The sequence below is a fragment of the Coregonus clupeaformis genome, chromosome 29, assembly GCF_020615455.1.
Source record: "Coregonus clupeaformis isolate EN_2021a chromosome 29, ASM2061545v1, whole genome shotgun sequence".
NCBI lineage: Eukaryota > Metazoa > Chordata > Actinopteri > Salmoniformes > Salmonidae > Coregonus > Coregonus clupeaformis.
This window is the reverse complement of record NC_059220.1, coordinates 17,752,827-17,897,005: the sequence shown is the minus strand read 5'-3', so window position 1 is coordinate 17,897,005 and position 144,179 is coordinate 17,752,827. Positions and strand designations below refer to the sequence as shown.

Here is a 144,179-nt window from a genome sequence, read left to right as displayed (position 1 = left end):
TGGCTACAGCACGACGCCCCAAAATAGCACCCGTTGGAACACATGGAGCACGGAGCAGACACGGATTACCCAACGTTACATATGTTCAGTGCTTAATGTCTGAAAACACACTTACATCACACTGTCAGTTAAATCAGAGGCTCGTCATTCAATTGCACATAATCAATATTTGGAAAATATGTGGATCTGGTAATGAAAGACAACTCACCAAGACAGAACAGCAACACCTCAGCTCTCAGTTTGGACATATACACTGGTCTATCAGGGAACAATATTCACTGTAACGTACCGGGGGGACCCAACAAATCAAGAACCTGTGGTCTCTCTGCATTCACTTTATAGACAGAAAATAAGAAGTTCTCTGTGTTCCTCCCTCCTCCCAACACTTTTCCATCTTTTCATATACCAGGAGTAATAATCTATAGCAGGGTACGAACCAAGAACCTATGCTCTCTCTGTATTAATTCTATAGATAGAAAAGAAGAAGTAGTGGTATAGAGAATAGGATAGAATAGATGTGTTCCTGTTCCTCCCAACACTTATGCTGCTTTTCATATTTCATATTCCAGCAGGCTGGTGGATGTAGCGTACCTCTGGCTGTCACAGTGGGCTAATCCCTTGGAGATGAAGAGGGGGATCGGAGAAGCGGCAGGGGAGGCAGCCATCCTTCAGGATAGAGTGTGGAGGCCCATCTCCGCCTCACAGGGATTAGGAACAGGCATTTGCAACAGACTTTTAAAATTTCCCCACAAAAAGCCGGGGCAATATTTTTCCAGGAGATGTGAATGTGGTGTTAGCCCGGGGTTTTGTGGAGATATGGATTGTAGTCTAGGGTTGAGCGCTGCTGGTTGCTCCCACTCAGCCTTGTGTTAACTTCTTAAGGATCGGACCCATTTCTTCAATTTTCGCCTAAAATGACATACCCAAATCTAACTGCCTGTAACTCTGGACCTGAAGCAAGGATATGCATATTCTTGATACCATTTGAAAGGAAACACTTTGTGGAAGTGTGAAATTAATGTAGGAGAATATAACACATTAGATCTGGTAAAAGATAATACAAACAAAAAAAACATGTGTTTTCTTACATTTTTTTTCATCATCTTTGAAATGCAAGAGAAAGGCCACAATATAATATTGCAGTTTAGGCACAATTTAGATTTTGACCACTAGATGGCAGCAGTGTGTGCAACGTTTCAGATTGATCCAGTGAAGCATTGAAATACTGGACTATTTTGTATCAAGTCTGCCCAAATGTGCCAAATTGGTCAATTGATACATTTTCAAGTACATAACTATAGAGAACATACAAAAATGATATGGTAATACAAAATGTAAGTTTAAACACTCCCAGGAATGTCATTCATGATGGATCATAAGCTTATACACTAACTTTCACACATCTAGATGGCCGGACTGGAGTGGGTGTGGAGCCAGAGACAGCAGGTGTTCAAACTGTAGAACCCAGTTCCTACATTTGAATATAAAAATGGATTTTATCAAACAAAACTATGCTACATTTTATCTCTGGGACCCTTAGGATGACAAATCAGAGCAAGATTACTGAATGTAAGTACATTATTTACCTTCAGAGATGAATGTATCAAACCAGTTGCTATGATAAGTTTTTTGTTGTTGTGCACTTTCCTCAAACAATAGCATGATATTTTTTTCACTGTAATAGCTACTGTAAATTGGACAGTGCAGTTAGATTAACAAGAATGTAAGCTTTCTGCCCATATAAGACATGTCTATGTCCTGGAAAGTTTGCTGTTACTTACAACAGTCAGGCTAATCACATTAGCGCACGTTAGCTCAACCGATCCCGTAGAGGTTAATGTCAGAGGCTCTAAGTAGACTGGCAACCCATTGACAACCCCAACACTTGACGCAACCTCAACTGCATTGACCTACTTATATGAACTTGAAGTCATTGCATTGGTCAATTGATTACTAGATTTTAAAATGTGTGAGATCACTTGGAACACATATGCTGTATATGTGTACAAATCTGAGGAGAATGAACACATTTTCAAAATCCGATTTAGTAGGCGCTCATATTTTGAGGAACTTCTCTGTTGTTTATTGCACCAGCTTGTACGTTGAACAAAAGGAAGGGACCCCAAAGTCCAAAGTTTGTTTTCTTGTGTAATGACTTCACATAAAGTCTTTGATTTAGGCATTGTAAAAAAGTTTAACAAAACGGCTTGGTAACACCTGGGACAACATGGTAACTACCAGAGGTGGATGAGAGGGGAGAGGAGACTGAACCAAAGATGAGAAGTGAGCAGGAGAGGACACCACATGAGGTTGGTGGCACCTTCACTGGGGAGGACGGGTTCATGGTAATGGATGAAGCTGAATAGGTGGAATGGTATCAAACACATGTTTCTATGAGTTTGATGCCATTCCATTTACTCCGTTCCAGCCATTATTATGAGCCGTCCTCCCCTCAGCAGCCTCCACTGGAGGACGCAGTGTTCTTCTCATAGAAATAGAATGAGGTTGCCAGCTCTTTGTCTACGCACACCAGTGGTGGGTTCGGCATCAAAAGAAGAATGTGTAAAGCCCTTGTTAAGGTCAACAGCATCATTAACTTTTTCCAGTACCAGGACATTTTAGCCAAAAACCTGGTTGCCTCTGCCAGGAGGCCGAAAATTGGCCGCAAGTGGAACTTCCAGCAAGACAATAACCACAAGCACACATCAAATTCCACAAAGAAATGGTTAATTGACCACAAAATCTAAATTTTGCAATGGCCATCCCAGTCTCTGGACTTGAACCTCATTGAAAACCTGTGGTTTGAATTAACGAGGGCAGTCCATACGCGCAGACCAAGGATATCAAGGATCTGGAAAGACTCTTTATGGAGGAATGGTCTAAGATCCCTCCCAATGTGTTCTCCAATCTCATTAAACTTTTTAGAAAAAGGCTGTGCCATTGTCCTCGCTAGCGGAGGGTGCCGGAGTATTGAAAACAGGGGTGCCAATAATTTTGACCCCTATCTTTTTGAGCAATTGTATTAGTATCAAATATTTAAATGTTCTATTTCTTTAAGCATAAAATATAGCTCAGTATTTGTATTATTTATTTCATACAGTCTTTTTTGCTCATCTTTATCAAGGGTGCCAATCATTTCAGTCATGACTGTTTATGACTGAAACATAGGACAGTAGCTAAGTTTGACCAATATAGCTAACCTGGCACTACTAGTGAAGTTACTGGAAATACCCTTTTAATACACATTTATCCACATCCCAGGGACTACATTGACCCATTAGAGATCCTATTTAAAGTTTTTAACGGAATCAGCATTGCAAACAGCCCTATAAACCAATATGTTCTTCACAGAGATAGTCTACAGGCAAGTGAAACTAGACTGGCTCCAGAGCAGTCGGAGGTGTTGCTCCAGAGCAGCATGAGCTCCATGTAGCTGCATTTGTTCACTATACATATAGTGCAAGCCCTAAATGCTACTCTATTCCCTATATAGTGGACTGCTTTTGACCAGAGCCCTATGGGCCCTAGACAAAAGTAGTACACAATATAGGGAAATAGGGTGCCATTTGAGAAGCAGGCATAGTGGAGTTGTGGAGGCCTTTCTTCTCCACACGTCTGTGCCTGCCTTTTAATGCCCCGGCGTCGGGCTGAACGGGACAGAGATCCATGCAGCTCACCCACATGATGCCTGCCTTTTAATGCCCCGGCGTCGGGCTGAACGGGACAGAGATCCATGCAGCTCCCCCACATGATGCCTGCCTTTTAATGCCCCGGCGTCGGGCTGAACGGGACAGAGATCCATGCAGCTCACCCACATGATGCCTGCCTTTTAATGCCCCGGCGTCGGGCTGAACGGGACAGAGATCCATGCAGCTCACCCACATGATGCCTGCCTTTTAATGCCCCGGCGTCGGGCTGAACGGGACAGAGATCCATGCAGCTCACCCACATGATGCCTGCCTTTTAATGCCCCGGCGTCGGGCTGCCTCGGACAGAGATCCATGCAGCTCACCCACAGGGAGGAAGCAGAAAGGAAGCATCCCAATCATAAATATGCCTGGTAAAAAACATCTAAAATTCCAGTGAGAAACAGTTTGTAGCTCTGTCTACGACCACCCATCCAGATGAATTTATGACTCCCTGCACAGTAGCTTCCTGTTGAAGACTGGGCTATGATTGACATTCTTACCACACCTTCCTAGATTGGAGTGAGTAACCACGTTTACATCCACAGTAAAGTCATCTCTGATTTTCTTTAAATCACGACAGCTGTGATGGAAACAGGAAGTTTCGGTGTAATTTTATAAATGCTGATAGATCATTTGTTAGTTCAACATGGTGGGATCTTTTTGTGTCTGTAAAATTAATTAGTCGGGAAATGCTGGTGGAAACACCTTTACGCGCAAAGATTGATATAATAGCCATCATATCGAAGTAAATTTGGAGTCACGTGATGACATGGTGTGTGTGGTCCTCCCTATGGCTGTGGCGGTCATGACATTTGGTCAGCGGGCTATTGTCATGCAAAAGACTGCCTGTCTCACGGTAATTAACATATAATATAATATAAACATAAACAAGTTTAGCATCTCCAGGCCTCCACGCATACATTTGTGTCATTTAGCTGACGCTATAATCCAGAGCGACTAACAGTTAGTGAGTGCATACATTTTCATACTGGCACCCCTTGGGAAACGAACCCACAACCCTGGCATTGCAAGCCCCATGCTCTACCAACTGAGCTACAGGGGACTACAAGCTGCATACTAGCTGCTAATGCGGACCTTTAAAACATCTACATTTAAAAAAGTATAATAAATAAATTCAGGTCAAAAGAAACATTATGATATGAAGAACATTTATTTCAGATGGAGTGAATTTGAGTTGGCCTACTGTATGTTAACTGGCTATGCTCCATGCTATAGGCTTTTTCCTTTAGCTGACAAGATATTTGTTTAATTATTCATCACCTTAGAAAGCGCTGTCCATTTCGTTGTGTTAGGCTTTGAAATAACATCCACAACGACCTTGTTTTACACTCAGTTTCAACCTGCTGTTGAACTTCTTTCTTCAAATTGATCATCACAGTGAGGTGAGTTTTAAAAGCATGATACTGTTTCAATGATAAGTGTTTGATGTGATTTTCGATAGAATTTGCATTGACGTCAGAGTGGTTAGAGGGACAATAGAGACCTGAGTACCAGGCTATTCGCGACCTGATGGTCGTTAGCAAGTTGGGTACTACCAAAGCATGTCCAGAGTGCATAAGAGGAGACGGTGACATGGAATTTTACTGTGGTCATGACTCATAATACGGTCACCGCAACAGCCCTAGTCCTCCCGCTACAACTTGGGAAACCATGCAGTTTACTAGGCTATGTAATGAATACTCGGACAGAGTGGTAAGATCCAATCGCAGAATAGCGATGCTTTATTAGAGTACAGACAAGGGAATAGCTTAATCGTGGTCGGGCGGGCTGTGGTCAAAACCGGGCCAGGCATAGACAGGCAGAGGTACCAAAGGAGCGGGCTTAGTCGTAGTCGAGGTCACAGGCACAGGATCAGAGAACGGTAATCACTGGGGTAGACAAGTAGAGGATTAAGCAATTCGGGAAGTCAAACAACAAGGCACAGGTCGGATACACGGGTAATCAAAAACAACAAACTTTCTCTCTCTCTCGGAACAAAACGCTTAGCAAGTCACAAAGGAACAATACCTGCACCGACTGAACCTCTGAGCACACCTTATATCCTACCCTAATTATGGACAGGTGTGCTCAGAACTCAGGTGAACCAGATCGAGTCTGATGACTCCCCCTCTAAGTAGATCGGGGAAGTGTCAGACTCTGTCTAGACCAAGCCAACCCCCGATCCCTTACAGTATCCCCCTCCCCAGGGCCGGCTCCTGACGGCCTTCTACCTCTACCGGGTGGTCTTCCTCTGGGTCGGGGTCCGGGATGATCTGGGTGTTCAGCGTGGAAAGTGGCCTTGAGAGCGGGGTCTAGTATGTCCTTAGCAGGAACCCAGGACTGTTCCTCCGGTCCATATCCCTCCCAGTCCACGAGATATTCGATGCCCCCTCGTCTCCGTCTTGACTCCAGTATCTCGTGGACTGTATAGGTGGTGTCCTGTTCATCCTCCAAAGGTGGTGTAGTAGGTTGTTGAGCGATTGGTGGATACATCGGGCTATAATGAACAGGTTTCAGCAGGGAGACGTGGAACGTAGGGTTTATCCTGTAGTGTCGAGGGAGTAACAGACGGTAGGTGACAGGGTTAATACGTCTCTGAACTTTGAAAGGACCAATGTACCTGGGTTGGAGCTTCTTGCAGCTCCGTCGGCACCGCAGGTCTCGGGTAGACAGCCACACTCGTTGTCCGGTTTGATAAGTGGGAGTAGGTCTCCGGCGTCGGTCGGCATAGGTCTTATGCTGCTGTGAGGTTTGACTGAGATGTTGATGGGCCGTCTCCCAGACCTGCGCACTCCGACGGAACCACTTGTCCACCGCCGGTACCATCCCGGGTGCGGTATCCCACGGGAACAGGGGTGGTTGATATCCTAGAACACACTGAAAGGGCGTTAGACGTGGGGAGGTGTGAATGAGTGTGTTCTGAGCATACTCTGTCCAAGGAAGGAATCGGCTCCACTCTTGCGGCTGCCGCGAACATTGTTGCCGTAGATACTTCCCAATTTCCTGGTTGAGCCGTTCGGTCTGCCCATTGGCCTGGGGATGATATCCGGATGTGAGGCTCACCGAGATGCCCAAGCGTTCGCAGAAGGCCTTCCAAACCCGGGATACGAACTGGGGTCCCCGGTCGGAAACAATATCCTCTGGAACCCCAAATTTCCGGAACACCTGGTTAAACATAGTCTCCGCCATCTGAGTGGCGTTAGGTAAACGGGTCATGGGTACTAACCGACACATCTTTGAGAATCGATCGATGACCACGAGAATTACAGTATGGCCCTCTGATTCTGGTAGGTCGGTAACAAAGTCCATCGCGATGTGCGACCAGGGTCGTTGAGGAGTTGGCAATGGCATCAGCTTGCCCTCCGGTAGTGCTCGAGGCGCCTTGGACTGAGCACAAACTGGGCAGGATAATACGTAGTCTCGGGACGTCATCTGTGAGGGAATCCCACCAGTATTTTCGACTGATGAGTCGAGTAGTTCGAGTGATTCCGGGATGACCAGATCCTAGCGACGTGTGGCACCATTCCATCAGTTGAGGTCGAAGCGAAGCTGGTACAAACACCTTCGACACCGGGGTTTCTGGAGGGCTGGTTCCGCTTGTAGGCTCTCCTGAATCGTGTCATCGATAGCCCACCTCACAGGGCCAGCACGGCAACTCATGGGGAGGATAGGTTCTGGTTCAACCGGTCTGTCAGCGCGCTCGAACCGTCGGGAAAGCGCGTCCGCCTTACAATTCTTGGACCCGGGAATATAAGAGACAGTGAATTGGAAACGGTTGAAGAACAAAGACCACCTTGCCTGTCGGGAGTTCAGTCGTTTAGCACTGTGAAGATACTCCAAATTGCGGTGGTCCGTGAGCACTTGGAACGGATGAGCTGCTCCCTCCAGCCAATGTCTCCACTCCTCCAGTGCTAACTTCACCGCCAGCAATTCACGATCTCCCACGTCGTAGTTCTGCTCGGCCGGATTCAGCTTCTTAGAAAAAAAAGCACAGGGTCGTGATTTGGGCGGCTCACCTTGGCGCTGGGATAGCACGGCTCCAACTCCAACCTCCGAGGCGTCCACCTCCACGATGAACGGCAACATAGGATCCGGCTGACACAAAATGGGAACGGTGGTAAATCGTTGTTTCAATGTCTCAAAAGCCCGCACTGCCCCCTCCGTCCATTTCAGACCACGCCCCTTGTGGCTGGTCATCGCCGACAGGGGAGCTGCGGTGGTGCTGAAATTACGCACGAACCGTCTATAGTAATTGGCAAACCCCAAGAATCTCTGAAGCTCTTTCACCGTCTGGGGTTGAGGCCAGTCTCGTACAGCTTGTACCTTGGATTCATCCAGTCTTACCCCGTCGGGAGTGAGTATGGCCCCAAGGAAGGAAATCATCGTGACATGGAATTCACTCTTCTCGGCCTTCACGAACAGAGAGTGTTGGCGGAGTCGGTCCAGAACCTGTCGTACATGGGACACATGTTCACTCAGAGAGTTAGAGTAGATTAGGATGTCATCAATGTACACTATGACGAAACGATCAATCAAGTCCCTAAAAATGTCATTCATGAACGCCTGGAACACAGAGGGCGCGTTAGTAAGTCCATAGGGCATAACACAATATTCATAATGTCCTCGATGGGTGATGAAGGCGGTCTTCCATTCATCCCCCCTCTCTAATGCGCACCAGATTGTACGCACTCCTGAGGTCCAGTTTACTGTAGATGGAGGCTTGCCCCACCTGCTCGAGGGCCGCTGGAATCAAAGGAAGGGGGTAACGATTTTTTATGGTGATATCGTTCAAACCTCGATAGTCTATGCAAGGACTGAAGTCCGCCATCCTTTTCTTAACAAAGAAAAAACTGGATGCGGCGGGAGACGTAGATGGGCGAATGGCCCCTTGCTGAAGTGCCTCATCAATATACTTGCTCATTGATTCCCGTTCGGCTGAGACAAAGGGTAGATTCGTCCGCGAGAGGGGTAGCCCCGGATAGCAGATCAATTGCACAATCCCAGGCCCGATGCGGTGGTAGCACGGAAGCCCTCTCCTTGGAGAACACCTGCGCGTAATCCTGGTACTCTGTAGGAACAACAGTAGACACCGCACCCTTCGCATCCTCCACAGTAGACGTTTTGCAAGGTAAAATGAGGCACTCAGCCCTACATACCTCACTCCAAGCCGTGATATCGCCAGATTTCCAGGAGATGACCGGATCATGGGTAACGAGCCAGGGGTGGCCAAGGACTAGCGGCTCCCGTGGGGCGGAGATGACGAACAGAATGATGTTCTCATGGTGCAGGAGCCCACTTGTAACTTGATTTCCCGGTACGGTGCGTAATGAACCCAGTGCCCATGGGCTCACCGTCTAGCGCGTTGACTCTCAGGGGAGGTTGAATTGGGATAAGTTGAACTCCCAACTCCTCAGCAAGACCCATATCCAGAAAGCTGGCAGCCGCTCCGGAATCAATAAGTCCCTCCAACCTGCACACTTTCTCTCCGACAGATAAGGTGACAGGCACATACATTTGTTTAGATGTAATGTTCAACACTGGAGTCTCACTCACCGGTTTGGCAGTTCCGAGGCGATATCCTGGGGTACGGTTAGGTCGTACCGGACATTGACGAACGAAATGACCCGCCTGACCACAATACAGGCAGAGTCCGTCTTGCCGACGTTGTTGTCTCACCGAACCTGGTAGAGGTGACCGTCCCAGTTGCATAGGTTCCTCCTCAGATTCTCTCCTCCGCTCTGTCGATTGCATAGGACCAGTGATCGAGGGCTCCCGGACTGTGGATGCCTTGTGTTGCACTATAAGATTATCAATCGAGATGGCTATTTTGATAAACTCATGTAGCGCAGTGATATCTCCTCGACAAGCCAACTCAGTCTGTACGTCTTTGCGCAGCCCTCTTCGGAAAACTGTGAGCAAAGCAGTTTCGCTCCATCCGCTACCGGCTGCTATAGTACGGAACTCTAAAGCGTAGTCGGCTACTGTGCGACGGCCCTGCTGAAGTTCGCATAGTTGGTCTCCCACACTACGCCCAGATACTGGGTGGTCGAACACCTCTTGAAACAGTCTCTTGAACTGAACTTCCGCATTCAACTCGGGGACCTCAGCTGCCCAAAGCACAGTAGCCCAATCCAGTGCTCTTCCCGTTAGCAGAGAAATCATGAAATCCACCCTGCTACGGTCATCGGAAAACATAGTACGATTATACGACACATACAGGGACATCTGGAGTAGAAACCCCTGACATTTGCCAGGTTCCCCGTCGTACCTTGTCGGTATAGAAATCGGAGGTGCATGACGAGGACTGACCGTACTCGGGGTGGTGCCTTCCGCTGCACCAGCGTTGAGTAGCTGTAGGAGTTCATTCATGCGTTTCTCCTGTATCTCCCATCGCCTCTGTAATTCCGCTGGATCCACGGTAATGGCGAGGTATTCTGTAATGAATACTCGGACAGAGTGGTAAGATCCAATCGCAGAATAGCGATGCTTTATTAGAGTACAGACAAGGGAATAGCTTAATCGTGGTCGGGCGGGCTGTGGTCAAAACCGGGTCAGGCATAGACAGGCAGAGGTACCAAAGGAGCGGGCTTAGTCGTAGTCGAGGTCACAGGCACAGGATCAGAGAACGGTAATCACTGGGGTAGACAAGTAGAGGATTAAGCAATTCGGGAAGTCAAACAACAAGGCACAGGTCGGATACACGGGTAATCAAAAACAACAAACTCTCTCTCTCTCTCTCTCTCTCTCTCTCTCTCTCTCTCTCTCTCTCTCTCTCTCTCTCTCTCTCTCTCTCTCTCTCTCTCTCTCTCTCTCGGAACAAAACGCTTAGCAAGTCACAAAGGAACAATACCTCGCACCGACTGAACCTCTGAGCACACCTTATATCCTACCCTAATTATGGACAGGTGTGCTCAGAACTCAGGTGAACCAGATCGAGTCTGATGACTCCCCCTCTCAGTAGATCGGGGAAGTGTCAGACTCTGTCTAGACCCAGCCAACCCCCGATCCCTTACAGGCTACATTTGAAATAAGTTATGATGAACTTCACAGGGTGGTGAAAGTGAACAGTGATGAGCTTTCCAATAAATATCGAGGGTCTTATTCTGGTGACATGATTGATGCTTGACTGCTCCCGATCAGCCTGGGATCGAACCAGGGTCTGTAGTGGCGCCTCTAGCATTGCAATGCAGTGCCTTAGACCGCTGCGCCACTCGGGAGCCCCCCCTATGGACATATTCTAATATATGGATCTGTTTTGCACATCGGCACAAGATGGTGGCCTGTCTGCATAACTCTCCTCAAACAAACCCAGTTGTAAAATGGGACACTGACAATCGCTACATGCGAGCTTCAACTCTATATATCAAAACCCAGATTTCCAAGTAAATACCACTTTTTAATGTTGAGGTATAATATCTGGATGTGTCACGAGTTGCTAAGCCAGAACCCAGAAGCAGACCAGGACAAGGTAAGTTGAAACGAAGGTGAGTGTTTATTTACAAATTCAAGAGTGATGCTGAATAATCCAGGGAACAGAGCGGGCGGCGTTGATTAGTTGTTGGGGGTGCAGTGGTTGATCCCATCCTGGGTCGGCAGCCGCCGACCACCAGGCAGAGGTTGGATGAAGGTTCCGGACGGGTGACTGCAGATGGAACAAAACGGGGGTAAGTAAGCAACAAACCAACAAGGTGCAAAAACAACAAAACTAACGCTAGGCCCTAAGACTGATACTCTGGTAAACCTACTGTTCATGGCTACCCGATCCGGCAGGGACTGGATGTTAGGCCAGAGCCTAAGAAGGGTGATGATCAGGACCAGGTGTGCAGATTGCTGATGGGATGCAGGTGCGGAAATCAAGAGAGCTCCCCGGAGCGTTCCCGAACCCTCGGGAAACTGGAGATCACGAACAGAAAAACTAGTCACCAGACAGGACCCGACTCAGACTGCCGGGATCGTTACAGTACCCCCCTCCGACGAACGCCACCGGGCGGACTCCCGGAGCGCCAGGATGGAGGCGGTAGAAGTCACTGATGAGGTCAGCATCTAGGACCTGTCGCCGCGGAATCCAACTCCTCTCTTCAGGACCATACCCCTCCCAGTCCACGAGATACTGGAAACCCCGGCCCCGCCGTCTGGAATCCATGATGCGACGCACCGTGTAGGCAGGACCACCTCCGATCATCCGAGGAGGAGGAGGAGGAGGCGGAGGAGGCAACAGAGGACTGAGGAAAACAGGCTTGAGGCAGGAGACATGAAAGGTGGGATGGACTCTGAGCGTCCTCGGGAGTTTGAGTCGAACTGCCACCGGATTGATCACCTCTCTCCACCACAAACGGACCAATGAACTTCGGCAACAACTTCCTAGACTCAGTCCGTAACGGAAGATCCCGTGTGGCCAACCAGACCCTATCTCCGATGGAATAGGTGGGAGCGGGGATCCGGCGACGATTCGCCTGGAGCTGATACCGGTCCGAAACTCTAAGGAGTGCCTTTCTGGCCCGATGCCAGGTCCGGTGGCAACGACGAATATGGGCCTGAACAGAAGGCACTGAGAGCTCCTTCTCCTGAGAAGGGAACAGGGGAGGTTGGTAGCCATACAGGCACTGGAAGGGAGACATCCCAGTGGCAGATGTAGGGAGAGTATTGTGGGCATACTCAACCCAAGGCAACTGAGAGACCCAGGAGGTGGGGTTGGAAGAGACCAGGCAGCGTAGCGTGGATTCCATCTTCTGGTTGGCTCTCTCCGCCTGACCATTGGATTGGGGGTGAAAACCAGATGTGAGACTGACTGTAGCTCCAATGGCCAAACAGAAGGACTTCCAGACAGCAGAGGTAAACTGAGGGCCACGGTCGGAAACGATATCACTGGGCAAACCGTGGACCCTGAAAACCTCCCTAACCAGGATCTCGGACGTCTCCGAGGCAGAGGGGAAGCTTGGCAATTGGCACAAAGTGGGCGAACTTGCTGAATCTGTCCACGATAGTCAGAACGACCGTGTTCCCCTCAGAAGCGGGCAACCCAGTGACGAAGTCCAGGGCCAGATGCGACCATGGTCGCCGGGGAATAGGAAGGGGGTGAAGTAGTCCAGAGCTGGGCCGATTGGTACTCTTATTCTGCGCACACACTGGACAGGCAGCAACAAAACCCCGAGTATCCTCGGCCATGGCAGGCCACCAAAAAGCGTCTGCGAAGAAACGCCATTGTCCGAGCCACGCCAGGGTGACAAGCCATCTTGCTGGCGTGGGACCATTTGAGGACAGCAGGACGAACCGACTCAGGCACAAACAACCGACCCGGGTGGACCGTTACCGGGACCGGGCTGAGTCCGAAGGGCCGCCAGCACCTCCTCCTCAATCTTCCACATAACTGCTCCCACGACGCAGTTCCGGGGGAGAATTGTCTCGGTCTTCGACCCACTCTCCTCCGTCTTGGAGAACATCCGGGACAAGGCGTCCGCCTTGCCGTTCTTAGATCCAGGTCGGAACGTCAGGGAAAACTTGAATCGTCCGAAAAACAACGCCCACCTGGCCTGGACGGGAGTTGAGACGTTTAGCCGATTGCACGTAAGCAAGATTCTTGTGGTCAGTCCAGACAATAAACGGTTGCTCCGCCCCCTCCAACCAGTGGCGCCACTCCTCCAAGGCAAGTTTCACCGCGAGAAGCTCCCGGTTACCCACATCGTAATTCCTCTCCGCAGGCGAAAGCGCGACGAGTAGTAGGCGCAGGGATGGAGTTTACTGTCCGTGGAGCATCGCTGCGACAGGATGGCGCCAACTCCCACATCAGACGCGTCCACTTCAACGACGAACTGACGGGCCGTGTCCGGTTGAGAGAGAATCGGTGCGTTGGTGAATCGCCTCTTCAAATCCAGAAACGCTCGATCCGCCTCCGGATTCCACTTGAAGGTCCTGATACTGGAAGTCAAGGCAGTTAACGGAGCGGCCACACGGCTGTAATCCCGGATGAATCTGCGGTAGAAATTCGCAAACCCCAAAAATCTCTGGAGCTGCAATCTCGTACCGGGCTGGGCCCATTCCAGAACCGCTCTAACCTTCTCCTGGTCCATCCTAATCTCTCCCCTGGAGATGATGTACCCGAGAAAGGATGTCGTGTGGGCGTGAAACTCGCACTTCTCGGCCTTCACGAACAGGCGATTCTCCAACAATCGCTGCAGAACCTGCCGGACATGCTGGACGTGGTCGGAAGGTTCCTTCGAGAAGATCAGAATGTCATCCAGGTAAACAAACACAAAGAGACCGATCATATCTCTCAGGACGTCGTTCACCATACTCTGGAATACCGCTGGAGCATTGGTCAGTCCAAACGGCATCACCTGATACTCGAAGTGACCCATCGGTGTATTGAAACCCGTCAACCACTCGTCCCCCTCTCTGATCCGGACCATGTGATACGCATTGCGTAGGTCTAGCTTGGTGAACACCGTAGCACCCTGTAAGGAGTCGAAGGCAGAACTCATCAAGGGCAGGGGATACTTGTTCTTGACCGTGATGTCATTCAATCCCCGATAATCAATACACGGTCGAAGAGAGCCATCCTTTTTACCCACAAAGAAGAATCCTGCCCCCAGGGGTGATGACGAGGGACGAACGAGACCAGCAGCTAGGGACTCCTTGATGTAGGTCTCCAAAGCCTCACGTTCAGGTCGGGAGATACTGTATAACCTTCCCTTGGGGTAGACAGCTCCAGGGAACAGGTTGATGGCACAATCATATGGTCGGTGGGGAGGGAGTGACAGAGCCTTCTGCTTACTGAACACTTCCCCCAAATCGTGATATGTCTCGGGAACCAGGGACAAATCTGGGGGGTTTAGCCTCAATCACCTGACTGGGAACCGAATGGGGGCAGGCAGTCTTGAGACAGTTAGCATGACAATCAAGGCTCCAACTCGTTACCTTGCCCGTCACCCAATCGAACGTGGGATTGTGTTCCTTCAGCCAGGGGTATCCAAGGACCAGAGGAACATGGGAAGACGGCAGAATGAAGAATGAAATCATCTCAGAATGATTCCCCGACAACCGCATCTTAACCGGTTCAGTCCTCATCGTGATACGTGCCAGACTACTGCCGTCCAGAGTGGTAGCTTCAATGGCTTCCGGCAATTGCTCCTTGGAAAGCCCCAGCTGTTCCACCAACTCGGCATCTAGAAAGCTTCCATCGGCACCTGAATCGATAGAAGCGTTAATCGCCAAGCTCTGATTCCTGTTCATAAGGGTAGCCGGGAAACGGGGTCTGACAGAGGTATTGAGAGGTCGAAACTGGCTCGCTAAAAGTCCTCCCAACTTTAGCGAGCCGCGCAGTTTGACGACCCGACTGGAACCTGAGAGGCTGATCGGTTGGGACGGAACCCATTGCTTCTCCCTCCTTCGCTCTCGGACTCGATTATCCACCCGAATAGACAAGGCTACCAAGCTGTCCAGGTCACTAGGCTCCGGATAGGAGATCAACTCATCCTTGAGCTGCTCCGACAGACCCTGGTAAAAGGCCGCTTGCAGAGCCTCCTCATTCCACCCACTCTCCACAGCCAACGTCTTGAACTCGATCACGAAGTCGGCCACGCTGCGGAGTTCCTTGGCGAGCGAAAACAGGCGCCTAGCTGCGTCCCTCCCTCGGACGGAATGGTCGAAGAGCTTCCTCATCTCGGCCGTGAACCCCTGGTATGAAGCCATGCAGGGATCCTGTCGTTCCCAAACGGCTGAAGCCCACTCCAGCGCTCGACCACGCAGCAACTCAATCACAAAGGCTATCCTAGCCTTGTCTGTGGCATAAGAGTAGGGCTGTAGATCGAACACTAATCCACACTGCATAAGGAAGGAACGGCATCTTCCCAGCTCCCCCTCATATTTATCCGGCGTCGGAACCTTGGGCTCACGGAAGGACACAGCTTCAGAAGCGGCAGGCGAGATGGGTGAAACCGGTAGTGGATCCTCCACCGGACACTTGCGTTGGTTCTGGACCTCCGTCAGACCGGTAGAAAGGTTCCGAACTGACAACGCGATCTCCTGTAGTACCGTGCTATGATGGCCCAACATCTTCTCCTGCTGGGTAATGGCATGGCGAACAGAGTCCAGGTCCGCTGGGTTCATTACTGGCCGGATCGTTCTGTCACGAGTTGCTAAGCCAGAACCCAGAAGCAGACCAGGACAAGGTAAGTTGAAACGAAGGTGAGTGTTTATTTACAAATTCAAGAGTGATGCTGAATAATCCAGGGAACAGAGCGGGCGGCGTTGATTAGTTGTTGGGGGTGCAGTGGTTGATCCCATCCCTGAGTCGGCAGCCGCCGACCACCAGGCAGAGGTTGGATGAAGGTTCCGGACGGGTGACTGCAGATGGAACAAAACGGGGGTAAGTAAGCAACAAACCAACAAGGTGCAAAAACAACAAAACTAACGCTAGGCCCTAAGACTGATACTCTGGTAAACCTACTGTTCATGGCTAACGATCCGGCAGGGACTGGATGTTAGGCCAGAGCCTAAGAAGGGTGATGATCAGGACCAGGTGTGCAGATTGCTGATGGGATGCAGGTGCGGAAATCAAGAGAGCTCCCCGGAGCGTTCCCGAACCCTCGGGAAACTGGAGATCACGAACAGAAAAACTAGTCACCAGACAGGACCCGACTCAGACTGCCGGGATCGTTACAGGATGTCAATATTTGTCCAACTGCTTGTTTGTTTTTAAATCGTTGAACATATTCATGTAAGATTTATGTATCAATGTCACGATCGTCGGGAACAGAGGAGGACCAAGGCGCAGCGTTGAAGGTGAACATTCTTTTTATTAATGCTTCACGAACAAAACAACAAACAATACGTGAAGTCCTATGGTACAAACACAAACCAAAAGGAACAAGATCCCACACCATACTGTGGGAAACAGGCTGACTAAGTATGGTTCCCAATCAGAGACAACAAGCAACAGCTGATTCACGTTGCCTCTGATTGAGAACCACACTGGCCAACATAGAAACACAATACTAGAACGAACACAAATGAAAACTCACACCCTGGCTCAACATACTAGAGTCCCCAGAGCCAGGGCGTGACAGTACCCCCCAAAGCGCGGACTCGGCCGCGCCAACCAAACACCACAGGGGAGGGACCGGGTGGGCACTCCGCCTTGGCGGCGGATCCGGCTCCAGGCCTGATCCCCACTCCCTCTCCAACCCCCCAAAGTACCCCTGGTCCGGTCTGGCCCCGCTGGACCCGGAGCTGGACTGCACACTGATGGAGCGGATTGCTCTAGCTCCGGCGTGAAGCAGCTGACCGGTGCCGGACCAGGCACCGGTGGAACAGGCATGGGCCGTGCCGGACTGACGACGCACACCACTGGCTTGGTGTGGGGAGCAGGAACGGGCCGGACCGGGCTGGCGACGCTGACCATAGGCTTGGTGCGGGGAGCAGGAGCGGGCCGGACCGGGCTGGCGACGCGCACCATTGGCTTGGTGCGGGGAGCAGGAACAGGCCGGGCCGGGCGGCGACGCGCACCATAGGCTTTGTGCGGGGAGCAGGAACAGGCCGGGCCGGGCCGGCGACGCGCACCATTGGCTTGGTGCGGGGAGCAGGAGCGGGCTGGACAGGGCTGACGAAGCGCACCACTGACTTGGTGCGGAGAGCAGGAATGGACCGGACTGGGCTGGCGACGCGCAACACAGGCTCGGTGCAAGGGACAGGAACAGACCGGACCGTACTGGGGACACACACCACTGGCCCTACGCAGGGATCAAGAACAGGCCGGACCGGACTGGTAACACACCCCAGTACCTCTCGCCGTGCCTCTACACCTTCCATCCCCTTTTTGACCAGTGGCCCCCGTAACCTGGCGGCCTCCTCTGCCAACCCGCTGGGCCGCTCTATCGCGGTCTCCTGCTGCCCCGTCGTCCACGGCATGAGCCCCCCCCTAAAAAAGTTCTGGGCTTCTCTCCTACCCGTGGACCAGGTCTCCATATCTCTCGCCAGCCTTTCGCCCCTCTCTTCCTCACACGGCTTGACCCAGTCGAGGAGGCGAAGGAGATCCGCTAGAGATCTCCCTGGCGATGGCTCCTGGACACGCTGCTTGGTCCAGTCTTGGTGGGATCTTCTGTCACGATCGTCGGGAACAGAGGAGGACCAAGGCGCAGCGTTGAAGGTGAACATGCTTTTTATTAATGCTACACGAACAAAACAACAAACGATACGTGAAGTCCTACGGTACAAACACAAACCAAAAGGAACAAGATCCCACACCATACTGTGGGAAACAGGCTGACTAAGTATGGTTCCCAATCAGAGACAACAAGCAACAGCTGATTCACGTTGCCTCTGATTGAGAACCACACTGGCCAACATAGAAACACAATACTAGAACGAACACAAATGAAAACTCACACCCTGGCTCAACATACTAGAGTCCCCAGAGCCAGGGCGTGACAATCAAATATTTGAGGTTATGCTACCATAAGCTCAAATGCGAATCAAGTAGTTGATTGGTTTACTAAATCAAACAGATAGCTGCAGACAAATTCAAGGTGTGTGTTTGTGTGTGACTAAACAGACGTTCGATCAAAGGGCATCTTAAAACGGAGAAAATGGGAGAGATGTCAATATTGGAGATATCTGTTTTTTTTCAGTAGTCAGAGGAGAGACAGTGTGGTTGATTTTGGAAACATTGACACAATGAAAGATGGACAGGTCATTTCTGGCCAGTGCTGTGTCTCTCTCCTATATAACAGCTGTGTGTAGTGTTGGTAAGACCCACCCTGGTCAGTGCTGTGTCTCTCTCCTATATAACAGCGTTAATCTCCTCTGCTGTAATCTTCCTCCTCCTCTCACGGGCCTTCTGCAGCCGGTCCACTATCACCGCCCCACTCCGCTCAATACCCAGCGCAGAGTCTGCACTGTTAACCCTGTTCAGCAGCTCCTCAAGATCCTAACATACACACACACCAGCACACACACACACAATTCCTAATAAAAAAACAACTGACCAATATATGAATATGAAAAACACACAAAACACAAAACAAAGCAATATGCAGATACTACAGGTGATGTGCACCAAATATATCAGTTCTCACATTCTCATTTAGGTGGTGCATACATGTGTGTATAGGATAGATCTGAATATTAGTAATAACAATATCTGTCTTGTCATCATTTTTTAAGGAGTTAATATCAACCTCCTTAAAATAATCATAGTGTTGAAATGTGCTTAGCTGTCCTTTGTTTCCTGATACCGTTTAATTGAGGACATTCTGGTGAGAGAAACGTGAGCCCACATGAGCTCCTATAGGGGGGTCTTACCGCATCACTTTCCTCAGCGTTAATATTCTCCAGCCTAAGAAGAGGGGGAAGAAAGAGAGAGAGAGAGGCGGGAGAGAGAAATAGAGAATTGAGAGAGAAAAAATACATGTCGGTTAGCACCATCAGTTTCCTTTCCTTAGAACGGCAAAATGAGATCATTTCCCAAATCTTCCTCACATCCAATAATTGCGTTCTGTTCTGGGGGTTTTCAGAGTCGATGATCAAGAACAGAAGACACCCTCGACATATTAAAAGTGCCACCAGACCCCAGCCATTATTCCCCCAATAATACCCAGTATATTTGCCACGGAAGAAGGAGGACTGTTAAGTTATTAATGTTTACTGCTATATATAACTACTGGGATCAATTGTTCATATGTGCTGAGGTGAGGGGTTGAATCATCTGTAGGTTTGCAGCAGTATTGAGCACCTTTACAGAGAAAAGACTACTGTAATTACAGCAGTGTGTGAGGAGATTCATGGATCTCTCTCTCTCTCACACACACACACACACACACACACACACACACACACACACACACACACACACACACACACACACACACACACACACACACTCACTCACTCACTCACTCACTCACTCACTCACTCACTCACTCACTCAAGTGGAATCTTCAGTTGGGTACTAAAATAACCCATTTTGGTGCTCTCCCTGCCTGTCTGTCTGTCTCTCTCTCAACCCCTGTCATTCTCCTTAAAGTGGATGGGTCCCAAAAGTCATCCTATTCCCTATATAGTGTACTACTTTTACTAATATAGGGTTAGGGTGGCATTTTGGATGCCCATGTTGTGATTTCCCCAGCAGCCAGCCAGTCAGTCGGTCTTCTCCTCTCAGGGAAAACACAACAATTCCTCAGCTCATTGACAAAGGCATTACACAGATCACCTCCCATTATAAAGGTACATACTCAATCATACTGGGCCTGCCACTGACCTGCCTGTCTGCCTGGGAAAATCAAGGTTTAGAACATGCCTTTCCATATTCCAACTCAGATAATGGGATTGTGCTTGGCTATCAATTACCCTTTCTTTTCTAAGGGGAAAGCATGAAGAGATGTAAAGGGATGTTTTTCTAATTTGATTGCCAGGCTATTTGGCATAAAACAAGGCTAACTGAATTATCTTCTTGCCAACCAATAAGTCCAGTCAATTTAAATAACTTTAACAATTATAATAAAAGGTAATATCAAATAAATATAATAAGAGAAAAACATTTGTTTGACAAATGTTTTATAGTAAAGAATGCATTGGATACAAAAAACAACAACAGGATTTGTTTTTCAAGTGGAGTGTGGAGTTCACATCAACCAACATACCAAAGCTTATTGAAATATAGATTTGCTTCCGACAGAAAGTTATATATTCCCTTAAGTAGAAATGTAATTACTTCTAAACTGCACCAGAAAGACAGAAAAAATAAAAAAAATAAAAGAGAGGGAAAGAGAAAGAGAGATGGATAGAAAGAGAGATAGATAGAGAGGAAGCATTGTTATTAGTTTCTGCTCAATAACAATGTTAAGCTCCCTGTGGAAGGAGGTTATTGCCACTGATACACATTGGCACTGGTATTAACTCCAGTCAAACTCATTTAGTGGGGAAGTGAAGTGGTGTGGTGGTCTCCACACAGGCTGGACATATAGGTGCCCCAAGCAATAAAGAAACAGTCTACATTTTGTCACAACATTACCAAGTACTTATCTCAGAATGGTTAAGAGATTGGCCGGTCCTTAACCCTAACTCAATACAAGGTTGAACAAAGCTTTTCAAGCCAAAACACATTGTGTTCTTGTAATGTTTGAAAACTGGACAGGTTTTAGTGAGTGAGCTGTGAAATGATTTGTCTAATGTGTTTTGATGACATCATACTAGGGCTGTCCCCGACTAAAAAACATCTTGGTCGACCAAGAGTCGTCTGCTCTTTCGACCAATCGACTGGTCGCAATTTAAAAATGTGTATATACAGACACACCCTATGTGTTTTAATAAAATCAACTATGTGTAGACTATTGAGCTTGTCTGATGCTTTATGCACACTGTGTTTAAATAATTAAGACACACAAATTAAGACACAAATTACTTGAGGGAGCCAGAGAAAATAACCTGTTCCCGAACCACCACCTCCCGCTGCTGCTGGCCTTCGCAGATTCTGCCATTAAGCTCCCAAAGTTGCCGGTAATAGGCTACACCAGGGGTCGGCAACCTTTTCCATTTGGAGTGCCAATGTATTTGACCATTTCTACCGATCTGCGTGCCAGTTATGATTTTCATATGCACATTTTCGTGGAACAGTTTCATTTATTTTATAATAAAGTCTTCGTATCTCAAAATCATTGTCATGTGATTAATACAAATTATATCTATATCTAAATGAAAATGATAGAAATCTAAAAGTAACTTATTTTGCCATTGCCAACTATGTAAAAATAGCCTACATAAAGCCAACAAATAATAACATTGCAGCCTGCAGGTAGAAAATATCCTGATAAAAATAAATCACATTGGCTAGGCATGGCCTGTCTGCAAGGAACTTGAAACATTGTATCAACTATCAACATGGTCCAGCCAGAAGTTTGCACTAACAAACTTGCAACATTGTATAAAATATTCTGCACCCTCAGAATTTCCCATGCCAGTGAGCTTCCGACAGACACAGCTGTAGGCTATTTGTGCAAGGGATAAGAAGGAACCAGGTAGGCCTATTTTCTGACGTTTCCACCAGATCAGAGCATGACATGTTTTTCCCTTTCACACAGAGTGGTTGTCCGAAAGCGAGAGAGCTGTAAAGATTTTTCAAATAGGCTACATTGAGGAACTATTGTCATTCTCAATGGATGTAAAAACAGACTTTGTTTCCTTGCTGTTTGAGGTGAAGAAGAAAGTATTTTGAGAAGCTCCACAGCACATGGTGGTGAGTTAAGCCAATCAGAAATACTATCAGTTCCCCAAATGGGCACATTTATAAGCCTACATTTGTGCGCAGGCCAGGTATCCTAGGCCTACTTCTATGAGTAATCAGGTGCGCGTCCTTACTCAACATTGACAGGAGCGCTCCAAACAAAAGACAATGACTAAATTGACAACTCGTAAATGTAATGAAATAATCCCAAACTTGTTTCTCATAAGTGTAGCCTAGGTTGTGCGCTCTGCAAGCAAACAACGTGTCCACTCCGACAATGAGAACTGTAAAAGACTGTAATAATAATATATTGAATGCATTAACAGAAATTACGGTAACCAAACAAACGTTGCAGATGAGAAATTATGGGAATTAAGGTAAATGTACTACTGGTGAGCCATCCCTGCGGCCTCTGCAATGGATTAGTCCACTGAGACAGGCGTCAATCAAGATGTGCCATAAATGTTTTTTTTTGTTTTTTTGCAACTGCTCGACAAAAAAGGTATCGGTCGACCAACAGCCTATCAACCAAACAATCGACCAGTCGACTAAATGCGGTCAGCCCTACATCATAGCGAGTTAGACAAGAAGTAAAATAGTCCATCCATGAGTGATTTTATTATGACTATGGTAATTCTGTCTGTCCCACTATTGAAGATAAAACTTTTCTTATTGATACAGACTCTGTAGGAGAGGGAGAGATTTCCTTTCATCTTACACCTGACCCCGGACCCTAAATTCCAGCACTGTATGCTGTCTGCCTTAAAACCATCAGATTGTGGGATTACCACTGTCTTCAGATCCCTTTGTTAATCCCAATATGAAGGAGCCCAGAGATCCATCAACAGCTAATTCCTCTCCTCTCTCACTGAGATGGCTTAATGATAAACAGTGAGCCTCGCTGTAAGCCATTACAAAGTTCAGTACGAAAATCAATATTGCATTTTAGCTGGAATTTGCTCATTAAACAGCCCCTTCCCTGAGCCATGCAAATCATATTAAAATGAGGACGGCAAATAGGCTACACGACACACAAGTTCATTTTATTAAATGCACAATTGGGGCTGCTAATTGTCGCTCGATATACGTCTGGTATTTTCTTTAATTATTAGGTGGGTTGAGAAGAGGACTCTCACCCCCAAAAAAAAACAATTGTCAAAAAAGTTATTTGCTGAGCAAAATTCAAATATTTGTTCAGTGAAGGTTGGGAGCGGTTAAATCACATTAACAAATATGATTTGTTCATTACAATGTTTGCTAATTCGTTTTGATACTCAAGTTACATGTAAAACAAATTGATAATTGTTTGCCACAGTCAATATCTTATTTTAATTTTAATTTTATAACAGGTTCATCAGGATTAAAATGACATAATCAATGGTCAGATAATAGGCTTTCTATGAGATGTCTTCATCCTCACTGTCTGTACTGAATTGTCTGTACTGAATGACCCGTCATTTGTCTTTCCTCTCCCCTAGCCTATTGACCCTGACCCCTCCTACCTCCAGCCTTCTCTCAGGCCTGGGGTTTGTTCCCCCTCCATAATTTACCTCCAGCCTTCTCTCAGGCCTGGGGTTTGTTCCCCCTCCATAATTTACCTCCAGCCTTCTCTCAGGCCTGGGGTTTGTCCCCCCTCCATAACGTACCTCCAGCCTTCTCTCAGGCCTGGGGTTTGTCCCTCTCCTAGCCTCTCCCTCCCATACCATACCTCCGGCCTTCTCACAGGCCCGGGCCTCCAGTTCAGTCTCCAGCAGCTCAGCGTCCACCAACCTGCTCTCCCGCTCCTTCTCCCTCATGGCCAACTTGTCCTGGAGCTGCCGGAGAGGACGGAAACAGACAGACACCATAGTTGGCCAGGGTCATTTCTATGCTAAGTATAATTTCAAATTCACATTCATGAATTGAAAAATATCTTGTCACTATTAATGACGATTTTTGCATTCATGAATTGGATTAATGAATTGAAAATGGAATTGACCCCAACCAATGCTGAGACGCGCAGCCTGTCAGTTGGTGTCCAGACATATTCGATAACTATCCTCACTCACAGACAGTAGCAGAAACCTCATGCAAAACACCCGATAGACACCCGACTACATCCTGTATTTTTGACGACATACTAAATAACTGTTGTGGTTTCCCAGGCGGTGACAACCATCCATTTAATGAAAGGAACATTATATAGATGATATAATACAGTGGGCTCCAAAATCTACTGGCACCCCTGTCTGGCAATGTACAAAGAATATTTAAAAAAATATAAACAATATAATTATAGAGAGAAACTGAAAATACCAACATGTGAGAAATACTGTACTATAGTAATGTTCCAATGGAACCCACCAAAATAATTTATTGATTGAATTAAAAATAAATGTCCTCCAAATCAAGGTTTCACAATTAATGGCACCCTTAAAGATTATTGTAAATAACATCTACCAAAATTAAACCAGGAATTAAATTCACCTTATTTAAGTGTATCTAAGTCTTAAGGAACTATATTGAGCCATTACATCACTTCCTGTTTCACTAGGGTATAAAAATGAGGTAACACGCATACAATATCCCTTTGTCATCCAACACCATGAAGAAAACAAAAGAACTGGCAGTTCAAAAGAGACAGATGGTCGTGGACCTTCATAAATCTGGTAATGGCTACAAGAAGATCCACAAACGATTGAATATACCACTGAGCACTGTCAGGGCAATTTATAAAACAATTAAAAAGATATGGAACAGTTGAAAACCTCACGGGTAGAGGACGCAAATGCATTTTGCCCCCCAGGAAAGGGAGGAGGATGGTGAGAGAAGCAACAAAATCCCCAAGAATCACTGTGAAATAATTGCAGGCCTTGGTGGCATCTTGGGGTCACCAGGTTTCAAAAAGCACCATCAGACGCCACCTCCACAACCACAGGCTCTTTGGAAGGGTTGCCAGAAGAAAGCCCTTTCTGACCCCAAGACACAGACGCAAGCAATTGGAGTTTGCCAAACGTCATTTAAATTATAACTGGAAGAAGGTGCTCTGGTCAGATGAGACCAATATTGAACGTTTTGGTCAGATACAGCATCGGCATGTTTGGCGTCGAAACAGAGATGCATACAAGGAGAGGCACCTCATACCCATGGTGAAATATGGTGGTGGGTCAGTGATGTTTTGGGGCTGTTTTAATTCCAGAGGTCCAGGGGCACTGGTTAAGATTGATGGCATAATGAATTCCACCAAGTATCAGGCAATTTCGGCTGACAATCTGGTTTTCTCTGCCAGAAGGCTGGGACTTGGCCGTAGGTGGACTTTCCAACAAGACAATGACCCAAAACATACCTCAAGATCCACACAGAAATGGTTCTGTGACAATAAAATCCATGTTCTGCAATGGCCATCTCAGTCGCCGGACCTCAAATCGAAAATCTGTGGGCTGAGTTGAAGAGGGCAGTTGATAAGCACAAACCCAAGAATGTGAAGGATCTTGAAAGGATCTGCATAGAGGAATGGTCCAAAATCCCTCCAAATGTGTTCCTTAACCTTGTCAAACTTTACAGGAAAAGACTCCATGCTGTTATCCTTGCCAGAGGTGGTTGCACTAAGTACTAAATGAGGAGTGCCAATAATTATGAAACCTTGATTTTGGTGACATTTATTTTGTATTAAATAATTGTATGATTTTGGTTGGTTCCATTGAAACATTAATAAAGTACAGTATTTCAAACGTGCTGGTATTTTGAGTTTATCTCTATAATTATATTGTTTACATTTTTTAAAAGTATTGTTTGTGCATTGCCAGTCAGGGGTGCCAGTAATTTTGGAGCCCACTGTATATCTCTCAGGCATTTCGTAACAAAAATATACAATGGAGGCTCTACATGACATTATTTCAGACACCAATAAAAAAGAAGCACCGCTATTGAACTCCTATTAATCTTGTGGGAGTGATATTTTACAAGGTCTAGTGATATATTTAAATATTTTGCTCAGAGTTGGTGTTTTTCCCCCCCACACAAACATGCCTCAGTCGAATCCTCGGAGTCGGCTCTCACGGCTCTGCCAGCAAAAACAGACTCTTGGGAACTGTTCCTGACTTTCTGTCAGGAGTCACAGCTACTTGCAAACCAGAGGGCCTCTCCGTGGCTACAGCCTCTCTAACAGCCGCTCAGCTGCAGAGGAGACAGCCTGTGCACAGAGGGACACTCAGCACGCTCCAGACCAAACACAGGACAGGACAGCAATAACCAGCTAGTCATAGGCCTTGGACATGGAAACAGTGGCGGTGTTGGGAAAAAGCTTGTGGACAGACAAGAGGAGTAGACACAGTAGTTGGAAGCTGAGACAGACACAACACAATAATCTATTTAAAGAGGAGGAAGAGGAGAGTGGCAGTACCTACCTAGTACAGGAACCAGGAGAACATACAAGGCTAACGTGATGTCAGAACTGACTGAGCTATGGAAGCAGCATTTTTTCCAATTCATTTAGCTTTCTAAAGAGGTTAATAGTCTTGACATTGATGGTTTCCATACTCCAAGATATTTCCTTGTGTGAAATCAATTTCTGCACTTTATACTGAGGATATACAGAACATCAGAGAAAGGATATTTGTTTCTCAAAGTAAAAACTGTGAAAAAACAATGCAAAATGTTTTGCATTTAGCTAGCACCTGCAACTAGCTGGGCAATAATCCTACATTTCTGCCTACCTTGTTATTGAGATCTCTGAGTGAATCCAGCTCCTTCAGCAGGAAGGTCATGCTCTTCTCTCTGTCCACGACGGGGCTTTGCTTTTTGGAGTCAAAGGAACTGCTGCTAACTTTAGTGTTTCCGTGGTCCTCTTGCATACTGCATTATGAGATAGAAAATGTGATTAGAGAGAAAGCAACAGTATTAAAACTTGAGAGTGAACAGCAACACAAATGAATTTTAGCCTTGTCTCCTACGAAACAGACACTCAATGATCAAATACACAGGGGATGCAATTTCCAGTCTTTCAGGCATATTACAGTTTCTTTATTTACTCTGTTATATTAGGCAAATCATGCAGTTGACCTTTAAGGTAATATTAAGGTATTACGGCAGTGTATTGCCATGTAAATGACTTCCCTCTTCTAGCCAGGAGTATGATTCAGTTCTTATTAAAGGTGGAGCTCAGAATGCAGCAATGCCTCATAATATATTAAAGCATTTCTATCTATCATAAGACCAACAGATCTGATGCCAAATCATGTGACCATAACTGAAGATCTTGACAAGAGGACAAAGATACAGTGGTACATCTTTATGCTGTAGAAATAGGTCAATCAGTCTGGAACCGCTCGTTACCAGACCACACACAAGGCCACAAAGAGGCTACATTAGAATAATTGGAGATGGGGTGATGCTCTATGTATTATATCATCCAATATCGCCAAGTGTTAAAGTGGATACAGACACTCCTTCACATGTCTGTGTTTGTGGTTAAAGGGTCAAGTTCTAACTTTTCTTTTGTGCAAATCAACTATTGACGTCAAGATACTATTTACGTAAAAATGAGGAGTTAAATAACCAGGTTAAAGGTTAGTTAGGATTGGGCTCTAAGAGAGTTGTATTGATGAGCTTGGCTGGGGTCTAGACGGATGAGGACTGCTGTTCCACCCCTGGCTGTGACCCTCTGACCTGTAGCCGTCCTGGGTGAAAGGACTCCGGCTGGAGGCACTCTCTTCCTCCATCATCCTGCCTGCGTCTGGAGCCCTGTGGTGGGCTTGGAGTGAAGCAGATCTCCAGTGGTGAGTCTGAGGTGATGGAGATGTGGGTGTCTGACTTCGTTCCTCTATGGGTCTTAAATACTGGGGGACTAAAGTTAACAAGATGACAGTTAGAACCATGAAGCTTAATACGGTACAAATGCAAAAACAACGTTTGGGAACTTGTGGTTCAATATCTTTCGCAAGTTGTGAGAATGTGGCAACACATTGTCCACTGTGCAAATTACGATAAAATGGTTAAATTAACATGTGGTAAGAAAATAAAATGGACTAACGTTAGCGGCGTGTGAATATAAATAAAATATCAAAGCGCATCCTCAACACCATCCATGACCATATTGTTCCACTTAAAAGCGCAGTGAATTATGAGCTGGTGGAATAGCTATTTTCTGTTCTTTTGAGGAGGGGTGAGGGGGCTTCTCGAGGAAACGGGCTGGCTATCTTTCACAAGGGAATGCAGAGAGGCTGAGTGACTGGTGCTGGCAGAGAACTACATGGTGCTCTGTCAATGTTTCTGTTGAGAGCTGAGCCAGAGAGAGAGGAGGAGAGACGAGAGAGAGAACAGAGAGAGAGGGAAGAGGGAGAAGAGAGAGAGAGAACAGAGAGAGAGGGAAGAGGGAGAAGAGAGAGAGAGAACAGAGAGAGAGGGAAGAGGGAGAAGAGAGAGAGAGAACAGAGAGAGAGGGAAGAGGGAGAAGAGAGAGAGAGAACAGAGAGAGAGGGAAGAGGGAGAACACAGAGAGAGAACAGAGAGAGAGGGAAGAGGGAGAAGAGAGAGAGAGAACAGAGAGATAGGGAAGAGGGAGAAGAGAGAGAGAGAACAGAGAGAGAGGGAAGAGGGAGAAGAGAGAGAGAGAACAGAGAGAGAGGGAAGAGGGAGAAGAGAGAGAGAGAACAGAGAGATAGGGAAGAGGGAGAAGAGAGAGAGAGAACAGAGAGAGAGGGAAGAGGGAAGAGGGAGAAGAGAGAGAGAGAACAGAGAGAGAGGGAAGAGGGAGAAGAGAGAGAGAGAACAGAGAGAGAGGGAAGAGGGAGAAGAGAGAGAGAGAACAGAGAGAGAGGGAAGAGGCAGAAGAGAGAGAGAGAACAGAGAAAGAAAACAGAGAGGGATGGGGAGAGACAGGGAGAGGGGGGAGAGAGAAGAGAGAAGTGGGCAGAGAGAGAACAAAGAGAGAAAGAGAGTAACATACAGTGTAGGCATCAGACAAATACTAGGGCCAGTCTGATAGGATCTTTAGGCTAGTGATCACAAGTAAATGTTCAGTAACCAGAATGGTAAAGTAAAGATCAATGCTTTCAAGTCAAATTATAATGCCCAAGCCTGACAGAAAATAAGTTTTTTTTTTGTCATATTCAAAATGTCAATTTGTGATTCTGTCAGCTTTGCATAATGTCAAAGGAACCTTTTTAAAGTATGATTGCCTTACAAGCTACAACTTGACCCCTGGTTCAAGTGTTGCATGACAAATGACCTCTCTTCACTATTATGAAATATACATTAAGGAATAAAACAGATTAATCGCTTCAGCATCAATGCAATTCAAATGGCGTCAAATTCAAACAAACTGGTTGAAAGAGCATCAAACGCTGCATCAAATGTTTTTCTTTTTTAAAGCAGCAGTCCGTTATTTGTGTTAATAAATGCGTTGTGATGGAGGATCCCGCGCCGCAGCATTGCTCCGCCAGTCCGTCACTATGTCCAAAAGAAGCTACAGCTTAGCAGTGACAATTATTTTGTGAAAGGTCAGGTTTTGAAGTCGAGATCAGGGAGGTCTGCCTCCTCGTCGTAGCTTTGTTGCCAGGGTCCTTCTCTCTGGATTGTTGCAGACAGATATTAGTATTCTCTTTAAGACTCACCAGTGCAAACAGTAAATTCAACCATGAATAATAACACCAAACGAGGTTATATAACCCCTTTGTCGCACTGCAAATATGGGACTTTTCGGGATACCTAAATCTGGGTTGCTTCTTAAAAAAAAAAAATACCAGTCCCACAAAGACAACTGCCCCCACCAAGTATAAGCGTCTGTTTAAGGTAGCATTTCACTCAGAAATGGTGAGGGCCGGTGTTTTTTAATCTGACAGTGGATGGCCCTGGTCCATTTCCTATGGGAAAAACTGAGGAAGATTCTCCTTTCAAGCCAGAGCAATATCAACTCAAAGACTGGGCGGCAAGGAGTAGATGTGTTTCATCTGGTATATATTGTGGAAAAGTGAAGAAGACATGATGATGAGGGCCGGGGCTCTTGCTTGCAAAAACCTATCCTTTTGGAGTTCCTTCCCGGCTCGCTCCTGATATCACAGCAAAACACCCCTCTGGTCGCCGTCAAATGTCATCTGCTAATAGCCATACAGGCTGTGTCATCTATAGCTGTTTGGCTAGCAGGGTTTGAAGTGTTTTAGCTACAGCCCAAATGTATATTTGAGCAGAGGAGCTGAATACATTTATATATCAGGAGTGTTTGGTGAAGGGTGGGTAAATACTCTGCTTATCTGTCATTGTCATTCCAACCAGTTTATCTAAATAGTGGCAATGCCATATGATTGCGTACGGTCTAGGTATCAGTTATTAGATGGCAGAGTGACACCGTGGCTGGAGGTGATTTACACATGTAGATTAATGCTTATGTATCGCATGGAACAGCATTTACACTAAAGCAAGCATGTAAACAGGCAGAGAGACACGGCCTCTTGGATATCTGCAGTCATTTAGACAGGCTGCCAAATATTGAAGTGCGAGTGGACAAAAAAGGCATATCACATGCTATTACAACACACATACATATAGCCAGCTCAGCACTCGAGCACTGAAGAAAGAGATCCATTCACAAAATGTGTATTTATTATTGTGTGTCTTGACAGATAGGAAGACTGGAAGAGGAATAATCAAACACAAGACGTCAGATACCTTGTGGCCAGTCTTTGTCAGGCAGCTCTGGTACAAAATGATTTGATGTTGTGCCCAAAATGGCTGCCGAGTCACATAAGTAACATAAAAACAAAAGGAACATATTGACAATTTGGACAACTGAAAATTCCATGAAAGCAACTGAAGATTTCACAAATTCAACATTAACTCAAATGAATACATCATGATTTAGAATCTACTGATAATATCCATTGATATTACAGTGCACGGATGGGTTTGGTAGAGTGAGTCTATAGTTGAGTATGGCCTGAGCTCAGATGCTGAGGTGGCCACTGCAGTAGGTAACAGGGACTACGTCCCAAATGGCACCCTATTCCCTACATAGTGCACTACTTTTGACCAGGGCCCATAGGGCTCTGGGCAAAAGTAGTACACTATATAGGGAATAGGGTGAATTTGAGACGCAGACAGGGATTTGACAGGTAAGTCGTGGGTCTGGGAAAAGACAGTCTGTCACAGCAGCATGACCTCCCCAGTGCTAAGCCAAGCAACTTAACTTTATCTTAATCTTTTAACTGGAAAAATTTTCATTGCGTAATTTGACAGGACATGGTAGGTCTATTTCTAGTCTTTTAAAAACAGCTTTGAGTCTGAATGAGGGTTGAAAGAAATATGTTAAGATAAATGCCCTTTGATTTGAAGACAAGGGTGCAATAAAAAAAATATATACTGGATATGTGAACGCTGGTTACATAACACATTGACATAGTTTACAGTGTACACAATCCACGTAATTGTATTCGGAGCCAATTTAGTTTTTGCATTCAACTTTTAACCATTGTAGATAACATTCGCTTAGGATTTACAATACACAACTCAACATAGAATAAGTCATTATTACAGTGATAAACATCCCATTAGAACTCATATTTAACTGTCACATGGGGTTGAAAAGTACGTATGTAAGTACGTATGAGCGGATGGCAATAATACGACGGCAGGTTGTGGCAGCAGCGTGGTCTCTGAGCTTTGGTGCCGTACTGGGAAGGGCAGTCTGTTTCAGCTCCTCATTGACTTTAGGATTAGCTGAAAATAATATATAGAAAAATATATGATTAATTTAACAATTTCAAAGGAAAAATGCATTTCAGTGGGAGCAGCGAGAAAAGGCACTTTACAGTACGTTAGCCTAGAGGAAAGGTTAGTATTAATTATAGCCTGTCAATATGATCTCAGGGGAACCTCAGAGAGACAGAAAGAGGCTATTTAATAACCTCCCTGAGTATAGCAAAACAAGACTGAAAGCTTTAATTTGCAGAGTAAAGGTGCTTTATTTAAGTTATATGTCATCTCCCCTGTGTACCATTACTCTACCTAACAGTTGATCAGGGCCTAATGAATGCTGGCAATTAACAAATCATAATCCTGTCACGCAGATATAATTTAATGCTTTTAGCTATCAGGAAAGTAAACAGGCGTTTAATACTGCTCAAGCCCCATATCAGATCCGCCTTACTCATTAGGAAGCCCAACCAATTAAAGTTCAGCCTCTACTAATGTGTAATTAAATTATGGCTGCTAAATTGGTTCCAATAAATGCAAGTTAATTCATAAGCAAGCAACAAATACACTGACTGGAAGCAATTAAGGGAAACATTGACACTCACTGCCTGGCGGAGGGAGCGGAAGGGAGCCTGTTGCTCTAAGGCAGTGTGTATGTGTATGTACTGTAGGAGAGGGCTACCATCTAGTGGTGAAGGGGATAAGACAAAATACTATTAGAATACACACTGACTGCAGCAAGCGACTTGAACAGAACACTTCCAGATGCAGTGTGGGAGCTGGGGTTAGCATTCTGAAGGTGGTGTAACTTCAGAGGCACACTGTGGTTTCTATTGTTTGAGCCATATAGATAAGGCTATTTTTATTAACAATTAGCCTAATCGAGATACAATCAATTAAGAATCTCCAGAAAGAGGTATTGAAAGCAGAAGAGTCTCTATCCTTGTACAGTGAGGGAAAAAAGTATTTGATCCCCTGCTGATTTTGTACGTTTGCCCACTGACAAAGAAATGATCAGTCTATAATTTTAATGGTAGGTTTATTTGAACAGTGAGAGACAGAATAACAACAACAAAATCCAGAAAAACGCATGTCAAAAATGTTATAAATTGATTTGCATTTTAATGAGGGAAATAAGTAGTTGACCCCCTCTCAATCAGAAAGATTTCTGGCTCCTAGGTGTCTTTTATACAGGTAACGAGCTGTTACCTGTATAAAAGACACCTGTCCACAGAAGCAATCAATCAATCAGATTCCAATCAGATTCCAAACTCTCCACCATGGCCAAGACCAAAGAGCTCTCCAAGGATGTCAGGGACAAGATTGTAGACCTACACAAGGCTGGAATGGGCTACAAGACCATCGCCAAGCAGCTTGGTGAGAAGGTGACAACAGTTGGTGCGATTATTCGCAAATGGAAGAAACACAAAAGAACTGTCAATCTCCCTCGGCCTGGGGCTCCATGCAAGATCTCACCTCGTGGAGTTGCAATGATCATGAGAACGGTGAGGAATCAGCCCAGAACTACACGGGAGGATCTTGTCAATGATCTCAAGGCAGCTGGGACCATAGTCACCAAGAAAACAATTGGTAACGCACTACGCCGTGAAGGACTGAAATCCTGCAGCGCCCGCAAGGTCCCCCTGCTCAAAGAAAGCACAATACAGTGGGGAGAACAAGTATTTGATACACTGCCGATTTTGCAGGTTTTCCTACTTACAAAGCATGTAGAGGTCTGTAATTTTTATCATAGGTACACTTCAACTGTGAGAGACGGAATCTAAAACAAAAATCCAGAAAATCACATTGTATGATTTTTAAGTATTTAATTTGCATTTTATTGCATGACATAAGTATTTGATCACCTACCAACCAGTAAGAATTCCAGCTCTCACAGACCTGTTAGTTTTTCTTTAAGAAGCCCTCCTGTTCTCCACTCATTACCTGTATTAACTGCACCTGTTTGAACTCGTTACCTGTATAAAAGTCACCTGTCCACACACTCAATCAAACAGACTCCAACCTCTCCACAACGGCCAAGACCAGAGAGCTGTGTAAGGACATCAGGGATAAAATTGTAGACCTGCACAAGGCTGGGATGGGCTACAGGACAATAGGCAAGCAGCTTGGTGAGAAGGCAACAACTGTTGGTGCAATTATTAGAAAATTGAAGAAGTTCAAGATGACGGTCAATTAAAATCCTGCAGCGCACGCAAGGTCCCCCTGCTCAAGCCAGCGCATGTCCAGGCCCGTCTGAAGTTTGCCAATGACCATCTGGATGATCCAGAGGAGGAATGGGAGAAGGTCATGTGGTCTGATGAGACAAAAATAGAGCTTTTTGGTCTAAACTCCACTCGCCGTGTTTGGAGGAAGAAGAAGGATGAGTACAACCCCAAGAACACCATCCCAACCGTGAAGCATGGAGGTGGAACATCATTCTTTGGGGATGCTTTTCTGCAAAGGGGACAGGATGACTGCACCGTATTGAGGGGAGGATGGATGGGGCCATGTATCGCGAGATCTTGGCCAACAACCTCCTTCCCTCAGTAAGAGGATTAAAGATGGGTCGTGGCTGGGTCTTCCAGCATGACAACGACCCGAAACACACAGCCAGGGCAACTAAGGAGTGGCTCCGTAAGAAGCATCTAAAGGTCCTGGAGTGGCCTAGCCAGTCTCCAGACCTGAACCCAATAGAACATCTTTGGAGGGAGCTGAAAGTCCGTATTGCCAAGCGACAGCTCCGAAACCTGAAGGATCTGGAGAAGGTCTGTATGGAGGAGTGGGCCAAAATCCCTGCTGCAGTGTGTGCAAACCTGGTCATGACCTACAGGAAACGTATGATCTCTGTAATTGCAAACAAAGGTTTCTGTACCAAATATTAAGTTCTGCTTTTCTGATGTATCAAATACTTATGTCATGCAATAAAATGCAAATGAATTACTTAAAAATCATACAATGTGATTTTCTGGATTTTTGTTTTAGATTCCGTCTCTCACAGTTTAAGTGTACCTATGATAAAAATTACAGACCTCTACATGCTTTGTAAGTAGGAAAACCTGCAAAATCGGCAGTGTATCAAATACTTGTTCTCCCCACTGTACAGGCCCGTCTGAAGTTTGCCAATGAACATCTGAATGATTCAGAGGAGAACTGGGTGAAAGTGTTGTGGTCAGATGAGACCAAAATGGAGCTCTTTGGCATCAACTCAACTCGGCGTGTTTGGAGGAGGAGGAATGCTGCCTATGACCCCAATAACACCATCCCCACCATCAAACATGGAGGTGGAAATATTATGCTTTGGGGGTGTTTTTCTGCTAAGGGGACAGGACAAATTCACTGCATCAAAGGGACGATGGACGGGGCCATGTACCGTCAAATCTTGGGTGAGAACCTCCTCAGCCAGGGCATTGAAAATGGGTCGTGGATGGGTATTCCAGCATGACAATGACCCAAAACACACAGCCAAGGCAACAAAGGAGTGGCTCAAGAAGAATAACATTAAGGTCCTGGAGTGGCATAGCCAGTCTCCAGACCTTAATCCCATAGAAAATCTGTGGAGGGAGCTGAAGGTTCGAGTTGCCAAACGTCAGCCTCGAAACCTTAATGACTTGGAGAAGATCTGCAACGAGGAGTGGGACAAAATCCCTCCTGAGATGTGTGGAAACCTGGTGGCCAACTACAAGAAACGTCTGACCTCTGTGATTGCCAACAAGGGTTTTGCCACCAAGTACTAAGTCATGTTTTGCAGAGGGGTCAAATACTTATTTCCCTCATTAAAATGCAAATCAATTTATAACATTTTTGACATGCGTTTTTCTGGATTTTGTTGTTGTTTTTCTGTCTCTCACTGTTCAAATAAACCTACCATAAAAATTATAGACTGATCATGTCTTTGTCAGTGGGCAAACGTACAAAATCAGCAGGGGATCAAATACTTTTTTCCCTCACTGTATTTTGGGTATACGGATGACACACAATGTTTCTAGAAGAGGGCTATGTTTTTTTGTAGGACAGATATAAACGATGCTCATTTCAGCTGTTACAATTATAAAAAGCTTTGAGTTAGGTGGAAGTTTGTGGGTCCACATACAACCAAGAGTTTGGGTGAAGGAGACCTAGAGACAGGCCCAGGAGAGGAGGGAGAAAGAGAGATTGAGTGAGGGAGAAGGAGAAAGCTCTTGGGAGGTTGGGTGCTTGGCGGGTGGGTGCCCTCTAGGGCAGATGCCAGTGGAACGTTATCCCTGCGTTGTAAGCCAGCACACACTGCTCACACACTGCTCACAGGCTATTCGGCTCTGACACAGTGAGGCGTGAACGGACAACTGGCTTTTTGTGGGAGAAACCACAGGGCTCCATTAATCCCAGTGATAGACTCTGGGCAAAAGCTAGTGTTTTGGGGGAGGATTTGATCGAAAGAGAGGGACTTTTGAGCTGGTAGGGCTGGTAGGTATGGTAGCAGTGGTAGGTATGGCTCAGGAGATTGGTAATCCTGTAACGTGAACATGAGAAAGTAGCTTTGATAAAGGAAAAGCAGAAAAACAGAGCATATAAACCTGACCTTTTGATGTTCTGATCATTTTGGTTTAGGGGGCAGGAAGGAACTGAGATGGGATTGGAACAGGAAAGGGCGCATGCCGACAAAATAAACATTTTCCAGATTGATTGACGTGGGTTTCCACACAGTTAGTCATCAACCACTTAGGCCTAATGAAATTCATATGATGCATTAATCCATCCCCCCCCCCATAAAAAATATGCTTCATTTATCTCCTTTCATAGAAGTTTGGCACCACAACATGAGAGTCGGGAGTTGCTCTTTCAAAGCTACAAGTTGCAATTTGAGGAGGGAAATACAGACTTGCTTATCAATGAATAAATGTGAACCAATCAATCCAATATTCACCCTATAGTCACCATAGTAAATCCCTTCATGGTGATTGGTCGTTATGTTATGGTCATTCTTTGTCAAGGTCATTACTTCCCACAAGGAAGGTTGGGCCCTGTTTTTGGTTTCATAAATAGCATGCATGCTGATCAGTCATGCTACAAGATCCTGGTATTGTCAACAGAATCTAATTGGATGCATTTAAAAGGAATCCTAGAATTCATATACTATTCAAGAGAAACAAATGAATGCAACAATGGAAACAATTGTGAAAGAGCAGTTTTTTATCAGTAGCCTAATAAAATGATCTCAACTCAAATCAATGACAATAGCCTTTGAATTATGAAACTCGCTTTATCCCTCATGTCAAACTTTTCTGATTTCCTTTGTCTTTCTGTGATCTTCATATTCTTTCATTGTAGACTTTGAGCTAATTGCCTCTGTGGGCTACTTATTATTCATGTGCAATTATTGCAGCGTAATGTCTTTAAATCCTTTTAAATGACCATTCATGCGTCGCATTCATTGAAAATGCCTTTGAAGTCTGTCAAAGATGGAATTCTTCAAAAGGAAATATCTAAACCCAATCTCAGCCGACCAATACAGGGTTTTGCATCCCCCAACCCACCCCCTAATATAAACACAATTCCATTAATTTTTTAAGCTGCATTTAATACATTTACTGCAGCAAAGGTTTCCAGATTCCACAGTCTTGTCATTGGTATTCCAGCTGACTTGATGAATATTAATAACAGTGTTATCCTGATTAAATGGGCTTCATACAAAATCCCTGTGAATATTCCAGCTCAGGCCTCACATCTTCTCACTATTCTTTATGAATTTTGATACGGACATTAAAATCTGGAGAGGAACTTAAAGCAGGTTTAATTGTGCGGCGGCGTGCTTATGCTTTTTCATCTAGTAAAATGCGGATGGATGGAGGATGTAGGTCTATTTGGTGGTTTAGGTAAACAGACATCTTACGGGATGGAACACTAACACCTGGAGAGGGTACCTGCTGAGACAGTTGATTGTCATGGGCTGCCTGTTGGAAGGCGTGGGATGGACTTGACTTCACTAGGATCTAAAGATTTGGGTACATTGTTCCTATTTTGCTCCACAAAAGGCCCATATATGGCATGTGGAATTGCTTTATTAAATGTATAACACTTTCATTTTTGTAGTTCAGGGTTTCCCAGACTCGGTTCTGCCCCCCCCCCCGGCACACATTTTGGTTTTTGCCCTAGCACTAAACAGCTGATTAAAATAACCAAATCATCATCAAGCATTGATTATTTGAATCAGCTGTGTAGTGCTAGGGCAAAAACCTAAATGTGCACTCAGGGGGGCCCCCAGGACTGAGTTTGGGAAACCCTGATGTAGTTTATTGATTTGACTATTGCAATAACAGTGTAGTAACATTGTAATAACATGTATTATTACTGCTAAATAGAAGTAACACATTTCTAATTTCAATCAACTGATATGGAATCACAAGTTTCAAGTTTACCATTCCCAAATAAGTCAATGCCAACCGATTCTTTCTGAGACATACTTTCAAACTTTCAACAACATTTCACATGAAACTTGTCCACAAAGGCTTCTTACATAGCCTAGGTCTACATGCCAGTGCTACATTTTTGGACATGGTGCTATTCTTAAAAGAAAGCAAACAGATAATTTATAAAGGGTATTTCAATATTTTAAAAGAGAAGTGAGTACAGGGTTGAATTCCTTTACATTAAATCTATGGCGCATAGAGCCAGCCAGGACACATTTCAGCCTTTGTGCAGTAACTGAGCTTTGCACCTTTCTGTTCCATATTTCATCCAGCGTCAAAACTGACAAAATGCTAAACAGACAGGCGAAAATAAATCCCTTAACTTGAGGACCTCTGAAGGGACAAATATTGATCTGTGTGTAATATTAACCATTATAAACGGAGGGCAAAGAGGGAGCAGGACGTGTGTGAGGGGATCAAAGAGGGAAAACGAAGGTCGGCCATGAGGAGGGACGCAGAGCTTTGTGTCTTTCTCAGCCACTATAGGTGACAGCCGCCCAGTGTCCTGCCTGAGACCGTGACATAGCTAGCTATATTTGTTCAAAGGGCAAATTTGTTAACCTTTAAGTGACATACATTTAAGCAATAAGGCCAGAGGTGTGGTATATGGCCAATATACAACGGCTGAGGGATGTTCTTAGGCACAACGCAAAGCTGATATATTGGCCATATACCACAAACCCTGAGGTGCCTTATTGCTTTTATAAACTGGTTACCAACGTAATTAGAACAGTAAAAAGTAATGTTGTCATACCTGTGGTATACAGCTTTCAGCCAATCAGCATTCAGGGCTCGAACTGACGGATTTACAATTGAAAATAACTATGTTCTAAGCTAGACAGAGAACCAATGATTGCCGAGCAAAATACTGATTGACAAATTCGTCATTGTCTTACGTCAGACAGTGTAACTTCGTTTGAGGTACTAGAGTCGCATAGGAGTGATGACACCACTTGTTGGAAGACAATGCATATTTGCAAAGTTGACAAAGAAATGTAAACCTCAGACAACATCACTACCATGGTGAAGGCAGAGAGAGGTCATATCATAGCTCAACAACTCATGATAAACTTCATCTCAAGGGTGTCAAAGGCCAGGCAGTATAGTTAGTCTTGCAGAATTATACCCCCTCTCAAAATTATGCTACTACAACCAAGGGAAAGACTATGTAAAACTTTTAGTGAAATAGTCTAGATCCATCCGGTAGAGCTGCCCAATTAAACCACCTCACTAATCATGGTCGGTGAATGTGTGCCAACACCTTGATTAGGCCTATACCTGGGCTTAGTGCCTTTCTGATGGGAGACTGGGAGCACTGAGAGGGAAGAATTGGACCATGAGATCTCTAACTATCGGAGGCTCAGCCTCAGTGATATTGATAATTGAATTGAGCCCTGGGGAAGAGGGGAAAGCATGGTGAAAGCCGCACCACTGCAGATCCCCTGCTGGATGGATCCATTCTGTGTGGCAGTCTGTCTGTCATCAGGACTGGAAGCTCTGATCCGCCAGCATTAAGGGGGGGCCAGGAGGAATGACCTGTGGAATCAGTCGGGATGAGTGCCTCGTTTTTCAGAAAGATCGAGCACATTTTCTGTGCGAAAAAAGACGGCAGCCGGGAGGCTTGGGGAGAGCCAAGGAAGCAAGCCCACCCTTCCCAATCCCTTGGAGGTGTGACAGCTGTACAGAGAGAATAATTTAAGCATGAAGCCCTCCCGCAGACTCTGCTAGATTAGGCCCTGAATATCTTATCACACTCAGGAGAGAAAACAGCATCACGGTCTGATTGTACTTACTGCATTGCTTCTATTGTTAATCAGGATATAATGATAATATCCCTGGTTGAAAACGTAATCGTGATTCCAAATCCTCTGCAAATAAAGTGACTAGGAGAAATAGTAAACCCCTTTTCACAAGCACTTCATGGAAAATGATGCATAGCCTCAGTATGTACATTAGGCCTAACAAAGGGTTACAGGGTTTTTGTTAAATCACACTGTGATGGTAACTTGAAACGTAAAAGTATGGCTATCTATATGTATAGTTACAATTTCATATCAAATCTATTTGAGTCTAATAGTGAAAATAGTCGCCGCTTACCAGTATTCAAAAAAGATATTGTAAGCTCTTCAGAAGATCTGACAACCAGTGACCGAAAAGCCAAGATTGACGTCCGAGGTTGCATTTTGAATGTCAATCCTGTTTGTACTACAGTAGTGCTGTCTAACACCATTTATCCAAACACACCGTTTACAAAGTGAATCAAGCTTGGCTAAAAGTACATGATAAAACAAAGTGTATGGCCTTAGTCACTATAAAGGAATTGTTTTAATTCTTAATAATGTTGGACGAATAAAGATGACAAATCTTTATCAGCTAAGCTAACAAGAGAGCAAATACAGCGCAGATAATCAGATTTCTAATTAATGTCACTCACATCATCCAATATGCTTTCTCTGAATTACAGCAATCTAATGCAATTTTTTGAGTTTAACAGCGGCTTTATTGGGAATGTAAATCCTGAATAATAATAATAATAATAATAATTGGTCATTTAGCAGACGCTCTTATCCAGAGCGACTTACAGGAGCAATTAGGGTTAAGTGCTTTGCTCAAGGGCACATCGACAGATTTTTCACCTAGTCGGCTCGGGGATTAGAACCAGCGACCTTTCGGTTACTGGCACAACGCTCTTAACCACTAAGCTACCTGCCGCCCCGGCAGCTAATCTAGCAGCTACCTGCCGCCCCCAATAATGACTGGACCAGAGGGCTAACTACTCAACAGCAGACAGATACACTCCCTTATATGTCCAGCTCTAGTAACCCAGGATTTCTCAATCTCTTTAATTCCAGAAACCTGCAAACGAGCTTTACAAATGGCACCATATTCACTTTATAGTGCACTACTAAAAAGGGTTCCAAAATTGTTATTTGGCTGTCCCCATAGGAGAACCCTTTTGGGTTCCATGTAGAACCCTCTGTGTAAAGGGTTCTACCTGGAACCAAAACGTTCTGGTGCCCGGCCCGGGGACCGGAGGTTTAGGAACGCTGCAGTAACCAACTCACTCTGTATTCCTCTCCTCCTTATATCAGAACTTACTACGCATTCAAATCAACTGCATACTGTTCTATGCAACATGTTAAATGATTCCAGTTATAAGACAGTTGTTTGTTTAGCATCCTATACAAATGATGAATAATATTGTAATCTTCCAATTATTTTTCCACAGGAGGAGACCAACCTCGGCTCATCCCTAGGTAAATAATAAGTTCAGGTATATTTGGCTACATTAGTTGTTGTTTGGAAAAGAAAATGTCATTTTTCCTTCACATACTGTATTAGAATGCTTGTAATTGATAAATTGAATAATCAAAATCAAATGTGGAATCAACTACATTTGTCTCTAGCGTGATATCCGGATATTTTCCATGATGATAATGAATTAATAAAAAAGAAAAAAAGATTTGATATGAAATTGCGCCAAACAATAGTTCACACTTTTTTGGCATGGAGGTGGTTTTAAGCACATAGTTCTAATATGTAATTCTATGGTTAAGTGCAAAGTGTAATGTTGTATCATAGTAACACCACCAAACAAAGCCTCATTGTAACCGACAGGGTTGTGAAACCAGTAAAGACTGGTATGTGTGTCACAAGAACGGACATGTTATTAGTCACTCTACAGAAACTACTGAGGGAGGGATAGGTGGGTGGCCAGCTTTGGCAAGAAGTTTCACCTCCTTTAAACCCTTCCCTCTATACCTGCATGGTGCAATAGTATGACATCCACAGGTTAGGGTACAAGATTTAAACAGTGAGTGCACTTAAATGGACACAATAATGCGATTATTGTGGATAGTCAGATTAATATAATAGTTCAATTAAAATGTGTACATGCTTTGCAAGAATGATGTCCCTAATAATCCTGTTTACATGGACACATCTGAAATCAGGCTACCTGATGGCACTCTGAAAATGCAGATAATCGGCAATCAAAATAAACGTTCTACCACAGCCATGTTATTTTTGGGAACCATATTTGATTCAGAGTTTGGAAATATAAAGTTTGTATGTGAAAACTACTTCTAAGACGCATACATTTAGTTGTTCCGAACACACTTCACTCGAGCTAAAGAGGGAGGCTCTCGGCTGGTGGTAGCACATGCGCAGATCAAATACACTGCTGGAACGCAGATTAAGTGGTAATGTCCTAATAATCCTAAAGATTGCTCAGAAAACCAGGTGTTTTAATCGCCGTATGCTTACTTGGATTATGACCTTAAACCGATTAAGATAAGGAGACTAAGGTGTTTATATGACTGATGCCATAATCTGCCTACTGACATAGTTTAATTTCAAATTATTAGTGTGCGTTTAAACATACTCAGTGAGAACGTTTACATGCACAGGAATAATTTGATATTAAACTGATTATGTCAGTAGGCAGATTATGGCATCAGTCATGTAAAAACACCTTAATCTGTTAATCTTAAATCGGCTTAAGGTCATAATCGAAGTAAGCATTCGCCGATTAAAACACCTGGTTTTCTGAGCAATGTTTCTAATTATTAATACATGTAAACAGCTTAAAATCTGGGTTCCAGTAGTGGTTTATTTGATGTGCGCATGTGCCAGCACCGGGTAGCGCAAGCTTCCCTCTTATGTGCTTGTGAAGTGTCTTAGAAATAGTTTTGTCCGAACTCAGAAACCATTTACATTTACGTAATTTAGCAGACGCTCTTATACAGAGCGAATTACAAATTGGTGCATTCAACTTATGATAGCCAGTGGGACAACAACTTTTTTAATTTTTTAATTTTTATGGGGGGGGGGGTGGGTAGAATTATTACTTTTATACTATTCCAGGTATTCCTTAAAGAGGTAGGGTTTCAAGTGTCTCCGGAAGGTGGTCAGTGGCTCCGCTGGCCTGGCGTCGTGGGGGAGCTTGTTCCACCATTGGGGTGCCAGAGCAGCGAATAGCTTTGACTGGGCTGAGCGGGAACTGCGCTTCCGTAGAGGTAGTGGGGCTAGCAGGCCAGAGGTGGATGAACGTAGTGCCCTCGTTTGGGTGTAGGGTCTGATCAGAGCCTGAAGGTACGGAGGTGCTGTTCCCCTCACAGCGCCGTAGGCAAGCACCATGTTCTTGTAGTAGATGCGAGCCTCAACTGGAAGACAGTGGAGTGTGCGGAGGAGCAGGGTGACATGAGAGAACTTGGGAAGGTTGAACACCAGACGGGCTGTAGCGTTCTGGATAAGTTGTAGGGGTTTAATGGCACAGGCAGGGAACCCAGCCAACAGCGAGTTGCAGTAATCCAGACGGGAGATGACAAGTGCCTGGATTAGGACCTGTGCCGCTTTCTGTGTAAGGTAGGGTCGTACTCTGCGAATGTTGTAGTGCATGAACCTGCAGGATCGCTTTGATGTTAGCAGAGAACGACAGGGTGTTGTCCAGGGTCACGCCAAGGTTCTTTGCACTCTGGGAGGAGGACACAATGGAGTTGTCAACCGTGATGGCGAGATCATGGAGCGGGCAGTCCTTCCCCGGGAGGAAGAGCAGCTCCGTCTTGTCGAGGTTCAGCTTGAGGTGGTGATCCGACATCCACACTGATATGTCTGCCAGACATGCAGAGATGCGATTCGCCACCTGGTTATCAGAAGGGGGAAAGGAGAAAATTAATTGTGTGTCGTCTGCGTAGCAATGACAGGAGAGACCATGTGAGGATATGACAGAGCCAAGTGACTTGGTGTATAGAGAGAATAGGAGAGGGCCTAGAACTGAGCCCTGGGGGACACCAGTGGTGAGTGCACGTGGTGCGGAGACAGATTCTCGCCACGCCACCTGGTAGGAGCGACCTGTCAGGTAGGACACAATCCAAGAGTGAGCAGCGCCAGAGATGCCCAACTCGGAGAGGAGGATCTGATGGTTCACAGTATCAAAGGCAGCAGATAGGTCTAGAAGGATAAGAGCAGAGGAGAGAGAGTTTGCTTTAGCAGTGCGGAGAGCCTCCGTGACACAGAGAAGAGCATTCTCAGTTGAATGACCAGTCTTGAAACCTGACTGGTTTCAAGACTCCTATTCTCCCTCACGACGCCAGGACAGCGGAGTCACTCACCACCTTCCGGAGACATTTGAAACCCCACCTCTTTAAGGAACACCTGGGATAGGATAAAGTAATCCTTCTACCCCCAAAAAAACCAAAAGTATAATTGTAAAGTGGTTATCCCACTGGCTATAGGGTGAATGCACCAATTTGTAGTCGCTCTGGATAAGAGCATCTGCTAAATGACGTAAATGTGCCCTTGAGCAAGGCACTTAACCCTAATTGCTCCTGTAAGTCGCTCTGGATAAGAGCGTCTGCTAAATGACTAAAATGTAAAATGTAAAATGTAAGAAGGTCATTCTGAGAGCGATAGCAGGAGAGTTGGCTAGAGACGGCACGCTCAAGAGTTTTGGAGAGAAAAGAAAGAAGGGATACTGGTCTGTAGTTGTTGACATCGGAGTGTAGGTTTTTGAAGAGAGGAGGGGAGGGGATAGGGTCAAGCGGGCAGGTTGTTGGGCGGCCGGCCGTCACAAGTCGCAAGATTTCATCTGGAGAGAGAGGGGAGAAAGAAGTCAAGGCATAGGGTAGGGCAGTGTGAGCAGGACCAGCGGTGTCATTTGACTTAATAAATGAGGATCGGATGTCGTCAACCTTCTTTTAAAAAAAATCGAATACACTTCCCAAAAATAACATGGCTGTGGTAGAACGTTTATTTTGTATTTTTGGTAGCCTGATTTCAGATGTGTCCATGTAAACAGGATTATTAGGGAAATTGTTATTGCAAAGCTTCTAAACGTTTTAATCAAACTATTATATTAATCTGTATATCCACAATAATCGCATTATTGTGTGCATGTAACCGTACTCAGTCTTCTTTATGTAACTGTTAGGTTACTCAGTAGTGAAGGACAAAGTCAGCAGCACCCTATTTGAACATCATTTTGGACAATACAAGTTTTAGCCTAACTCATCTACTTTTAGGCCCAGAATCCATTAGGCACTAAATTTCAATGTGAGGATTCACAATGTGTACACACGCACACGCATGCACACACACACACAATACTTTGTTTGTGTTAAGGAGGCCTCTATACTGGGGTGTTGTTTTTTGTTGAGAAAATCCCTCTACGAACATGCTTTTAAACAGCAACTTTTGCTATGCGCTAGGACTGAATCCAAATGAAGCACTTCGGCGAGGATGAGCGATGCTCTGGCTTCGACCTGTCCTTTAGAACGACCAGCAGGAGACAAGTGTCCCAGCTCTAGAATCAACACTCAGTCTTCGTCCCAAATGGCACCCTATTCCCTATATAGTGCACTACTTTTGACCAGGGCCCATAGAGTAGTGCATTATGTAGGGAATAGGGTGCCATTTGGCACGCACACCTCAAACATTCCAGGATTATTTCCAAAGGAAAAACGTTCAGTGACTAAAATGCCTTGCAATAAATTGTAGCTAATAAGTGAGAAGGAGATTTAGGGAGGTGGGGTTAAGGTTACGAAAATGTTCAAAGTTGTATGGATTTGAAGACATTAAATAACCTGCCTTGCAGCATCATTGTTCTTTGCATTTTGGTGAATGTGTCTGAGGACTAGGGCAGTTGTTCCCAACCTGTACCACCAACTGAATTTTGCTCTGCCAGTAGTACCCCTGAAGTATCCCCTTGTGCATTTTACCAGTAGGCCTATGGTCTCATGATTCTTCTCTGGTACCCCCTATGGATAGGCCAAGTACCCCCAGGGGTCCCTAGTACCCCTGGTTGGGAACCACTGGGCTAGCGGGTGATCAAATCAGTACAACCAACCAAACCCACCTGGGTTCAAATAGTATTGGTTCAATTTCAAATTGCTTGATTGAGCTAGCCTGGCACAATGGAACCAATGGAATAGTCCCATAAAGTGTAAACACAACCCATCCGATACTCCAGGCAAGCTTAATCAACTACAGTAAGTATGTGAAAGAAAACCAATACTATTTGAAGCCAGGTCCGACAGCAGCAGCACAACCAAGCAGTCTTCTTTAGCACTTGATGTTTGAGCATGGGCCACAGCAGTGACCATTTTAATTGCTCCCCTGTTCAAACAGTTCTCAAAGCATCTGTGGTTCAGTGCATGGCCAGCCCTGTTTGTTTTGCTCTACGGTTCATAGGCTGTCATCGGGTGTATCGCCAGCAACCCCAACCCAGGGTTGTACTGGATACCATTCCCTTCCCGGCAGGTGGCTAAAGTTACCACAGGGTATCTATCTTCACCAGAGATGCTTCGTTCATTTGAGAAACTACTTTCAACAAGGAAGGTTAAGGCTATATCACACATAGGAGTTGTGTATGGGAAATGCTTATTACATTTACATTGTAGTAATTTAGCAGACGCTCTTATCCAGAGCGACTTACAGTTAGTGAGTGCATACATTTTCATACTTATAAAACATGAATAACTAAAACAATGAATCTGCTTAATTTAATGAACCACAAAAACATCCCAAACCTATACAACAACAACGTGTGTGTGTGTGTGTGTGAGAGAGGGAGAGTCTATTTGTGTGTGTGTGTGTGTCTGTGTGTGTTGTGTGTGAGAGCGGGAGAGTCTGTTTGTGTGTGTGTGTGTGTGTCTGTGTGTGTGTTGTGGTCTCACCCAGATCAGAATAATCACCCCAGTCACTGTTTTAACAGTGCCCACCCTGTGTCTATTCCCTAAACCAACACAGGAAGGCAAAGAGGGAAAGAGGCTGAGGAAACCCTGTGCCTGTGTGTCTGCCTACTGCTTAGAGTGAGACCACCCACTTAGGGAGCAGGGCGGACTGTTAGGCCACACCACACTCAATTCCAAGGATTTCAGGACTTCAATCAGACCCACATGGAAGCCCCGGTGGAGGGGGGAGTTAGTGAGAGGCTGACTGGGTGGGAGTTGGAGGGACCTCGCAGAGGGTCGGGAGTGATGGGGGAAGACTAGAGCCCAAATGGTTTCTTCCACACTGCCACCAGCTGCTGTTAGTATCACTGCCACTACATTTCCTGCCTAAGAGTGAGGGAGTAGGAGGGAGTAAGGGTTAGGGCAAAGGTCGATCCACCTGCTAAGAACAAAGCTCTCTGGGACTGTAGCTTTTTTTTTTTTTCAACTCCCTAGGAAACTTTACATTGTTTGTTATTTGGGCCGGTCTTGAAGGTACTTTGAATTCTCTGGTGGGGAAAAAAGAAATCAGTCAGTAGACAGATACCCAGGTATTAGACATACCAGACCAGAGTTCTAAAAGCTGTCTTTTGGATTCTGTGTGTTAAAGCCACAGTCTACTGTCTGTGTTTCAGCCCAATGTAACAACAGCCCTGCCACTTTATTTGGAACAGAAGAGGCTAGCTGCTTCATTGGGAAATGTAACCACTCTCAAATTAATAGACAGAGCTTTGATTTCATATTGAACATCCACTTTTTGGTGGTCAAGGCAAACAAATATTAAATCAATTTACATATAATAATAGGCCTAGCCTAAGCAGCATAACTAACTATCTTTAAAAAGTCACAATTCTTTTGATCTCTGATAAACCATATTACTTCTATTGTGGTATTTAGACAGCAGATTCTCACCATTTGCTGAACAGAACATGTTAAGTTAACCTTTTTTTGACACGTAGGAACCAGTCTTCATTATTTTCGACTGTTGCTTAACTATGGAATGACACAATCATTTGAATAGAACGCGGGATAATCCTCAAAGCATATTCATGTCCCAAGATTCAGACAAGTTAGGATATTTGACACCTATTCTTCCACCTGCGTGAGTCAGCCTCATTAAAGTGAGTCAGACAAATGTCGACACCACGCCACAAAGCGTTTCTTGTTTTTTAAAGAGAATTAAGGATTTGTTCGTAGGCTTCCTGATGACCAACGGCTGCCAGTAGGATCTGACTGAGAGCTCATCACGGCTCGCAGACACAGACTCTGTAGAAAAGGTTAATAACTAAAGATTAAATGAACCCAAAGCCAGATTAGACTTGATTGAGACTGCCATGTCTCACAGAGGTTGAAGAGGCTGGGAGCTAGGAGTGAATTTGCCTGTCTGCCGTGTGTGTTTCCTCTGTCTGTGTATGTCCACCAGGGTCTGGGGGGTGACGGGGGACCCGCAGGGGCTCAGGACTGACAGATAGCTGACATTAAATGTGAGCTACGATGCCTCCAAGTGTACTCTAGACAAGGTGCCTGTCACAGACAAGCTGACACATTCCTCTGAGGCTCTTTATATTAGTTAATATCAGGATGTGTGTGCTGCTACAGCCTGCTCCAGTCGTTAGGCTCCACCCTCCTGCACTACGATGTAGTAGGACAAGCAGAGTTGGAGCAGGATACATCAGCATGTCACTAACAAAAACAAACACGCTGGTGGAGTGAGGCAACTCAAATTAACAATATAGTGGATACTGTTGGGAATTGTCATATTCAGCTGTAGCCTCTACTGTCACAAGGTAAACACATACTTCTTGATTGCTGCACTACCTACTACCTGTTTTTGTCACCATCTGTCATGCAGCAATCCCCTATGCTTGACAACCACTGGTGGTTTCTCTATGAAAGGATACATGTAATTATTCAAACCTCTTTGTTAAACACTTAGCACTGTTAAAGGAGGCCTCTACCACCACTATCACATCTCTATGGATTAATACAATCTGCAATAATGATTAATAAAAGGTTTGGGAAAATATGGATGAAAATATTCAATCAAGTCAAATAAATGGTAATAAATTCACATTTTTAACAAACATATTTGTTAAGGAGTTCAAAGTAACTGCCTATGCCTGTACACCAATGGGCTCCCCGTTTCCATTCTCTTTCTGTTTAAGATTAGCAGCAAACAAAGGAGAACGTTTTCCTGTTTGTAGAGAGAGTTGATATAATTGTCAATGAACATAATAGGCCAGTTCAGAAAACCTGTCAGTCACACCCACAGTTATGAACACTTCAATAGGCTTGAAAAAATGTTTTATGGATTCTTGTGGTTTAGAGTGATGGTCCTCCTCCGGCTAAATTTTCCTTCATTCCAAATAAGTTCTCAAGCAACGTTATTAAATGGCAAGTGCGCCCTCTTGAGGAGAGACTTAGGCCAACACTTCAAATACATAGATTTTTTCTCTAACAAAGATTTTTGGTCATTCCTTCCAACCCCATCACACTCTCTTCTGAATTAATTACACCTAACACCAAAAACATCCACACAAGATACAATTCTTACTCACATTGGTCTCTAGTGTAAAAAGGAAAATATGGTTTCCTCAGGAGTCTTTAAAACTCAGTGGTGAAATACAAAATGCACATTAGCTGAGTTGAGGTCTTATAACCGCTGCTATTAGGCTACACTTCAGAATGTGCTCTTGATTCCCTTATGGAGTGGACTCACTATAAACACTCTGGTTGTCTTACACCTTAACACAACAATTCAATATGCTTAGAACAACATATTGCATCGTTTCTAGCCTGGTTTATCCTACTTGAACATTCTGATACAACTGCTACACATCCACCCTCACAAAAAGTCAACAATAACTACAGGGGAAATAGTATCTGACGTGTAACAGCGGCTTAATAACCAGAATACAGAGTTCAACGTTTTTATTTACCTTTGTACATATCAACGAGGGAGTCTGAGTTACTTGCTGTGTGTCCATGACAGACTAAGTTCCTCTTCACTCTCAGGCAGCAACTCTCCCTTGGGATTAATGAGAATTAACTAATTAGAATTTTAGAATCTCCTCTGGGTTCCATGAATTCTGCTCTAAGAGAAGAATCCCAGACTATTTCAGCTCAACTGTTTGATACTTCACTAACTTCCTCTCAAGGGTTTTATGGGGCAAATGAAGCAGGTCATATGCTTCCCAGATTACTGTGTCTGACTAAAATCCCTCACAATGTGCCCTGACTAAACTAGGGGGCCTCAGATTTACACTACATGACCAAAGGTATGTGGACACCTGCTTGTCGAACATCTCATTCCAAAATCATGGCCATTAATATGGAGTTGGTCCCCCCTTTGCTGCTATAACAGCCTCCACTCTTCTGGGAAAGCTTCCACTAGCTGTTGAAACATTGCTGCGGGTACTAGCTTCCATTCAGCCACAAGAGCATTAGTGAGGTCGGGCACTGATGTTGGGCGATTAGGCCTGGCTCGCAGTCGGCGTTCCAATTCATACCGAGTGGCGCAGTGGTCTAAGGCACTGCATCGCAGTGCTAGCTGTGCCACTAGAGATCCTGGTTCGAATCCAGGCTCTGTCGTAGCCGGCCGCGACCGGGAGACCCATGGGGCGGCGCACAATTGGCCTAGTGTTGCCCAGGGTAGGGGAGGGAATGGCCGGCAGGGATGTAGCTCAGTTGGTAGAGCATGGCGTTTGCAACACTAGAGTTGTGGGTTTGTTTCCCACGGGGGGCCAGTATACATTTTTTTATAATAATAAGAGCGTCTGCTAAATGACTAAAATGTAAATGTAAATGTGTTCAATGTGGTTGAGGTCAGGGCTCTGTGCAGGCCAGTCAAGTTCTTCCACACCGATCTCGACAAACCATTTCTGTATGGACCTCGCTTTGTGCTGAAACAGGAAAGGGCCTTCCCCAAACTGTTGCCACAAAGTTGGAAGCACAGAATCATCTAGAATGTCATTGTATGCTCTAGCTTTAAGATTCCCCTTCACTGGAACTAAGGGGCCCAGCCCGAACCATGAAAGACAGCCCCAGACCATTATTCCTCCTCCACCAAACTTTACAGTTGGCACTATGCATTGGGGCTGGTAGTGTTCTCCTGGCATCCACCAAACCCAGAATCGTCCTTCAGACTAACTGATGGTGAAGCATGATTCATCACTCCAGAGAATGCGTTTCCACTGCTCCAGAGTCCAATGGCGGCAAGCTTTACACCACTCCAGCCGACGCATGGCATTGCGCATGGTGATCTTAGGCTTGTGTGCAGCTGCTCGGCCATGGAAACCCATTTCATGAAGCTCGCGACTAACAGTTATTGTGCTGATGTTGCTACCAGAGGCAGTTTGGAACTAGGTAGTGAGCTCTGCAACCGAAGACAGACGATTTTTATGCACTTCAGCAGTCCCGTTCTGTGAGCTTGTGTGGCTTACCACTTCACGGCCGAGCCATTGTTGCTCCTAGTCGTTTCCACTTCACAATAGCAGCACTTAAAGTTGACCGGGGCAGCTCTAGCAGGGCAGAAATGTTACGAACTGACTTGTTGGAAAGGTGGCATCCTATGACGGTGCCACGTTGAAAGTCACTGAGCTCTTCAGTAAGGCCATTCTACTGCCAAAGTTTGTCTATGGAGATTGCATGGCTGTGTGCTCGATTTTATACACCCGTCAGCAACGGGTGTGAATGAAATAGCAGAATCCACTCATTTGAAGGGGTGTCCACATACTTTTGTATATATAGTGTATAACCATGCTGCTTTTATCATCTGAGGACATAAAGAAAAGCCAGCAGCACTTTATTTGAAGGATACCTTCATAGGAGGACTCCATAACACAAGACATACATAATAATTTATGAACAATTCTCATGTCAACAACCGCAAGTTGATGTTTTATTATTAATTCCCTCCCTCTTAGAGAAACTCCTCACTCACCACTGTCTGATCTGTGTTATCTGAGAGGGGAGGTCTCACATTTCAAACATAGCAAATTATCATTAGCCTTTACACTTCTCATGTTCATCCTAAACCTCATATCATTCAATATAGGCTAACAATCAGGCATTATAGATTATGGCCAATAGCCCAACGCTTTGGATACTTTTATGATAAGGATAAACTATTATTATTCATTTGAAGTTAGCCTAACTGTACTGACTTTTAAATCCTTAATGACACCTTACAAAGTAAGTATTACAGATTATAATCAAACATTGAAACAACCTTTTATCATTCTGACTGTCAACTTGTAGGTTATCATTTCTAAATTACAATCTGTTGGAACTAAAGGCATGAATGTTATCAACTCAAAGGGCAAGTAGGCCGCCCAGCTTTAACAAACGTTGGGTATTTATATAGTTGCAACATGGCAGCTTTGGTACTTACTTCACTGAGAGCTAATTTTCCAAGCTAGATATATTGTGCTCAGCTCATTGTAGTGCTTTTCTAACATCGTAAGCTCTCATTTTTGTAGCCATCAGCCAACTGTAATTCCACCACGATGCTGTAGTGATACTGAATAGCTACTGACTGTTCAGGCAAAGGAGTTGCAATTTCATACATATCCATGACAACACTTCTCACAGCATTTCAAAGAACGTCCTGGTCAAATGAACAAGACTCAACAACTCACCTGTCATGAACAGCCAATGGGAAAGAAGCATGCACTCTGTCTGTGTTGTGCCACAACCTGAACCAGAATCTGGGTTTACAGGAGACGTTGGAAGAGGTGGATATGGCGCATGCACACTTGGTCAAAAACAATACTTAGATTATTTCCAGACAAGGCATTTTTTCCCCAGTTGAATGTAACTGTTTATTTAGACCTTTTCTGGAAGTACATACTGGCTGGGTGTCACGATCGTCTGACGAATGAACAGACCAAAGCGCAGCGCGTTGAGCGAACATGACTTTAATTGATAACGCACAAAATACAAAACAAAAGACGACTCGTGAAGTCCACAGTGAATATGACTGTACAGGAACAAAAACCCACAAACCCAAGGTGAAAACACACAGTTTAAATATGGCTCCCAATCAGAGATAACGAGCCGACAGCTGACACTCGTTACCTCCGATTGGGAGTCATATGACTAACAAGAACAACCAAAACCAAGCACACCCAAATACCCAACATAACCAAACCAAACCCAACAAAACGAATACACCCTGGCTCAAATACAAAGTCCCGGAGCCAGAGTGTGACATAACCCCCCCCTTAAGGTGCGAACTCCGGGCGCACCAGCATAAAGTCTAGGGGAGGGTCTGGGAGGGCGTCTGTCCACGGTGGCGGCTCTGGCACAGGTCGTGGTCCCCACCCCACCATAGTCACTACCCGCTTACGTAGCCTCCTCCCAATGACCACCCTCCAATTTAACCCCACTGGATTAAGGGGCAGCACCGGACTAAGAGGCAGCACCGGACTAAGGGGCAGCACCGGACTAAGGGGCAGCACCAGGATAAGGGGCAGCACCAGGATAAGGGGCAGCACCGGACTAAGGGGCAGCACCGGACTGAATGGCGGATCCTGGCTGGCTGGCTCTGGCGGATCCTGGCTGGCTGGCGGATCCTGGCTGGACGGCTCTGGCGGATCCTGGCTGGACGGCTCATGGCTGGCTGACGGATCTGGCTGCTCATGGCTGGCTGACGGATCTGGCTGCTCATGGCTGGCTGACGAATCTGGCTGCTCATGGCTGGCTGACGAATCTGGCTGCTCATGGCTGGCTGACGAATCTGGCTGCTCATGGCTGGCTGACGGATCTGGCTGCTCATGGCTGGCTGACGGATCTGGCTGCTCATGGCTGGCTGACGGATCTGGCTGCTCATGGCTGGCGGAAGGCTCTGGCTGATCCTGTCTGGCGGAAGGCTCTGGCTGATCCTGTCTGGCGGAAGGCTCTGGCTGATCCTGTCTGGCGGAAGGCTCTGGCTGATCCTGTCTGGCGGAAGGCTCTGGCTGATCCTGTCTGGCGGAAGGCTCTGGCTGATCCTGTCTGGCGGAAGGCTCTGGCTGCTCCTGTCTGGCGGAAGGCTTCGGCTGCTCCTGTCTGGCGGAAGGCTCTAGCGGCTCCTGTCTGGCGGAAGGCTCTAGCGGCTCCGGTCTAGCGGACGGCTCTGAAGGCTCATGGCAGACGGGCGGCTTTGCAGGCTCAGTACAGACGGGCGGCTTATGCAGCGCTTGGCAGACGGGCAGTTCAGGCGCCGTTGGGCAGACGGGCAGTTCAGGCGCCGTTGGGCAGACGGCAGACTCTGGCCGGCTGAGACGCACTGGTGGCCGGATGCGTGGTGCCGGAACTGGAGGTACCGGGCTGAGGACACGCATCTCAGGGCTAGTGCGGGGAGCAGGAACAGGACGCACAGGACTCTGGGGACACACAGGAGGCTTGGTGCGTGGTGTAGGCACTGGTGGTACTGGGCTGGAGCGGGGAGGTGGCGCCGGAAATACCGGACCGTGCAGGCTTACTGGCTCCCTTGAGCACTGAGCCTGCCCAACCTTACCTGGTTGTATGCTCCCCGTCGCCCGACCAGTACGGGGAGGTGGAATAACCCGCACCCGGGCTATGTAGGCGAACCGGGGACACCATGCGTAAGGCTGGTGCCATGTAAGCCGGCCCGAGGAGACGCACTGGTGGCCGGATGCGTGGGGCCGGCTTCATGACATCCGGCTCAACGCTCAATCTAGCCCGGCCGATACGTGGAGCTGGAATGTACCGAACCGGGCTATGCACGCGTACAGGAGACACCATGCGCTCTACTGCGTAACACGGTGTCTGCCCGTACTCTCGCTCTCCACGGTAAGTACAGGGAGTAGGCGCAGGTCTCCTACCTGACTTCGCCACACTCCCTTTAAGCCCCCAAGAAATTTTTGGGTAGTACTCTCGGGCTTCCAGTCTTGCCTCCGTGCTGCCTCCTCATATCGCCTCCTCTCGGCTTTAGCTGCCTCCAGCTCTTCACGAGGACGGCGATATTCTCCCGGTTGTGCCCAAGGACCCTTTCCATCCAGTATCTCCTCCCATGTCCATGAATCCTTTATAGGCGTCCATGAATCCTGTGTATGTGGGTCCTGTTGCCGCTTGACACGCCGCTTGGTCCTAGATTGGTGGGTTTTTCTGTCACGATCGTCTGACGAATGAACAGACCAAAGCGCAGCGCGTTGAGCGAACATGACTTTAATTGATAACGCACAAAATACAAAACAAAAGACGACTCGTGAAGTCCACAGTGAATATGACTGTACAGGAACAAAAACCCACAAACCCAAGGTGAAAACACACAGTTTAAATATGGCTCCCAATCAGAGATAACGAGCCGACAGCTGACACTCGTTACCTCCGATTGGGAGTCATATGACTAACAAGAACAACCAAAACCAAGCACACCCAAATACCCAACATAACCAAACCAAACCCAACAAAACGAATACACCCTGGCTCAAATACAAAGTCCCGGAGCCAGAGTGTGACACTGGGATGGCAGTAATGACGATAGTTGCTCAGCGAAACACCATTCTTTGGTATTTACGAACATATTTTGACATTATTAAGCTTGAAAAGCAGGGGAATGACAAGTTGAATGACTGCTTCCAGGGCTTAAAGGAGAATCGCCATAGTCAACGTCTCCTGTAAACCCAGATTTTGGTTCACCACAACCTCACTTAACAGCTCTCTGGGCTCTCTCTCTCTCAGAGGTACTAGCTAGTAAACAATGATTGTAGTCAAATTGCACCTACCCTGATTAACAGTCCCCTCTCCCTATTACCAACCACCATCCAGCAGAGGCAGGACTCCAGCTCCTTCACCACCTTTAAATACCCACACCTGTCACTAACCAGTGTGGCAGACCTTACCATTTCAGTTTGCAAATATTTTGTTACAAGACACATTTTCTCTTGTAACCCGTTCCTTTGTGTAGTTTGGATGCGTTTATGACCAGCCCTTTGAATTGCAAACCACCATCTCAGTGTTTTAATGGACACACCTCCACGATATTCCTAACTCAAACCAACAGTTACAGCAAGACACAGTCCTTTTACCACCGCAACTCTTATCAGTTTCTACATGGTCCTTCTGCATCGGATCGGGCTATCGTGATGGAACGGATCACAACAGAGGAGAACAATAACAGACCCCCATCTGGACGGGGACGAGCCCAAGGAGGAACACAAGGCCTCCACCTGTCTGACTACCATGTTCAATTCCCTGGCTACAGCTATACCCCTCAACCAATCCAACCCTCTCAACAAAGGCCAGAAGAGTATGAACAAGGGTAAATGGAGCCCCAGGCTCAAGCTGAGGCCTACCCCTATATCACCACAATCCAAGAGCTAACCACAGCAAAGGCCAACATGCAGAAGGAAATGGAGCAACTTAAACAAACTGTTTATGCAATGGAGATGCATTGGATGAGCAAGGGTTCTAAGACTATCGGTCTGACAGTGGTCCTCTTCTCCACTTCAGTAGCCACCTTTCACTCATTGGTGCAGCAGCAAACTCTGGAGCTTCAGCAGTGGCCAACCAGGGAGAGGCTGTTCTCTCCATAGTTCAGGAGTTATGTGATCGTATGGAAGAGTGGAGAAATAGGCAGATGGAAGGTTCACCATTGCCAAAACCACCCCCACAGTGTAGACCGGAGTATCTTCCCCTCCCTACAGATTCCATGTTACCAACCCCTCAGCCTGAACAATCTGCATCCTCACAAGCGCCATCCCTACCAGTTCCTGTCAAGGCATTCATTCAGCAGTGCCCCAGCCCCAATGTGCACATTCTCCACTCTCAAATGTTACTACCAAGACAACTGTCTGTGCCTTATCAGTCTAAGCCGCATCTCCAGTCTAAAGCACCTCTTCAGACTAAACCTCCTGTCCAGCCTGCTGTGAGTACTCAGTCATGTGCGCATTCAGACTCCCGATGTGCACCAGCCTCCCGATGTGCACCAGCCTCCCGATGTGCACCAGCCTCCCGATGTGCACCAGCCTCCCGATGTGCACCAGCCTCCCGATGTGTACCAGCCTCCCGATGTGCACCAGCCTCCCGATGTGCACCAGCCTCCCGATGTGCACCAGCCTCCCGATGTGCACCAGCCTCCTGATGTGCACTAGCCTCCCGATGTGCACTAGCCTCCCGATGTGCACTAGCCTCCCGATGTGCACCAGCCTCCCGATGTGCACCAGCCTCCCGATGTGCACTAGCCTCCCGATGTGCACTAGCCTCCCGATGTGCACTAGCCTCCCTATGTGCACTAGCCTCCCGATGTGCACCAGCCTCCCGATGTGCACTAGCCTCCCGATGTGCACTAGCCTCCCGATGTGCACTAGCCTCCCGATGTGAACACTCAGCATCAAAGACACAACCAATTCCAGCCTCCAGATGTGTACCGGCCTTCCGTGCTCTATCAACTTCTTGTGCACTCTGAATCTCTCATGAACTCTGAAACTACTGTGCAGTTTCACCAACAACCACAGTCCTTACCCAGAGTCTCCCTCAAGTCTATTCCAACCAATACCAGCCTCCTCCACCCCGGCACCCAGAGGTTTACTCTACCACGTCCTACCCAACTCCTGCACCAAGTCAGCCTCGTTACCCAGCACACCAACCTCGAAATGTCACCACCTCTCAAACCCAGAACATCCTGAACCCGGAGAGACATCCCAGTGTGCTAACCTCCAGCTTCTGCAGTACCCTATCAGACCCTTCAGCAGTATGGTAGACCCCAACCAGATTTACCAGTTTCACAAAACTTTGACGTGCCTACTGCTCACTACTACCAACCATCCAACCAATGGCTATTCCCAGTAGTACCAACTTACACCCCTCAAGTGGCTCCACAGAGACCCAGGTATTCATCCCGGATAGAGGGACCTTCCTTCCAACTTCATTTACAAAGATCCTGAAGAGTTTGCAATGATAAGAATGGCCCTCACAAACCTACTGCCAGAGGAGGAAACAGAGAAATAGTACCATATCCTCCTGGATCACCTGCACTTGGTCTCTGCTCTGGCTTATGCTAATGACCCCCAGCCATACTCCTCAGCACTACCCACACTGGACCAGAAGTATGGCCATCCCCATCACCTAGTCCTGTGGGAGATAGCAACCATTCTGAACCTTCTCAGAATCCGCCAGGTGATTCAAGAGCTTTTAGTAGCTTTGCCGTTCGGATCCGCTCACTTGTGGGGATGCTCCAGGCATTCCAGCATGGCAAGGGAGCTGCTGAGCTGGCCTGCACCTCCCATGTTCAGCAACTCTTCAGTAAGTTACCAGCAGAACAAGTTGCCAGTTATGCCAGTCATGCCTGCAGAACCAGGCATCCAGTACAATCTGAAGGACTTCTTCTTGTGGCTGCAAGATGAAGCAGAATGTCAGGCAGTCGCTGCCCAGGTTGGTGAGCTCCACCAAGCACCATAATGGCCACAGAGGAGACTTCCAGATATTCTCCAAGTCCTCATCCAGTACAGCTACAATCATGCATAGTTCCAATTCTACCTCCAAATCCTAACCCACCAGACGATCTTCCACATATCCAGCTACCGGTAAGACCCCTGGTGGACCCAGGCTCCTGTGTCTCTACTGTGATTCAAGAGATCATACCCTCACACACTGTGAGAAGCTCAAGGGGCTCAGCGCAGAGAAAGTTGAGGAGTGGTTTAAAGACAAAAGGCGATGTTGGAGATGTGCAAAGCCACATAAGGTGTAACTTGAAGAAACCCTGCCCCAAGTGCCATGGCAAGCATCTTAGCATCCTGCATGATGTCAACAACAGAAAACCAGACTCTATAGTCTTCTATGTCAACCCACAAAGCCACTTGTATGTAAGTAATTTAGCAGACGCTCTTATCCAGAGCGACTTACAGTTAGTGAGTGCATACATTATTTTATTTTTCATACTGCCCCCCCGTGGGAATCAAACCCACAACCCTGGCGTTGCAAACGCCATGCTTTACCAACTGAGCTACATCCCTGCCAGCCATTCCCTCCCCTACCCTGGACGACGCTGGGCCAATTGTGCGCCGCCCCATGGGTCTCCCGGTCGCGGCCGGCTACGACAGAGCCTGGATTCGAACCAGGATCTCTAGAGGATCTCTACTTCCCCAAAGTACTCTTGAAGGTTGTTAAAGTCATCCTGAGTAACAAAGATCACCATCTTGAGACTTATGCCATCCTTGACGATGGCTCAGAACGCACACTGCTACTGTCAGCTGCTACCAAGCAAATAGGGCTCGATGGGGCGGCTGATGGGGCGGACAATCCTACAAGAGCTACAGAGAGGCAACTAGAGCGCAAACTTGAGGTGGCTACCATCTACAACCAAGAGGTAATGAAGTTGGTCAATGCTGGCTACATTACCAAACTGAACACAGATCAAGTAGATAAGCCCACCAAAGAATCCTGGTACAACCCACATCATCTCGTCAAACACAATGGCAAGCACCGAATGGTGTTCAATTGCTCCTTCATGTACCAAGGAGAATCCCTGAATGAACACCTACCTGGACCCACCCTGAGACCATCCTTGATCGGTGTGCTCCTCTGATTCCGCCAGAACGGCATTACCATCAGTGGTGACATCAAGTCTGTTTCACCAGGTACGACTGCTTCCCAAAGACCGCTCTCTGATGAGATTCCTGTGGAGGGGAATGAGAAAGGAAGACCCCTCAGATGTATATGAGTGGCAAGTCTAACCCTTTGGCACCACCTGCAGTCCATGTTGTGCCACATATTCATTGCAGAAACATGTGCAGGACAACCGAGAGAACATCGAAGACACCCATAACTCAGTTCTGCACTCCTTCTATGTAGATAACTGTCTACAGAGCCTGCCCACCATCCAGGAGGCCAAACAACTGCTGGTCAGAATGTGACAACTGCTAGCTTCAGGGAGCTTCGAAATACGGCAGTGGGCAAGCAACCGGCCATTTGTATTTGACCACATACCTCCTGAAGCACGATCTGAAAGCGCTGAACTCTGATTGAATCATGACTGAACAGAACCAAGAGGGGGTACCCTGGGCCTGAGTTGGCACTGTCCATCAGCTACAAGCACCAACCAGTTGAGTACAAGAGCCTTCCCCTGAGAAATTTGTACAAAGTCTTGGCAAGTCAGTACGACCCGTTGGGTTTCATGTCACCCTTCACCACCCGAGGTAAAGTCCTGCTACAGCAACTGTGGATTAATAACAGAGAGTTGGATAACCCAATCCCCCCTCCAGAGAGCACTGCCCATCAGGCCTGGACTGAGAGGGAAGGTGAGAGCCCTGACTTGGTCAAGATCCAGATTCCCAGATCCTATAGCCCCAGTGAACATCACTTTCCAGAGAGTTGCATGTGGTTTGTGATCCTCTGTAGCTCAATTGGTAGAGCATGGCGCTTGTAACGCCAGGGTAGTGGGTTCGATCCCCGGGACCACCCATACGTAAAAATTTATGCACACATGACTGTAAGTCGCTTTGGATAAAAGCGTCTGCTAAATGGCATATTATTATTAGTATTATTTTGTGATGCTTCAGAGCAGGCTTATTGACGCACAACTTGACGTCCCCCCAGGAAGCTGTGCCTCCGCTGCCAGACGCCACTCACTTCAGTACCTGGAAGGAACCGATTGAAGCCACCTACCAGTCCATCAACCAAGCTCCCTCTCAGAACCCTGGTTCTCCAGCTACTGACCGTTTTCAATGTGAGATCCTGCTCCTCCAGCACTCCCAGAGAAATTCCTTCCCAGAAGACCTCCATTCGCTAGAAAGTGGTAAAGCAGTCCCCTTGAAAAGCCGCCTCCAAAACCTCTCTCCTTAACAAGTCTACAGGTCTCATTCGAGTTGGGGGCAGGCTCTGGAGAGCTGAGACTCTTGGACCAGATTCGGTGCACCCAGTAGTGCTGGACCCGAAGAACCCAATCAATCGGCTCCTCATCAAACACTATGATGACAAGCCTCTCCATCCTGGTGCCGATAGGGTGTTTGCTGACATCCGCTGCCATTTCTGGGTTCTGAAGGGACGTCAAGCTGTGCGTCAACACCAACATTCCTGCCTCAAGTGCAGGGAATGGAACGCCAAACCCATTTCCCAAAAATGTCTGGCCTACCTTCTTCCCATCTCCGCCTACACCAGCCATGGAGGATGAGGATGGAAATGGCAATTCTTAGAGGAGGGAAATATGTTGCCATATTTGGGGTGGCTGTAGTCGAATTGCCACTACCCTGACCGACAGTCCCCTCACCCTATCACCAACCACCATCCCCTGTCCAATCCCCCTCCAGCAGGAGCTCCTTCGCCATCTTTAAATACCCATACTTGTCACTAATCAGTGTGGCAGACCTTACATTTCAGTTTGCAAGTGTTTTGTTGCAAGCAGGATTGCCATGTCCGCGGTTTCCCCACAAAATTGGGTTACTTTGAAAAATATGTTGCGGGTGAAAATGTATTGGTCCCTTACCCTTACCTAACCCTAACCCTTTTTTAAATGTCAACTTCAATGGGATAGGGACGTCCCAAGGATTCTGAATAGTATGGACCTTTTTCCAACCCTTTTTCCATAAAACATTAACCCGCTAGAACTGATGCACATCTAGAAAGAACGGCGACAAAGCACTGGAAAACAACTTAGGCGTTGGTTTAAACTGCATTTTAATGTCGACTTTGCTTATGGAAAACCGTGTCAAGAGAAGGGTTTTACACATGCTCAGTTCTTGGGTCTCGAGCGCTGCAGGAGTGGAAATTTGAAATGGAAGTTATGGAACTCCCTCTCGTGCTTCTGTTATGGGGAAAAGTCCAGGTGAAGCTGGCATTGAATGTGGAGAATGATACATTTGCATCAGTTGGCCATCATGTAGCCTATTCATTTCTATGTCATTGTAGGCTGTAACCTAGCCTACCATTTCATACAATAAATATGTTGAAGTTATATCACTGAAGTCATTGCAAATCAATTTGTGCCACTTGTGTAGCCTACCTGGAGCTGGCAAACGGATTTAATAAATCGCATATAACTTCAGTTTGTTGTTGTAGCCTTGTTATTATTAATGGCCATATTTTGTTAATTAAATTGGAAGTTATCATTTGTGATCATGGTCACAATTAGAATGCATTAGAATGATGGTAACAGTCAGTCAGATTAGTCTACAGGTAAAACAAACAAAAAAACACTGGCTGTTGTTGACAAGAATATTCCGTTAATTTACATATTATTAATATTTGATTCAGTGATTGAAATTACGAGCTCATCCTCAGTAGCCTATTCCAGCTGGCTATTGGGCAACACAAGCACTTCTTACCTCGAAATCACCTCGCTGTTCATGTTGAATAAATTAGTCTGCCATTTTGAACTAAGCAAGCTGCTAAATCATTCAGTTGACATACATCTTGCCTAGGCTAATGTGAGCTATGTGAAATGAGATGTAGGCATATCAGGGAAGCTAACCAAGCCATGGCAAAGTTGAATTATAATCATAAACCCAGGTTTTGTCAACAGCCTATACCTATTGAAAAAAATCTCGCAAATAGGTCATTTATTGCACATAATAACAGCACAATTACCAGAAAAAAGCCTAACATTAGTTTTTGGAAGTTACTCCAAGTGTTTCTTGGACAGAGATTGAGCTCCTCGGTCCAACTTCCATCACTCAAACTCTCCTGTCGGATTTATCTAGTTATGCATATGAGCAAAAAGGGATTTATTTATTATAATTGCAATAATTATGATGGGAAACCGAATTTTGCTTCTTAGGTCGTTACAAGTTACGTCGATATTCCTTCTTAAATTCTCTCGATAACGTTAAGGAAAAAGGGTTGGATAAATGTGGCAACATTTAATTGGGCTAGTTTTCAGGCCTTGTGGTCGGGTTTTGAATGTTCTTTGGGCTAGAAATATTTACAAGACCTGGCAAACCTGGTTACAAGACACCTTTTCTCTTGTAACCCTTTCCTATGTGTATTTTGGATGCATTTATGACCAACCCTTTGAACTGCAAACCACCATCTCTGTGTTTTAATGCAGGGGTTCCCAAACTGTTTCACTTGGGACCTCCCTTCCAGCATTGGGGAACATCCCGAGCCCCCTCTATGGGGCGTGCCCCACAGTTTGGGAACCACTGTTTTAATGGACACACCACCACAATACTCAAACCAACAGTTATAACAAGATAGTCCTTTTTCCCACCACGTCTTATCCATTTTTACAATGATGTTGTGGTGCAAGATCATGCCCCCAAAATGTAAATCTTTCATAAAAGTCTGGTCTGTGGTTGAGGGGTTCACACCATACCAGTCCTGAATACATGCTAAACCAGTGTTTTGATGCCCAAACTCACACATACAGTGTCATTGCACAAAATGGTACGCAGCATCATCTGGACATGTGTGCAACAAAAGTTCAACATTCACGCCGTGATCACACCGACAGCGTCACTGCATTTTAGTACACCAGAAGTACATTAATTTCCAATGGAACGCTGCGTTTGCCTTGCCGCAATGCAGACGCAGTTGCAGTACGTTCTGTGTGGTGCATACGTTGGATTTATCGAACGTATGCATCAAATTGTACGCGTTGACAGAAGGTCAATGTTTAACTTTTGTTGCACACATATCTAGATGATGCTGCATACCATTTGGGGGGGTAGAAGGATTACTTTATCCTATCCCAGGTATTCCTTAAAGAGGTGGGGTTTCAAATGTCTCCGGAAGGTGGTGAGTGACTCCGCTGTCCTGGCGTCGTGAGGGAGCTTGTTCCACCATTGGGGTGCCAGAGCAGCGAACAGTTTTGACTGGGCTGAGCGGGAACTATGCTTCCGCAGAGGTAGGGGAGCCAGCAGGCCAGAGGTGGATGAACGCAGTGCCCTCGTTTGGGTGTAGGGTCTGATCAGAGCCTGAAGGTACGGAGGTGCCGTTCCCCTCACAGCTCCGTAGGCAAGCACCATGGTCTTGTAGCAGATGCGAGCTTCAACTGGAAGCCAGTGGAGTGTGCGGAGGAGCGGGGTGACGTGAGAGAACTTGGGAAGGTTGAACACCAGACGGGCTGCGGCATTCTGGATTAATTGTAGGGGTTTAATGGCACAGGCAGGGAGCCCAGCCAACAGCGAGTTGCAGTAATCCAGACGGGAGATGACAAGTGCCTGGATTAGGACCTGTGCCGCTTCCTGTGTAAGGCAGGGTCGTACTCTCCGAATGTTGTAGAGCATGAACCTACAGGATCGGGTCACCGCCTTGATGTTAGCGGAGAACGACAGGGTGTTGTCCAGGGTCACGCCAAGGCTCTTCGCACTCTGGGAGGAGGACACAACGGAGTTGTCAACCGTGATGGCGAGATCATGGAACGGGCAGTCCTTCCCCGGGACGAAGAGCAGCTCCGTCTTGCCGAGGTTCAGCTTGAGGTGGTGATCCGTCATCCATACTGATATGTCTGCCAGACATGCAGAGATGCGATTCGCCACCTGGTTATCAGAAGGGGGAAAGGAGAAGATTAGTTGTGTGTCGTCAGCGTAGCAATGATAGGAGAGGCCATGTGAGGATATGACAGTGCCAAGTGACTTGGTGTATAGCGAGAATAGGAGAGGGCCTAGAACTGAGCCCTGGGGGACACCAGTGGTGAGAGCACGTGGTGCGGAGACAGCTTCTCGCCACGCCACTTGGTAGGAGCGACCGATCAGGTAGGACGCAATCCAAGAGTGAGCCGCGCCGGAGATGCCCAGCTCGGAGAGGGTGGAGAGGAGGATCTGATGGTTCGCAGTATCAAAGGCAGCAGACAGGTCTAGAAGGACAAGAGCAGAGGAGAGAGATTTAGCTTTAGCAGTGCGGAGAGCCTCCGTGACACAGAGAAGAGCAGTCTCAGTTGAATGACCAGTCTTGAAACCTGACTGGTTTGGATCAAGAAGGTCATTCTGAGAGAGATAGCAAGAGAGTTGGCTAAAGACGGCACGCTCAATAGTTTTGGAGAGAAAAGAAAGAAGGGATACTGGTCTGTAGTTGTTGACATCAGAGGGATCGAGTGTTGGTTTTTTGAGAAGGGGTGCAACTCTCGCTCTCTTGAAGACGGAAGGGACATAGCCAGCGGTCAAGGATGAGTTGATCAGCGAGGTGAGGTAAGGGGAGAAGGTCACCGGAGATGTTCTGGAGAAGAGAGGAGGGGATAGGGTCAAGCGGGCAGGTTGTTGGGCGGCCTGCCGTCACAAGTCGCAAGATTTTATCTGGAGAGAGAGGGGAGAAAGAAGTCAAAGCATAGGGTAGGGCAGTGTGAGCAGGACCAGCAGTGTCATTTGACTTAACAAACGAGGATCGGATGTCGTCAACCTTCTTTTCAAAATGGTTGACGAAGTCATCCACAGAGAGGGAGGAGGGGGGGATTCAGCAGGGAGGAGAATGTGGCAAAGAGCTTCCTAGGGTTAGAGGTGGTTGCTTGGAATTTAGAGTGGTAGAAAGTGGCCTTAGCAGCAGAAACAAATGAAGAGAATGTAGAGAGGAGGGAGTGAAAAGATGCCAGGTCCGCAGGGAGTCTAGTTTTCTTCCATTTCCGCTCGGCTGCCCGGAGCCCTGTTCTGTGAGCTCGCAATGAGTCATCAAGCCACGGAGCTGGAGGGGAGGACCGAGCCGGCCGGGAGGATAGGGGACATAGAGAGTCAAAGGATGCAGAAAGGGAGGAGAGGAGGGTTGAGGAGGTAGAATCAGGAGATTGGAGGGAGAAGGATTGAGCAGAGGGAAGAGATGATAGGATGGAAGAGGAGAGAGTAGCGGGAGAGAGAGAGCGAAGGTTGCGACGGCGCATTACCATCTGTGTAGGGGCAGAGTGAGTAGTGTTGGAGGAGAGGGAGAGAGAAAAGGATACAAAGTAGTGGTCGGAGACTTGGAGGGGAGTTGCAGTGAGATTAGTAGAAGAACAGCGTCTAGTGAAGATGAGGTCAAGCGTATTGCCTGCCTTGTGAGTAGGGGCGGACGGTGAGAGGGTGAGGTCAAAAGAGGAGAGGAGTGGAAAGAAGGAGGCAGAGAGAAATGAGTCAAATGTAGACGTAGGGAGGTTGAAATCCCCCAGAACTGTGAGGGGTGAGCCATCCTCAGGAAAGGAACTAATCAAGGCGTCAAGCTCATTGATGAACTCTCCAAGGGAACCTGGAGGGCGATAGATGACAAGGATATTAAGCTTAAATGGGCTAGTGACTGTGACAGCATGGAATTCAAATGAGGAGATAGACAGATGGGTCAGGGGAAAAATTGAGAATGTCCACTTGGGAGAGATGAGGATTCCTGTGCCACCACCCCGCTGACCAGATGCTCTCGGGGTATGCGAGAACACATGGTCAGACGAGGAGAGAGCAGCAGGAGTAGCAGTGTTTTCAGTGGTAATCCATGTTTCCGTCAGCGCCAAGAAGTCGAGGGACTGGAGGGTAGCATAGGCTGAGATGAACTCTGCCTTGTTGGCAGCAGAACGGCAGTTCCAGAGGCTGCCTGAGACCTGGAACTCCACGTGGGTCGTGCGTGCAGGGACCACCAGGTTAGAGAGGCAGCAGCCACGCGGTGTGAGGCATTTGTGTAGCCTGTGCGGAGAGGAGAGAACAGGGATAGGCAGAGGCATAGTTGACAGGCTGCAGCAGATGGCTACAATAATGCAGAGGAGATCAGAATGAAATGAACTAAACATCTGGGAAAGGAGAGAGCGGGGCCTCCCTCACCACAACTCCCAAATATAACTCTCCCAACTTCCACCTCAGAAACTATAATTGTTGTAAACTACAGCGGTTCAATGTTTTCTAGGAATAGACTAACTTAGTTTATTCAGCTAGCTAACTAGGTGCAGTATTATTCAGTGAAAAACGTCCGGGCACGGTTTAGCGCCAATACTCAGCCACAACAAACCACCAGTGTATCAACACGCAAGCAGATCGTTCGTGTCCGTGTCTAACGTTGTGGGTTAGTCCCGACAGCTTGAGCGAGTCTGTCGTCAACTTATTCAGCCAGTTAGTTAGCTAGGATAGTTAGCAAACTAGCTAGCCATTGCTTTCAGACAAAGAAGAACCCCTCCTTTCACGGCACGAACACAAAGAGAGCCAAACTAACGTTAACTAGTCACCCATGTCCCGAATTCCTTGAACGACTCGGGCTATCAATATGTAAAGAACAAAACACAAGTGTAGGTTGTGACTTACCCCTAGCAGCTACTGTTAGCTAGCCAAGTGCAAAGCTAGCCACTGAATTGACTCAGCCAGTTCGCGTCTGTTCGCTCGGTCGTTCCAGCTATTGTTTACTAGTCGCTATCCAGGTAGCAACAAGCTAGCTAAATTTCAAGCACAGTAGCCACTTGCTACCTAACGTTAACGGTTCAGACAATGAGGTTAGAAAACAGCTGAATGGTAGGCAGTTCTTGTATGTAATTATTGTAGGCAGCCAGCTGGCGTAATTACAAGCACTCTCAGGCGTGAGACAACTATACCGTTGTTAAAAAGTGAATTTGTGGAATTTCTTTCCTTCTTAATGCGTTTGAGCCAATCAGTTTATTTGTGACAAGGTAGGGTTGGTATACAGAAGATGGTATTTTACCAAATAGGGCCAAGTCCATATTATGGCAAGAACAGCTCAAATAAGCAAAGAGAAACGACAGTCCATCATTACTTTAAGACATGAAGGTCAGTCAATCCGGAAAATTAAGAACTTTGAACGTTTCTTGAAGTGCAGTCGCAAAAACCATCAAGCGCTATGATGAAACTGGCACTCATGAGGACCGCCACAGGAATGGAAGACCCAGAGTTACCTCTGCTGCAGAGGATAAGTTCATTAGAGTTACCAGCCTCAGAAATTGCAGCCCAAATAAATGCTTCACAGAGTTCAAGTAACAGACATCTCAACATCAACTGTTCAGAGGAGACTGCTTGAAATCAGGCCTACATGGTCAAATTGCTGCAAAGAAACCACTACTAAAGGACACCAATAAGAAGAAGAGACTTGCTTGGGCCAAGAAACACAAGCAATGGACATTAGACCGGTGGAAATCTGTCCTTTGGTCTGAGATTTTTGGTTCCATCCGCCATGTCTTTGTGAGACGCAGAGTAGGTGAACGGATGATCTCCGCATGTGTGGTTCCCACCGTGAAGCACAGAGGAAGGGGTGTGATGGTGCATTGCTGGTGACACTGTTGGTGATTTATTCAGAATTCAAGGCACACTTAACCAGCATGGCTACCACAGCATTCTGCAGCGATACGCCATCCCATCTGGTTTGCGCTTAGTGGGACTATCATTTGTTTTTCAACAGGACAATGACCCAAAACACACCTCCAGGCTGTGTAAGGGCTATTTGACCAAGAAGGAGAGTCATGGAGTGCTGCATCAGTTGACCTGGCCTCCACAATCACCCGACCTCAACCCAATTGAGATGGTTTGGGATGAGTTGGACCGCAGAGTGAAGGAAAAGCAGCCAACAAGTGTTCAGCATATGTGGGAACTCCTTCAAGAGTGTTGGAAAAGCATTCCAGGTGAAGCTGGTTGAGAGAATGCCAACAGTGTGCAAAGCTGTCATCAAGGCAAAGGGTGGCTACTTTGAAGAATCTAAAATATAAAATATATTTTGATTTGTTTAACACTTTTTTGGTTACTACATGATTCCATATGTGTTATTTCATAGTTTTGATGTCTTCACTATTATTCTACAATGTAGAAAATAGTACAAATAAACCTTGAATGAGTAGATGTGTCCAAACTTTGGACTAGTACTGTACTTCTGGCGTACCAAAATGCAATGACGCTGTCGGTGTGATCGAGGCGTCAAGCAGACTAGGCTACAGCAGGGGTTCCCAAATGTTCTCTCTCGGGGCCCCCCTTCCAGAACATCCCACAACACCCCTGCACGCGCGCCACGTCTATTTCTATGGGCACAAGCACTGTTCATGACACAAACTTTTCACATCACTCTTGTTGGTGGAGAGAATTTTGCAGTTTTAAAGCTAATTTTCTTGCAACTCTATAGATTTTGCTATGTCTAATGTGTATTCATGTGATATTTGAGTGACTAAAAAATTACAACAGGATCTGTGGGCTAAATAAAGAAACGTTAGCTGACATGGGCTAGATGATCTGGACATTTCTGACAAGTTATAAAATAGCTCTCTAACATATGCATTAACTAACATGACAAGAGGAACTGATGATGCACTACCTCATTTAAAAGTTGCACCTTGTGCATTCTACTATTACAACTTTCAAGAGTACGTTTCAAGCCGGACTGAGTTCCTTAAAAAATAAAAAATAAAGATTTAAACCCGCACTCCCCCTTCCGACCCCTGGGGCGCACCCCACAGTTTGGGAAGCACTGGGCTACAGTAACATTATAGAAATCAGATACCAATTGTGTTGTAAACTTTCTTGACAGACAACTACGTGATAGTTATACAACAAGCATATTACCCTCTATATATAGACATAATATTGTTATGGCATGTTATTGGCATGCCTAATATACACTATATATACAAAAGTATGTGGACACCCCTTTAAATTAGTGGATTCGGTTGCAACACTCACTACCGAGTTCCAAACTGCCTCTGGAAGCAACGTCAGCACAAGAACTTCGTCGGGAACTTCATGAAATGGGTTTCCATGGCCGAGCAACTGGACACAAGCCTAATATCAACATGCGCAATGCAAAGCGTCGGCTGGAGTGGTGTAAACACGTTCTCTGGAGTGATTAATCACACTTCACCATCTGGCAGTCCGACGAACTAATCTGGGTTTGGCGGATGCCAGGAGAACACTACCTGCCCCAATGCATAGTGCCAACTGTAAAGTTTGATGGAGGAGGAATAATGGTCTGGGGCTGTTTTTCATAGTTCGGGCTAGGCCACCTAGTTCCAGTGAAGGGACATACATTTACATTTGACATTTTAGTCATTTAGCAGACGCTCTTATCCAGAGCGACTTACAGTTTAGAGAGTGCATACATTTTTCATACTGGCCCCCCGTGGGAATCGAACCCACAACCCTGGTGTTGCAAGCGCCATGCTCTACCAACTGAGCTACAGGAGGCCATACAATGACATTCTAGACGATTCTGTGCTTCCAACTTTGTGGCAACAGTTTGGGGAAGGCCCTTCCCTGTTTCATTATGTCAATTCCCCTGTGCAGAAGGTCCATACAGAAATGGTTTGTTGAGATCAGTGTGGAAGAACTTGACTGGCCTGCACAGATCCCTGACCTCAACCCCATCGAACACCTTTGGGATGAATTGGAACGCTGACTGCGAGACAGCCCTAATCGCCCAACATAAGTGCCCAAACTCACCAATGCTCTTGTGGCTGAACGGAAGCAAGTCCCCGCAGCAATGTTCCAACATCTAGTGGAAAGCCTTCCCAGAAGAGTGGAGGCTGTTATAGCAAAGGGTGGACCAACTCCATATTAATGCCCATGATTTTGGAATGAGATGTTCGACGAGAAGGTGTCCACATAGTTTTGGTCATGTAATGTTTGTCAAATAGTTAACATGGGAGCTATTGCCAAACCCTAATATTTAGTTAGTGTGGCTCTCGTTCTGCACAAATTTCGAATCTAAAAACATTCTCCCACGTGCACAAATATCATAAAATTCATCCACTGCTTTCTCAGCCGTGAGGGGCAACCTAGCTAGCTATATAATGTTAGCGAGCAAAGCTAGCTAGCTAACGTTAGCTATCTAACTTAATTGAAAAGTAGCGTCGCTATTTAACCATATAACGCTTATTTTCACATGACAATATAGCGTTACCTCTTTGAAGCACTTACCACAAAAATCAAAAATGTAACCAGACAGGGGTATCTCTTGAATTGATCAAGCAAACATATAGCACACCGCTACAGTCCTTTCTGTGCAATTGATATAGTTTATGTTCCATTTGGAATTGTTCCTCTTCTATGGTATATTGGCGATTACACAATTTAATGTACATCCCACCACCTACTATGCGGGATGGAAACAGTATTCCCCCAAAAAACTGAACTACCAAAAAAACGACCAAAATAAATAAAACAACTTTTTTGTTCAAAATAAATAAATAAAACAGATCTGATCCCTACACAGGCTCAAGGGGAACCTGGGAGGACGGGTTTTCCGGCGCCAGTACGGATATAAAATCTTGAGTCCCAGAAACGTTTCTGCTGCAGCCACAATAATGTATAGTTTCTAAAACGTATTTGAGACTTGTGCTGTGGCGATGAACGCAACAAAATCCACCTTTTTAACACACAGGGTATATTTTGTCTGTCAGCAAACATTTACTACAGGCTGTGGTGTATCCACTACCATCTCTTCACTGGCATCACTGGTTTTCTCTATTTTGATCGCCTCTACATAGGAGATTCCGATTGACCCCTCTAACATTTTCCACCTCAATTTCATTCATCCTTAAAGCGCACTGCAGGAACTCAGGATCATGATCCCCACCACAATTGCAACACCATCGTCCTTCTACACACCGTTCTTCAGTATACTCTGTTCGTCTGCACACACTCGAAACATGGCCAAATCCTTTACAATTCTTACACTGCAGTGGTTTGGGGATGAAAGCTCGTATGGCGTATCTTACATAACCAAGCTTCACATGCGTAGGTAATTGCTCTTTATCAAAAAACAACAGGCCCGACATACTTTATTATTTTTTTCCATTCACCCAACGGGTCAGACGCCGGGCACCAACCACACCAGGAATTATCTTCAGTTATTCAACATGAACATCCGTCGTCACCTCTGAGATGACTTCTTTGACGGGTGCTCTACTCTGAAGTTCAAAACACAAAACTTATGTTGTTGGATTCTTTTGAGGCCCACTGCAATTCGTCAGATATACAATTCATCAAAATAAGACCACTCCTGGTCACTCTGACAGACTCCACTTTTCCAAACACATTCTTCACCATTTTCGACACCTCAAACGGGTTTCCCACATATGCATCCCAACAAGAAGCGATTCATGATCATTTACACACGTATCCTCCACTCCAATTATAGACAATTTCCTTTTTGATCCAGTTTTCGATATTACTGTTATCCATTCAGGACATTCGTCTTCACCAAATTTACTCGACGCGCTGCTTAATTCGAACTCATCCACCACTTCCGCCATCTTCCAGCCGGATCTCCGTACCCACCCCTCAATTTGGAATTATGGTATTGTTAATCTTTTGTCCACCAGGGAGCAGTCGAGGATTAGCTAAACTAAATCATTCATTAACCTCAACCCAGTTACTTTTCCCACGAAGGTTGAGAAAAGAGGGCTTGAATTAAATGCATGAATATTAAGTAAAGTCACAAACTTTCTAGTGCTGATGTTATTAATTACGGCAATTTGCAGGTGAAAATGTAGCCAGGATTGATAGTAAACAAAATAAATAATAATAATAATAAATAAACGGCTGAACTGTGTTTACCAGCATATTTCCCAATACATTTCGTCATTTTAAATTAGGTTAAACATAGAAGACTAAACATTTTTTATTTTATTAGTATGCCTACTGTATACATTCTTCCTGTAGATATTACATATTTAAGATTCAGTTTCTGATGAGTGTGCAGTGCACTTTATTTAAACGTTTACCTCTATGATATTACACTCCACCACAGTAGGTGGCGGTATTCAAGCATGTTCAACGCGGCTGCTGTTTTGTTGAACATAAAGCCATTTTCTTGTTGGTTGGAGAGTGACTGGGATGCGCTGAAACACATCAGACGGAGTTGTTATAAAGGCTTTTTGAAGAGTTTTTACCACAATGAGTTCAATTGGAACTGGGGTAAATTTGATAAGACACTTCTCTTCATTTTTGTAATGCTAACAAATAAAATGTTTGGTAACTTGTTAACCTCGGCTCATCTTAGCCAGGCTAGCAACAAAGTTAGCCAACTTGCTAACTACTGTAGTTAGCTGTGACTGCTTTATGCTAGTTTGAGGTTTTAGTAGATAACTAGCTAATAACACATTTAATCACGTCATTCGTTTAAGATCTATAATCGTATATAGTGATGAAGTACATTTTACACTGGTTACTGCTACCTAGCTGTTCTTTCCTTGCAGTACTACTGTTAGTTTGCTACTAAGCCATGTTGTCATGCCTGCTGAGTCACTTGCACTACAGGCTAGTTAGCTAGCAATGCTGGCTAAGCTAAATCGAAATTGAAACCAATTCAACTGATTTGGTGTTGGATATCGGTTGCTCTGCTATCTATCAACAGGTTTGATTTCACATCATGATATTTACAAGGTAGCCATTTTTTGAATCCTTTAATTAGCTAGATTGACACACTGACACATGCACTTTTAAATGGGTCGGTGCTATCCGGTATCCTATGGACGTCCCAAAGAGCCTAGATTGCACGGAGCCTTTGAAATGGGATTACACTATCGTGAATCTACTTCCATGTTTTTGCCAGCCAATACTGGGAAAAGTGACACCAATGAGTATTGGTTAGATTGATGTATGAAGCCTTGCAGTTCCTGTCAATGACACGTGTTTTATCAACAGCAGTGGCCATCAAAGTATAACATCCAAATCTCCCTTTCTAGTATGACTTGTCTGCCTCCACCTTTTCCCCTGATGGAAGGGTGTTCCAGGTGGAATATGCCATGAAGGCAGTAGAAAACAGCAGGTATGTGATCCTTTTGAATGTAGTACCCACATGATGGGGCGGCAGGTAGCTTAGTGGTTAAGAGCGTTGTGCCAGTAACCGAAAGGTCGCTGGTTCTAAGCCCTGAGCCGACTAGGTGAAAAATCTGTCGATGTGCCCTTGAGCAAGGCACTTATCTCTAATTGCTCCTGTAAATCGCTCTGGATAAGAGCGTCTGCTAAATGACTAATAAATAAATAGATGGAAAGTGACAGGAATATGCACAAATCACTTTTTTTTGTACTCAAGTGTCTCAATTTGTTGGTTCTTGTCCTTTCTCCTTACAGCACAGCAATTGGGATCCGATGCAAGGATGGGGTTGTGTTCGGTGTCGAAAAATTGGTTCTCTCCAAACTTTACGAACAAGGCTCAAACAAGCGTATCTTCAATGTCGACCGTCACGTAGGGATGGTATGTATTCATCCACAGACCACATCCCCAGTATATACATGTGGTGTTTACCAACAAAACTGATGCGCACGCAACCACACAGAGAAAAAATAATAATCTTACAATCAAAGGATTAAAATGTAAGCTATTTCGTCTGCAAATGTTATTGAAAAAATCAAGACATTTACCCATTGCAATTTATATGCTGTTTATTTCAAATACATAGTTACAGTTGCTGGCTAGCTAGCTAACCATAGCCACATTTGCATAGACGTGACATGCGTCAAAACAAGAGATGGTATCAAGCACAAAATACAACTAGCTGAAACAAGCCATCTACAATTCACAGCACACCAGCTTCTAGTCAATGTTGCTAGCTATCTGGCTGATCAGTGACAACAGTCTTATACCTCTGGGTTGTGCCTGCATTTTTGTCATGACGTTGTCATTCCACCAGTCTATTTTTCTTGAAAAATCTTAAGCAGGTATTGGTCGTCGCCATCTGTGTTCAGCTCATATAAAGGGCTGGTTCAATTAGTAACTCAATTAAAATGAGACTCAGCAATATGACGTTTCCACGAGCAGGAGGATGAGCCACAGACATGCGCGATGCAAGGCGGTCGTGCATTCAGAGTATCTGCGCTTCACGCTGCTGCAACGTGATAGCTATGGGACCAAAACAACGGAGAAGTTTAGCCTCACTCCTAATGGACGAGATCCTCTCTGGACGATGTTTGGCAATGAAACAACAGAAGCCATTTCTTTTCAAAGGAAGAAAAGCGATGCCAAGCGAAGTGGCCTGGGGACTGTTGGGCGACGTGAATAGGGTGGGACTTAAGTTGGAGGAAGCTGAACTTTATGCAAATACTCTGCAATATCGCGGTGCAATTGACCAATTGAAGCTCACTGGCTTCCAGACCCTACTGGATTGGCTGTTGATACCAAGCATGCTGTCGGCTTGCTAGCACCCACATGACGAGCCACTCTGGAGGAAGCTAGCGTGGCTAGGCGAAGCATCGCTAGTTAGTGGATCTTGGCCATAACACTCGTATTATTTGCGACGTCGTCCCGACTCTGCTGTTTACTTTGTGCATTGCTGAATCTACCTTTAACTTTCTTACCAATAGGCAGTGGCTGGACTACTGGCTGATGCTCGATCCCTGTCTGAGGTGGCCAGAGAGGAGGCCTCCAACTTCAGATCCAACTATGGACACAACATCCCACTGAAGGTAAAAAAATAACTCTGATGCTCTTGGTCAGTGTTTCCCTCAAACTCCTCCTCGTGTACCCTGTCAGTTCCACATATTTGGTCTGTTCCGTTACAGTACAACCACACCTGATTCAACTGGTTAAGTGTGTGACTGTATTTACATGTTGTCAACATATTCTGAGTTGCTTTGCTTTGTCCCCAAGTCCTATGGACAATTGGCATATTCCTTGATTTGAGATGAATTGCATATAATCTCTCTTTACAGCATCTCTCAGAGAGAGTGGCCATGTACGTCCATGCCTACACGTTATACAGTGCGGTGCGGCCGTTTGGATGTAGCTTCATTTTGGGCTCTTACGATCAAGATGATGGTCCTCAGCTGTACATGGTTGACCCCTCTGGAATCTCATATGTGAGTTATTTTGGGGGGAGTTTATCCCCAAACAAGCTCTGTCATTAATTTACTGTTGTCACACTTTACATGTTTAGGGACGGTTTCCCGGAAGCAGATTAAGACTAGTCCAGGAATAAGAGGCATTCTCTGTGGAGATTTTACCTTGAGCATGTGGTTTAGTCCTGGACTAGTTTTAATCTGGGTCATGGAAAATGGCCCTTTAATGTGTTTGAACCTATGCAATGTATTCAGAGGGAATGTTGATCAGTTGCGAACATTTACGAAATCTGTATCTCATCATGCAACCTTAAATTATGACCTGAAATGTGTAACATTAGGCAATGTTGTGAAAATATTAGATGACCACTTATACATTGTTTTGTTTTATCAAGGGTTACTGGGGATGTGCTATTGGAAAAGCCAAGCAAGCCGCCAAGACAGAAATTGAAAAGCTTCAGGTAAGAATATTAATTGAGCCAATTTTCTTAAGACAAGGGAAGATCTTGCTTAAAAGTTTGCCTTTGATTTTGTATGCCATTGCTATCAACAGATGAAAGACATGACCTGCAGGGAGTTGGTAAAAGAGGTGGCCAAAATGTAAGTTTTTGTTTGTTTTATTAAAGGAACACACACCCACACTGTTACTCACTCTCATGAATAGCCTCCAATCAAGGCACTGAGTATTAAGTTGCTACTAACATGTACTGTTGGATGTTTGTTTTGTAGAATCTACATTGTACACGATGAAGTGAAAGACAAATCGTTCGAGTTGGAACTCAGCTGGGTTGGAGAAGGTAATGCCACTTTCTCATATACACATGTATTTCTTTTTTTGTATTTTACCCCCTTTTTCTCCCCAATTACGATCTTGTCTCATCGCTGCAACTCCCCAACGGGCTCGGGAGGCGAAGGTCGAGTCATGCGTCCCCCGAAACATGACCCGCCAAACCACGCTTTTTAACACCCGCCCGCTTAACCCGGAAGTCAGCCGCACCAATGTGTAGGAGGAAACACTGTTCAACTGACGACCAAGGTCAGCCTGCAGGCGCCCGGCCCGCCACAAGGAGTCGCTAGAGCGCGATGAGCCAAGTAAAGCCACCCCCCCTGGCCAAACCCTCCCCCCCCTGGCAAAACCCTCCCCTAACCCGGACGACGTTGGGCCAATTGTGTGCCGCCCTATGGGACTCCCGATCATGGCCGGTTGTGATACAGCCTGGGATCGAACCCAGGTCTGTAGTGATGCCTTTAGCACTGCGATGCAGTGCCTTAGACCTACACATGTATTTTTAAGTGTGGTTTTGTCTCCCTTTGTACATCTGTATATGACAAATGTAACAAAGGCAGAGTTTTGTACACTGGTCTAAGCCACAACTAGTGCACCGGGTAAGCAGCCATTGCATTTGTTTTGGAACAAACTTGTCCCTGGTTGTGAGCAGTGTCATACATTTAAATGTGACAGTTAACCCAGCTCATAACAAAGTGATGTATGGCAAGCATGTGCAATAATGGGTTATGATTCTGTTGGATACTCGACCCTAACCAGTTTTGACTAACTATGTGACGGGCCATCGCCTGGTCCATTCAAATTGATCGCAGCTGATCTGCTTGAACTGAGCAGTGTAACTTATGACCTTAATTTCCCCTCACCAGTGACAAATGGAAAACATGAGCTGGTTCCAAAAGACGTCAGGGAGGAGGCAGAGAAGTACGCTAAGGTATGTACCACGACCACCAGTCATTCATTTTTATTTAGCATGGCATTTCTGTGACCTACTGGGTTCAAACCAACAATACGTCTAGGGACCATGGTGCTTGCCTATGGAGCAGTGAGGGGAACGGCACCTCCGTACCTTCAGGCTCTGATCAGTCCCTACACCCAAACGAGGGCATTGCGTTCATCCACCTCTGGCCTGCTGGCTCCCCTTCCTCTGCGGAAGCATAGTTCCCGCTCAGCCCAGTCAAAACTGTTCGCTGCTCTGGCACCCCAATGGTGGAACAAGCTCCCTCACGACGCCAGGACAGCGGAGTCACTCACCACCTTCCGGAGACATTTGAAACCCCACCTCTTTAAGGAATGAATACCTGGGATAGGATAAAGTAATCCTTCTACTACCCCCCCCCACAAAAAAAAATAATATATATATAAAAATATATAATAATAATAAAAAAAAAAAAAAAAGAATGGTAAAGTGGTTATCCCACTGGCTATAGGGTGAATGCACCAATTTGTATGTCGCTCTGGATAAGAGCGTCTGCTAAATGACGTAAATGTGCCCTTGAGCAAGGCACTTAACCCTAATTGCTCCTGTAAGTCGCTCTGGATAAGAGCGTCTGCTAAATGACTAAAATGTAAATGTAAAATGTTTGAACTTGAGTCTCCTGTGTGCCACAAGACTGAGTTAGCCTGCTGAGCTAAAGCCCAAGCTTTAGCCCAGGGAGCTAACTCAAGTCTTCAGGTCCCAGGCAAGGTTACTCATCACGTGAGAATGGTTCACTGAACCACTTCCATTATATCTGTCTTGCTGGTGTCTGATTCGCAATGCCTTTTGCTTCCACCATAGGATTCCTTGGAGGAGGAGGATGACTCTGATGAAGACAACATGTAAACTCATTTCTGTGGTTTCTCCACTCGTCAAACACCTACTGACAGGACGGCTCTCCAAGAGACACAGACGTTGTTTTGTAATTAATGGACCATGTAATTTTTTTGGGTTTGATGGATTTCAGCCTTTAAATAAAAGTTGAAGATAAGCACTGTTTATACTCAAAGCATTTTTGGCCTTTTTTGTGATACTCTAAATACTGTCAACAAGGGTTTGCCTCTGTCATTTGTTTTTATAATTGGATGTGTATTTAGTTCATAATATCTCAAGGACTGTCACTTGATCCTTCTACTGATGGCGCAGTTGTGTAAGAACACCAAGACTCTTTCAGTGCACAGTGTGATATGTTTCAGGTATGACATGTGTCACAGTGACTCGAAGGGTAGTGGTCTCCACATTGACCTTACAGATGGACCTCCACCTCTCAGTGCCTCTCCATGCCAGCCTCATCTGGTTATGTCCCTGCTTGGATACAATTTAAGATGATGTGAAAGACTTGACCAGTGTCTTGAATCTGAGGGATTGATTAGCTCCTCATCTGTACATTTGATAAAGACATGCCATTCTGCCTTCCTGGGACGGATTATCTTGTAGTGGTGCTGAAGTCAACCTAGTAGATTAAGGCTTGGAATTTCACATCTCAGGATACTCAGCCAGAAGACTAGCCAATGTTAAGTTACACCCCTCAACACGGCTATATGCATTCATTGTCTGGCCTTAGGTAAGTAGTAACCAAGATTTGACAGCAATCACTTCACATAGCTTTTACCTGCACATGCTTCCTTCCGGTTACGTAACCAACTTGCCCTCTGACGTCCTACAAACATGAACAAGGCGCCATTGGCCTCAACTTCAAACAAATCGATACTTTATATTTAACTCGTAACCCGCATCCTCTCCCCAGCACATGACAACATAGCTAGTAACTCATTAATTAAAATACGAGTTACCGCTAGCACCATCCAACGAGTGAGTAGAAATTGCTTGTGTTTTCAGTTCACATATAGTATATTTCCATCCTTGGAGTGACAAGGAAGCCAGTGTCGAAAATAGGCGGTCCATTGTAAAATATTTCTAACCAGTGAATGGCTTGACTTGAGATAAGTAAAGCCAATCATATTTCCATGTTGGGGTGTTATTTTTGTGAAAGAAGCTACGTTTGGGAAGACCAATAGCACATTTTCTCTCAAAGCGCCGATTTCCATCTACCAACCATAAATCCAGAGAAGGTATGTCCTATAGGATTTGAAGCAAGTGTTGACCAATCATATTTCTGCGATTCGACCACCACTGTCACGGCAGCCAATCGGATTTCGAGAGACCCAGCTTCGGCTCAACAGCTTGTTATTCGTGTATTGCTTTGCAAATCTAGCAAGCAAGTCGTGATCAGTGGTGTCGTTGCATGTAAGTATCAAACATATTAATATTCCTCTCAAACGAATTACAAACGTTTAACAGTTCAAGCTATTTAGATCAATGTGACACCTGTTTCGTTAGTTATCGGACGAGACTTAGCTCAATTTTTCGTTATTTTTTATTGTAAGCTTAGGCTGGTAAAGAATTGAATGGCAGTGCCAGTGACTAGTCGGCTTGTTTTTGCAGTGAATAAATGTATGCGCCTTTTGTGAAACTGGATAATAAATAATTATTGTCCTGATAATTTTTTGTTTTATCGTCGAACTACCTGCCTGCCTCTCGTTTATCCAAATGAGAACCACAGTTTGAAATGTTCTGCCTGAACTAGCTGGCCAACTCAATGACTAACAAGGCGCTTTAAATCGAGAAACTGTTAACGTTAGCTAGCATGTTTAAGTTAGCTAACTAGCTAAATTTCGCTCCCGAGTTGAGGGAAATATTCTGTCGTTCCTCACTTCAACCAAAAGACTGCCACAATCTTTATAATCTCTGTTTCTAGTAAAACATAATTGTCTAAGATGACTGTGTGGCACACCTTTTGTAGCCAGCTCCTCTGTGTATTTCTCCCAGCCTGACATGGTGCAGCACGGCGAGCTATGATGGCGACGTGACACAGTCACAGATTGCGAGCAAAGCGGGAAGGAACACGCACTATTCTGTTTGTTGTCTATGTGCAACGTCCTTGTAGTATGCCAACGCTGGGCTGTAAATAACTTGATAATATTCTTTTGAAAAGCTTTTGTCGATTTTTTGTCTGTTAACATTCAGCATGAGCATACAGCTAAACTAGCTAGCCAGTAGCCACACATTTTTGTGAATCTGGAGGGAGGGGGCTGCATCGAGCTTGAAAAGAATGCGTTAGAAGTAGCAGGCTAGTTCGTCGTTAGCCTGTTAGCATATTTACTCATTTTCGACTAAATTTGATTTAGTCCTAATCACGGCCATTCTGACATCTTTATTCATCTGTAATTCCGATCTTGTTTTACAGCAATCAAAACCAATCGAGCTGGACTCCCTCAAATAGCCTCTACGATGAAGGTAAGTCACTTGGCTAACCTCAGTTGAAAACAGCGGTGAAGCCGACGCCTCTTTCACTTGGCTTGCATAGAGACTGGGGGACAACTGTCTATATGGTTGGCAACAACATATGACAGTTTGAAGGCGTCAGAATGTTGCACATATACATGTTTCATATATAATTTCAATGCCAAAAGTTTTCATGTAGGCTTCACCGTAAATGACTATTTTTAGACATCATTGTCCACCTCTTAACATTTGTTCAGGACAAGACAAATGTTATTGAGTTGAAAAACCTCTAATGCAATTTCATGTTTATGTGTGGCATCATGCTTCATGGACATCTCTTTCAATAGTGGCCAAACATGGCCTGTGTTTTATTTATAAGAAAGTACAATGATAAATGTTATAGGAGTGTCTGTTTTTCTCACAGGCAGCGGACGAGCCTGCCTACCTGACCGTGGGGACTGAGGTCAGCGCCAAATACAGAGGTGCCTTCTGTGAGGCAAAAATCAAGACTGTTAAACGGACAGTGAAGGTTAAGGTAAAAGCACAACGCAACAATGACTCCATCCCAAATGCCACCCCATTCTCCTTATAATGCACTACTATAAACAGAATGGGGCTGTCTTCAAAAGTATTGCACTATATAGGGAAGAGGGTGCAATTTGGGACACAGACAACATTGTAATCAAACAAGGGAGTAAGTAATGTGAAATGTTCCAAATTTTGATGTCCAAATCTTACAAGGATATGTTGTTTATATAGGCCTAGTAGACAAGCTGATTGGCCAGTTTCGGTCACAGTTTTGCTGCAAAAGGACCCCCCCCCCCCCATCTAAATGTTTGTGTATGCCAGTGACATCTTTCAAGTAGACTTGTTCTATGAACAGTTTTGCTCAGTTTGTTTCAGAAAGCCTTATGCTAATCCAGGGGTCTCCAACCCTTTCTAGCATAAAATAAAATAAAAAGCTTTCAAATAGGCACGTTCTTCTCTTCTCCTCAACCATGCGACTCTTCCCTGGGTCCTTGGTGTACAAGAGACGTGTTTTCTGTCAATATAACTGGTAAAATAATGGTTAGTAAACAACTCTAAAGGGCCCCATAAAATCATATTTGGTATTTTTTAACTTTTGTTTTGTTAAAATTTCAATTGTTCATAGAGAAACAACAAAAAGTGATGTTCTGAGTCATGTCAATGCTTAAATCACACAGAAAGACCATTTTGTAGGTAAAAAAATATTAATATAGAACACATTTTGATTTTAGTGTAATTCCGCTTTAATTGCGCATCTAGCAAGAAAGGAACATGTCATGGCAGAGTTTGCAAAACAATTGCCACCCAATTGATACAAATAATCATGATATAGTTCTGTCAGGTAAGCCTACTTTGCATTTAATTGAGAGTTTTTTGGGAAAGTCTTTGTCTACCCACAAGACTGTTATCATTAGCATTGCTAACTGGCTACATACAGAGTGATAGATAAATACGCGCACCAAACAGACAGACGGCAATATTGCTGGAAATTACTGTAATTGCCATATATTGTGTTACGTTTTGGCTTTTTAAGCCAACAGTGGCTAACCAGCGGTGGGATAATGTCACTGTGTCTTTGATTGGACAGTTGCCGGGTGGTTTATGGTTGACCATATACGATGGAACACATGAAAAAAATGCATGGATCACACTTTATTTGGATAGTCCGGATTTTCCATCTGTAGATGCCCTACAGATGGTCATACTATCTGTTGCTAAGCAACTGCTTGCTAAGGTTAGGGTTAGTAGATAGTTAGTTGAAATGTTACTGATAGTATGTAAGGCACCTACTGATGGACTAACCATATCTCGTGTTACCAATGTATGTACTTTCAGAATTGATTGGCGAGCTACTCATAGTTGGGCTGCGAGCTACTGGTAGTTCGCGATGTACCTGTTGGAGACCCCTGGGCTAATCTGTAACCTACGCAGTCCCAACTAGACACTCTGAAAACAGTTAATTTAGTCATAACATAATCATAACACAACAAACACTGGTGATAGTCAGTCATCATGACTGCATTGGTTAGAGCCTGTTGGGTAAAACACATGGTTCAAATTCACATTAAATACGCTGAACAGTGTTGGTTTCTTGAGCTGAAATAAAAGATCCCAGAAATGTTCCATATGCACAAGAAGCTTATTTCTCTCAGATTTTGTGCACAAATGTGTTTACATCCCTGCTAGTAAGCATTTCTCCTTTGCCAAGATAATCCATCCACCTGACAGGTGCGGCATATCAAGGAGCTGATGAAACGGCATGATCATTACACAGGTGCACCTTGTGCTTGGGACAATAAAAGGTCACTTTAAAATGAGCAGTTCTCACAACACAATGCCACAGATGTCTGAAGTTTTGAGGGAGTGTGAAATTGGCATGCTGACTGCAGGAATGTTCACCAGAGCTGTAGCCAGAGAATTGAATGTTAATTTCTCTACCATAAACTGCCCCCAACGTCGTTTTAGATAATTTTGCAGTATGTCCAACTGGTCTCACAACCGCAGACCATGTGTAACCATGCCAGCCCAGGACCTCCACATCTGGCTTCTTCACCTGCGGGATCATCTTAGGGGGGGTGCTGAGGAGTATTTATGTCTGTAATAAAGCCCATTAGTGGGGGGAAATTCATTCTGATTGGCTGGGCCTGGCTCCCCAGTGGGTGGGCCTATGCCCACCCATGGCTACACCCCTGCCCAATCATGTGAAATGCATAGATTCAATAATTCATTTCAATTTACTGATTTCCTTATATGAACTGTATTCCTTATATGAATTCTTGCATGTTGCATTTTTAAAATATTTTTGTTTAGTATAGCAACTGACAATGCTTGGACATTGGGTTAGCAGCCATGTCTGGTTTAGTATGTTTTCGAACAACCGATAGGCCTAGGAATTTAGGTTCAAATGTGCTTTTTTTTATTCTTCAAAACCCTGTTGTGAAAATGTGGGTGCCACTGAACTGGTGAACCAGCTTATAGGTCAGGGCTGATGATGGTTATTGTTTTAAAATCAAGTGATCCCACACCAATCGCCAGTTAGCAGCATTGTGACCTGACCTCCTGTATTCTCCACTATTCTCCTTTGCTTCTGCTCTTCCATTATGATTGTCACAACAAGGTCAGAGTTCCCTTGATTGATTGTTTCATTGGTCTAGTGTTCATGGGGTGAGGTAGGAAGCCCCATTGAACTTTCTCCACATAGAAAGATAGGTGAAGGCTATGATGCACCATTCCCTGGTAATACTATAAGCACATACCTACTATTGTATCAGATGGTTTAAGATCTGTCTGTAGCTGGAAACACCTGTTTTTACAACTGTGCCTTCCAGCGTTGGCATGTGAGGTTCATCTATAGGCCCCTTGGTAACTGACTGGTCAAAGAAAATGTAATTTGTCACATATTTCGTGACTAGTCAGGAAGAGGAAAGTTGTCTGTTACTCAACTGGATTATTTCACCTTGACTGAATTCCTTTGTTTCCCTCCTCTCTCACTAGGTGATGCTCAAAGGAGACACCACTTCACAAGTTGTTCAAGATGACCAAGTGAAAGGACAGTTGAAGGTAAGTTTGGAACTAATTGGCATCGCATCACCGAACTCCCCACAGTATGATATGGAAAAGATTAATTTGGCCCTCTGTGTTCTTTTGATTCTCAGAATCATCTGTTTGTCACATGATTCTGAGATTCCGATCTGTTGGATATAACAATGGTTCTGTACTTGTGACAACATAATGTCCTACAGGGTGCAGGCATATAGAACCGGTACAGATAAGGTATTGTCGACATGAAGTTCATGGTCATGTGACTAATGCCCTGGCAAATTACACTGATCACCTGTTTTTCAACAACTGTAAGCATCAATGGTACTGCAGTTGTTTTTGTGCTGATTTTTAACGCCAGAGTGTTAAACATTTTAAGTTGCCTAAAGGTTTAAAATGGCCTCAGTTTTTCTATCCTGATATTTTGTATGCCCAGTGTGGTTCCCTTTTCACTGTTCGAACACACGTGTCATGGGCTTTCACTTTGCCCAGGCACGTTACTTTCTTTATTTAGAGAAGACTTGATTTGAGATGCAATGTTAAAAGGTGCAATATGCAGAAATTGCTCCGCCATTTCCTGGTTGCTAAAATTCTAATAGGTTGCCTAATTTCAGTTTGTGACAAAACAAGCAATGTAGAAAGTCATTGTATTATCTAAAACCGCTGTAAAATATATTTTCCATAACCAAAAATATTGTTTTTTAAGTTGGTGTACAAAACCGAAAGTAAGACACAAAAAACTAACGTAAGAACGGGAAGCATATAAATAGCGCACCTAGAACAGATCTACCGCTTCTTAGACTTGCTTTCAATGAGAATGACAGATCTATAACTCTAATTTCTATGTGGATTTGGTCAGGTCGCCCAAAAAGTTACATATTGCAGCTTTTACTGTTGCCATTTTGAGTTATTTTTGAAATGGGACTAAAAGAGCAGCGCATATGAGGTGTCTCAAAGTCTCATCTCCCTGGCATCCTTTTGCAGGTGGGCTCCACAGTGGAGGTGAAGAGTGCAGAGGGGATCTGCAGTGAGGCAACCATCAACAAACTCACAGATGCCAGTTGGTACACAGTGGGTGAGTACAGCAACAACACTCAAACTAGTTTACAAGAAGTCCTGCTCCTCTGTTATCACCTGATAATGGTAGACTACATACAGTGGCTTGCGAAAGTATTCACCCCCCTTGGCATTTTTCCTATTCTGTTGCCTTACAACCTGGAATTAAAATGGATTTGGGGGGGGGTTGTATCATTTGATTTACACAACATGCCTACCACTTTGAAGATGCAAAATATTTTTTCTTGTGAAACAAACAAGAAATAAGACAAAAAAAACAGAACTTGAGCATGCGTAACTATTCACCCCCCCAAAGTCAATACTTTGTAGAGCCACCTTTTGCAGCAATTACAGCTGCAAGTCTCTTGGGGTGTCTATATAAGCTTGGCACATCTAGCCACTGAGATTTTTGCCTATTCTTCAAGGCAAAACTGCTCCAGCTCCTTCAAGTTGGATGGTGTATAGCAATCTTTAAGTCATACCACAGATTCTCAATTGGATTGAGGTCTGGGCTTTGACTAGACCATTCCAAGACATTTAAATGTTTCCCCTTAAACCACTCGAGTGTTGCTTTAGCAGTATGCTTAGGGTCATTGACCTGCTAGAAGGTGAACCTCCATCCCAGTCTCAAATCTCTGGAAGACTGAAACAGGTTTCCCTCAAGAATTTCCCTGTATTTAGCGCCATCCATCATTCCTTCAATTCTGACCAGTTTCCCAGTCCCTGCCGATGGAAAAACATCACCACAGCATGATGCTGCCACCACCATGCTTCACTGTGGGGATGGTGTTCTCAGGGTGATGAGGTGTTGGGTTTGTACCAGACATAGCGTTTTCCTTGATGGCCAAAAAGCTCAATCTGACCAGAGTACCTTCTTCCATATGTTTGGGGAGTCTCCCACATGCCTTTTGGCGAACACCAAACGTGTTTGCTTATTTCTTTCTGTAAGCAATGGCTTTTTTTTGGCCACTCTTCGGTAATGCCCAGCTCTGTGGAGTGTACGGCTTAAAGTGGTCCTATGGACAGATACTCCAATCTCCGCTGTGGAGCTTTGCAGCTCCTTCATGGTTATCTTTGGTCTCTTTGTTGCCTCTCAGATTAATGCCCTCCTTGCCTGGTCTGTGAGATTTGGTGGGCGGTCCTCTCTTGGCAGGTTTGTTGTGGTGCCATATTATTTCCATTTTTTAATAATGGATTTAATGGTGCTCCGTGGGATGTTCAAAATGTGGGATATTTTAAAAAACAACAACCCTGATCTGTACTTTTCCACAACTTTGTCACTGACCTGTTCGGAGAGCTCCTTGTTCTTCATGGTGCCGCTTGCTTGGTGGTGCCCCTTGCTTAGTGGTGTTGCAGACTCTGGGGCCTTTCAGAACAGTTGTGTATATATATACTGAGATCATGTGACAGATCATGTGACACTTAGATTGCACACAGGTGGACTTTAACTAATTATGTGACTTCTAAAGGTAATTGGTTGCACCAGATCTTATTTAGGGGCTTGATAGCAAAGGGGGTGAATACATACAGTGAGGGGAAAAAAGTATTTGATCCCCTGATGATTTTGTACGTTTGCCCACTGACAGACATTATCAGTCTATAATTTTAATGGTAGGTTTATTTGAACAGTGAGAGACAGAATAACAACAAAATAATCCAGAAAAAAGCATGTCAAAAATGTTATAAATTGATTTTCATTTTAATGAGGGAAATAAGTATTTGACCCCCTCTCAATCAGAAAGATTTCTGGCTCCCAGGTGTCTTTTATACAGGTAACGAGCTGAGATTAGGAGCACACTCTTAAAGGGAGTGCTCCTAATCTCAGCTTGTTACCTGTATAAAAGACACCTGTCCACAGAAGCAATCAAACAATCAATCAGATTCCAAACTCTCCACCATGGCCAAGACCAAAGAGCTCTCCAAGGATGTCAGGGACAAGATTGTAGACCTACACAAGGCTGGAATGGGCTACAAGACCATCGCCAAGAAGTTATGTTTTTCATTTCACTTCACCAATTTAGACTATTTTGTGTATGTCCATGACATGAAATCCAAATAAAAATCCATTTAAATTACAGGTTGTAATGCCAAAAAATAGGAAAAACGCCAAGGTGGATGAATACTTTTGCAAGGCACTGTACGTCTTTGTTGGTTGGTTGCATTTTGACTATTCTCTGTCATAACTGACTCTTGGTCAATAATACTATTTGTCTATATGATCCTGGGGAAGCAGTATACTTTGGTGTTAATGTTTAACATAAATACAATCTGGGCGGCAGGTAGCCTAGCGGTTAAGAGCGTTGGGTCAGTAACCGAAAGGTTGCTGGTTCAAATCCCTGAGCCGACTAGGTGAAAACTCTGTCGACATGCCCTTGAGTAAGGCACTTAACCCTAATTGCTCCTGTAAGTCGTTCTGGTTAAGAATAAATGTCAAATGTAAACATTACAAGGGAACTGCTTCCCACTGTGTTCCAGTGTTTGACGATGGGGATGAGAAGACACTCCGCAGGACGTCTCTGTGTCTGAAGGGAGAGAGACATTTTGCTGAGAGCGAGGTAAGAGGACTGGTCTTCTGACCTCACTATCTTCTTGGCCATTTGATTTGGTGGTCTCTCTGTTATTTTTGCTCTTTGATATATTGATTAAGACCCCTCTCTTTCTTGCTCCCTCTCCTCACTCCTCTCTATCTCTCTCTGTTGTTATCTAGACATTGGACCAACTGCCCCTGACCAACCCGGAGCACTTTGGCACCCCCGTCATCGGGAAGAAGGGAAACCGCGGAGGAAGGAGGTCATCTCAGGCTCAGTAAGTAGACCCTTCTTTTACCTTTCTCTTAACCCCTATTTTATTTTAAAACACACCTTTACCCCCCCCCTCCTCTAAGTTAACCTTTTAAAGCAAAACGCCACTCAAAACCAACCTTTTGGTTTATTTTATGTCATGTTTTCAAGCTATTGGACTTTCAAGAAGCAAAATGTCACTTGCCACATCATCATATGATGCATTTTGCTTCTTGAAAGTCCAATAGCTTGAAAACTTGACTGCTGATATGCAAAACATTTTAGGATTGTATCAACAGTGGACTAATGGAAAAAATATATACCCAAAACGTTTTTGAGTGGAGTTTTCCTTTAATGCTAGCCTGCAGTGGGCCATGTGGAACCACTGTGTTCTTGCTTTGGATACGGTTTGACCTGCAGTGGGCCATGTGGAACCACTGTGTTGTTCTTGCTTTGGATACGGTTTGATGACCTAACCTGCACTACCGCTTACAGCATGCTTCTTTAGATGCTCTGCCTGTAAACATTCAGACATGGTCATTATACAGTGCATTTGGAAGTATTCAGACCCCTTTTTCCACATTTTGTTACGTTACAGCCTTATTCAAAAAATTTTTTTTTTTACATCAATTTACACACTACCCCATAATGACAAAGCAAAAACAGGTTTTATGAAATGTTTGCAAATAAAAATATACCTTATTTACATAAGTATTCAGACCCTTTGCTATGAGACTCGAAATTTAGCCCAGGTGCTTCCTGTTTCCATTGATCATCCTTGAAATGTTTCTACAACTTGATTGGAGTCCACCTGTGCTAAATTCAATTGATTGTACATGATTTGAAAAGGCACACACCTGTCTATATAAGGTCCCACAGTTGACAGTGCATGTCAGAGCAAAAACCAAGCCATGAGGTTGAAGGAATTGTCCGTAGAGCTCCGAGACAGGATTGTGTCGAGGCACAGATCTGGGGAAGGGTACCAAAACATTTCTGCAGCATTGACGATCCCCAAGAACACAGTGGCCTCTATCATTCTTAAATGGAAGAAGTTTGTAACCACCAAGACTCTTCCTAGAGCTGGCCGCCCGGCCAAACTGAGCAATCGGGGGAGAAGGGCCTTGGTCAGGGAAGTGACCAAGAACCCAGTGGTCACTCTGACAGAGCTCTGGAGTTCCTCTGTGGAGATGGGAGAGCCTTCCAGAAGGACAACCATCTCTGCAGCACTCCACCAATCAGGCCTTCATGGTAGTGGCCAGACGGAAGCCACTCCTCAGTAAAAGGCACATGACAGCCCGCTTGGAATTTGCCAAAAGGCACCTAAAGACAATGCAGGAGTGGCTTCGGGACAAGTCTCTGAATGTCCTTGAGTGGCCCAGCCAGAGCCCGGACTTGAAACCGATCGAACATCTCTGGAGAGACCTGAAAATAGCTATGCAGCAACGCTCCCCATCTAACCTGACAGAGCTTGAGAGGATCTGCAGAGAAGAATGTGAGAAACACCCCAAGTACAGGTGTTCCAAGCTTGTAGGGTCATACCCAAGAATACTTGAGGCTGTAATTGCTGCCAAATGTGCTTCAACAAAGTACTGAGTAAAGGGTCTGAATACTTATGTAAATGTAATATTTTAATTTTTAATAAACTTGCAAACATTTCAAAAAACCTGTTTTTGCTTTGTCATTATGGGGTATTGTGTGTAGATTGAGAATTTTAAATAAATACATTTTTAGAATAAGGCTGTAACGTAACAAAATGTGAAAAAGTCAAGGGGTCTGAATACTTTCTGCACCCACAGTAAACAACAACATAGTTAGATTTATGATGAAGTTGAATAAAATGTAATGACTGTTTACAGTTGAACATTTGTAACTGGCTCCCATAGGCCTTTGTGGTTGATAGTGTTGAGCTTTCTATAGAGCTCTGTAGAAGCTTCTGACTGAGACTGAAGGTTTTGACAGAGACAGACTATAGCTTCTGACCTGTAAAGATTATGTTCTGACGTAGTCCCCTTGTTCAACCCATCAGTGCGAATGATGAAAAGGACTCGTCCTCCAGTGATGACGACAATGAGGACAGGAGGAGGCTAAACGATGACCTGCTGGGTAAAGTGGCCAGTATTCAGACTGGGACAGACCGGACATCCTGGTACCTGGCCCTGGTAAGTCACATCATGCATAGACCCTAGCCACACACACACTCTGTCGGTCTCTCTCTCTCTCGCTGCCTGTCGGTCTCTCTCTCTCGCTGCCTGTCGGTCTCTCTCTCTCGCTGCCTGTCGGTCTCTCTCTCTCGCTGCCTGTCGGTCTCTCTCTCTCGCTGCCTGTCGGTCTCTCTCTCTCGCTGCCTGTCGGTCTCTCTCTCTCGCTGTCTCTCTCTCTCGCTGCCTCTCTCTCTCTCTCTCTCGCTGCCTCTCTCTCTCTCTCTCTCGCTGCCTCTCTCTCTCTCTCTCTCGCTGCCTCTCTCTCTCTCTCTCTCGCTGCCTGTCGGTCTCTCTCTCTCTCTCTCGCTGCCTGTCGGTCTCTCTCTCTCTCGCTGCCTCTCTCTCGCTGCCTCTCTCTCGCTGCTGCCTCTCTCTCTCTCTCGCTGTCCCTCTCTCTCTCTCTCTCTCTCTCGCTGTCCCTCTCTCTCTCGCTGCCTCTCTCTCTCTCGCTGCCTCTCTCTCTCTCTCTCTCTCTCTCGCTGCCTCTCTCTCTCTCTCTCTCTCTCGCTGCCTCTCTCTCTCTCTCGCTGTCCCTCTCTCTCTCTCGCTGCCCCTCTCTCTCTCTCTCGCTGCCCTCTCTCTCTCTCTCTCTCGCTGCCCCTCTCTCTCTCTCTCTCTCTCTCTCTCTCGCTGCCCCCCCTCTCTCTCTCTCTCTCTCTCTCTCTCTCTCGCTGCCTCTCTCTCTCTCTCTCTCGCTGCCTCTCTCTCTCTCTCTCTCGCTGCCTCTCTCTCTCTCTCTCTCGCTGCCTCTCTCTCTCTCTCTCTCTCGCTGCCTCTCTCTCTCTCTCGCTGCCTCTCTCTCTCTCTCGCTGCCCTCTCTCTCTCTCTCTCTCTCTCTCTCTCGCTGCCTCTCTCTCTCTCTCTCTCTCGCTCCCTCTCTCTCTCTCTCTCTCTCTCTCGCTGCTCTCTCTCTCTCTCGCTGCCTCTCTCTCTCTCTCGCTGCCCTCTCTCTCTCTCTCGCTGCCTCTCTCTCTCTCTCTCGCTGCCTCTCTCTCTCTCTCGCTGCCTCTCTCTCTCTCTCTCTCTCTCTCTCTCTCTCTCTCTCGCTGCCTCTCTCTCTCTCTCTCGCTGCCTCTCTCTCTCGCTGCCTCTCTCTCTCTCGCTGCCCCTCTCTCTCTCTCTCTCTCTCTCGCTGCCTCTCTCTCTCTCTCTCGCTGCTCTCTCTCTCTCTCGCTGCCTCTCTCTCTCTCTCGCTGCCTCTCTCTCTCTCGCTGCCTCTCTCTCTCTCTCTCTCTCGCTGCCTCTCTCTCTCTCTCTCTCGCTGCTCTCTCTCTCTCTCTCTCGCTGCCTCTCTCTCTCTCGCTGCCTCTCTCTCTCTCGCTGCCTCTCTCTCTCTCGCTGCCTCTCTCTCTCTCTCTCTCTCGCTGCCTCTCTCTCTCTCTCTCTCTCGCTGCCTCTCTCTCTCTCGCTCACTGCCTCTCTCTCTCTCTCTCTCGCTGCCTCTCTCTCTCTCTCGCTGCCTCTCTCTCTCTCTCGCTGCCTCTCTCTCTCTCTCTCGCTGCCTCCCTCTCTCTCGCTCGCTGCCTCTCTCTCTCTCGCTCGCTGCCTCTCTCTCTCTCGCTCGCTGCCTCTCTCTCTCTCGCTCGCTGCCTCTCTCTCTCTCGCTCGCTGCCTCTCTCTCTCTCGCTCGCTGCCTCTCTCTCTCTCGCTCGCTGCCTCTCTCTCTCTCGCTCGCTGCCTCTCTCTCTCTCGCTTCGCTGCCTCTCTCTCGCTCGCTCGCTGCCTCTCTCTCTGCTCGCTCGCTGCCTCTCTCTCTCTCGCTCGCTCGCTGCCTCTCTCTCTCTCGCTCGCTCGCTGCCTCTCTCTCTCTCGCTCGCTCGCTGCCTCTCTCTCTCTCGCTCGCTCGCTGCCTCTCTCTCTCTCGCTCGCCTCGCTTTGCCTCTCTCTCTCTCGCTCTGCTTTCGCTGCCTCTCTCTCTCTCGCTCGCTCGCTGCCTCTCTCTCTCGCTCGCTCGCTGCCTCTCTCTCGCTCGCTCGCTGCCTCTCTCTCGCTCGCTCGCTGCCTCTCTCTCTCTCGCTCGCTCGCTGCCCTCTCTCTCTCTCTCGCTCGCTGCCTCTCTCTCTCGCTTCGCTGCCTCTCTCTCTCTCGCTCGCTCGCTGCCTCTCTCTCTCGCTCGCTCGCTGCCTCTCTCTCTCTCGCTCGCTGCCTCTCTCTCTCGCTCGCTCGCTGCCTCTCTCTCTCTCGCTCGCTCGCTGCCTCTCTCTCTCTGCTTCGCTCGCTGCCTCTCTCTCTCTCGCTCGCTCGCTGCCTCTCTCTCTCTCGCTCGCTGCCTCTCTTCTCTCGCTGCGTCTCTCTCTCGCCGCGCTCTCTTTCTCGCTGGCTTCCTCTCTCTCTCGCTCGCTGCTTTCGCTGCTCTCTCTCTCTCGCTCGCTCGCTGCCTCTCTCTCTCTGCTCGCTCGCTGCCTCTCTCTCTCTCGCTCGCTCGCTGCCTCTCTCTCTCTCGCTCGCTCGCTGCCTCTCTCTCTCTCGCTCGCTCGCTGCCTCTCTCTCTCGCTCGCTCGCTTCCTCTCTCTCTCTCGCTCCTCTCTCGCTCGCTCGCTCCCTCTCTCTCTCTCTCTCGCTCGCTCGCTGCCTCTCTCTCTCTCGCTCGCTCGCTGCCTCTCTCTCTCTCGCTCGCTCGCTGCCTCTCTCTCTCTCGCTCGCTCGCTGCCTCTCTCTCTCTCGCTCGCTCGCTGCCTGCTCTCTCTCTCGCTCGCTGCCTCTCTCTCTCTCTCGCTGCTCGCTGCCTCTCTCTCTCGCTCGCTCGCTGCCTCTCTCTCTGCTCGCTTTCGCTGCCTCTCTCTCTCGCTCGCTGCCTCTCTCTCTCTCGCTCGCTGCCTCTCTCTCGCTCGCTGCTCTCTCTCGCTCGCTGCGCTCTCTCTCGCTCGCTGCCGCTCTCTCTCTCGCTCGCTGCCGCTCTCTCTCTCGCCGCTGCTCTCTCTCGCTCGCTGCCGCTCTCTCGCTCGCTGCTGCTCTCTCTCTCGCTCGCTGCCTCTCTCTCTCGCTCGCTGCCTCTCTCTCTCGCTCGCTGCCTCTCTCTCTCGCTCGCTGCCGCTCTCTCTCTCTCTCGCTCGCTGCCTCTCTCTCTCTCGCTCGCTGCCTCTCTCTCTCTCTCTCTCGCTCGCTGCCCCTCTCTCTCTCTCGCTGCCTCTCTCTCTCGCTGCCCCTCTCGGTCTCTCTCGCTGCCTGTCGGTCTCTGCCTGTCGGTCTCTCTTCCTTATAAACATTAACTATGGAATGCAAATGGAATTTTGACTTGGGAGCACCAGTGCCGCTCAGATAATACATTGAATAGCACATGGTTACATCTGTATCATTGTTTCAAGTCCGGTGTGCTCAGGCTGTTGTTGGATTTGTATTATTTGAGGGGAGTGCATGAGCAAAGTCATTTGTATTATTTGACTTTTCCTGTGAGAACCTTTACCACAAGCATGTCTGATTAGGTTTAGCTGTACCACAGCCTCTGGCATAGAAACAAACATGGCTTAGTGTCCGTGGTTGCTCATTTACAAAGCAGAAAACCGCTTGTCTCCAAACTGAAGACCTATTTTACCGGAGCAAACTTTTTTTATTTCTAGCACCAATTCGCAGGACACTCTTAAAGGGGTATACACAAATTAATTATCATGACGTTCCAATAAACCCCATTTGATCTTTACATTTTGGGGGGGGGGATCCCATCAAGGTGTGCCACGGTTCAAAAAAGGTTGGAAACTACTGGTTTATACAACCACCTGAAAAACAGAACCCATTGTGAAACTGAAAGCAAATGGATAATAACCTTCCTTGGCCTTTGGTCCTTCTTGTATGATGATACTTTGATATTAGGGCTGGGTGATACAGACAAAATATCGTATGATATTTTTCTCATATTTGACGGTATTTTATGTTTCTGAATAATACAAGTTCTAAATATGATTTATGAGTAGTGCATAACCCTAGAATGGTGGCAACCTGAATTCTAAGTGATTTTAATAGGCTTTCTCTATTCTGATGGTTTTGTACTCAACCAAACTAGGAAGAAACTGACAGTGACGTTGTCCAACTTGTTGAACTTTTCATTTATTGAGCACTGTATAAAAATACCTTTATAGATGGTACGTGGATCCATATCGGTATTCACAATATATCGCCCAGCACTATTTGTAATTGCTCCTAACTTTCCCTTTCTTTACGGGTTTTGTCTAGGTGATATCACCCAGCTGCAACGATGACCTGACAGTCAGGAAAGACCAATGTTTAGTGAGATCATTTGCAGACTCCAAATTGTAAGTATTGTTCATCCTACTCTTGTGTTGTAGAGTTAAGGAAATTCTGGTCAGTTTACAAATATTATGTCTTGTTTGATATTTGCCCCATACATTTTCTAGCCAAGGGCAATGTAAACATGCATGTATTTTTGCTATTATTTGCTATTATAGTGTTCTCAGAATTGGTAACATTTGTAGCTGAATACACATGCATTTAGATGTTTTTTTGTGGGGGGTTTTCAGTCGCACGGTGGCAAGAAAGGAGATCCATGAAGTGAACATGGATAGCGTATCTAAAGCTGAGTTCTCGTCGAGGAATGGTAAGGTTGGCTCACCTAGGGAGCTCAACAATCAATTCCAGTTAGTTCAAGAACTGAATAGGTGTTCCTATGGAGAAATGTATTGTCCAAGTCAACTGAATTGACATAAAATTAACCTGTAACTCTTGACTTCCTCTGGCTATTCCCAGGTTTGGAGGAGGCAGTGTATTTCCTCAAAACCAAGGTGGTCCCTGACAGTTGGAAGATGGACATGAGCGAGATCTTAGAATCCTCCAGCAGTGATGAGGAGGAGGACAAGGAAGGAGAAGATAGTGAGGAGGAGGAGGAGAAGGAGGAGGATGACGACGAGGTAAGAAGAACACTGTTCTGTTTCAGGCTAGAAGGTTATTTCAAGCCTACAAGTAAACCACTTTCCTTTTAGGTGCTGACTGGACCAGCACCTTGCCACATTCAGAAATTAGACATTTCTATCAGTTTTGACAAAGCAGTAGTTTAACTGTATACTGAAGTGTAATGTTCTAACAATTGCCATCATAACCTGCTTGTGAAGCCTGGGCTTGGCTATCGTAATAGGTACTACTTCACGGAGGGAGAAAAAAGGAAGTTCTTATCTTATTTTGCCATGATAAGGGTTCAAAACGAGAGCCGTCTCCATTGAGTAATGTAAACCCAGCTGTTGTATTGCACACTGTAGTGACCTCACCTGCCTGGTCTGTCAAAGAAGTTGGCTTGTACAATGCCTTCATTGCATTCCCACTCTGACATCTTATGGCTACTGAATCACCTTGATTGAGCCAGACTCCCAATAGACCCTGGATGCATCCCAAATTGCACTATATTCCTTTTTAGTGTAACTACATTTCACCAGGGCCCATAGTCACTAGGGTGCCATTTGGGACACACCCCCAGTGTGTGGGACAGCCCCTGCCTCAGGAACAACAATGGTTTCATTCTTCTTGCTCCCAGAGTTTTGGACAAATGGCCATTTGTGTGGTTTCCGACACTGTTCCCATAGCAACCGGCAGCTACTTCCTATCGTTTAGAGAGGGGCTGTGGGGATTGGCTGTGGTCCAGTGGAGTCGTGCCAGCCAGGCTGTCCTAAAATAGGTTCACTTTACTGTGTATTTACTTGTGTCTGGAGCATTTTATGTCAATCATGGTATAGTTCACACATTACACACACAGTACATTCAGGAAGTATTCAGACCCCTTGACTTTTTTTTGTGTAAATTATTTCATGCAAGTGGCTTGACAAGTAACAGAATGAGCAACATTTTCAGAAGCAAAGTATGAGCTCAAAATAATCTGTTACCTGACTGACTACTGGCCTTGGTATACGTAACATTTTCCTCTGCTCTAGTAGCATTGCTAGCTCTACAGGAATGTACAGTTGAAGTCGGAAGTTTACATACTTAGGTTGTAGTCATTAACTTTTTCAACCACTCCACAAATTTCTTGTTAACAGACTATAGTTTTGGCAAGTCGGTTAGGACATCTACTTTGTGCATGACAAAAGTAATTTTTCCAACAATTGTTTACAGACAGATTATTTCACTTATAATTCACTGTGTATGTAAACTTCCGACTTCAACGGTAGCTATGTCAAGACTGATGGGGTTTTACGTGCATGCCTCGTTGTCTTCCGTCTTTTTAAAAACGTTACCTTTATTTTACCAAGTTAGTTGCTTTGATATTTGGGGCTAAAATATGTTTGTCAAGAGACCTTGTCAAAATAGCAGCACAATCGCTGACTGATAATGACTAACATATCGTCGGTTGATGCCTCATTTGCCTATTTTAACCAAGGTGTGTTGCGTTTACCTTCCCAGCAGCCTGAGGACGAGGCGGACCCAGAGGAGAGGGATCACTTCCTGCAGCAGCTGTATAAGTTCATGGAGGATCGAGGTGAGCCTTCAGCCCTGTCCCATATCCTCCTGCCATCTCCCCGTTTATATGTCCCAAATAGCACCCTATTTCCTATATAGTGCCCTACTTTTGACATGGGCCAATTGGTGATCTTTCATATGACTTACTGCGCACAACACTTTACTGCAAGCGCACAAACACACTACCTGGCCGGCTCTGGCTCTGAATGCCCCATCCATCCTTCATTTGATTTCACTGCAGTTCTTTATCACACAATGCATCCTTATCAGTCATTCAACGACAACACATGAAATAAGAACAATGGTCCTGTGATTTGGAATGCCCTAGAATGTGCTGCTTTTCCTCTGTGTAACGTCACTGCTCCTCTCGTCCTCTCATCCTCAGGGACGCCAATTAACAAGCCTCCTGTGCTCGGCTACAAGGATCTGAACCTCTTCAAGCTCTTCAGGCTAGTCTACCAGCAGGGGGGCTGTGACAAAGTGAGTGAATCTCATCTATACAGCTACCCCCCCTTTCATCTGAGTCCTCCTCACAGACTGTCTGGTCTCGTCATCTAATGTGAACAACCTGTTCTCACCAGCTTTGTCTCTCCTCTGCCTCTGTAAGCAGACTTGCAGCATTTAGCTTTTTAGTGGACTATCAAGGTCATGGAGGGGCTGTCTGGCTGGTGTTTTGCACGTCAGCTGCTATGAGGGCAAAGAAAACAACAGGCCTGAAATATGACTTAACAATTTTGACGTTGGTAGCGTTTTGTCTCACTACCTCCCTGTTTGTTTTGTTGAAGATATTATTGATATAGCGTAGCCTACATGAATGATTATTCATATGTTACGTTGATGGTTGTTATTTGCAGATTGAAAGTGGATCTGTGTGGAAACAAATCTACATGGACCTGGGCATTCCCATCCTAAACTCTGCTGCCTCCTACAATGTGAAGACTGCCTACAGAAAGTAGGTGTTTGTTCACCTCACTCAGACTGAAAAGCGCTCTTTACCAGACAAGTCTTTATTTTGAAGCTATTGACAGTCATTTGCGTTGACGTTGAGAAATGAACTCAATGTCTGTTGCCGTGATAAATTCAAACTGTGTTCTAGGCCGGATTACTGTGAGTCTATATAAATACATTTGATTGATGGATATTTTACGTTTTTTGCACCAAGATTATTTAGAAGTGTGTGGTGAGTGACATTTACTGTGCTTGAGGGAGTGCTAATACATTGTGTGTGTATTTGTGTGTAGGTACCTGTATGGCTTTGAGGAGTACTGCCGCTCAGCCTGCATCGTGTTCAGGACCATCCACCACAACGAGGCTCGTCCAGCCTCCCAGTCCTCCCAGTCCCAGACAGAGCATAAGGCTGCCCAGGTCCTTCAGGTAACGGTGAAGGACAAAGACAAGGAGAGCCAGGGTCCAACACCACCCGTCCAGACTGAGTCTGTGGCATCCACAGAGGACAAGCCTGCCCAGGAGGAGGCTGAGTCGGGGAGTGAGAGTGACAAAGAGGGCCACACAGATATCTCCTCTCCCAGGGTTAGTAGGAGTTTTCAAAAACAACTTTTGTCCTGTGTGGTGGTTTACTTGTGATTTGCACACAACTTTTTCTGAACTCTGTTAGATTTCCTCCCAATTCGCCTTCTCAAAATTAATTGAACTTGGGTTCATCCCATCTGATCTTTTCATCTAATGTGTTTTGAGGAAGAGGCGAGGAAAAAGTGAGAAAGCGCTGTACTATAGTTACTGTAGATTTTTTGCAGAGTTCCAGACACTAATCTGTTCTCTATCCTTTCCCTCAGGGGAGGAGACGGTGCACTGTGACCCCGGTCAAAGCTGAGACGAAGGAACCTGTCAAGCTGGAGAAGATCAAAGAGCAGGAGCCGAGTGGTCTGGGTGTGGGGGAGACCAGCGGAGAGGAGACGGGAGGTCAAAGAGAAAGCAGCAGGTCAGACGGAGGGGACACCCCGGGGAAGAAATGCAGCCGACGCCTGGAGGAGTCCGATAAAGAGTCTGAGGACGAAGGGGAAGATGAGGACAGCGAGAGGAGAGTTGGAGAACGGTACTGTTGAATGTTAATGAAACATCACAGTGTAATATTAATGGTGATCGATTTAATGGAATGTTTAAGATGAGGTAATGAATGAATGTCACCTCAGGGCAAGTCTATTGGCTGCCAAGTATGAATCTTCTCAAGTTCCTCCATTTTGTACTTGTCAGGATGTGTTGCCATTGAACAGAATAGAATGTTGTGAATTGGGTAACACACAGGCAGAATATAATTATAATCTGTGTGGTTTCACATACTTGCTGAAAGTCTTGTGATGCCATGTTTTCTGGTTGGTTTCCTATTGGATGGGAGTGCAGCTGAATTGTTTTGTTTTGCTGTAGTGTGCCGAGCTCACTGTCGTATTCTCACTAGGAAGCAAACTGACCGAAACGGGGAGAGAAGACCTACCTAAACTTGTCCAATAAGAAACACACATTTTTGTTGCAAAACGTTTTGCTACGGTGTGAACTAATGAATGAGTCCCATTTATATCATGTGAAATTGGAGTAGTGCCAGTTGTACTGGCTGAAAAGCTTCTTCACTGAGTTTGAGGGCCTCGTTCTGATGGCTCTACAGGGAGCCCAAAGGTCTTTTGTGATGTTACTGTAGGACTGTTTTGTTCGATCACAGAAAAGGAGTCTGTAGAGAACCCTTGAGTAGCCTGGCCTACCAGGGTAAAGCGACGTGTCCTGCCCAGGGTTTTGATGAAAATAAGCGTTTGCATCGTTATGAACAGCGAGGTCTGTCGAGAGGTCAGCTTAGCTTCTCCATCTACAGTGCCTTCAGAATGCATTCACACTCCTTGACTTTTTCCACATTTTGTTGTGTTACAACCTTAATTTAAAATGGATTAAATGTCCATAAAAAAAAGGTCACTGGCTTACACACAATACTCTATAATGTCAGCGGAGAAAAAAACCCAAAAAAACCAAAAAAAAACAATTATACAACATTTAAAGCTGAAATGTCTTGAGTCAATAAGTATTCAGCCTCTTTGTTATGGCAAGCCTCAATAAGTTCAGGAGTGAAAATGTGCTTAACAAGTTGCATGGACTCACTCTGAGCACAATAATAGTTTTTAACATGATTTTTGATCTCTGTACCCCACACATACATTTATCTGTAAGGTCCCTCAGTCGAGCAGTGAATTTCAAACACAGATTCAACCACAAAGACCAGGGAGGTTTTCCAATGCCTCGCAAAGAAGGACACCTGTTGGTAGATGCGTAAAAATAAAATAAGCAGACATTGAATATCCCTTTGAGCATGGTGAAGTTATCAATTACACTTTGGATGGTGTACACCCAGTCCCTACAAAGATACAGATGTCCCTCCTAACTCAATTTCCGGAGAGAAATTAAACCACTCACCATGAGGCCAATTGTGACTTTAAAACTGTTAGAGTTGAATGGATGTGATGGGAGAAAACTGAGGATGGATCAACAACATTGTAGTTACTCCACAATACTAACCTCATTGACAGAGTGAAAAACAGGAAGCCTGTACAGAATACAAATATTCCAAAACATGCGTCCTGTTTGCAACAAGACACAAAAGTAATACTGCAAATAAATGTGGCAAAGAAAATAACTTTTTGTCCTGAATAAAAGTGTTATGTTTGGGGCAAATCCAATACAACACATTACTGAGTACCACTCTCCATATTTTCAAGCATAGTGGTAGCCGCATCATGTTATGGGTACAGTGCATTCGGAAAGTATTCAGACCCCTTGACTTTTTCCACATTTTGTTACGTTACAGCCTTATTCTAAAATGTATTAAATAAAAAATGTTCCACAGCAATCTACACACAATACCCCATAATGACAAAGCGAAAACAGGCTCTTAGAAATGTTTACAAAGTTAAAAATAATCAACTGAAATACCTATTTACGTATTCAGACCCTTTGCTATGAGACTCCAAATTGAGCTCAGGTGCAACCTGTTTCCATTGGTCATCCTTGAGATGTTTCTACAACTTGATTGGAGTCCACCTGTGGTAAATTCAATTGATTAGGCATGATTTGGGAAGGCACACACCTGTCTATATAAGGTCCCACAGTTGACAGTGCATGTCAGAGCAAAAACCAAGCCATGAGGTTGAAGGAATTGTCTGTAGAGCTCCAAGACAGGATTGTGTCGAGGCACAGATCTGGGGAAGGGTACCAAAACATTTCTGCAGCATTGACGATCCCCAAGAACACAGTGGCCTCTACAAACTTCTTCCATTTAAGAATGATAACCACCAAGACTCTTCCTAGAGCTGGCCGCCCGGCCAAACTGAGCAATCGGGGGAGAAGGGCCTTGGTCAGGGAAGTGACCAAGAACCCAGTGGTCACTCTGACAGAGCTCTGGAGTTCCTCTGTGGAGATGGGAGAGCCTTCCAGAAGGACAACCATCTCTGCAGCACTCCACCAATCAGGCCTTCATGGTAGTGGCCAGACGGAAGCCACTCCTCAGTAAAAGGCACATGACAGCCCGCTTGGAATTTGCCAAAAGGCACCTAAAGACAATGCAGGAGTGGCTTCGGGACAAGTCTCTGAATGTCCTTGAGTGGCCCAGCCAGAGCCCGGACTTGAAACCGATCGAACATCTCTGGAGAGACCTGAAAATAGCTATGCAGCAACGCTCCCCATCTAACCTGACAGAGCTTGAGAGGATCTGCAGAGAAGAATGTGAGAAACACCCCAAGTACAGGTGTTCCAAGCTTGTAGGGTCATACCCAAGAATACTTGAGGCTGTAATTGCTGCCAAATGTGCTTCAACAAAGTACTGAGTAAAGGGTCTGAATACTTATGTAAATGTAATATTTCAGTTTTCTATTTTTTATAAATTAGCAAACATTTCTACAAACCTGTTTTTGCTTTGTCATTATATGGTATTGTGTGTAGATTGAAGGTACATAAAAAATAAAAATAAAGGTTTTTAGAATAAGGCTGTAACGTAACAACGTGGAAAAAGTCAAGGGGTCTGAACACTTTCTAAAGGCACTGTATGCTTGTAATCGTTAACGACTGGGGAGTTTCTCAGGATAAAAATAAACTTGATGGAGCTAAGCACAGGCAAAATCATAGAGGAAAACCTGGTTCAGTCTGCTTTCCACCAGACACTGGGAGATTTAATTAACCTTTAAGTAACCTAAAACACAAGGCCAAATCTACACTAGAGCTGCTTACCAAGATGACAGTGAATGTTCCTGTGTGGCCAATGAACAGTTTAGACTTAAATCTACTTAAAAATCTATGGCAAGACCTGAAAATGGTTGTTTAGCAATGATCAACAACCAATTTGACAGAGCTTGATGAATTTTGAAAAGCGTAATGGGTGAATGTTGCACAATCCAGGTGTGGAAAGCACTTCGATTTATCCAGAAAGACTAAAAGCTGTCTACGGTCCTTCTACAAAGTATTGACTCGGGTGTGAATACTTATGTAAATTAGATATTTAATTTTCAATACATTTGCAAACATTTCTGAAAACATGTTTTCACGTTGTCATTATGGGGTATTGTACAGTGGGGAAAAAAAGTATTTAGTCAGCCACCAATTGTGCAAGTTCTCCCACTTAAAAAGATGAGAGAGGCCTGTAATTTTCATCATAGGTACACGTCAACTATGACAGACAAAATGAGGAAAAAAAATCCAGAAAATCACATTGTAGAATTTTTAATGAATTTATTTGCAAATTATGGTGGAAAATAAGTATTTGGTCACCTACAAACAAGCACGATTTCTGGCTCTCACAGACCTGTAACTTCTTCTTTAAGAGGCTCCTCTGTCCTCCACTCGTTACCTGTATTAATGGCACCTGTTTGAACTTGTTATCAGTATAAAAGACACCTGTCCACAACCTCAAACAGTCACACTCCAAAGTCCACTATGGCCAAGACCAAAGAGCTGTCAAAGGACACCAGAAACAAAATTGTAGACCTGCACCAGGCTGGGAAGACTGAATCTGCAATAGGTAAGCAGCTTGGTTTGAAGAAATCAACTGTGGGAGCAATTATTAGGAAATGGAAGACATACAAGACCACTGATAATCTCCCTCGATCTGGGGCTCCACGCAAGATCTCACCCCACAGTTGATTCAAAAATGATCACAAGAACGGTGAGCAAAAATCCCAGAACCACACGGGGGGACCTAGTGAATGACCTGCAGAGAGCTGGGACCAAAGTAACAAAGCCTACCATCAGTAACACACTACGCCGCCAGGGACTCAAATCCTGCAGTGCCAGACGTGTCCCCCTGCTTAAGCCAGTACATGTCCAGGCCCGTCTGAAGTTTGCTAGAGTGCATTTGGATGATCCAGAAGAGGATTGGGAGAATGTCATATGGTCAGATGAAACCAAAATAGAACTTTTTGGTAAAAACTCAACTCGTCGTGTTGGGAGGACAAAGAATGCTGAGTTGCATCCAAAGAACACCATACCTACTGTGAAGCATGGGGGTGGAAACATCATGCTTTGGGGCTGTTTTTTCTGCAAAGGGACCAGGATGACTGATCCGTGTAAAGGGAAAGAATGAATGGGGCCATGTATCGTGAGATTTTGAGTGAAAACCTCCTTCCATCAGCAAGGGCATTGAAGATGAAACGTGGCTGGGTCTTTCAGCATGACAATGATCCCAAACACACCGCCCGGGCAACGGAGTGGCTTCGTAAGAAGCATTTCAAGGTCCTGGAGTGGCCTAGCCAGTCTCCAGATCTCAACCCCATAGAAAATCTTTGGAGGGGATTTGAAAGTCCGTGTTGCCCAGCGACAGCCCCAAAACATCACTGCTCTAGAGGAGATCTGCATGGAGGAATGGGCCAAAATACCAGCAACAGTGTGTGAAAACCTTGTGAAGACTTACAGAAAACGTTTGACCTGTGTCATTGCCAACAAAGGGTATATAACAAAGTATTGAGAAACTTTTGTTATTGACCAAATACTTATTTTCCACCATAATTTGCAAATAAATTCATAAAAAATCCTACAATGTGATTTTCTGGATTTCTTTCTCTCATTTTGTCTGTCATAGTTGACGTGTACCTATGATGAAAATTACAGGCCTCTCTCATCTTTTTAAGTGGGAGAACTTGCATAATTGGTGGCTGACTAAATACTTTTTCCCCCCACTGTATGTAGATGGGTGATAAATACTTTTTAATAAATGTTGAATTCAGGCTGTAACACAATGTGGAATCAGTCAAGGGGTATGAATATTTACTGAGGGCACTGTATGTTGAACAAGCTTTGAACCTGTGTTAATGGTGTTAGTAACCTGCTTTTGGAGGTTAGCTAGCAGCGGCTTCTTTATTTTACCTGCATTTGGAACTTGTATGTTGATTTACACAATCACCTTTTGATTCAAGTCATGATTAGGGATATTTTAGGCAAGGGTGATCAGCTAAACATGAGCAGCTAGCTTTTATTTTTGTGAATGGGCACCGTAAGTATGCATGGGTCGGGTTACTAAAAGATTTAAAAGGCTATTTGGGACAGCTTTTCTGTTGCCTGGTTACCCATCCACATTGCTCCGGCCAAACGCCTCGCCCACTAATGTTCTTTCTCTACAATGAGTCTGGGGCGTGTTCAAATAGAAATAGGCTATGTAGATCAAACACGACTCCGACATGTAGAATAAGGAATCACATCGGCTCTATTCATGGCATTTCTATCTGCAACATTCAAGAATATTTGGCAACTGAACAAGGCCCTGGATTTTCCTCCCTCCCTGCCGACTTCTGTAATGCAAACACATTCTGACCTTTCTGGTTGGTCCTAGAAACCGATGGGTTTGGCCAGAGCCGGCCTACATAATGACGTCAACGTTGATACTCTGATTGGTTAATCGCTGTTGAATTTGTTTTGTACGCCCCTCATTTTGATGTCACACAAACAAATTCTAGGATGTCAGTTTCAGACAATGTATGTAGTGATCGTCAGAAGAGCAGCGGAACTATTCAGGATTATGAGTCATCAGGCTAAGCTTTTCTGTGCATAGGTTTTTCCTTTGGCCCTGTTTTGATGTGCGTGCGTGTGTACAGGGCTGAGGACGAGGACTCAGAAGACTCTGTGACAGGGACTAAGGTGAAGGTGAAGTACGGCCGAGGGAAGACCCAGAAGATATACGAGGCCAACATCAAGAAGACTGAGAACGATGATGCCGGAGATGTCCTGTACCTGGTCCACTACTATGGCTGGAACGTCAGGTAACCCATGGACACATGCTTCCATTCTCACCCACCTCAAAGACATTATGGGGATTTCTGTGTGTTTATGATTCGCTGTCTTGGTCATGGCAGTATTTTCAGTATTACTTATCCACCTGTCTCTATTTCTTTCTGTTTTTGAAGTTACTTGACTGTCAATGTAGTGCGAGGATCTTTCTGCCATAGAAACCCTTGGGCGGGCTGCTTAAGCGTTTTTTTTGGGACACCTAAGTCCAAACTGTAAAATATAATATTTTTAGACCTACATTTTCGGGATGGAAGAACGCTTTCAGTGTAAACTTAAACTAAAACCAGATATAAAGTATGTAGAAAAGATAATGGACCTATATATTTTTTTAAATAATATAATCTTTGAGAACTAACAGTCACCAAAATAAAAGCTTGACAGTCAGGGGAGTTGAAAATTCCCAAAACATTGAATTTAACAGTATTGATTTTGTTATTAAGTTTAAGAACACTGCATTAGCCATGGCAAAATGCACAGAATTGCTGGAAATTATCTTTAAAACTGCAACATTTTCTCTCAGCTCCATGGCAAAATGTGTAGAATTGCCGGAAATTAACTTTAAAAGTAAATCTCAGCTCCATTGAGAAATTCGTAGAATTGCAGGAAATTGACCACTATCATTGCCACGCCCCCTGCCACGCCCATCGCCTAAGCCCCTTTTTGATCCAGAAATAAACCTGTAATTTGTTTCTTAGTGCAAGCAGTGTGTTACTGTTGCATGTGTATAATCTGAGAGATTTAATGAGTGAGTCTAGCTATAATGTTTACGGTTTAATTTCCCCTCTATAGGTATGATGAGTGGGTCAAAGCAGACCGGATTATCTGGCCTGTCGACAAGGGCGGAACAAAAAATAAACAGAAAAAGAAAGTCATGAACAAAGAAGATGGAGAGAAGGACAAGCAGGGGAAGCTGGGTGGGTTGAGAGGTCGCCCTCTTCTCAGAACCACTCCCCCCAGTGCCAACCGCAGCGTCTCCAAGACCCCCAGCCGTGAGGGGCGCTCCAGCAGCAAGAGCAAATCTGACTCATCAGCCCTGCCCAACGGAGAGGGTAAGAGACACGAGACCTGTACCTAAACCAGCATGTAACATGACTCCACGGGTGCATCCCAATAGTGAACCTTGGCTTTCTTTTCTCATCTCATCACCTTAATCTGCACCTATTATCAGTCCTATGGAGAGGGTGGACCTGTGGGGCTTGTTCAGCAGGGTGCAATGTTATAGAATGTTCAGACCGAAACGTAGAATAGATCTGCAGCGTCTGTCATGTAGAATCGTGAGAACTTTATTCATTCAATTTGTCTGTGAACAGGTACCCCTCGCCGACGCACAAGAAGAACCTCTGGGATGTATGACTCGGACAGGGATGCCAACTCCAATGGTAAGTACATACCTTTAAATACAGAGGCAGTATAGTGTAGTCACTACTTTAATTAGGATAACTATGATAGTCCACATCTAAGGATGATTAGAGGGTGTTTCTGGCCACGTGAGGCGGATTTTATCAGACACAGATTAAACCTAGTCCTGGGCTAAAGTAGCCCTTTCAGTGGACATTCTGCATTGATTTTGAGTCCAGGACTACAGTTAATCTGTGTCTGGGGAAACTACCCCTTGGTGTTTGGAAGTAATGGTTATTTAAATGATTGAAGCCAGGAATTTTGTTAGGATGGAAGCTAACCCTTGATGTGCCCCCTCTACTTCTCTTAGAAGAGTCAGGGAATTCGTCCGAGGACAGTGAGTCAGAGGATTCTCCTGAGAAGAAGCCTGCATGGGCGGAGAGAACGGACCCCGCCACGGCCCGTAAGCAGGAAGAGGAGGAGGACCTGAGGGTGGAGAGAGGAAGAGCAGAGGCAGTGGCCGCCGCAGCCCAAGCAGCAGCACAGCTCCAGCCCCCCAGCAGCCCTCAGGAGAAGGAGCAGCAGGAGGACAAACTCCCTGAGAGGAGGGAGCCTGTGAAGGAGAAAGAGGAGGCTGAGGAGCAGCCCCAGGCGCCCCCCATGACCCCTGAACCCAACAGACCCAAGGAAGAGGACCCCCCTACCCCGAAATCCCCCAGGTCTAAAGCAGCACGTAGAAGTAACGTTAGAGAGCCAGAGAGGAACACCAACAACACTGAGTCTGAAACACCCACCAACACCATCATCACCACCACTCCCAACCACACTGAGACAGAGTCGTCCCCCAGCCCACGCCCCCTGAAGAGGCAGGATGAGCCCATGGTGGTCCTTCACTGTCTCCCTGCTGAGCACCTACCCAGCATGCCCGACCTCCCCATCATGGACTCCGACACAGACTCCGCCACGGAGGAGGAGATTTGCAGGGAGCAGCGAGTCGTGGCCAAGCGTAAAGCCACAGAGCACAGGACGCCAGACAAGAAGGTGCGTCTAGACTGGAGGGAGGAGACTGCCAAAATGGGATCGCCTGAGAGGAGGCCCCATGATTCGCCTGGGGGGAGGCCCCATGATTCGCCTGGGGGGAGGCCCCATGATTCGCCTGGGGGGAGGCCCCATGATTCGCCTGGGGGGAGGCCCCATGATTCGCCTGGGGGGAGGCCCCATGATTCGCCTGGGGGGAGGCCCCATGATTCGCCTGGGGGGAGGCCCCATGATTCGCCTGGGGGGAGGCCCCCTGATTCGCCAGCGGGGAGGCCCCCTGAGTCGCCAGCGGGGAGGCCCCCTAGGTCGCCAGCGGGAAGGCCCCCTGAGTCGCCAGCGGGGAGGCCCCCTGAGTCGCCAGCGGGGAGGCCCCCTGAGTCGCCAGCGGGCAGGCCCACTGAGTCGCCAGCGGGCAGGCCCACTGAGTCGCCAGCGGGCAGGCCCACTGAGTCGCCAGCGGGCAGGCCCACTGAGTCGCCAGCGGGCAGGCCCACTGAGTCGCCAGCGGGAGGCCCACTGAGTCGCCAGCGGGAGGCCCACTGAGTCGCCAGCGGGCAGGCCCACTGAGTCGCCAGCGGGCAGGCCCACTGAGTCGCCAGCGGGCAGGCCCACTGAGTCGCCAGCGGGCAGGCCCACTGAGTCGCCAGCGGGCAGGCCCACTGAGTCGCCAGCGGGGAGGCCCACTGAGTCGCCAGCGGGGCCCACTGAGTCGCCAGCGGGCAGGCCCACTGAGTCGCCAGCGGGGAGGCCCACTGAGTCGCCAGCGGGAGGCCCACTGAGTCGCCAGCGGGGAGGCCCACTGAGTCGCCAGCGGGGAGGCCCACTGAGTCGCCAGCGGGGAGGCCCACTGAGTCGCCAGCGGGGAGGCCCACTGAGTCGCCAGCGGGGAGGCCCACTGAGTCGCCAGCGGGGAGGCCCACTGAGTCGCCAGCGGGAGGCCCACTGAGTCGCCAGCGGGGAGGCCCACTGAGTCGCCAGCGGGAGGCCCACTGAGTCGCCAGCGGGGAGGCCCACTGAGTCGCCAGCGGGGAGGCCCACTGAGTCGCCAGCGGGGAGGCCCACTGAGTCGCCAGCGGGGAGGCCCACTGAGTCGCCAGCGGGGAGGCCCACTGAGTCGCCAGCGGGGAGGCCCACTGAGTCGCCAGCGGGGAGGCCCACTGAGTCGCCAGCGGGGAGGCCCACTGAGTCGCCAGCGGGGAGGCCCACTGAGTCGCCAGCCGGGAGGCCCACGACTCCAGAGCAGAGGCTGGAGGCGGGGGGACAGAAAGGAGAAGAGTGCCTGACGCCAGTGACGGGTAAAACGGAGCCGGAGGTTAAAACAGAGATGCCTGCCCTCACTCCTGAGGTGCAGTGTCGAGGTCCAGGAGAGGGAGGTATCACAGGAGGTTGGCCCAGGTCGGAGCAGCCAGGCTCGGGGGCAGAGGAGGAGCTGATGCCCCAGATAGGGCCTGAGGCGCTGGTCTGCCACGAGGTGGATCTGGACGACCTGGATGAGAAGGACAAGACCTCAGCAGAAGACCTCCTAATGATGATGAGTCAGGGGAAGGTACATGCTCCCCCTCCGTCCAATGCCTCCTCCCACCACCCCCAGACCCACAACAACCCTCCTCCGTCCTCCGGGGGCGCTGCTGCTCCACGAGTCTTCTCCCCCACCTCGGCCCCCAGCCCTGATGAGTCCATCAGCACCAAGAGTGAGAGTGACGTCACCATCGAGGTTGACAGCGTAGCCGGGGAGTCTCAGGAGGGGCTTGGTGATAACGAGTCGGCCAACTCCAACTGCTTTGAAGCCAGCACCAGCTCTAGCAACTCCAGCATGTCACTACAGGAGAGGGACACCAAGGACAGAGGTGGGTCACACATAGAATGGTATAGAATAGGCTATATCCATTTAGCCTAGCGGTTAGAGCGTTGGGCCAGTAACCAAAAGGTCACTCGTTCGAATTCCTAAGCCAACTAGGTGAAAAATCTCTGTGCCCTTGAGCAAGGCACTTAACCCTAATTGCTCCTGTAAGTCGCTCTGGATAAGAGCGTCTGCTAAATGACTAAAATGTAAAAATGTGTCTATTGCAAACAGTTCCATCACACATTAGTTTTTATACATGTTTTGCTCATTGCAAATAAGGTTTTAGTTGTTCAATGTATGCTCATGGGGAAACATCTCAGTCCTCTGAAATTATAATTCTCAATATTCTCCCTTTTTATAATTAGGTCAGAAAAGGTTGATGGACTGCAATATGAGTTCTTCTGCAAAGAAGCAGAAGCGCAACCAGAAACGGCCAACCACAACGTCCAAAATGGAGAAGAACGGAGCAGGTAAGTCGAATGGTTTACTTCCATTAATGACAGGCCGTCGACTCACCTAAAAAAACATGTCAATGTTTTAATCATTCTTGACTGTAATGTGATTTGTGGGTTCAAATAAAGTATTTAAAATGTGTCCCCACAGAGTACAGCAGTGACAGTGAGGACCTGGCTGTCATGGACCCCTCCTGTAAGATGACTCCTGTGAAACACTCCATGTCTAAAGGAAGCCTGAAGCTGGTCTCTCCTAACAGTAAGGAGTTAGAGAAGGACAAGCACAAACACAAGCAGTCCTCCTTCCCCTCCCCGCGCACATACAAGTGGACCTTTCAGCTCAGTAAGTAGAACGTATCACTAATCAGGGGTGTATTCACTAGAGAACCACACTGAACCAAACAGGGAGGGACCTACCTGAATTTGTCCAATAGAAACTGTTTGGATTAATGATTACATCCCAGTTCATCACACTGATCTCAGGTGTTGAATAACAATAGCATCCGGTTTCCCAGACAGACTAAGCCTAGTCCTGGACAAAAAATCCCTTTCAATGTAGGTTCTCCATTATTTTTAGAACTAGGCTTAATCTGTGTCCGGGAAACCGGCCCTAAGGGTTTGGATTTTAGCTTGAATTATGTGAATATTCTTTAACTTAATATTGTATTTACTGTTCTAAATTAAATGGCTTCGAAAGCACTCATATCTTTATAGCTGAATGGTGAAAGTATGTTTTTATTTGTTCAGATGGTCTCAGACCAGTATAATAAGAACCTTTGTGTCTCTGAGCAGATGAACTGGACAGCATGTCAAGTGCTGAGAGGATATCCTTCTTACAAGACAAACTACAGGATATAAGGAAGTACTACATGTCACTCAAGTCTGAAGTGGCCTCCATAGACAGGAGGAGGAAGAGGTTAAAGAAGAAAGAAAGAGAGGGTAGGATGGCTTTTCTGCACTTCCATCCCAACTCTGATTTCAGATTTATCTGAAGACCCAATGTTATTCTAGTCCTCAGTCATGTTCCAGAGCAAACTACTTGAATAGCTTTGTATTGTAAATATTTTGTTTTTGAATGATTCCTTAAACTATTTTTGACACACACTACAAAGTATTATTATATGCATACAGCTGTCTAACCTGCTCTCTCTTCCCTCTCCTACTACTGTCTATTTAGCTTTCATTGTAATGGTTTGCTTTGTTTCCATGGTCTCTTTGCTCACCACAATCCTGTGTAGAGTATGAAAGACTGATACGGCTGTCTAACCTGCTCTCTCCTCCCTCCCAGTGTCCCACACCACAGCTTCAACGTCGTCTGGCTCGTCAGACACTGGGATGAGCCCCTCCTCCGCCTCACCCACTCAGAACACTGTGGCTGTCGAGTGCAGGTGATGACACGCCTTCTCCCCCATGGTTCCCATGACGACCACCCTGGAGACACGGGTTGTGTCCGAAATGGCACCTTATTCCCTTTATAGTGCGTATCTTTTGACCAGAAGCCCATGTTAAATGACCAGAAGCCCTGGTCAAAAGTAGTCCACTATATAGGGCATAAGGGTGCCATTTCAGACGTACCCACGTACTGACACACCAGAGCAAGCGGACAAAAGCACTCGACTGCCCCCCTCTGTCTCCTTTCACCCCCCATCACTCCTACCGCATCCAATCCACCACTTGGCCACTCCCACTTCTTGCACTTCCCTGCCTTGTAGATATTGTAGTCCACCTATCGCAGTGTTGTCAGGAAATGGATTCTACGTGAGTTGAATGTAAAGGAAACCACAAACCCCAGATACTCCTAGCCAAACCCCTTCACTCTCCATCCTTGAACAGTCCATGGCACTTTTCTCCTTCTTACTCTGTCAGAACCACAGAAACAGATATAACCTCCTCTGGTTCCCTAAACAGGAGCAATTTGGATTCAGTAATGAATCAATGATGTCTCTATCAGCAGAACCAGACATACACAATGTATGTAACCTACAATGTAAAGGGTCCCTACCCTTGTTAATAACGGTCACTTAACCAGCTTGGACATTGTTTGCAAAAAGGTAAATTATGTTCGCTTGCTCCATCAGAACTGCCAAAGTACACGTGTTACAGCAGAGTGCCCTATTTTGGAAAAGTGGGACAAATTCAATTGCGAAAGGGAATGTAGTTTACTGAAAACTGCAGCCGTTGTCTTCCATTATTGCATTGTCAGCACAGATTAATTATGCAAACTATTTTTGGGTCTCTTTTTAAGAAAAGTAATTAAAAAATGAATAGTAAAAGGTTTACAGTGGAACTCAGGAGAAAATGTTTTCAGTGGACTAATTTCCTTTGCGAGAGTATTTTGTCTTTTTATATGTAATTGCAGAGTTTTTATTTTAGTATGGAAAATTTCAAAAAGTATATATCACAGCAGTGAAGTTATTTAATGAAAGATTTCTAGCCCTGAAATGTTGTGTAAAAAAGGTTTCTTGCATTGTTAAATATATTTATTCTGTCAGTGGACACATTTTAGTATTTTTTACAATATGGAGACATGAACCTTCCACAGTTTGGACAATGGGAAAATCTGATATTGAAAGAATGCTGTGTGCTCATCTAAAAGCAGACTGACTGTGAAGTTTCACTACTGTGCAGTACATGTATCCCACATTTAACAGGGCCCTCTGCTTTCTCTACAGGTTAGTTTTTTTCCCTAGACGGAGTCTGGGGAACACAATCATTTGGTGGCCTTCACTTTGTTTCTTGGTACTTGTATTTGTTATAATTTAAAACATCTATTATTTCAACATGAGTTCTGACCAATTAAATAAAAGTTTCTTAAGGAATATGTATGTTAAGCCCAGAGGTTTCTTATGATTGTTTTTGTATATAGATCTTCCAAAACCATGAATTTGAAAAATACATTTGACAAACTGTAAAGAATGACTTATTTTTTTAAACCATCTTTGTACCGGTATATTAAAACCTTTTTCTATGTCAAGTTCGTAGAAACATTCGTGCACACAATCAGACTGTATATACTGACCCAGTGGATTTCAGCATTAGTCTGAAACTAACCCTAAAGAAGAGCGTAATGGAAGCATTCAGAACATTGAAAATTTTTATGCCTGATAGACTTGTGAAAAACATACAGTACTTCCTTAAAAGCTTAGTTTATCTACAGATTCCTGGATGAAGGAAAGAAGGTATTAAGATTCCCTGAGCAAAGCCTTTGTATCTTAATGTAAAATAAGCAGAGCTCTTCATTTCTAATAAAGTTTTTAAATATTTCCCTTGTGAATTACTGATCATTTTAGAGAGGCTAACATGTGGACGGACACTGGCTCCGAGGGCCGTTCTGCGTCCACCTCTGTCCTAACTCTTACTGTTATTTCCCTTGGAATTTTCTGGAATAATATCAGTGTATAAGCCCCGACACTAGATTCAAGCAGCACTCAGATCTTGTTTTGTTTGTCCTTTTACCAGGTTGGGGAACACAAACCATTTTGCTTGGATTGCCTGAAACCTCAATCCCAAATTGATGCATCAGTGTTTCATCTTCAATAACCTCTGGTTATAAATCTGTATGCCAATAACCTTCAAGTGATGGACATCAGAAGTATGTAAGTGAGGACTTATGTCCTTGAGCTGTTTGTTTTTTCCATCTATAACCACCAACAGATGGCAGATATTTCAAATTATACTAAACAAAAATATAAACAACATGCAAAAGTTCATTTAAGGAAATCAGTTAATTGAAATAAATAAATTAGGCCCTCATTTCACATGACTGGGCAGGGGTGCAGCCATGGGTATAGACCCACCCATTGGGGAGCCAGGGCCAGCCAATCAAATTAGTTTTTCCCCACAAAAGGGCTTTATTCCAGACATAAATACTCCTCAGTTTCATCAACTGTCTGGGTGGCTGGTCTCAGACGATCCCGCAGGTGAAGAAGACGGAAGTGGAGGTCCTGGGTTGGCGTGGTTACACGTGGTCTGTGGTTGTGAGGCCGGTTGGACATACTGCCAAATTCTCTAAAATGACGTTGGTAGAGAAATGAACATTCAATTTTCTGGTTGACATTCCTGCAGTCAGCATGCCAATTGCACGCTCCCTCAAAACTGGAGATATTGAGGTATTGTGTGACAAAACTGCACATTTTAGAATGGCCTTTTATTGTCCGCAGCACAAGGTGCACCTGTGTAATGATCATGCTGTTTAATCAGCTTCTTGATATGCCACACCTGTCAGGTGGATGGATCATCTTGGCAAAGGAGAAATGCTCACTAACAGGGATGTAAACAAATTTGTGCACAAAATTAGAGAGAAATATGCTTTATGTGCATATGGAAAATGTCTGGGATCATTTATTTCAGCTCATGAAACCAACACTTTACAGGTTGCGTTTATATTTTGGTTCAGTATAGTTTAGCGGTCAAACAAAATAAGACGTTACACAATGGGAAATTGACCAGTATGCCCAGGTAAAATGTTGTTTCGGGAATGTTGAGTGGAACAAGACATTTATTGACAAATAAGGATTTGTATAGGGAAAAAGGGGACAATTATTAACACTCCAAGTTGTTATTACCAGTATCTTATTCTTACTTCGCATAGACACAAATAATACTTTACATACACTATAATAACAAACAAAAATTCTAGATCTGCCTGGATCAAAAATCAGCATGATCTCATACATCATGATCAGGCTTTTCCTTATGAGGCTTCTGGTTAGAAGTGTCCAAGCAGTCATCAGCCTGAAAAGTAGATGATGTAGGTTAGCCATCCGCTGATTCACAAATAACAGCTCCATGGTGGTGTGGAGATCATGTTGTGATCAGACTGAATGGGGGACTCCTGGTGTTATCTGTCCATGTTTAAAGGGCGGTAGTTCTCTACCGTGGTCCGATTAAACCTGCTTTCTGTGCCAGAGCTTCGTTCTGCTGGATGTGGTACTCCTGGAAGCGCATGGAGATGCGCTGGGTCATCTTCAGGTACTTCTGAAGACAGCTCTCAGAGCAGGTGGACTGAGAGGGAAACCAATAAAGTTATATGACGTCACATATCACACCTCTTCAAATATTGCTGTGTCCACTGCAAAGGCTTCTACTCCGACTAAAGAAGCTAACCCGGTAGAATGTTACATTTAACAACATACAGGAACATTCTGTGATAACATTTTGTTGACCAATGTTACCACGTGTCCTATTTTACCCGCTACCAAACCTCATCCCCAGGCTCGATTGCTACAGAAATAGAACCTTCTGGTGGATGAGACTATCCACTACCTAGCCTCCAACAACGAGACAGGATTTAGAAGGATGGCCACAATACTACCTACTACCCAGACATGATTAAGGGATAATCTCAACTGCATTTCTTTGACACCTCGGGTCCTCTCTCGTTGCCTCGTTCTCAAAGCCCATTGGAGAAGGTCAGAGGGAAGGGAACTCTTGACTTTCTCATCCAATGGGTTTTGAGAAGGAACTCTTGAAAACATCAAGGAAGTCAACCTACCTCCTCTGGCTTTACTTCTCTAGTGGTAAAATCCTTCACACAGTCCATGAAGCAGTTCTCTGTGAGTTTGTTGTAGGTACCAAGAAATTCTTTGAACTGTGAACACAAACAATATTTTACGAATGCATTCATTTTTTAACACTCACTTAGATTAAACAAGATTGAATTGTGTATGAGAAGTATCCTCACGATATACCTGTTTAATCTGGTCTGCTTCTGTTACCTGGGCAGCCATGGTGGTACAATTAGAGATCTGTTGGATTAAAATTACACCCATGATGTAACTGATTGAATGACAGCCCTATCCATGTTATGTATGATGTACGTTCACTATAACTAGCTAAGAATAGGGAGTACTGAATTACCAAAATAGCTTGCTACAGAGTACTAGCTGATTAGCTAGCTATATATGACACCTGACCATGCATTAATAGCAGCTGCATAATTGAAGGCTTTTTGTAGTGTTAGCTCGCAAGCAAGCTCAGTACGCAGCTAAAAGCTCCCAAGCTGATTTGGTAAGGTTCACAGGCGAACTAAATAGCCCAGCAGATCCAATTAAGACTTTGACAACATGACATACATTTAGATATCAAATTGTGTGCAATCACCTTTTCTTCAACACAACAACGAAGTCATTCACCCACTCAGGTTCCGAAAAACATGTTGTGAAAAGGGGACTGCAGTGGCTGCGGCACCAATTCAGTTTCGAGAGGCTTGAAAGGTACAGAATACTCTATAATCATTAGACATTGTTCTTAAAACATAAAACATTACTAGAATAATGTTAAATATTTTATACGTTTGTGTGCGTATGTATGGGATTCAAAATCGAAAATAATAACTGAAATGTTTAATTGTGGATTTAGTGTTACTGCATAAACACTACGGTGTGACACGAGGTAATGTTTCAGTTCCTCATTATAGTGTTTGTCGCTAGCCCTCCCTTTTAAACCTATATAAATATCAACAGCACTTGTTTAATCATTATTTTGTTGGTTACTGCTGATATTGTGTTTTTGGATTAACATTCTCTCCCGTGGTTGTTTAATTATCATGATTTTGTTGTTTAATTGGGGGTTTGGGTTAACGTTCTCACCCTATCATGCACAGCAGATGGCGATATTTCACGTACCAGATCATGTCCTTGACCGGAAGTTACTGTTGAAAGCAACTGCTGCTGTGTTTTCATATTCAGTAGCTAACAGTAGGGAAGTTATGTTGTATTTTTCGATTCTGACTTCAGGTTGCATTCATTTCCCAACGTATCACGATTGTTTAAAATAGCACAGGTTTAGCTACTTTTTACCGAGTTTGCCGTGCTGTTCTTTTAACCTTTTGGAGGTGCCTACTAGCTAGCAAGCTAACGCCAACAAACAATTGTGTAGCGGGAAGTTTAAAATGTTAAGTTCAATTCAAATTGTATTTGTCACATGCCCCAAATACAACAGGTGTAGACCTTACCGTGAAATGCTTAACGTTACTTACGAGCCCTTAACCAACAATGCAGTTCAAGAAATAGAGTTAAGAAAATATTTACTAAATAAACTAAAGTAAAAAGTAACACAAAAAAATAACAATAATGAGGCTATATACAGGGGGTACCGGTACCGAGTCAATGTGCGCGGGTACAGGTTAGTCGAGGTAATTTGTACATGTAGGTAGGGGTAAAGTGACTATGCATAGATAATAAACAGCGAGTAGCAGCTGTGTAAAATAAATAAGTCGGGGGTGGGGGGATGTAAATAGTCTGGGTGGCCATTTGATTAATTGTTCAGCAGTGTTATGGCTTGGGGGTAGAAGCTGTTAAGGAGCCTTTTGGACCTAGACTTGGTGCACCGGTACCGCTTGCTGTGCGGTAGCAGAGAGAACAGTCTATGACTTGGGTGACTGGAGTCTTTGACAATTTTTCCTCTGACACTGCCTAATATATAGGTCCTGGAGGTCAGGAAGCTTGGCCCCAGTGATGTACTGGGCTGTACGCACTACCCTCTGTAGTGCCTCACGGTCAGATGCTGAGCAGTTGCCATACCAGGCGGTGATGCAACCGGTCAGGATGCTCTCGATGGTTTAGCTGTATAACGTTTAGAGGATCTGGGGACCCATGCCAAATCTTTTCAGTTCCTTGAGGAACTGCCAAATCTTTTCAGCCCTCTTCACGACTGTCTTGGTGTGTTTGGACCATGATAGTTTGTTGGTGATGTGGACACCAAGGAACTTGAAACTCTCGACCCGCTCCCCTTTAGCCCTGTCGATGCGAATGGACTATGGTGGTCTGCTTGAAACATATAGGTATTACAGACTCAGTCAGGGAGAGGTTGAAAATGTCAGTGAAGACACTTGCCAGTTGGTCCGTGCATGCTCTGAGTACACGTCCCGGTAATCCGTCTGTCCCCGCAGCCTTACATTTACGTCATTTAGCAGACGCTCTTATCCAGAGCGACTTACAAATTGGTCCCTTGTGAATGTTGTCTTGTTTAAAGGTCTTGCTCACATCGGCTACGGAGAGCATGATCACACAGTCATCCGGAACAGCTGGTGCTCTCATACATGCTTCAGTGTTGCTTGCCTCGAAGCAAGCATGAAAGGCATTTAGCTCGTCTGGTAGGCTTGTGTCACTGGGCAGCTCGCGGCTAGGTTTCCCTTTGTAGTCCGTAATAGTTTGCAAACCCTGCCACATCCGACGAGTGTCAGAGCCGGTGTAGTAAGATTCAATCTTAGTCCTGTATTGACACTTTGCCTGTTTGATGGTTCGTCTGAGAGCATAGCGGGATTTCTTAAAAGCATCCGGATTAGTGTCCCGCTCCTTGAAAGCGGCAGCTCTAGCCTTTAGCAGGGTGCGGATGTTACCTGTAATCCATAGCTTTTGGTTGGGATATGTACGTACGGTCACTGTGGGGACGATGTCGTCGATGTACTTATTGATGAAGCCAGTGACTGAGGTGGTATACTCCTCAATGCCATTGGATGAATCCCGGAACATATCCCAGTCTGTGCTAGCAAAACAGTCCTTTAGCGTAGCATCCGCGTCATCTGACCACTTCCGTATTGAGCGAGTCACTGGTACTTCCTGCTTTAGTTTTTGCTTGTAAGCAGGAATCAGGAGGATATAATTATGGTCAGATTTGTCAAATGGAGGGCGAGGGAGAGCTTTGTATGTGTCTCTGTGTGTGGGGTAAAGGTGGTCTAGAGTTTTTTCCCTCTGGTTGCACATGTGACATGCTGGTAGAAATGAGGTAAAACGGATTTAAATTTGCCTGCGTTAAAGTCCCCGGCCACTAGGAGTGCCGCCTCTGAATTAGCATTTTCTTGTTTGCTTATGGCCTTATACAGCTCATTGAGTGCGGTCTTAGTGCCAGCAAGTTGCAGAGAAGGACTGCATTGGTTGTTTATCTAGCTATCTAACAACTCGCACGGCAAGTATCACCCGGTCACGTTCATGTTACCCACCTTGATGCTGCAGACTCTCCCACTGTGGTTCCAGCAACAGGTAGGCTACCCAGTTACCTTAGTCAGTTGCTTTATTGAAACAAATGATGAGAATGGCATTGACATCTGTCATTTATTAAATTAAAACTTTACCCTCATTGGTTAGTTACGATAAGATACTTTATTGTCAATTTTTGTGGAAACTGCTTTTATAAGTTAGTTGTGAAAAAATATATATTAGTCTCTCTCCTCTACTCTAGCCTCTGCAGACCAATCCAGCCAGTGGAGGGGAGGAGGGGGTATGAGCCCATCTGGAGCCCCTAGCTCCTCGCAGGGTCATCCATCCTAGCTCCTCGCAGGGTCATCCATCCTAGCTCCTCGCAGGGTCATCCATCCTAGCTCCTCGCAGGGTCATCCATCCTAGCTCCTCGCAGGGTCATCCATCCTAGCTCCTCGCAGGGTCATCCATCCTAGCTCCTCGCAGGGTCATCCCAAAGCCCACACGCTGGAACACCACTAAACCCCACATTTACATTTTAGTCATTTAGCAGACGCTCTTATCCAGAGCGACTTACAGTTAGTGAGTGCATACATTATTTTTTTAAATGTTTCATACTGGCCCCCCGTGGGAATCGAACCCACAACCCTGGCGTTGCAAACGCCATGCTCTACCAACTGAGCTACATCCCATCACTACACAGCTGCACAGATCCAGGACACAGAAAACACCCCACACAGTGCAAGGTTAGTCATCAAAGTGTCTCTCTTTGCATCTCTTAAGTTACCATGGTCTGGGTCTGAAATGTCACCCTGTTCCCCATATAGTGCACTACTTTTGCGCTGAGCCATGTGGGTCCTGGTCAAAAGGAGTGCACTATATAGGGAATATGATGTCATTTCGGATGTAGCCATGGATTTCCATCAGATGCAAGAGTCATTTTCACCACTAGGGGGCAGTAGCGTCACTCCAACCTACTGGTTCTGTAGGAAGCACAGGATTTTGCAGAAGGCTGGAGATTCTAAAAAGGAAGTGTTTATTCACCAAAAAAATCTGAAAACACTGTTTAATAGGCTACAATGTCACTGTGTTTTTTCCTGTCCTTGTTGATGTTGGTGCTTGCTATTTCTATTTGTCACCCCCTTGATGAGATGGAAAACAAAACAAGCATGTTACTTTCAACCTCAGTTTTTTAAAACTAATAACCATTTGCCTTCTGTACTCCTGTTTGACAACCTCTCATTATTTACAATTAAGTCATTAGTCGCTTTATGTTGATGTAAACATGACAGATTTCCACTGGGCCATTTTCAACACGTTGCAGTCAGGTCAACACACACGTGTCAGTATCTGCATTACAGAAAATATCGTCAAATGTTACCCACCAAATTGAAAACCTGCGTTGTACAATGAGCCAGACTGCGTTGCATACTAAACTAAGTCAAATGCATGTTTGGAATTATTGTCTGACAATATATACAGTGGGGAAAAAAAGTATTTAGTCAGCCACCAATTGTGCAAGTTCTCCCACTTAAAAAGATGAGAGAGGCCTGTAATTTTCATCATAGGTACACGTCAACTATGACAGACAAAATGAGAAAAAAAAATCCAGAAAATCACATTGTAGGATTTTTTATGAATTTATTGGCATATGATGGTGGAAAATAAGTATTTGGTCAATAACAAAAGTTTCTCAATACTTTGTTATATACCCTTTGTTGGCAATGACACAGGTCAAACGTTTTCTGTAAGTCTTCACAAGGTTTTCACACATTGTTGCTGGTATTTTGGCCCATTCCTCCATGCAGATCTCCTCTAGAGCAGTGATGTTTTGGGGCTGTCGCTGGGCAACACAGACTTTCAACTCCCTCCAAAGATTTTCTATGGGGTTGAGATCTGGAGACTGGCTAGGCCACTCCAGGACCTTGAAATGCTTCTTACGAAGCCACTCCTTCGTTGCCCGGGCGGTGTGTGTGGGATCATTGTCATGCTGAAAGACCCAGCCACGTTTCATCTTCAATGCCCTTGCTGATGGAAGGAGGGTTTCACTCAAAATCTCACGATACATGGCCCCATTCATTCTTTCCTTTACACGGATCAGTCGTCCTGGTCCCTTTGCAGAAAAACAGCCCCAAAGCATGATGTTTCCAACCCCATGCTTCACAGTAGGTATGGTGTTCTTTGGATGCAACTCAGCATTCTTTGTCCTCCAAACATGACGAGTTGAGTTTTTACCAAAAAGTTATATTTTGGTTTCATCTGACCATATGACATTCTCCCAATCCTCTTCTGGATCATCCAAATGCACTTCAGACGGGCCTGGACATGTACTGGCTTAAGCAGGGGGACACGTCTCGCACTGCAGGATTTGAGTCCCTGGCGGCGTAGTGTGTTACTGATGGTAGGCTTTGTTACTTTGGTCCCAGCTCTCTGCAGGTCATTCACTAGGTCCCCCCGTGTGGTTCTGGGATTTTTGCTCACCGTTCTTGTGATCATTTTGACCCCACGGGGTGAGATCTTGCGTGGAGCCCCAGATCGAGGGAGATTATCAGTGGTCTTGTATGTCTTCCATTTCCTAATAATTGCTCCCACAGTTGATTTCTTCAAACCAAGCTGCTTACCTATTGCAGATTCAGTCTTCCCAGCCTGGTGCAGGTCTACAATTTTGTTTTTGGTGTCCTTTGACAGCTCTTTGGTCTTGGCCATTGTGGAGTTTGGAGTGTGACTGTTTGAGGTTGTGGACAGGTGTCTTTTATACTGATAACAAGTTCAAACAGGTGCCATTAATACAGGTAACGAGTGGAGGACAGAGGAGCCTCTTAAAGAAGAAGTTACAGGTCTGTGAGAGCCAGAAATCTTGCTTGTTTGTAGGTGACCAAATACTTATTTTCCACCATAATTTGCAAATAAATTCATTAAAAATCCTACAATGGGATTTTCTGGATTTTTTTTCTCTCAATTTGTCTGTCATAGTTGACGTGTACCTATGATGAGAATTACAGGCCTCTCTCATCTTTTTAAATGGGAGAACTTGCACAATTGGTGGCTGACTAAATACTTTTTTTCCCCACTGTAATTGCATTAATTACAAGTAGGCCTATGGCTGGTTTATTAACATGTTGGGTGATACAACGATAAATACGCAATACATATAGCTCATGTTTTGGTGGCCAGTCAATTCTCCGTCTTGGTTTTGTCATAATCATACATAATGTCCATGTGTTTGGCTCCGTTGGCCGAGCACCAAGACTACTCTGAGTTATTACAATGGCCGCCGGGCCTGGCTCGGTCTCCCTCTCGTCTCCCTAGCCACAAGCCTCGGAATGCAGCCTCCTCCTGAACACTGGAGATCATAATTAGATCCATACAAAGCACCACTGACTATTTTAAAGCCCACATTTACAGTAAAGTGGGAAAATAGTGGTAAAAAGTCACACACCGTACAGCATGAATATATCAACTCTGTACCGCTATTATATTATGCTGGCTGCCAATATCCATTCAGTTACATGGGAAAAATAGGTATGCTCCTCTCTTCTGGTGTAAAACTCAATTAAAGGCCCAATGCAGCTGTTTTTATCTCAATATCAAATAATTTCTGGGTAACAATTAAGTACCTTACTGTGATTGTTTTCAATTAAAATGGTCAAAAAGAAACAAAAATAGCTTCTTAGCAAATAGCAATTTCTCACGCAATAATTTTGCTAGGACTGTCTGGGAGTGGTCTGAGTGGGTGTTGTCACCAGGCAGGCCAAAACTCCATCCCACCAAAACAGGCCGAAATTTCAGGCGGTCTTTTCAAACAGCTCTAACACTAAATGGGCATTATCATCATTTTTACAATTTCCCAGTATTAATCCAACCTCATAGTGTGGAAATATATATAACACACAGGAAAATCTAGTTTTTTATTGTACTGGGCCTTTCAGGTGAAAACAATGTCACTGGCTGGTGCACAACTGTGCAAATAGACAGACAGACAGCGCCCTTCAGTGTTCAATAGAAGTACAATGGAGTTTAGTTTATTGATAGCCCCACCCTCTTGAAATACTTAAGGAAAAAATTGTTGGCTTTTTAAAAATATATAATGTTTTTATTGATGTGGAGGTGATCCTTGACAAGTCAATTATAAGAAACCTATTTGAAAAGATTGAGGGTTGAAGAAATTAGTTATTGTTGATGTCTGACAACAACAGAAAGGCCATGAAAGTACTACTATTCTATCCATTGTGTCATTCAACCACAGACCTAGGCTATTACTGGCTTGTCCTCCTCCTCCTTTGTCCTCGGTTGAACTGTAATTTTGTGTGCAGGCAGCAGGCTACATGTTGTGTAGGAAAGGTCAGTGCCTGGTTCTCTGCTACACCCGTCTGAGAGCCTTGGACAATCTTCCCCTTGAATCTAATCTGCCTCCCTCTAGAATGGTGCTGCTCGCCAATCTCTCTCTCACAAACACACACACACACACCAATGTGGAATTGCTTTCTCAGGAGTAGAGCTGTGCTGCCTGGTGACCATAGTGATGGATATGTGGGGGAGAATGGAGTTAATTATGGCACAGAAAGCATCAGTTTGTGTGTGTGTATGGATCACTGAGTGTGTGTGCGGGGGTGTGTAGGTGTATAAGAGAGAGAATTGGGAAATGCATTAGTCTTGTAAGATTGACTCGATACCCTTGCTTTGTTTGGCCAACTGACCAGTATTACTAGACCAGCCTCCCTAAGCAATGCAGCCAGCAATGCAGTCATAGGGACACAACAGTGGTGATAAGGGACTGCACTAAATCAGTTACAGACATTTGACATTTGTATCGAATAACTGTCTGTCCAATGTGTCCATATATTTTTTTATTGACTTGGTCAGGTCACAATATATGTTCATATAGTCCTATTGAAGATTACAATTTATCATTACTTGGTTGCAATTACTGTCGATTTAGTTTGTTCAAGATGGACTTAAATGTTTATGAACTGTGTTTGGCCGTGCACAGCAAGTACAGTGATATACTGTACATATGTGGTGTGACTCTCTGGTTATTGTAACGATTAGTGCATGTTTAAAGGAGAAGGAGTATGTTATGCCATAAGATGTCTGAAGTGGCACCATTTTGTATCTGGTAGTACCTCCAAGCCAGTTGTCATGGCAACCATGCTATTTCTATTCCTCCCTGCACCTCTCGTTCTCTTTTTTTAGTTTGAACTCTTTCTCTCTACAGCTGCCGGACTGCGCTCTCTTTGGGAATTGGCTATGTTTAGTCCTTGCCTTTGTTTCTTAAGCACATCATCAAACCTTATGTGAAATAACCCATGCCCTGAAATTAACATGATTCAGAACACTTGGTCGCTGTCACTCATATTGTCTGTAAAGAACAGAACACCATCGTTTACATGATGTAAACACTTGGCATAATGACACTAGAAGATAATTGCAGATTGAGAAGACTAGGGTTATGTGTGAACCGTCGTTTTTAGAATCTATTTATTTTCAATATTTGGTCAATCTCACTATGGAAATCGGCGAACACAAGTGGGGACAGTTCCTTCGTCAATCATAATGACCATGGTATCTGATTTCTGTACATAAATGTAGAGGGACTAGCTAGATGTAGCTGAATTTTGGCTCATGAATACCTCATATTACCTGTCTCACATTGGAGTTGCTTTGGCCTAATCTAATTCTCATTATTTAATAACGTTGAGGAATCTGACTGGAACACAACTACATTACATCTCCAAGTGTCCTCAAGAAACAGTCGGTCGGTAATCTCCTATTTTTAAAATGTGATGTCATCAAGTATTTCGTCATCAGTCATGACACACAGAATCAGTCCCAGCCATAACAACACACACACGGTTAGATCATTCATCTGTCAGCCTGGACCTAATTCCAATTAATTACACGGCCTAATCGTCTCCTCTTAGGGGTATTTCCTTTAAGCCCGAATAGCTTTTGTAGACTCATAATTGAACCAGCGCAAAACACATTTATGATAAGCAAAGGAAATCTGTTGTTAATGTATTTGGTAACATCTACTTTCTTCCGGGTGACCCAAAACATGACTACATTAATATACGTAGTTTGAGTTAACCGTATATTTTTTTGGAATGCTCTTTTTTTATAGTTACCTTCAGCCAAGTCCACCATTAGGTTTTAACACTCATCATTGATTGGATTCTGAGCTGCCATTACAGCCCCTGAGAGATACCACTTAGAGTCATGTCTGGCCCCTATATTATGAGGAAGTGTCTGGTGAACAAGATTACCAGGTACTGAGCTAAAAGAAAAGGAATTGCACTGTGTGGGAGCAATATATAGACCTATGCACAACATTGCTTTGTTTAAAATGAGTTGGCAGAATTCTTCCAGAGGTTTAGCAAGTATATTGCTTTGTTTATTTGTATATTTGCTCACACTATCCAGTGACATATGTCACACATAGGGTTGCAAAATTCTGTGAACTTTCAATAAATTCTCGGTTGGAGAATTCCCGGAGGGTATAGGCAGGAAACCCTCATCCTCCAACCAGGATTTCTGGAAAACCAGGGAATTTATTGAAAGTTCCCGGAATTTTGCAACCCTAGTCACACAACATCCAGCCATAATGGCATTGTAATAGGCACTTGACTCTACTCAGAATCATTATATTTATTGTGGTGGTGAATACAATTTGTTTCCACAGCAACAATACATGATATTTCCCAACTGTAAACAATGTATCTGTCTGACGTCATTAGGCTAAACAGCTGTAAAAGTGGATTTGGAATTTGTTTGGAAATATCAGCAGGCGTTGGACTTGGAAAAGACGACACAGGGCTGTAAAAACTGGGATGCAGGAGCGTGTGTTAAAAATGCAATACCATTCAATTGATTTTCTTCCTACTTGTCCAACGTTGATTCAACATACCAGTAGTATATAGTAGTCATATTGTTTTAGTGGGACGAGACCTTTCTCCTATGACCCTTTTGACCTTTGACCAGAGGAAATTATGATGCTGGACATCCTACTGACTGACTGACTGTCTGTTGTTGGAGTGCACCATCCATCTGTTATCCATCTGTTTATTTAACTGCTTTCACTTTCTCTCTGTATTCTTAGTTCCTCTGGGTGTCATCCCTGACTGAGCTGATGAAAAGATACTATGGCAAATGAACACCAACACACGCACACTCTAAAACATGCACTCTACACATAAACACATTGTAATATTGTACATTTGATATTGTAAATGTGTAATTATAGAGTAATGTCTTGTATGATGCATTGCTTAATTTTTTATGTAGGCTGTTGTTTTGTTGTGATGTAATTGTTTTAATTCTGTTTGGACCCCAGGAAGAGTAGCTGATACTAAACATTCCAATACATTGATGACAATGACTGAATACAACCAATATCATCCATCGGACTAGCTAGCCTAGAGAGAAAAGCAATTTCAAATCAAATCAAGTTTTATTTGCCACATGCGCCGAATACAACAGGTGTAGACATTACCGTGAAATGCTTACTTACAGCCCTTAACCAACAATGCATACATTTTTTTTTATAAAAAAGTAAAATAAAACAACAAAAAAGTGTTGCGAAAAAAAGAGCAGAAGTAAAATAAAATAACAGTAGGGAGGCTATATACAGGGGGGTACCGGTGCAGAGTCAATGTGCGGGGGCACCGGCTAGTTGAGGTAATATGTACAGTGAGGGAAAAAAGTATTTGATCCCCTGCTGATTTTGTACGTTTGCCCACTGACAAAGAAATGATCAGTCTATAATTTTAATGGTAGGTTTATTTGAACAGTGAGAGACAGAATAACAACAAAAAAATCCAGAAAAACGCATGTCAAAAATATTATAAATTGATTTGCATTTTAATGAGGGAAATAAGTATTTGACCCCTCTGCAAAACATGACTTAGTACTTGGTGGCAAAACCCTTGTTGGCAATCACAGAGGTCAGACGTTTCTTGTAGTTGGCCACCAGGTTTGCACACATCTCAGGAGGGATTTTGTCCCACTCCTCTTTGCAGATCTTCTCCAAGTCATTAAGGTTTCGAGGCTGATGTTTGGCGACTCGAACCTTCAGCTCCCTCCACAGATTTTCTATGGGATTAAGGTCTGGAGACTGGCTAGGCCACTCCAGGACCTTAATGTGCTTCTTCTTGAGCCACTCCTTTGTTGCCTTGGCCGTGTGTTTTGGGTCATTGTCATGCTGGAATACCCATCCACGACCCATTTTCAATGCCCTGGCTGAGGGAAGGAGGTTCTCACCCAAAATTTGACGGTACATGGCCCCGTCCATCGTCCCTTTGATGCAGTGAAGTTGTCCTGTCCCCTTAGCAGAAAAACACCCCCAAAGCATAATGTTTCCACCTCCATATTTGACGGTGGGGATGGTGTTCTTGGGGTCATAGGCAGCATTCCTCCTCCTCTAAACACGGCGAGTTGAGTTGATGCCAAAGAGCTCCATTTTGGTCTCATCTGACCACAACACTTTCACCCAGTTCTCCTCTGAATCATTCAGATGTTCATTGGCAAACTTCAGACGGGCATGTATATGTGCTATCCTGAGCAGGGGGACCTTGCGGGCGCTGCAGGATTTCAGTCCTTCACGGCGTAGTGTGTTACCAATTGTTTTCTTGATGACTATGGTCCCAGCTTCCTTGAGATCATTGACAAGATCCTCCCGTGTAGTTCTGGGCTGATTCCTCACCGTTCTCATGATCATTGCAACTCCACGAGGTGAGATCTTGCATGGAGCCCCAGGCCGAGGGTTATTGACAGTTATTTTGTGTTTCTTCCATTTGCGAATAATCGCACCAACTGTTGTCACCTTCTCACCAAGCTGCTTGGCGATGGTCTTGTAGCCCATTCCAGCCTTGTGTAGGTCTACAATCTTGTCCCTGACATCCTTGGAGAGCTCTTTGGTCTTGGCCATGGTGGAGCGTTTGGAATCTGATTGATTGCTTCTGTGGACAGGTGTCTTTTATACAGGTAACAAGCTGAGATTAGGAGCACTCCCTTTAAGAGTGTGCTCCTAATCTCAGCTCGTTACCTGTATAAAAGACACCTGGGAGCCAGAAATCTTTCTGATTGAGAGGGGGTCAAATACTTATTTCCCTCATTAAAATGCAAATCAATTTATAACATTTTTGACATGCGTTTTTCAGGATTTTGTTGTTGTTATTCTGTCTCTCACTGTTCAAATACACCTACCATTTAACATTATAGACTGATCATTTCTTTGTCAGTGGACAAACGTACAAAATCAGCAGGGGATCAAATACTTTTTTCCCTCACTGTACATGTGGGTAGAGTTAAAGTGACTATGCATAAATAATTAACAGAGTAGCAGCAGCGTAAAAAGATGGGGTGGGGAGGGCAGTGCAAATAGTCCGGTAGAAGCTGTTGAGAAGCCTTTTGGACCTAGACTTGAAGCTCCGGTACCGCTTGCCGTGCGGTAGCAGAGAGAACAGTCTATGACTAGGGTGGCTGGAGTCTTTGACAATTTTGAGGGCCTTCCTTTGACACCGCCTGGTATAGAGGTACTGGATGGCAGGAAGCTTGTCCCCAGTGATGTACTGGGCCGTACGCACTACCCTCTGTAGTGCCTTGCGGTCGGAGGCCGAGAAGTTGCCATACCAGGCGGTGATGCAACCAGTCAGGAAGCTCTCGTGCAGCTGTAGAACGTTTTGAGGATCTGAGGACCCATGCCAAATCTTTTCAGTCTCCTGAGGGGGAATAGGCTTTGTCGTGCCCTCTTCACGACTGTCTTGGTGTGTTTGGACCATGATAGTTCGTTGGTGATGTGGACACCAAGGAACTTGAAGCTCTCAACCTGTTCCACTACAGCCCCGTCGATGAGAATGGGGGCGTCCTCAGTCCTCTTTTTTTTCCCCTGTAGTCCACAATCATCTCCTTTGTCTTGGTCACGTTGATGGAGAGGTTGTTATCCTGGCACCACACGACCAGGTCTCTGACCTCCTCCCTATAGACTGTCTCATCGGTGTCGGTGATCAGGCCTACCACTGTTGTGTCGTCGGCAAACTTAATTATGGTGTTGGAGATGTGCCTGGCCATGCAGTCATGGGTGAACAGGGAGTACAGGAGGGGACTGAGCACGCACCCCTGAGGGGCCCCCGTGTTGAGGATCAGCGTGGCAGATGTGTTGCTACCTACCCTTACCACCTGGGGGTGGCCTGTCAGGAAGTCCAGGATCAAGTTGCAGAGGGAGGTGTTTAGTCCCAGGATCCTTAGCTTAGTGATGAGCTTTGAGGGCACTATGGTGTTGAACGCTGAGCTGTAGTCAATGAATAGCATTCTCACGTAGGTGTTCCTCTTGTCCAGGTGGGAAAGGGCAGTGTGGAGTGCAATTGAGATTGCATCATATGTGGATCTGTTGGGGCGGTATGCAAATTGGAGTGGGTCTAGGGTTTCTGGGATAATGGTGTTGATGTGAGCCATGACCAGCCTTTCAAAGCACTTCATGGATCCAGACGTCAGTGCTACGGGTCGGTAGTCATTTAGGCAGGTTATCTTAGTGTCCTTGGGCACGGGGACTATGGTGGTCTGCTTGAAACATGTTGGTATTACAGACTCCGTCAGGGACATGTTGAAAATGTCAGTGAAGAATCTTGCCAGTTGGTCAGCACATGCTCGGAGTACACGTCCTGGTAATCCGTCTGGCCCTGCGGCCTTGTGAATGTTGATCTGCTTAAAAGTCTTACTCACATCGGCTACGGAGAGCGTGATCACATAGTCATCCGGAACAGCTTGTGCTTTCATGCATGCTTCAGTGTTGCTTGCCTTGAAGCGAGCTTAGAAGTGGTATAGCTCGTCTGGTAGGCTTGTGTCACTGGGCAGCTCGCGGCTGTGCTTCCCTTTGTAGTCTGTAATAGTTTTCAAGCCCTGCCACATCCGACGAGCGTCAGAGCCGGTGTAGTATGATTCGATCTTAGTCCTGTATTGACTCTTTGCCTGTTTGATGGTTCATCGGAGGGCATAGCGGGATTTCTTATAAGCGTCCGGGTTAGAATCCCGCTCCTTGAAAGCGGCAGCTCTACCCTTTAGCTCAGTGCGGATGTTGCCTGTAATCCATGGCTTCTGGTTGGGGTATGTACGTACGGTCACTGTGGGGACGACGTCATCGATGCACTTATTGATGAAGCCAGTGACTGATGTGGTGAACTCCTCAATGCTATCTGAAGAATCCTGGAACATGATCTCGTCTGTGCTAGCAAACAGTATTGTAGCTTAGCATCTGCGTCATCTGACCACTATTTTATTAACCGAGTCACTGGTGCTTCCTGCTTTAGTTTTTGCTTATAAGCAGGAATCAGAGGATAGAATTATGGTCAGATTTGCCAAATGGAGGGCGAGGGAGAGCTTTGTATGCGTCTCTGTGTGTGGAGTAAAGGTGGTCTAGAGTTTTTTTTATTTTTTTCCTCTGGTTGCACATTTAACATCCTGGTAGAAATTAGGTAGAACGGATTTAAGTTTCCCTGCATTAAAGTCCCCGGCCACTTGGAGCGCTGCCTTGGAGATGAGCGTTTTCCTGTTTTAGTTATGGCCTTATACAGCTCATTGAGTGCAATCTTAATGCCAGCATTGGTTTGTGGTGGTAAATAGACAGCTATGAAAAATATAGATGAAAACTCTCTTGGTAAATAGTGTGGTCTACAGCTTATCATAAGATACTCTACCTCAGGCAAGCAAAACCTCGAGACTTCCTTAGTATTTGCTTTTGTGCACCAGCTGTTGTTTACAAATATACACAGACCGCCACCTCTTGTCTTACCGGAGTCAGCCATTCTATCCTGCTGATGTAGCGTATATCCCGTCAGCTGTATGTTGTCCATGTCGTCATTCAGCCACGACTCTGTGAAACATAAGATATTACAGTTTTTAATGTCCCGTTGGTAGGATAACCGTAATCGTAGGTCATCTAATTTATTTTCAAATGATTGAACATTGGCTAATAGGATTGATGGAAGAGGCAGTTTACTTGCTCGCCGACGGATCCTTACAAGGCACCCGACCTACGTCCACGATATCTCCGTCTCTTTCTCCTGCGAATGACGAGGATTTGGGCCTTGTCGGGTGTCTGTAGGATATCCTTTGAGTCCAACTCGTTGAAGAAAAAAATATTCGTCCAATACGAGGTGAGTAATCGCTGTCCTGATATCCAGAAGCTCTTTTTGGTTATAAGAGACGATGGCAGAAACATTATGTACAGAATAAATTATTAATAACGCGAAAAAACACACAATAGTACAATTGGTTAGAGGGCTGTAAAACGGCAGCCATCTTCTCCGGCGCCATCTTCATCCAACAATAGATTTTGATACATTTACTGTGTGACACATCTTCAAGCTAGAACATGAACACACAATGTAGCATAGCAAAATATCTACAGAAGAGATTGTGATGAAAATGTAATAAGAAACCCAGGAGGTCCTGTGAAGCAATCGGCTCATTGTGTGATGTGAATGACTGTGTCCCCGTTTGGAATACTGAGAGAGAGGGAGATATGAAGTGCTGATCTGAGCTGAGGCAGGTGGCTGATTGCTGGTGCCTCTCTCTATCTCTGCAGGAAATGGCAGACTTCTGGAGGCCATCCCTAACAGCAGCAGCAGCTTGGCAACCAGAGGCGTGCAGCAGTGTTCTTAGGGTTGCCATAGCAACACCCACCGATGGCAACCTGCAACAAGTGCAATCCAGGTAGGAGAGAAAGGAAAAAAATGTTTCATGTTTTCACGATTTGAAAAAATAATTTGCTATCTTTTGTCTGTTTCCTCCTCCTAAACAAAAACATGCATCTGTACCATACCTGAGCCATTGTACACTTTAAAAAGAGCTGTATGATACTTATTCCTCATAATGTATAGCCAATACATCTTTCACTGTGATTATTTCATACACTGTAATATGTACAGTGCCTTCAAAATATTCACACCCCTTGACTTTTTCCACATTTTGTTGTTAAAGCCTGAATTTAAAATGGATAAAATTGAGATTTCTTGTCACTGGCCTACACATAATACCCCATAAAGTGGAATTATGTTTTTCGAAATGTTTACAAATTAATTAAAAATGAAAAGCTGAAATGTCTTGAGTCAATAAGTATTCAACCGCTTTGTTCTAGCAAGCCTAAAAATGTGCTTAACAGGTCACATAATAAGTTGCATGGACTCTGTGTGCAGAGGTCTTGAAAAAGAAGGGTCAACACTGCAAATATTGACTCTTTGCATAAACTTAATGTAATTGTCAATAAAAGCCTTTGACACTTATGGAATGCTTGTAATTATACTTCAGTATACCATAGTAACATCTGACAAAAATGTGTAAAAACACTGAAGCAGCAAACTTTGTGAAGACCAATACTTGTGTCATTCTCAACTTTTGACCACGACTGTAGTTACTCCACAATACTAACCTAATTGACAGAGTGAAATGAAGGAATTCTGTACAGCATAAAACATATCCCAAAACATGCATCCTGTTTGCAACAAGGCACTAAAGTAACACTGCAAACAATTGTTATGTTTGGGCAAATCCTATACAACACATTACTGAGTACCACTGTCCATATTTTCAAGCATAGTGGTGGCTGCTTTCCACCAGACACTGGGAGATTAATTCACATTTCAGCAGGACAATAACTAGACACGAAAGAGATAAAGGAATAGAAAATCTAAACAGTAAGTCAAGCTACTGGAGGTGTAGAACTGTGATGGACAGTAGGTGCCCCTTAATTATTTTATTTTTTAAATAAAACTTGGTAAAATCAGGCGGGAATGAGTTAGAGATCATAGGGCCTCTAGGTAATTCGGAATTGAGAATTAGTTGTTCTTGAATATGGGTGACGTAGCTGTTCTCTGTATCTTGTTGCGTAGTTATGGAATTCATATGTGGCTGTAAAATAGTTTTTGAAGAAAGAGGGTGATAAGTGATTTAATGTGCAGTAAACAAATTGAGCAACTTGAAAATAATTAATTTGATAAATACTCAGGAGTTTAAGTGGTGCTGAATCGTCTCTAAAACTGGCAGATGTTATTCTTACAGAGTGTCTCTGCAGGCAATAGATTGATAGTAGTTTGGTATGGTGTGTGCTGGCCCATATAATGTTACAGTAACTGATGAATGGGAAGATCATTATGTAATAGAGATTGAGAGCAGTGCTTCTGTTTAGGAGATATCTAAGTATCCCCGTATTTTTGGCGATCTTAAAGGTTATTGTCTTCATTTGTGGTTTCCATGACAATTCATCCTCAATCAGAACACCACGAAAGCAGGTTGTACAAGCATGATCAACAGGTGTATTATCAATATGGATCCCTATATAATCTGTATTGTATTTTATTTGGACCAAATAATAAAATATGTATTTATTTCAGTGACAATTTGTTAATTTTAAACCACTGAGATATTACATAGTTCATCATTAACAACATTAATAAGGTAATTGACATTTTTGTGAGTATTACACACTTGTATCATCAGCAAATCATATCTGGGAGAGCACTTTGGATGCATTGGGCAAATCATTTATATAAATCTGAAATAATAGTGGTCCATGAATTGATCCCTGAGGCACACCACACTTATTCCTTTGAAAGTCACATATTGCTTTCTATCCTTTAAATAGCTGGAGAACCAAAGCAGAGATTGTTCAGTCACACCCATAGTTTCAAGTTTTTGTAATACAATATGATGATCAACAGTATCAAATGCTATTGAGAGATCCCAAAAAATACCTAATGTATGATCTTTGCGTTAATTTGCCTTATGTATTTTGTCAATTTAAGTAAATAACAGCCAGTAATGTAGTAAGATTTTCTGAAGCCAGACTGATGTTTGTATAACAAACTTTCCTTGTTAAGATATTTCATTAATCTGTTATATGCAAGCTTCTCTAACATGTTTGAGATAGCCAGCAAAATTGAATTTGGTCTGTAATTTGTTAAGTTTGCTGGATCATCAGCTTTATATATTGGAACAATTTAGGCAATTTTCAGTTAATAGGGCACAATGGCCTTAGCAAATTATAGATTTAGCAAATTATAGATTCCCGGCTGCGACACAGCGCGGGATCTACTCGGATCTGTAGTGACTCCTCTAGCACTTAGACCGCTGCGCCACTCGGGAGGCCCCCTGGTTGTTTTAATAATTTGATTTAGTTTGTTTCTATATGTTTTGAATCTCACATGGTTGTATGGAATAGGGTTTGAAAGATACTTTTTGTATAATTTGTTCTTAAAAGAAAGGGATTTAATAATGCTGTTGGTCAGCCAGGGTTGTCTTATTTTAGGCTGTACTTTAGTGATTTAAATTTTTTCAGGGAAAGCAAGATTGTAAGATCTGGATATTTCATTCAAAAACTGGATGCGTGCTGAGGATCATCAGCCTCTTAAAGTCTCATTCCAAGAAACTTGCTGTATTAGATTCTTAAAATGATTGATTGTATGCTGGTTGACTATCCTATAGCTTTGTTGATTGATGCCATTAACCTGTCTCCTCACTAATGTCGATGACATTAGAAATATGGGAAGATGATCAAAAATATCCATGCAAAGGATACCAGAAAATAATTCCTTATCAAAAACATTTTGTAAATATGTTATCAATCAAGGTTGCTGAGTTTTCTGTAATTCTAGTTGGTTTACAAATTACAGGATAAAAATTATGTGAATACATATAAACTCAGTAAAAAAAGAAACGTCCTCTCACTGTCAACTGGGTTTATTTTCAGCAAACTTAACATGTGTACATATTTGTATGAACATAACAAGATTCAACAACTGAGACATAAACTGAACAAGTTCCACAGACATGTGACTAACAGAAATTGAATAATGTGTCCCTGAACAAAGGGGGGGTCAAAATCAAAAGTAACAGTCAGTATCTGGTGTGGCCACCAGCTGCATTAAGTACTGCAGTGCATCTCCTCCTCATGGACTGCACCAGATTTGCCAGTTCTTGCTGTGAGATGTCACCCCACTCTTCCAGCAAGGCACCTGCAAGTTCACATACATTTCTGGGGGGAATGGCCCTAGCCCTCACCCATCCAACAGGTCCCAAACGTGCTCAATGGGATTGAGATCCGGGCTCTTCGCTGGCCATGGCAGAACACTGACATTCCTGTCTTGCAGGAAATCACGCACAGAACGAGCAGTATGGCTGGTGGCATTGTCATGCTGGAGGGTCATGTCAGGATGAGCCTGCAGGAAGGGTACCACATGAGGGAGGAGGATGTCTTCCCTGTAACACACAGCATTGAGATTGCCTGCAATGACAACAAGCTTAGTCCGATGATGCTGTGACACACCACCCCAGACCATGACGGACCCTCCACCTCCAAATCGATCCCACTCCAGAGTACAGGCCTCGGTGTAACGCTCATTCCTTCGACGATAAACGCGAAACCGACCATCACCCCTGGTGAGACACAACCGCGACTCGTCAGTGAAGAGCACTTTTTGCCAGTCCTGTCTGGTCCAGCGACGGTGGGTTTGTGCCGGTGATGTCTATTGCGGACAGTCAGCACTGATGGAGAGATTGTGTGTTCCTGGTGTAACTCGGGCAGTTGTTGTTGCCATCCTGTACCTGTCCCGCAGGTGTGATGTTCGGATGTACCGATCCTGTGCAGGTGTTGTTACACGTGGTCTGCCGCTGCGACGACTATCAGCTGTCCGTCCTGTCTCCCTGTAGCACTGTGTTAGGCATCTCACAGTACGGACATTGCAATTTGAGCAGGGACCCTGGGCATCTTTCTTTTGGAATTTTTCAGAGTCAGTAGAAAGGCCTCTTTAGTGTCCTAAGTTTTCATAACTGTGACCTTAATTGCCTACCGTCTGAAAGCTGTTAGTGTCTTAACGACTGTTCCACAGGTGCATGTTCATTAATTGTTTATGGTTCATTGAACAAGCATGGGAAACAGTGTTTAAACCCTTTACAATGAAGATCTGTGAAGTTATTTGGATTTTTATGAATTATCTTTGAAAGACAGGGTCCTGAAAAAGGGACGTTTCTTTTTTTGCTGAGTTTACTTTAGTAAGATCACATTTGGCACAGTGAATGTTCCTGAGTGGCCGAGTTACAGTTTTGACTTAAATCTACTTGAAAATCTATGGCAAGACCTGAAAATGGTTGTCTAGCAATGATCAACAACCGATTTTGACAGAGCTTGAAGAATTTTGACAAGAATAATGGGCAAATGTTGCACAATCCAGATGTGGAATTGCTCTTAGACTTACCCAGAAAGACTCACAGCTGTAATCGCTGCCAAATGTGCTTCTACAAAGCATTGACTCAGGGGTGTGAATACTTATGTAAATTAGATATTTCTGTATTTAATTTTCAATAAATTAGCAAAAATGTATAAAAGTGTGTTTTCACCTGGTGCAACCTGTTTCCATTGGTGTCCACATCACCAACAAACTATCATGGTCCAAACACACCAAGACAGTCGTGAAGAGGGCACGACAAAGCCTATTCCCCCTCAGGAGACTGAAAAGATTTGGCATGGGTCCTCAGATTCTCAAAAAGTTCTACAGCTGCACCATCGAGAGCATCCTGACTGGTTGCATCATCGCCTGGTATGGCAACTGCTCGGCCTCCGACCGCAAGGCACTACAGAGGGTAGTGCGTACAGCCCAGTACATCACTGGGGCGAAGCTTCCTGCCATCCAGGACCTCTATACCAGGCGGTGTCAGAGGAAGCCCTAAAAATTGTCAAAGACTCCAGCCACCCAAGTCATAGACTGTTCTCTCTGCTACCGCACGGCAAGCTTAACAGCTTCTACCCCCAAGCCATAAGACTCCTGAACAGCTAATCATGGCTACCTGGACTATTTGCATTGCCCCCCCTCTTTTAAGCTGCTGCTACTCTGTTTCTTATCTATGCATAGTCACTTTAACTCTACCCATATGTACATATTACCTAAATTACCTCGACTAACCGGTGCCCCCGCACATTGACTCTGTACCGGTATCCCCTGTATATAGCCTCCCTACTGTTATTTTACTGCTGCTCTTTAATTATTTGCTCTTTTTATTTGTAACTTTTTTTTACTTAACACTTTATTTTTTATTTTCTTCAAACTGCATTGTTGGTTAAGGGCTTGTAAGTAAGCATTTCACTGTAATGTCTACACCTGTTGTATTCGGCGCATGTGGCAAATAAAATGTGATTTGATCATCCTTGAGATGTTTCTATAACTTGATTGGAGTCCACCTGTGGTAAATTCAATTGATTGGACATGATTTGGAAAGGCACACACCTGTCTATATAAGGTCCCAGAGTTGACAGTGTATGTCTGAGCAAAAACCAAGCCATGAGGTCGAAGGAATTGTCCGTAGAGCTCTGAGACAGGATTGTGTCGAGGCACAGATCTGGGGAAGGGTACCAAAATATTTCTGCAGCATTGAAGATCCCCAAGAACACAGTGGCCTCCATCATTCTTAAATGGAAGAAGTTTGGAACCACCAAGACTCTTCCTAGAGCTGGTCGCCAGGTCAAACTGAGCAATCGGGGGAGAAGGGCCTTGGTCAGGGAGGTGACCAAGAACCCGATGGTCACTCTGACAGAACTCCAGAGTTCCTCTGTGAAGAAGGGAGAACCTTCCAGAAGGACAACCATCTCTGCAGCACTCCACCAATGAGGCCTTTATGGTAGAGTGGCCAGACGGAAGCCACTCCTCAGTAAAAGGCACATGACAGCCTGCTTGGATCTGCAGAGAAGAATGGGAGAAACTCCCCAAATACAGGTGTGCCAAACTTGTAGCGTCATACCCAAGAAGACTTGAGGCTGTAATCGCTGCCAAAAGTACTGAGTGAAGGGTCTGAATAGTTATGCAAATGTTATATTTCAGTTTTTTATTTTTTATAAATTTGCAAACATTTCAAAAACATATTTTTGCTTTGTCATTATGGGGTATTGTGTGTAGATTGATGAGGGGGAAAAAACGATTTAATAAATTTTAGAATAAGACTAACGTAACAAAGTGGAAAAAGTCAAGGGGTCTGAATACTTTCCAAATGCACTGTATGTATCTATCTCTATCGAGCCAGTATCCCTGCACATTGTAAATATGGTACTGGAACTGACTGACCCTGTATATAGTATGCTTACGTTCCCGTGCTCTTCTTATTTTTATTTCTCTTGTGTTTTTGTTCTACCTTTTTATGTTCTTTTTATTATAACATTGTTATTGATTACTGCATTGTTGGTTTTAGAGCTTGCGAGAAAGGCATTTCACTGTACTTGTGCACGTGACATTAAAACTTGAAAGTTTAATTTACAGGACCACTTCGCTCTATCGCCTAGCTCAGAATGATCCCCATAGCAGCGGCAGCAGAATTTGTCAGCTCCATCAGAGAGTGAGAGGAGAGAGTAGGTAAAGGGCAATTTCACAGTAATGGAATTATGCGGAGACTCAGATTTTTCACTTTAAAACGTGTACCAAACAAAAACCATGTATTTCAAAGTTGAACAAACCATAGAACTTTGCACAAGGACTACTTTTAACAATTTCCACTGAATTTTACATAAACGCATTTATAGGAAGAATAGTGCAGATAGAAAGTTTGGTAACAGAATAAAACTGAGGGAGATTTTACCATAATTCTGTTACCAAACTTAGCATCTACACCGTTTTTCCAGTAAATTATTTTACATTTAATTTTACTGTGTAAATTGTTCAAAGTAGTCATTGTGCATAGAGTTGTATGGTTTGTTAAATCTTGAAATCAATCGTTTTTGTTTGGCATACATTTTAAAGTGAAAGGTCAGTCTCAGCGTAATTCCGTTAGCGTGGAATTGCCCTAATGTAAATCTGCATGCTGCTGGCAGTCTGCCAGCGTCTCAAATAAAAGAGCACTTTGAACTGCTTCCCAGTTTGGAGGAGGAGAGGAGCTGTCAGGCCTGCTTAATGTTGGCAGTTTGTCATTGGCAAGCCTTTCCCAGAATTCATCTGTCTGGCACGCTAAAAATTAACCCCTACGCTTGCAAAATTTTCCATATAGAGCAAGAGAGAGGGACATAGAGAGACACAGAGAGGGAGAGAGAGATCAGCACAGTTGGTGTATGAGCGGCTCAGTGTATGCATGAGGGGCTGTGGGGATAGCACAGGATCCGTTCAGGAAGGAGGGAGGCAGGTGGGAACTACTAGCCTCCTCTGCTTTGTGTAAAGCTATGTATTTGGTTGTTTAAGTCTTCTGAGGCAGGATTTGCAGATGTTTTAATTGTTGCGATGTTGAGTTCTGCGTGTGATATTTATAGTACAGAACTGCCACTTACATGGATGGATGTACATTATTGGTTTGTTAGGCTAGTTGATGTGACATTGTTTTGTAATAAGCTTATGTTTTAATTGTATCCATACAGTGGGGGAAAAAAGTATTCAGTCAGCCACCAATTGTGCAAGTTCTCCCACTTAAAAAGATGAGGCCTGTAATTTTCATCATAGGTACACGTCAACTATGACAGACAAAATGAGAAAAGAAAATCCAGAAAATCACATTGTAGGATTTGTAATGAATTTATTTGCAAATTATGGTGGAAAATAAGTATTTGGTCAATAACAAAAGTTTCTCAATACTTTGTTATATACCCTTTGTTGGCAATGACACAGGTCAAACGTTTTCTGTAAGTCTTCACAAGGTTTTCACACACTGTTGCTGGTATTTTGGCCCATTCCTCCATGCAGATCTCCTCTAGAGCAGTGATGTTTTGGGGCTGTCGCTGGGCAACACAGACTTTCAACTCCCTCCAAAGATTTTCTATGGGGTTGAGATCTGGAGACTGGCTAGGCCACTCCAGGATCTTGAAATTCTTCTTACGAAGCCACTCCTTCGTTGCCCGGGCGGTGTGTTTGGGATCATTGTCATGCTGAAAGACCCAGCCACGTTTCATCTTCAATGCCCTTGCTGATGGAAGGAGGTTTTCACTCAAAATCTCACGATACATGGCCCCATTCATTCTTTCCTTTACACGGATCAGTCGTCCTGGTCCCTTTGCAAAAAAACAGCCCCAAAGCATGATGTTTCCACCCCCATGCTTCACAGTAGGTATGGTGTTCTTTGGATGCAACTCAGCATTCTTTGTCCTCCAAACACGACGAGTTGAGTTTTTACCAAAAAGTTATATTTTGGTTTCATCTGACCATATGACATTCTCCCAATCCTCTTCTGGATCATCCAAATGCACTCTAGCTTCAGACGGGCCTGGACATGTACTGGCTTAAGCAGGGGGACATGTCTGGCACTGCAGGATTTGAGTCCCTGGCGGCGTAGTGTGTTACTGATGGTAGGCTTTGTCACTTTGGTCCCAGCTCTCTGCAGGTCATTCACTAGGTCCCCCCGTGTGGTTCTGGGATTTTTGCTCACCGTTCTTGTGATCATTTTGACCCCACGGGGTGAGATCTTGCGTGGAGCCCCAGATCGAGGGAGATTATCAGTGGTCTTGTATGTCTTCCATTTCCTAATAATTGCTCCCACAGTTGATTTCTTCAAACCAAGCTGCTTACCTATTGCAGATTCAGTCTTCCCAGCCTGGTGCAGGTCTACAATTTTGTTTCTGGTGTCCTTTGACAGCTCTTTGGTCTTGGCCATAGTGGAGTTTGGAGTGTGACTGTTTGAGGTTGTGGACAGGTGTCTTTTATACTGATAACAAGTTCAAAAAGGTGCCATTAATACAGGTAAAGAGTGGAGGACAGAGGAGCCTCTTAAAGAAGTTGTTACAGGTCTGTGAGAGCCAGAAATATTGCTTGTTTGTAGGTGACCAAATACTTATTTTCCACCATAATTTGCAAATAAATTCATTAAAAATCCTACAATGTGATTTTCTGGATTTTTTTTCCTCAATTTGTCTGTCATAGTTGACGTGTACCTATGATGAAAATTACAGGCCTCTCTCATCTTTTTAAGTGGGAGAACTTGCACAATTGGTGGCTGACTAAATACTTTTTTTCCCCCACTGTATGTGTAAAAGCCTAACGGAGAAGGCACTGTTTTGCTATATGCTTTTAGGATCATTCAGAACTTTTGTTACTTTGAGATTGGGCTCCACACTCAAATCAAGCAAAACTATTGGTGTTGGAATTGTATTGAGCCTCGCCTTGGCATGCAGGCCCAGTGTTGGAATAAATGGCACAAACACCCTTTTTTCTTCCCCGGCCCACACCTTTTTCTGCTCTATTCTGTTGACTGATGATGGCTGCTCTTTCATTTGGCTGTCCGTCACAATCCCTGGTGCACAAATAGAGTGAGAGTTGTCCACATAACAACCTTGGCTGCTGGTGGTAGTCATTCAGCCTGCTGTGTCTGGCACAGACGCTGAATAAAAACCGGACTCCATCTTCTCTTCTGGTCCTTTTGTGACATTTCTAGCTTCCCCTGCCACTGGCAGGGCTATAAAACAAAATCATGGTTTCCTGATTATTTATATGGGGTAAAGCCAAGGAAAATGTGGTTATTTTTTGAGGTGCGTTTATTTCATTTGGTCACACTTTGCATGATGCATACTTCATATTCTGTCACCTCAGAGACATCAGTGTTTGTAATTAAAGCGAGTCTGTAATGTATCAAAACAGTATTCGCAACTACACACATGTGCGCCGTTGTTCAAACAGTACCCATGTAGCCTAACAGCATGGCACACTTTTGGTGCAGTGAAAGCAACATTGTTTTGGAAAAGCAGCGGCGTGGTGCTGACTCTTTCTTGGCCAAGGCCATACTTGGTCCCTTCTTGGCTGGATGGAGGGACCACACCACCACGATAGAGTACAGTGCCAGGCCAGCGGTATGTGGAGACTGCAATAAAATACTTCCCTCCCTCTGCTGCCTTACCTTGTTTTTCTTCCCTCGCTCTCCTTCTCTCCCAGTTGTATAACAGGGGAACATTTATTCTCTGCCTGCCGACTGGGTGTTGTTAATCAGGAAGGGAGACTGGGGAAAAGGGGAAGGAAGGGGGGCGGATGGAGGGTGTGCAGAGCAGGCTACTCTTGTCTTTGCAGTAGGTAAACAATGAAAATGTAGGGAAACTAGCTCGTGTTCAACTAGCCCAGTGTTATTATTACAGAGGATCTTGCAGAGGAATCGACACCCTATTTATTTTAGCCATCGCACTGTGCTTATTTTTTCTGTTGGAGAATAGATTAACGGTTATTGTAATCACAAATGTCTATTGCAATGAATATGTTGCCAAATTAAATCAGATGATCAACCTATTTTGATCAGAAATTAACTAGATAAAGGTATATTAAAGGCTTTTGCTCCATTACATAACGGTAGACTACAGCCAGGCGTTTTCCTTTTAACCAGGTTTTTTGCTCGATACAAAGAGTGGTTTTAGTAAGAGAATGTTGTTTTTTTTGCTGCTCCTGCATTGCGAAAAACAAACACAACGCATAACAAATTGAATTGTTTCATAATCATAAATTGCTTTATCCTATTGAAGGTTTCGTTTTGCTGACATAAGCAAAAGTAGCCTCTTTGAAACAGAATACATGTGTATTTAATAATAGTGAATTGTATATTAATGACATCTAATATAATATTGACACATAATTTTCCAGTAGTAAAATACATTCAAATGCCAGTGTTGTAGAAACCCATATTCTGCTTTATGTAATTTGGTCAGCATCGTGCGTTCGTGTTGCTAGCTCCCAGTCCATTCAGAAGATTAGGAGGGAGTGGTTTGAGCTTTGCGTGTTAGGAAAGCAAGGAAAGCAACAAGTGGCATGTATTTTTTTTAAATGAACTGCGGAACGTGGTGCTTACGTCACTGCTCCAGCCAGGTGGCATTCCAAACTGGGGAGAGGAGACGTGGAGGCACAATCAAAATTCCAAATCACAAACCAAGTCAGGATGTGAGACGCGCGTAAAGCACATTTCAGTCCTACAACCGATCACTGCTCGTTACTGGCATCAGAAGAGGAGTAGGAAAAGAAGAGGGTTCCTTTTTTGGGGCAAATTCACGGACTGAAAAGAAGAATTGCAAACAATTAATCTGGGGGGAAAAGGACCAGGCCAAGGGACATTCAACATGTCTTCTGCACACGTATCTTTATCTCGGAGACAGTCATGTTACCTGTGCGATTTACCCCGTATGCCGTGGGCTATGATTTGGGATTTTACGGAGGCAGTGTGCAGGGGTTGTGTGAATTATGAAGGTGCAGATCGGATCGAGTTTGTTATCGAAACTGCACGCCACCTCAAACGTGCTCATGGTTTCCAAGAGGGGAGATCCCCCGGTCCACCACCGCCGCCCACAGTCAAAACCCAGGCTGCAATATCAGCCAAGGAGACAGTGCAAATCAACCATGTGGACGGACCATCTAAACAACAACAGTCAGGAATGGACCGCTACACTCTGAACGCAGAGAGACCTCGCTTTGACTACTCCAGTATTGGCGCCCATGCCAGCAGACTTCCCAATGGAATGAGCGGTCCAAATGGGTTCCCAAAACCGGACGATGGTCCCCCAGAATTGAACCGACAGAGCCCGAACTCCCGTCGGAGCCATGGTCTCGTTGCGGTCCCAGGACAAATGAATGTCCCACCCAACCTTCTCCCACAGACCATGTTGAATGGACCCTCCTCGGCAACAGCCATTGCCTCGCATAGCCTGTCCAGCCGCCCCCCTCCATCTATTGTGGGACCCTCTTTGTCCATGTCAGAACAAGGTAAACGACCAGGTTCTGTGTCAAGCACTGACCAAGAGAGAGATCTGAAAGAGAAACAGCGTAATGCGGAGGCTTTGGCTGAGCTCAGTGAAAGTTTAAGAAACAGAAACGAAGACTGGGCAAACAAGCCCAAAATAGTAAGGGACACTTTGCTTACTCTTTCCAACAGCTCCCCATTTGATGTGAGATTTAAAAAGGATCATTCACTCGTGGGCAGGGTGTTTGCTTTCGATGCAGTGTCAAAGCCTGGAATGGACTATGAATTGAAAATATTTATCGAGTACCCAAGTGGATCTGGTAATGTATTTTCCAGCGCATCGGGGGTGGCCAAACAAATGTATCAGGACTGCATGAAGGACTTTGGCAGAGGGCTCTCCTCGGGTTTTAAATATTTGGAGTATGAGAAAAAGCATGGTTCTGGGGACTGGCGACTCCTGGGTGATTTGTTGCCCGAGTCGGTCCGATTCTTTAAAGAGGGGCTGGGTGTTGAAATGTTGCCACAGCCCTACATCGATGCCAGCTACCCATTGCTGCCCACTGCTTTGGTCAACATCCCTCGTGCCCTGCCATCTGCGAGTGCACCGAGGACTGGCGTGCGTAAGCGTAAAGCCTCCCCAGAACCTGACTCTGCAGAGAGCGCGCTGAAACTATCTGAACAAGAACAACAGAGGCAGCAGTGGATGGCCAGCCAGAGCGAGGCGTTAAAACTGACGATGGCATCCGGATCATTCGGTGCTTCACACGGGGCACCCCCGCCGCTCGGCCCTGGCCATTCTGTTCACTCAAGTCGCGCTACGCCCCCTGAATCAACGCCCCAGAATGGACAGTCTCCAATGGCCGCGCTCATGTCTGTCGCGGACACGTTGGGAAATGCGCACTCTCCGAAGGACAACAACTCCGTTCACTCCACCACATCCACCAGGCATAACAGCAGCAGCCCGGTCTCGCCCGCCTCTGTTTCGGGGCAGAGGCGTTTGGCTTCCCGTAACGGAGAGCTCAATCTATCCGGGGGTCCCTCCCAGTCCAATGCGCATTCTGGCATGGATCAGGTCCACGCGCAAAACATTCCAGATTCGCCCATGGCAAACAACGGACCTCTGTGTTGTACCATTTGCCACGAACGTTTAGAGGATACCCATTTCGTTCAGTGTCCGTCAGTTCCCAACCATAAATTCTGTTTCCCTTGTTCTCGAGAGAGCATCAAAGCGCAGGGAGCAACTGGCGAGGTGTATTGTCCTAGCGGAGAAAAGTGCCCCCTGGTAGGTTCTAATGTGCCTTGGGCGTTCATGCAAGGTGA

The 144,179-nt window shown here is 45.1% G+C and overlaps 4 protein-coding genes across 4 annotated transcripts in view; 3 read left to right on the top strand and 1 right to left on the bottom strand.

The window, feature by feature from the left end:
- Positions 1–72,327: 72,327 nt before the first annotated feature.
- On the top strand, positions 72,328–78,074 carry LOC121544697 (proteasome subunit alpha type-3-like). The gene is made up of 10 exons (XM_041854770.2): positions 72,328–72,450; positions 73,221–73,303; positions 73,609–73,732; positions 74,839–74,940; positions 75,187–75,333; positions 75,708–75,773; positions 75,866–75,912; positions 76,042–76,109; positions 76,966–77,030; positions 77,877–78,074. The coding sequence occupies exons 1-10, from the start codon at positions 72,430–72,432 to the stop codon at positions 77,919–77,921; spliced, it is 768 nt and encodes a 255-aa protein (XP_041710704.1). The 5' UTR covers positions 72,328–72,429; the 3' UTR covers positions 77,922–78,074.
- Positions 78,075–79,281: 1,207 nt separating this feature from the next.
- Positions 79,282–112,556, top strand: LOC121544270 (AT-rich interactive domain-containing protein 4A). The gene is made up of 25 exons (XM_045209052.1): positions 79,282–79,322; positions 80,323–80,372; positions 80,785–80,895; positions 83,883–83,948; positions 84,912–85,002; positions 87,459–87,538; positions 87,691–87,788; positions 89,790–89,922; positions 94,132–94,211; positions 94,437–94,513; positions 94,663–94,823; positions 96,304–96,379; positions 96,746–96,840; positions 97,215–97,312; positions 97,602–97,890; positions 98,154–98,413; positions 104,430–104,594; positions 105,412–105,671; positions 105,933–106,001; positions 106,331–107,525; positions 107,977–108,845; positions 109,207–109,311; positions 109,445–109,636; positions 110,086–110,232; positions 110,582–112,556. The coding sequence occupies exons 2-25, from the start codon at positions 80,367–80,369 to the stop codon at positions 110,683–110,685; spliced, it is 4,827 nt and encodes a 1,608-aa protein (XP_045064987.1). The 5' UTR covers positions 79,282–79,322; positions 80,323–80,366; the 3' UTR covers positions 110,686–112,556.
- A 1,217-nt stretch (positions 112,557–113,773) lies between these two features.
- Positions 113,774–115,505, bottom strand: LOC121544309 (mitochondrial import inner membrane translocase subunit Tim9). Its single transcript, XM_041854226.2, has 4 exons — positions 115,396–115,505; positions 114,984–115,040; positions 114,788–114,883; positions 113,774–114,297 (listed from the first exon to the last, which is right to left on the bottom strand). Exons 2-4 carry the CDS (start codon positions 115,020–115,022, stop codon positions 114,166–114,168), a joined length of 267 nt encoding a protein of 88 aa, XP_041710160.1. The 5' UTR covers positions 115,023–115,040; positions 115,396–115,505; the 3' UTR covers positions 113,774–114,165.
- A 26,364-nt stretch (positions 115,506–141,869) lies between these two features.
- Positions 141,870–144,179, top strand: part of LOC121544696 (probable E3 ubiquitin-protein ligase IRF2BPL) — a 3,039-nt gene continuing 729 nt past the window's right edge. The window contains exon 1 of the mRNA XM_041854769.2: positions 141,870–144,179. This exon is cut by the window's right edge and continues 729 nt beyond it. Within this exon, the coding sequence (XP_041710703.1) occupies positions 142,243–144,179 (1,937 nt within the window). The 5' untranslated portion in view covers positions 141,870–142,242.

What these genes read in the sequence shown, in the direction of transcription:
- LOC121544697 (XM_041854770.2), top strand. Translation starts at nt 72,430, where the DNA reads ATGAGTTCAATTGGAACTGGG. An exon ending in TGAGTTCAATTGGAACTGGG is followed by an intron (nt 72,451 to 73,220) that starts GTAAATTTGATA and finishes CTCCCTTTCTAG; the next exon opens with TATGACTTGTCTGCCTCCAC. An exon ending in ACCCCTCTGGAATCTCATAT is followed by an intron (nt 75,334 to 75,707) that starts GTGAGTTATTTT and finishes TGTTTTATCAAG; the next exon opens with GGTTACTGGGGATGTGCTAT.
- LOC121544270 (XM_045209052.1), top strand. An exon ending in TGCCAGTTGGTACACAGTGG is followed by an intron (nt 85,003 to 87,458) that starts GTGAGTACAGCA and finishes ACTGTGTTCCAG; the next exon opens with TGTTTGACGATGGGGATGAG. An exon ending in GAGGGACACCAAGGACAGAG is followed by an intron (nt 108,846 to 109,206) that starts GTGGGTCACACA and finishes TTTTATAATTAG; the next exon opens with GTCAGAAAAGGTTGATGGAC.
- LOC121544309 (XM_041854226.2), bottom strand. Translation starts at nt 115,022, where the DNA reads ATGGCTGCCCAGGTAACAGAAGCAGACCAGATTAAACAG. An exon ending in AAGCAGACCAGATTAAACAG is followed by an intron (nt 114,884 to 114,983) that starts GTATATCGTGAG and finishes TTGTGTTCACAG; the next exon opens with TTCAAAGAATTTCTTGGTAC. An exon ending in GAGAAGTAAAGCCAGAGGAG is followed by an intron (nt 114,298 to 114,787) that starts GTAGGTTGACTT and finishes TTTCCCTCTCAG; the next exon opens with TCCACCTGCTCTGAGAGCTG.